At 33.9% G+C, this 137,939-nt stretch overlaps 11 protein-coding genes across 13 annotated transcripts; 6 read left to right on the top strand and 5 right to left on the bottom strand.

The window, feature by feature from the left end:
• Positions 1–10,810: 10,810 nt before the first annotated feature.
• LOC133305531 (sucrose synthase) lies at positions 10,811–15,997 on the top strand. Its single transcript, XM_061505780.1, has 14 exons — positions 10,811–10,841; positions 11,776–11,888; positions 12,078–12,204; positions 12,295–12,446; positions 12,540–12,732; positions 13,110–13,445; positions 13,550–13,645; positions 13,741–13,914; positions 14,008–14,124; positions 14,230–14,396; positions 14,493–14,717; positions 14,810–15,373; positions 15,465–15,603; positions 15,704–15,997. Exons 2-14 carry the CDS (start codon positions 11,791–11,793, stop codon positions 15,734–15,736), a joined length of 2,421 nt encoding a protein of 806 aa, XP_061361764.1. The 5' UTR covers positions 10,811–10,841; positions 11,776–11,790; the 3' UTR covers positions 15,737–15,997.
• Positions 15,998–17,714: 1,717 nt separating this feature from the next.
• Positions 17,715–51,594, bottom strand: LOC133305413 (uncharacterized). Of its 2 annotated transcripts, none has more exons than XM_061505632.1 (11): positions 51,043–51,594; positions 50,370–50,646; positions 50,078–50,263; positions 46,382–46,534; positions 41,299–41,760; positions 36,900–39,191; positions 36,213–36,415; positions 35,970–36,125; positions 34,492–34,726; positions 32,420–32,727; positions 17,715–18,801 (listed from the first exon to the last, which is right to left on the bottom strand). In XM_061505632.1, the coding sequence occupies exons 1-11, from the start codon at positions 51,147–51,149 to the stop codon at positions 18,501–18,503; spliced, it is 4,680 nt and encodes a 1,559-aa protein (XP_061361616.1). In that variant the 5' UTR covers positions 51,150–51,594; the 3' UTR covers positions 17,715–18,500. The 2 variants fall into 2 exon arrangements, with proteins under 2 accessions (XP_061361616.1, XP_061361617.1); XM_061505633.1 differs by having other exon boundaries at positions 50,370–50,608; positions 51,043–51,062.
• An 8,038-nt stretch (positions 51,595–59,632) lies between these two features.
• Positions 59,633–60,151, top strand: LOC133305562 (auxin-responsive protein SAUR78-like). Its single transcript, XM_061505823.1, has one exon. It carries the CDS (start codon positions 59,633–59,635, stop codon positions 60,005–60,007), a length of 375 nt encoding a protein of 124 aa, XP_061361807.1. The 3' UTR covers positions 60,008–60,151.
• A 13,665-nt stretch (positions 60,152–73,816) lies between these two features.
• On the top strand, positions 73,817–76,492 carry LOC133305491 (putative pectinesterase 63). Its single transcript, XM_061505727.1, has 4 exons — positions 73,817–74,257; positions 75,410–75,616; positions 75,759–76,006; positions 76,333–76,492. Exons 1-4 carry the CDS (start codon positions 73,817–73,819, stop codon positions 76,490–76,492), a joined length of 1,056 nt encoding a protein of 351 aa, XP_061361711.1.
• A 3,184-nt stretch (positions 76,493–79,676) lies between these two features.
• LOC133305544 (protein SMALL AUXIN UP-REGULATED RNA 10-like) lies at positions 79,677–82,185 on the bottom strand. 2 transcript variants are annotated; one of them, XM_061505797.1, is made up of 3 exons: positions 81,986–82,185; positions 80,478–80,991; positions 79,677–79,888 (listed from the first exon to the last, which is right to left on the bottom strand). In XM_061505797.1, exon 2 carries the CDS (start codon positions 80,924–80,926, stop codon positions 80,486–80,488), a length of 441 nt encoding a protein of 146 aa, XP_061361781.1. In that variant the 5' UTR covers positions 80,927–80,991; positions 81,986–82,185; the 3' UTR covers positions 79,677–79,888; positions 80,478–80,485. The 2 variants fall into 2 exon arrangements, with proteins under 2 accessions (XP_061361781.1, XP_061361782.1); XM_061505798.1 differs by having other exon boundaries at positions 80,478–80,986.
• Positions 82,186–85,688: 3,503 nt separating this feature from the next.
• LOC133305486 (uncharacterized) lies at positions 85,689–90,375 on the top strand. Its single transcript, XM_061505721.1, has 7 exons — positions 85,689–85,971; positions 86,137–86,204; positions 87,280–87,395; positions 89,120–89,226; positions 89,617–89,666; positions 89,778–89,860; positions 89,957–90,375. Exons 1-7 carry the CDS (start codon positions 85,914–85,916, stop codon positions 90,069–90,071), a joined length of 597 nt encoding a protein of 198 aa, XP_061361705.1. The 5' UTR covers positions 85,689–85,913; the 3' UTR covers positions 90,072–90,375.
• A 1,046-nt stretch (positions 90,376–91,421) lies between these two features.
• LOC133305557 (uncharacterized) lies at positions 91,422–92,320 on the bottom strand. Its single transcript, XM_061505819.1, has 2 exons — positions 92,134–92,320; positions 91,422–91,857 (listed from the first exon to the last, which is right to left on the bottom strand). The coding sequence occupies exons 1-2, from the start codon at positions 92,268–92,270 to the stop codon at positions 91,728–91,730; spliced, it is 267 nt and encodes an 88-aa protein (XP_061361803.1). The 5' UTR covers positions 92,271–92,320; the 3' UTR covers positions 91,422–91,727.
• A 1,779-nt stretch (positions 92,321–94,099) lies between these two features.
• LOC133305354 (peroxiredoxin Q, chloroplastic) lies at positions 94,100–95,675 on the top strand. The gene is made up of 4 exons (XM_061505552.1): positions 94,100–94,393; positions 94,499–94,636; positions 95,157–95,246; positions 95,342–95,675. Exons 1-4 carry the CDS (start codon positions 94,196–94,198, stop codon positions 95,558–95,560), a joined length of 645 nt encoding a protein of 214 aa, XP_061361536.1. The 5' UTR covers positions 94,100–94,195; the 3' UTR covers positions 95,561–95,675.
• Positions 95,676–96,135: 460 nt separating this feature from the next.
• Positions 96,136–101,779, bottom strand: LOC133305353 (probable flavin-containing monooxygenase 1). Its single transcript, XM_061505550.1, has 5 exons — positions 101,315–101,779; positions 99,631–99,871; positions 97,009–97,187; positions 96,565–96,914; positions 96,136–96,478 (listed from the first exon to the last, which is right to left on the bottom strand). Exons 1-5 carry the CDS (start codon positions 101,777–101,779, stop codon positions 96,136–96,138), a joined length of 1,578 nt encoding a protein of 525 aa, XP_061361534.1.
• A 4,819-nt stretch (positions 101,780–106,598) lies between these two features.
• LOC133305489 (transcription factor MYB102-like) lies at positions 106,599–108,922 on the bottom strand. Its single transcript, XM_061505725.1, has 4 exons — positions 108,877–108,922; positions 108,386–108,729; positions 107,302–107,618; positions 106,599–107,187 (listed from the first exon to the last, which is right to left on the bottom strand). The coding sequence occupies exons 1-4, from the start codon at positions 108,920–108,922 to the stop codon at positions 106,599–106,601; spliced, it is 1,296 nt and encodes a 431-aa protein (XP_061361709.1).
• Positions 108,923–117,021: 8,099 nt separating this feature from the next.
• LOC133305540 (uncharacterized) lies at positions 117,022–117,930 on the top strand. The gene has a single exon (XM_061505792.1). The coding sequence runs from the start codon at positions 117,181–117,183 to the stop codon at positions 117,742–117,744; it is 564 nt and encodes a 187-aa protein (XP_061361776.1). The 5' UTR covers positions 117,022–117,180; the 3' UTR covers positions 117,745–117,930.
• The last annotated feature ends 20,009 nt before the right edge of the window (positions 117,931–137,939 follow it).

Here is a 137,939-nt window from a genome sequence, read left to right as displayed (position 1 = left end):
CTATAGCTGAGGTCCCAATTACTGCGCACAAGCAATAGGCTCGTAGACAAGGGGTGGGTGTGTGCACAGTGTGGGCAGTATTCGTAAATAGGTTAGAACTATCTACCTAGAGTCTTTAACCTCTTATTTGTAAGGGTTACCTCTTGGGCTTGTGTAGATCTCCCAGTTGTAGTAGGATTTAACTTCCTTTCTATTGGGATAGGGACTCTATCCTTAGCTGCCTTACTGTTTTATATTGTTAGGATAATTGAAGAATTATCCTTTAAGGGATCCTTGGGTAGGTGGTTAGGATATTGAAATATTCCATAACAGTTGCCCCCAGCCCGGCAGCTCGGAAGCTCGGACTGCTGAGGTGCCTAAGTTTGATTGATAAGTCGACCCTACCGATGTACTATGATCCTGCCTTGGGTCTGGTGTGACTATCTCTTTTGGGTTTAGTTTTTTATATTGGCTTCTTTTCTCTTGAAGTCTCTGAGTGGTGAGGCGGTGTTTGCCTTTTTTTGTTGACTTTGAGCTCGACTTCTCTTGCCGAGGTTTTTTAGTTTTGACTAGGCGTATGGTCAGTCTTTTATATAGGCGTTCACCTAATTTATAGGATGGCATTTCGTGCTTCCTTAATAATAACCCGACTTTGCACTTCCTAGCGTTAAGTGTCGTGGTTCCAGATTTGTCTCAGTTTCGCATACCGATATCTCTATTAGCATGGATTTGACCTTTTGCAAAGGTGTATTGTACTTTAGGGAGCACAAATTTCGGGGAGGTCTTTCGTGCCTTCTTGAACGATTAGTCCGGCTTCGAATACGATGACTTCTCTTGTTTTTTACGGACTTGGCTTCTTTTGCCATAGTCTTGGATTCTTGAAGAAGGAGTTTGCCTCCTCAATTTTAAGCCCGAATAGATATACCGTGACTTTTATTTTGATTGACTTGGCTTTTGCCTCGTCTACACTTTTGAAAGGGGTATCTTTGTCTTTCTAATTTTAGCCCGGTCTTAACGTACCGTGGCTTTACTGTTGGACTAGACTTTTTTTCCATATTTTGTTTGAGCCCGGTTTTGCATACTGTGGCTTTCTACTTTAAGCAACGCTTCATTAGCGATGGGTTTTTACTTTGAGGTTGGCCTGTTGGGCCGTAAACTTTGTCATTTGGCTTTGTTGCCAAAATCTTGAATAGGAGTCCGACATCATATGCCGCCTCGTTTTTTCTTTTATCCCAAATTGGGATGTGATCCTTTTCTAAGATCACGATCTCTCCAATTCCATCTTTCTTTTCTTTTCTTTTTTCGGACGGGGTGTGATCCTTTTGCTAGGATTACATCTCTCCAATTCCGTCTTCATTTTAATCGCGGATTGAGGTGTGATCTTTTTGCTATAATCACATCTCTATAATTCCGTCTTCATTTTTATCGCGGATTGAGGTGTGATCTTTTTGCTATAATCACATCTCTCGAATTCCGTCTTCATTTTTGTCGCGGATTGATGTGTGATCTTTTTGCTATAATCACATCTCTCCAATTTCGTCTTCATTTTGATCTCGGAGCCTGAAGCTATGGCTAAGGATGAGTTGGAGCTCAAAGTTGAGGCCGAGCTTTAATTTTGAAACTCTTCGTTGGGCTGAGCTCAAGGCCGAGGTCGAGCTAATAAATTTGAAGCCTTTAACTGGGCTGAGTTGAAGCTCAAGGCTGATGCCGAGCTTTTAAACTTGAAGCCCTTCATTGGGCTGAGTTAGAGCTCAAGGCTGAGGCCGAACTATTAAACTTGAAGCCCTTCATTGGGCTGAGTTGGAGCTCAAGGCCGAGGTTGAGCTATTAAACTTGAAGCCCTTAGTTGGGCTGAATTGAAGCTCAAGGCTGATGCCGAGCTATTAAACTTGAAGCCTTTCATTGGGCTGAGTTGGAGCTCAAGGCTGAGGCCTAGCTTTTAAACTTGAAGCCCTTCATTGGGCTGAGTTGGAGCTCAAGGCCGAGGCAGAGCTATTAAATTTGAAGCCCTTAGTTGGGCTGAGTTGAAGCTCAAGGCTGATGCCGAGCTGTTAATCTTGAAGCCCTTCGTTGGGCTGAGCTCAAGGCCGAGGCCGAGCTAATAAATTTGAGGCCCTTAACTGGGCTGAGTTGAAGCTCAAGGCTGATGCCGAGCTTTTAAACTTGAAGCCCTTCATTGGGCTGAGTTGGAGCTCAAGGTCGAGGTCGAGCTAATAAATTTGAAGCCCTTAACTGGGCTGAGTTGAAGCTCAAGGCCGAGGCCGAGCTAATAAACTTGAAGCCCTTCACTGGGCTAAGCTCGAGGCTAATGCCGAACTTTTAAACTTGAAGCCCTTTGTTGAGCTGAGCTCAAGGCCGAGATCGAGCTAATAAACTTGAAGCCCTTCACTGGGCTGAGCTCGAGGCTGATGCCGAGCTTTTAAACTTGAAGCACTTTATCGGGCTGAGCTCGTGGCCGAGACCGAGCTAATAAACTTGAAGCCCTTCACTGGGTTGAGCTCGAGGCTGATGCCGAGCTTTTAAACTTGAAGACCTTCGCTGGGCTGAGCTCGAGGCTGATGCCGAGCTTTTAAACTTGAAGCCCTTCGCTGGGCTGAGCTCGAGGCTGATGCCGAGCTTTTAAACTTGAAGCACTTTATCGGGTTGAGCTCGTGGCCGAGACCGAGCTAATAAACTTGAAGCCCTTCACTGGGTTGAGCTCGAGGCTGATGCCGAGCTTTTAAACTTGAAGCCCTTTGTTGGGCTGAGCTCATGGCCGAGACCGAACTAATAAATTTGAAGCCCTTAGCTGGGCTGAGTTGAAGCTAAAGACTGATGCCGAGCTTTTAAACTTGAAGCCCTTTGTTGGGCTGAGTTGGAGCTCAAGGCCGAGGTCGAACTATTAAACTTGAAGCCCTTAGTTGGGCAGAGTTGAAGCTCAAGGCTGATGCCGAGCTTTTAATCTTGAAGCCCTTCTTTGGGCTGAGCTCAAGACCAAGACCGAGCTAATAAATTTGAAGCCCTTAACTGGGCTGAGTTGAAGCTCAAGGCTGATGCCGAGCTTTTAAACTTGAAGCCCTTCATTGGGCTGAGTTGGAGCTCAAGGCCGAGGCCGAGCTAATAAATTTGAAGCCCTTAACTGGGCTGAGTTGAAGCTCAAGGCCGAGGCCGAGCTATTAAACTTGAAGCCCTTCACTGGGCTGAGCTCGAGGATGATGCCGAACTTTTAAACTTGAAGCCCTTTGTTGGGATGAGCTCAAGGCCGAGACCGAGCTAATAAACTTGAAGCCCTTCACTGGGCTGAGCTCGAGGCTGATGCCGAGCTTTTAAACTTGAAGCCCTTTTTTGGGCTAAGCTCATGGCCGAGGCCGAGCTAATAAACTTGAAGCCCTTCACTGGGCTGAGCTCGAGGCTGATGCCAAGCTTTTAAACTTGAAGCCCTTTTTTTAGGCTGAGCTCAAGGCCGAGGCCGAGCTATTAAACTTGAAGCCCTTCGTTGGGCTGAGCTCAAGGCCGAGCTATTAAAGTTGAAGCCCTTCATTGGGCTGAGTTGGAGTTTTTTCCTTATGATTTAATGACCTCCAGGTCTTCACTTGCTCCATCAAGAATTGCGACGACGAGAATCTTTGTCAAATCGTCATTTGCTTGGACCTAGAGCTCCATTCTAGAGTCTCTCAAAGGATCAAAAGCCTTTTTTGCGGTAGGATTTGTCTCCTCATGTGTATGTGGTTTCAGCAATTTCAGGGCACGCGAGGTTGCCTGCAATCTGTTGCTTCGTGCTATGCCGCGCGTGTTCACCATGGATGGGAGTCGAAATTTGCCGTTTCCCACAGACGACGCCAATGTTCGGTCCTGGATAGACCGTATTGCTATATCGTGAGGTATGCGCTCAGAGATAGTGTAAAATTAGATGTATATTAGGCCTATAGCCGAGGTCCCAATCTCTGCTCACAAGCAATAGGCTTATAGCCAAAGGTGAGTGTGTGCATAGTGTGGGCAGTATTCGTAAATAGGTTAGAACTATCTACATGGGGTCTTTAACCTCTTATTTATAAGGATTACCTCTTGGGCTTGTGTAGATCTCCCAGTTGTAGTAGGATTTAACTTTCTTTCTGTTGGGATAGGGACTCTATCCTTAGCTGTCTTACTGTTTTATATTGTTAGGATAATTGAAGAATTATCCTTTAAGGGATCCTTGGGTAGGTGGTTAGGATATGGAAATATTCCTTAATAGTCATCTTATTCTCGGAATACGGATTCAAAGGCTACCTCATCGTTGAAACAACATATGCATTGAGTTTCGCCATCAAAAAAAAAATGAAACTAATCATCCATTTGAGGAGAGAGACACGTCACGCATTTTTTATAATAACTAATAATTTTGTATAATAACTAATTATGCATTGAGCAGCCTTAATTGTTATTTATATAACTAATAATTTTGTATAATTATGTTTTTTTTTTAATAATGTTCATGACACTCATATTACATTTGTCTACTTTAAAATAAACAAAACAACAAGCAGTTTAGTACTTCAGTGGTTGAGACAACAGCATAGAGTCAAATACCGGAGGAAACGCATAAAAATGAAGGCTGCTTATACCAATGCATAGTTTAATACGATACAAAAATTAATTAATCAACTGGGAATAGATAAAGGGGTTATCATGAATAAAATAATAAAGGACTGGACTTGGATCCAAAACAGGAAGAGGAATGTGGATAAGAAGGAGATGAATTGAAAAACACCAGTGATGAGTCGGAGAGAGAAGGGAGGGATGCTGTGAATGGAGAAAAGTGGTTTTGTGAAAACAACAAAGAAGCCGCAGGAAAGCTGGCAGTAATAATGAAGGACTCTTATCGAGGAAACACATGCAAAAATTTAAAATTTAAATCTCAAATTCAAACTTCCGTACCAAGTATGAAGGTGAATTGGATGTAGAAAGATCATGAGGAAGGGTGTATCTTTTTTTTTTAGGGGAATTTCGGTACAGAAAAAAAAATTATTCGAAAATTACGATTTTCTTAAATATGATAAGTATGTTTAAAAATATAATGGGTAAGTGAATTTCTTGAAAACATTATCAAAAAAACTATTTAATTGATCAAAAAATTTCCAAAAATATTGGGTCAATTTTTTAAATTTTATGTTTAATTAATTGTAAAATATTACTACAAATATGAATGAATTGACAAAATTAACCTTTAAGCTTTTTTTTATTCAGCTTCATTTTTTTCTTCTCTCCGTCTCAACTTGAGTTCATATTTGAATTCAAATCCAATTAGAATATAAATAAAACCAAATAACATCCAGTTAATATAGGCATTTCAATTCAGTAACCCTAAAAAGAGCAACATCGTCAAAAACTGAAAAAACGCAAAAATGTCACGTATAGTCAAAATATAAACTAGACAAAATAAATAAAAATTGTAATTTGACTTTATTGAAGAAACTTAGCCTCAAATAATTTTATTGAGCAAGTCTAATCTCTTGAACGGAGTGTTTTTGATTTCTTATTCCATGTGATGAGAGTTTGAATAGACAAAGTATAATTTGAAAATAATAACTATTCACTACGATGACTAAACACATTGAACTAAAATAAACTACCCACAATAGCACTTATTTAGTAACTATCTAAAATCTATCCCTAACTTAAAATACACCAACAATTTAAAAAATAATAAAATCGTAACAGAGAGACAAACCAAGTTTCAGTTGAAAGTAAGGAGGGTAGTTTTGTCTGAAAAATCAGCCGATAAATTTCTAAAATACCACTTATTCAATGGTATTTTGATTTGTGATTTTTGTGTGTAAAGTGAAATCCTGAAATTGTAACTTTCTTAGGAATTTTTTTTCCTTTTCTTTGTACCAAACATTGAAATATAAGATTGTCAAAATAATTTTCTCATGAATCTACAATTTTTCCAGTACCAAATATCTCCTTAAATTTTAACCCATTTCTTAATTTATTATTGGAAATATTGTTTCTCATATTATATTAGATAAATTATCTGATGCAATACATAAAAAAATGAATGAGATTCACTAAAGAGAAAAGAGAAAAATAAATAAATGAAACTCACTTAAATTTTTATGTATTGTATAAGATAAATTATTTCATATAACATGAGAAATAATATTTCTTTTATTATTTATTATGAGTAAAACTCTTATCTATCCTTCACTATAATCATCAATCACTCCTATTTTCGTAACTATTTTGAAATATTTTTCATTCTATTGAATTTTGTTTGTTTGCCTCCACTCTTTTTCTGAATCTGCCTTCCTTTTTTTTTTTTTTTCTTGACTGCTTCTTTTGCTTTGTTTCCTCCTCCGGGTTCTGGCATTTCAAATTCAATGTAAAGCAACTTGACTTTTATATACATAAATCCACATATTATTAACAACGTCAAATCTTGGTATTTTCGATATTCGCATGGGGGAAATTGTCATATAGTCATCATCAATTGCTAGACAGCAGACTTATTTATTTGGAGCATATTCTTTGTAAAGTCTCCCCCACGGCCACAATATCTAATTATTCATGGCTATTTTTTTTTAGCTCTTGTTTTGTTTATAATATTATCTACACGAATATGGTAGTACACACTACTTAAAATAGTTCAAAAATAATAAATTACTTAAGTAGCTAGCTAGGGGAGGGGGCAAGACTTTTATTAATGCTAACTCCAATTACTAGTCATGGGGTTTAGTAGGTAAAATAACATAAAAAAAGTCTTTGCTTGTGACGAACAACACGACGCACCCACACCATTAAGGCCACTATAAACTTAAAAAAAAGAAGAAAAAAATACAAAAAAAAGGACAATTAACTTTCACCCAGGAAAAGGGAAAAACCTACTGTCAACTGCGTGATAGTTCTCACTCACATGGTTTATGCACGCCATTTCAATTTTTATATATGCGCACTATATAAATAATATTTCAGATTGCATTTTCATTTCATAGCCAAATGTATTTTTTGAAAAAAAAAATGAAATTAATATTTTGTATTGACAAGACTCGAAAAAGTAGATTTTTAATATTAATTTGAAATTTTATATTTAACTAGTCCAAAAATAAAGAATTCAATTAAGTTAGTTTTTTGGTGCATAATGTTTAATCAAAAAAATTTCCATATGTGTAAAGAGAAAACATAATAAGTTATTGCTTTTAAAAAACACAATATCTAACCACGTGAGTGGGCGTGATGGTTTAATATCTCGTCCTTTAAGCAAGTGATTGAAGGTTCGAACTTCAACTCTTGTGAATGGAAAGCATTCTGTGACCAGCTCTTTACTGCTTTGTGCGCTGACCCGAGGCGAGAGATTAGTCTCATGGCTATCGGCTGTGAGGTTACCCGGATGTAATTCAAAAAAACACAATATCTAACTGAACGTGTGTACTTCAGTTAGTAACATAGGCTGTGTAGAGTGAGAGAGAACTTAAATTTGATTTCCCACTAAATACATCTTTGGAGAGGGGTGAACAGTTTTAATTGTGATTAAGTCCCGACTGTTGGGTATGGCTCATACTTCACATGATGATGTTGGCCCTAATTGTCGGGGTCAGCAGAAAGGCAACTGGAGTCCCGCTCCCAGGTGAGCGGGCGCGTAGAGGCTAGGTAATGTTTAGGCCTCTGTTTCTATTGTAATTTTCTTAGCAGTTTGGGCTTGGGCCCATGAATAGCTGCTGTTAGGGTTTCTTGTAATCCTGTATATATTTGCCTTGTAAACCGAGAGACTTGTAACGAGTGGCGGTGAGGTGAATATAGTACAGACAAGCTGGACGTAGCCTATATTGGGTGAACCAGGGTAAATCATCGTGTCAATCTCTCTACTCTTATCTCTTTTTCTGTTTTCTCGATTCTGTGTGATTGTCGATTTCCAACACCGACTCGGGATTAGTCCCATAGCCGATTCAAAAAATTGAAGTTTGTGGAGATACTCGCGAGATCGACTCACCTCAAAGAGATAATTAGAGTCGGTTTACCCAAAAAAAAAATTATATCTAAACCTATAAAATACTTTTCTTTTACCATAGCAATTTTATATTCATTGTCTAAAATAACAATTTTAGGAAGATACTTGCGTCCTTTGTTTTAGTAATTATATTTATTTAAGGCTTTTAAGGAAATTTTTTCCCTCATATCACTCTAATAAATTTGACGTGATCCCACTCAAAAAGGGAAAAAAACAAGGTGTGGCCATCCTTTTTTGTGTCACTGGGAGGAGGAAATTGTTTTCGTGTAACATAACATTCATAAAACACTTTATTTAATTTGCTCTAGTTTATACAAAATAAAATGATAGGAAATTAAAGAGAATAATAAATTTTGAGAAAATAACTAGGTTTTTTTTTAGATTTTTCTATTATTAGACAAAATTATAAGGGTAGCAAAACTATCTATCAATTTTTTAACAAGTGCACGTACTCAGTGTAACTTAGAAAACTGACTAGCATGTAGGATATTACATTACTTCTGAAATCTTATTTTAAATAAGAGAACGAGAATTATACTGAAATTCTAACACAACGGATAAAAACTAAGGCATATGATAAATATTTTTAAAATTTAATTATACAGAAGTCAAATTACTATTACATCTGAAATACATCATAATCTAAACTGAAAAAATATTATTTTTAATTCTATCAGTTGTTCCACTGAATTTCGACAGTTTTCAAAGTCTTTAACCATAGTGCTTTATCTTACTTCAATGCTACACATACTGACATGCTTATTTTCGATAAAGGTTAGGCATAAAAGTAAACAAACGAGAGATAAATATCAGTAATATTGAGATTCTTGAACTATAACTAAGGCAAAACAAATTTAAATATTGTTTTTTTAATAAAAATTACAAAAATGTAGTCGTTTTAAATATATTTACAAAAGTATAATATTCAAACATGCTCCACAAAGACGTGATCGACCGGAGAGAGACACTCCCCAATGTACTTTTTTAGAAATAAGGCTAGAAGCATATTTTAGAAGATATATTCTCTAAAGTTTTAGACCCAAACTGTACTTTTTGATAAATAATATTTGATTATATCTTAATAAAATAATATCTTGAATTATGACGTAATTTTAAATATTATATTATTTTGACTTTCTATTAACTTAAACAAAAATAAAATAAAAGAATCATTTTTTTTAAATTAATTATTTTTAAAAAACAAGTCAGCCAAATTAATAATTTGATTTATATGAGATTAACGAGACAAGACAGATTTAAATATTTTACGAAAACTTAATTCGTAGTTACTTGGAATGTCCAAAAACTTTTATCATAAACGAGTGCTAAAATTTCAACGTCTTGTCTTGAATGACACAGTAAGATTTTCTCCCTTGAAAATTTATTTACAAATCAAACACATTAATTTCTCTATTTTGAGAGACAGGATTTGCCTCCATTATGAGCATGCAAGGATTAATTAAATAACTTTCAGTTTTGGGTCGATAAAGAAAAAAAATTAAGTCTTCGTTTTAATTGATAAATTTCTTGAGCTCCAAGCACCCATAATTTCACGCTCAATATTTATCTATACATTCCAAGAAAAAAAATCCAAAGTCATAAATAATTTTCTTCATTATCAAGTTTTGAGAAAAAAAATTGTTAATGAACTTCTTACACAAATAAGAAGCAATAATTTGGAAGAGTATCCCCTCTTAAAATCTTCTTACACAAATTAAACTGATCCTAAAATATGTAATAAAAATTTACCGTGCGATGTGATTAATTTTGTCATAATAAATAATAAAATTAAAATTATTTTAATATTGAAAATTATCATGATTTCAGTAATACGTATCGTGGGATGCATTATAAAGAAATTTGTATAAAAGTGAGCTACATTGCTACTTAGTAACAAAAATTATTTTTGTACCAAAAACAGAGTTTTCATCATATGTGATAGGGAAAAAGGTGTGTGTTTTTGAACAACACAATTTTAGATTTTTATAAAAAAGAGATTGACAAAAACAAAATGAGGATCCCATTAAAAAAAATAAAGAAAAAAATAAAGAAAATCATATTCTTATATTGTATGAAATTGATCTTTCATCTTACACTTATTTTAAAAATTATGTCTTTTTTTTTTCTTTCTAAAAATTGGTAAAATTTACTTTATTTCTCTTTTAATACAAGAGAACTTCTCTCATATTACATGAGAGAAATAATCCCATACAGTTCTTAATGTTTTGAAACTATCTTTCTCTTGACATGATGTAAATTTATATTGTTTAAAATAACAGGCATGTTATATTGCTTTTAAGATCAAAATTTGTACTATAATATATAGGGAAATATATCTATTATGTAACATGATGTAAGCTTTTTTTTCCTATCCAAACAAATAGAGGTGGGGTCCACAATTTTTTATTTTCTCTTTCCTCAATTCATTTTCTCTCTTTTCTTTTATGTTTGTGTAGGACCATATAATATTTTTTATGTAACATTATATAAGTATAACCCTAATATATATGTATAAAAAAAAATGCTGATGTAGTATATTACGTATTCACTAAAAGAATGCATATTCTATTTCTATTTTCAAGCTACATGCAGAATATACTTATTATTACACACACGCAGTGCATTTACAGAACCACCCTTATCTGCTAATCCTGGGTGGGGTAAGAGAGAAGAGAGAGAAAGATTATTGACCTTTGGTGAATATCTTAAAATTAAAACCCTTTTAATTAAATTAAATCAAATTAATTAATTATTTTTATTTTATGTATGTGTGAAATTCCCATTCTGTTTGGCGCTAAGTCTATAAATTGACTTAGCGACCACCTTAGTTTCCATTCATTCACTCCTCTTTCTCTTCACCCCCTCTCTCTATTTTGCGTTTATTCTGTTTCTATAGGTATTTCTTTTTTCTTCTTCTTCTTCTTCTAGTTTTTTTTTATTTATTTTTATTTATTTTTTCTTCTTTTGACTTTCCATTTTCTTGTTGCTCTGCCTCTCCTCTGTTTCGGTGCTCTGTTCACTCTTGCCATGGCAGAATGATCAACCACCTTCACCTGCTCTGCATGTTCATTTCTTTGCGACCACTAGATCAGAGACTCTTATGGGCTTGATCATGGTTCTCCAATGCTCTTCTTTTTTCAATCTCTCCATTTTCACATGACATGGGATGGGGTGGAGATCTTAGTCTAGCTCTGTTTTGGGAATTGGGACGCTGTCTAAATTGTCTTTGTTGAATTCTTCATACCAAAATGCATTGTCTTTTGTTAAAAAAGAAAACAAAAGAAGAAAACTTTATACAGCCTGGCCTCGAACAAAGAGCTTCTTTGTTGGTTTCTCATTATTAAAATTGAATGAATACTGTGCTTACTGCTTAGTCTTCTAACTTGTGGATTATGAGTGAGGTTTTTAAGCCTGTAATTGAATGCTAAATTAATTTTTAAACAAAAAAAAAAGCTCAAGCATTTTATTCCTGTCAGAGAGCCACTTTCCTTGCTTGCTAATTAATGTAATTATTTTAAAAAATAAATAAAATAAAGTGTATCTTGCAATTATTCTCCTGCACTGTTTAAGGTTGAAAATCTTAGTTGAATTGAACAAGGGTAGAGGATCTGCCATTAATGTTTTTAAGGACAGGTGGTTGGTGATGGTGGGTTGGTGTTGAAATCTAATCCAGTTTAGTGGAATAAATTTTATTTTATTGTTTTTTTTTTGTCACTTGTTTGGGTTATTGACTTTGTGAGGATTATTGATTAAGCTTGTGTTTTCATGGTGGATAATTTTGTATATTGTTGATCTGTTTCTTACACTGCTTCTCTTTGTTGGAATTGAAGAGATCTTCTTAGCCAATGGCTACCGATCGTTTGACCCGAGTTCACAGTCTCCGTGAGAGGCTTGATGAAACCCTCACTGCTAACAGGAATGAAATTCTGGCTCTTCTGTCAAGGTAATTGATTCATTATTATTATTATTATTATTTTCTGGAGGAGCTTAAGATCATAGTAAGTGGTTTATATAGTGAGAGTCTTAAGTTCTTTTTTATTTATTTAAGCTGCTAGAAATTCTACTAATCATGTGTTGTGGAAAGCCTATTATGCATGTTCTCTAACACTGAAAATTTTGGGGAATTTGAAAGGATCGAAGCCAAGGGCAAGGGGATCCTGCAACACCATCAGGTCGTTGCTGAGTTTGAGGAAATCCCTGAGGAGAACAGACAGAAGCTAACTGATGGGGCCTTTGGAGAAGTTTTGAGATCCACACAGGTTACTTTTCTAGGAGGTTATAAACAAGCTATAATTCTTGGATTTTGTTTCATTATTTTCTCATTTCATTGTTATTTTGTTGTGATATAGGAAGCCATAGTTTTACCACCATGGGTTGCTCTTGCTGTTCGTCCAAGGCCTGGTGTTTGGGAGTACCTGAGAGTGAATGTGCATGCTCTTGTTGTTGAGGAGTTGCAAGCTGCTGAGTACTTGCGCTTCAAGGAGGAACTTGTTGATGGAAGGTAAGGCTTTGTTTGAGTTTGTTTGTGTTCAGTGGTACTTGTCATGTTAACACAAAAATTGAAAACTTTTTCTCTCGGGCACTCTTATTGCAGTTCTAATGGTAACTTTGTGCTTGAGTTGGACTTTGAACCATTCACTGCATCCTTTCCCCGCCCAACTCTGAACAAGTCAATTGGGAATGGTGTGCAATTCCTTAACCGCCACCTTTCTGCCAAACTCTTCCATGACAAGGAGAGCTTGCACCCTCTTCTGGAATTCCTCAGACTTCACAGCTACAAGGAAAAGGTACCTATTTCTCACCCTTACTTTAAATTTTTCCGAACTGTTACAGCCTTTGAACTATAGACTAAAGTAAGGTAGTGAGAAGTGTATGCTTGTGTACTATCCAAATTAGCAGTGATTGACATTGTTAAACATGATTTTAGCCCCCCTTTGGTTCCCATATTTAGTGACAAGTGACAACTAATATTATCCATGTACATGTTTGGACTATGTCTAATAACCAGATCTGGATGAAAAATCTAATATCTCTGTAGCATATCTTTATCCATGAGGATACTCATTTTTAACCTGAGGCATGTGATTAATTCCCTTACATAAAGTTTTAGTATTGGTTTTGTGTCTGTTTTGATTTTTACTGACAGATTTTTTACATTATGCAGACATTGATGTTGAATGACAGAATTCAAAACCCGGATTCTCTCCAACATGTTCTGAGGAAAGCTGAAGAGTATCTAGGCACAGTTCCTTCTGAAACACCTTACTCAGAATTTGAACACAAATTCCAGGAGATTGGTTTGGAGAGAGGGTGGGGTGACACCGCTGAGCGTGTCCTCGAGATGATTCAGCTTCTCTTGGATCTTCTTGAGGCACCTGACCCCTTCACCCTTGAGACATTCCTTGGAAGAATCCCTATGGTCTTTAATGTTGTTATCCTTTCTCCCCATGGTTACTTTGCCCAAGATAATGTCTTGGGATACCCTGACACTGGTGGCCAGGTTAGTTATTTAGTTGAGATGAAATGCTTAGGGTATATTATTTCTCATACAATTTTCCTATCTTGAGTTTAACTTACATACTTTTTCTTAATTCTGTAATTCAGGTTGTTTACATCTTGGATCAAGTTCGTGCCTTGGAGAATGAGATGCTCCATCGCATTAAGCAACAAGGCTTGGATATTGTCCCTCGCATTCTCATTGTAAGTTCTAGTATGGTTTTATGAAGAGTTAGCTTGGTTGTGTATAGTGTATGGATATTTCTCTAATTGGTGCTTGTGGCTGATGTTCAATGCAGATCACCCGTCTTCTCCCTGATGCAGTAGGAACTACATGTGGCCAACGCCTTGAGAAGGTGTTTGGAACTGAGCATTGCCACATTCTTCGAGTTCCCTTTAGAAATGAGAAGGGAATTGTTCGCCAATGGATCTCAAGATTTGAAGTCTGGCCCTACCTAGAAACTTACACCGAGGTAAATCTTTGAGCCATAATTAGGACACCGTTCAAGCATCTTTGATGTTTTCACTTGAATTTAACATCCAATCCAATTATTTCTTGTCATTAGGATGTTGTCCATGAGCTTGCCAAAGAGTTGCAAGGGAAGCCAGATCTGATCGTTGGAAACTATAGTGATGGAAACATTGTTGCCTCTTTGTTGGCACATAAATTAGGTGTCACTCAGGTTCGTCTGCATGGACACTTACTATCTAGTTTTTATGTTTTAACCTTTCTTGTTGACTATATTTTGGAACTCAGAGGCCTAAGTTTCTCCCTTTATCTATTGTAGTGTACCATTGCTCATGCACTTGAGAAGACCAAATATCCCGAATCTGACATCTACTGGAAAAAATTCGAAGAGAAATATCATTTCTCCTGCCAATTCACAGCTGATCTTTTTGCAATGAATCACACTGACTTTATTATCACCAGTACCTTCCAAGAGATTGCTGGAAGGTAAACTATATCTTCATCATTCACTATGTATGTTGTTTTGCACAATGTTTATGTATTGATTATCTTAATGAATTTCTTGTATACATAATTCCACAGTAAGGATACAGTTGGACAGTATGAGAGTCACACTGCCTTCACCCTTCCCGGACTCTACCGTGTTGTTCACGGTATCGATGTGTTTGATCCAAAGTTCAACATTGTCTCTCCCGGAGCTGATCAAACCATTTATTTCCCATACACTGAAACTAGCCGTAGGTTGACATCATTCCACCCTGAAATTGAAGAGCTTCTTTACAGCTCAGTGGAGAATGAAGAGCACATGTGAGTTTCTGTCCTGTCCTGTCCCTCCCTCTCATTTCCTTTTATGTTATCATATAGAAACATTTGTGTAATGTAATTTCCATTGTCAACAGATGTGTATTGAAGGACCGCAACAAGCCAATTATCTTCACCATGGCAAGGTTGGACCGTGTGAAGAACATTACAGGACTTGTTGAATGGTATGGTAAGAATGCCAAGCTGAGGGAGTTGGTAAACCTTGTTGTTGTTGCTGGAGATAGGAGGAAAGAGTCCAAGGACTTGGAAGAGAAGGCTGAGATGAAGAAGATGTATAGTCTCATTGAGAACTACAAGTTGAATGGACAATTCAGATGGATTTCTTCTCAGATGAATAGGGTCAGAAATGGTGAGCTGTACCGTGTCATTTGTGACACAAAAGGAGCTTTTGTGCAACCTGCTATCTATGAAGCTTTTGGTTTAACTGTTGTTGAGGCCATGACTTGTGGGTTGCCAACATTTGCTACATGCAATGGTGGTCCTGCTGAGATCATTGTTCATGGCAAATCTGGTTACCACATTGACCCTTACCATGGTGACCGTGCTGCTGACACCCTTGTTGAGTTCTTTGAGAAGTCCAAGGTTGACCCTTCTCATTGGGACAATATCTCCCTCGGTGGTTTGCAACGTATTGAAGAGAAGTAAGCAAATTTTCCTCATTCTAACCATTTGTTAATGTGTTGTGTGAATTGTGATTAATAAGCTTTTTCTTTTTTTGCCTTGGTTCAACAGGTATACTTGGCAAATTTACTCTGAGAGGCTTCTGACTCTCACTGGTGTCTATGGCTTTTGGAAGCATGTTTCTAACCTTGACCGCCGTGAGAGCCGCCGTTATCTTGAGATGTTCTATGCTCTCAAGTACCGCAAATTGGTATATATTTCTTATCCCATTGCTATTATTATTCCTCTTCCATGTTTGGAGTCTTTTTTTTCAACTTACTAATATATTTTGTTCATTCTTTTTACCTTAGGCTGAGTCTGTGCCCCTTGCTATTGAAGAGTAAATGGAGGCTGAAGAGTTGAATGATAAACAAAAAGGAGGAACCGGCTTGTTCTCATTTGGAGTTATCAGTCGTCTTGAGTTTTTTTTTTCAAATAATGTCAATCATTTTGATTTTGTGATTAGACTTTGGATAAAAGGAAAAAAGAAGAAGAAAAAAAAGTAAAAAAAGAGAGTCATTTTCTTTTTCTTTCAGCATGATTTGAATCTGATTGGAAAGCTTTAATTTGGGTGTTTTACCCATCAATTCAAAAATTTCAAAGCCGTGCCTTCACTTTGTTGTCTTGTCCTTTATTCCCCTCCCAACTTTATATTTTATCAATTGTAGTTCCTTTTTGTCTTTATCCTTAAAACCATGACAAAAAAATGACAAACACAAAGCCACCCGGGCAATTTCATCCGTCAGTGTCTATCAATAGCAAAAGTGAAAATTGACGTTAGAATTTATACATATTAAGTGTCAATTCTCGATGTTCGATTAGTATAATTCACGAGCATATCAAATCCTTTTCAGTTGGGCTTATATGTTGGGTCATAAGTCATACACGTCTTGTGTATGTACCACCAAAAATTAATAATAATTCTGACATGAGAGAGTTGTTTCTTTATTGGGGCTTCCCCTCATCCACTGGGTCTGTACCTTTCATGGTATTCAAGTAAATATGGTATTCATGGTATTAATTATTTTGTTTAATTCAGTCTATATTAATTTAAATTATTTTATAACTGTTAATTAATTATTTTTAGGAGTGTTAATTAATTTCATTTAATTTAGTTTAAGTTATGTTAATTTTTTTGAACTATTAAGTAATTAAATTTTATTAAGGAGTGTTATTGAATTAAATGTAATTTATGTTTGTTAATTATTTTAGTTTAATTCAATCTATGTTAATTAAAATTATTTTATAACTATTAATTAATTATTTTTAAGAGTGTTAATTAATTTCATTTAATTTAGTTTAAGTTATGTTAATTTTTTTTTTGAACCCTTAAGAAATGTAATTTAATTTAGGAGTGTTAATGATTAAATGTAATTTATGTTTGTTAATTATTTTAGTTTAATTCAATCTCTATTAATTTAAATTATTTTATGACACACACGTAACATGCTATGTTGCATAACATGTTTGTCACGTGTCAGTGTCAGAAAAGCTGACTAAACATGCTATGTTACATAACACAGTTTAGACACGTGTCAGAAAAGCTAACTAAATATGCTATGCTGCATAATGTTTGACGCCACGTGTCTACACCTAATTTGCCAGCTGCCACGTGTTCACACCTAACTTGCTATGCTGCATAATATGTTTGATGCCACGTGTCTACACCTAATTTGCCAGCTGTCACGTGTCCACACCTAACTTGTCAGGTGTTGTAGCGAGTTAGGTGACATAATATTTTGGGAAAATTTCTGCAAAGCATGGCGTTCAGCTAATTTTTTGCAAAAAATATGACACTTTGATCGTCGTCCCGTATTATTCTATACTTCAACTTTTCTTCAATGATTATATTCACATATTTTTATGTTATTAAATCTTGGACTGTATTTTTTTTATTTTTTATAATAGTTTATATTTTACTCCATAAAATTATGTTTGCAGGCTCAAACTGGTTTTAACACCGGCATGTTGGATGAATTTGACCTCGTCGTATTTTTTTTAATAAGAGGAAACGATCTCTCAATTTGAGAATTCTATTGAATATCCACCGTCAATTGTACAGGAAAAGAGAGTTGGATTGGAAAATATTCCCATGATCAATATGGAATATGAGATAAGATGACGTGATGTAAATTCTTTTTTGAGGATTTTAACTTCAACGGTCAAAAAGCTCTAAAATGTAGCTATGTACTAGGAGCTATGAAATGCTGTTTTAGTATTTCTATATGTATACCATATGCTCTCCAAGTTTTGTTAATGTCGATATAACCGAAAAAGGATACAAATCCCATAGCAATAGGTATTAGCAGTATTTTCTCCAAAATAAAAATAAAAATAATAGTTTGTAAAACTACAGGGAAAAAAATACCCTTAAAATTTACAAGTGACCATTTATGCCCTTCTATGAAAGAGTACCGATTGGCAAGTGGATGCAGGAAATCTTGCAACAACTATCGAACCAACTTTTCTCCTTGGACTGGAAGATGGGAGGGGCTTAACAGTAAATCATGAAGAGTAAGTAACATGGATTCTCATTGCTTTGGAAAATATTGGAGTCACTCGTGATTTAGTGTTACAATAAATATGCCTCTGAAAATGGCAAACAAAAGAGAAATAAAGGAGTAGAACATAACTGTATTCCCACCTAAGGTCCTATATACTGACTCTTCAGCATCATATAGCGTTCTGATAAATAGTGACAAAGCTAGCCAAACTTGCAGCAATCCTACTGTACACTTAGATTGGTTGATAAAGTACAAAAAGAAAGCGTCAAAAACTTTGTACAAACCTGTAGCCTTCTACTTACAAAATTGACCTTGTACATCATTTCAAAAATCTAAAACCCCCACCATGATTGGTGCCTGCCTCTAGGTTCCAGATGAGAATTTTGCATTATACTCAGAGAACTGAAGCCTTTAATTTTCCATAAGTTTCATCTTTCTTTGTATGCCCCTCAATTACCGTCTTTCCCATTCTCTACTTCTCATTTTCTTGTACTGTGCATAGTAGAATCAAAATGCCCCACCAACCACTTACAATTTTGGCATATTAACAGGAAGGCATTACCAAACTCATAATTTTAATGTTTTTCACAGATGAATTTTCTACTCATTCCTGAGCTTCTCTTTTTTGTGAAGTCTGTCTAGGGTAGAGGAGTATTGCCAATGATAAAGAAAATAACAAACCAACTAAACCACTAAATGGTTGAAATGGATGACTTCCGATTATCCAGAGAGGAAAGTTGCCCTTATTATTATATGTTAAAAAACCACCTTTTTGCAAGATAAAAGTGGATGCCATCATCCCTGTGCGTAGCCCTATAGGAATCGAGAGGCTGCCTCCATTTCTCTGTCGGGCACCTGACAAAGACAAAGATAAAAGCCAAAGTCCTGGTATTGCTTGTAGACACCTGAAAACCCCACCAAAAGAGAAGATAAGATTTTGACTAGGAAAAAAGAGAATAAAACTCTTGTAGATTCATATGCATTGTAAGCTTGCCTAGTAAATACAAACACAAGCCTAGAAAAGAAAAAGGAGGTATGTTGTTAAAAGGACACCTCCATCGTTATTTTTATAAATAAAGGAAACAAAACAACAATTAACTAACTAATCTGGGAGTAGAAACACCCATGGAGTCCTGCTGCACAAGGGAGCTGCATCCTAGCGGGGATTCTCAAAGGTAACAGTATCCTAGTCTTGGGAGAGGGATAAATTCGCTAACCAGTCAGCAGCTTTGTTAGCTTCCCTAGGGGAAATCATGAGATGCCAAGGTCGACTGAGAACAGATTGAATTCTCTAGACCAGTTTAAAACAAGGCTTTTGAGGACTACAGCCATTCAAAAGAAAAGTGACCAGGGTTGTAGAGTCACTCTCGAGCCAGATGTGCTTGTACCCACACTCCCAAGCTTGATCTAGACCAACGAAGGCACCCCAAAGTTCAGTGGGGATGAAATTGCATTGCCTCTGCCTAAGTTCTTGGAGAAGCCCAACAGCCATCTACCACTGCAATCTCTCATCACACCACTGCATCATTCCGCCTAGACTCCCACTTACAAGCGCCATCCGAGTTGAGTTTGGTCCAGCCAAAGGGGGGAATTTCCATTTAACCAGAATCTCTGATTTTTTCCAACTAGGGGAAATTCCTGCTCAAGAAAGAGTTTGCTCCGCGACTAAAATGCTGTCAGATATACATCTAGCCCGAGCAATCAAATTCTCCTGCGTTTTGCTACTACCTTCGAATACAAGCCTATTCCCGTCCTGCCAAATGAGCCAACAACACACACCAAACAAAATGTCTAGAAGATTTAGATGAATCATTTTTCTTGCAAAGAATGAATCCCAGCCAGTCTAGAAGGGAAGGGTTGAAGGAGTGATTATTCTGCTCATTGCCAATCAGCTTTAGCTAGAGCTCTCTGGTCCATCTATAGTCCTTGAAAATATGTAGGCAATCATTAGTGTGGAAAGAACACCGAGGACAGCTGCTCAGATCCCCCATGTGTCTCCTGATTCTTTCCGCATTTGTAAGCAGCTTTTGTCCTATAAGGAGCCAAAGGAAATTCTTTATATGATAGGGCCCCTCCCAGTCCCAAATCAGAGACCAGTCACACTGAGAAAGGGAAGAACTAATCGGGTTAAGGAGGTTGTAGGCAGACTTGACTAAAAAAGCACCATTTTAGTCATGTCCCAAATGACCCCATCCTCACCCTTGTCCGGAGAAGGAGGGATAATCCCAGTCATCGAGCCAATCGTATCCGAAGGCAAGAAACGACTCAGAAGATCCCAGTTCCATGAACCATCTTCGGAAACATAGTCCTCAACTTTCTTAGATAGCTCTGATTCAGGGTTGAAACTAGTAACCAGTTTCCTTCCTGAATCAGAGTTATCTAAGAAAGTTGAGAACTAACCGGGTTAAGGAGGTTCTAGGCAGACTTGACTAAAAAAGCACCATTATTAGTCATGTCCCAAATGACCCCATCCTCACCCTTGTCCGGAGAAGGAGGAATAATCCCAGTCATCCAGCCAATCATATCCGAAGGCAAGAAATGACTCAGAAGATCCCAGTTCCATGAACCATCTTGGCAAACATAGTCTCCAACTTTCTTAGATAGCTCTGATTCAGGAAGGAAACTAGTAACCATATTCAAGAGTGAGCCGCAGTTAGTCACCCTATTATTAGACAAAAACGAGTGTTCTTCCCATTTCCAATTTGGATTCTCAAGCCTTTAAGGACCTCTGGCCAGGAATTAGTTATACCTTTCCAGAGGTTGGAGGAATTGCTCCTTCTTTTGACCTTCGGAATAAGGTCATCCCCATGGTTGTTAGTATCGCACGATACGCGATACGTATCGTGCGATACGATACGATACGATACTAACCCAAATCGATACAGATCGCAATAATGAATCGTTTTTGGTATGAATCGTGGGTTGGAATCGTAGAATCGAACGATTCGCAACCGAATCGTGAATCGAAATTACATTTGTGATTCAAAATATAAAAAAAAAACTCAACAGTCGCTTTAAAAAAAAAAAAACTCAACAGTCGCTTGGAACGACATGATGTTACTTGTTATATGAAAGGTTGCTTCAGAAAAATCAGGGATTCAAAATCCAATTTAAAAAACAAAAGGAGCGAAACAGAAATTTCAGAAATTGAAAAAGCAACGAAACAATGAAATTGAAACAGAAATTAAAAAACAAGAAGCAGCGAAACAGAAATTTCAGAGGAGAGACTATGTGTAGAAGAAGACTTGCAGAGGAGAAGAGCGTGTAGAAGAAGACGAAGAAGACTTGCAGAGGAGAACGTGCAGAAGAAGACTTGCAGAGGAGAACGGCCGTACGGGTACTATTTTTTTTTGTTTTGAAACAGACGGGCACTATTTTTGAAATGGGTTTGTGATTGGAATTTGTAAATAAATTTAAATATTATAGTGATGGGAGGATCAGAGGAATACATATATTAATATATTATTATAATATTATGAAAAAGCTGCAATGTGTTCTCAATTTAAAATGCATGAGAGGATGTGTTTTATAAATAGATTATTGTTTCTATTTATAAGACACGTACACATTTCAAACCAGGTTGGACTAGTGTGTATTGATTGGCATCTATTTTTTTTATAGCCCTGAAGTTGGCCTTGGTCCTTGATTTGAATTATTGTTGGATATTGAATGGATATGAAATATATATGAACAACCAGGCTTTATTTCACTCAGTGGGGTCATCCGATCAAACAATGTTATTGGATTCTCTAAAATGCCAAATTTCCTATAAAACCAAGATCAAGGCCTTTTTTTTAGCAGTTTCTCGTAATTGTTTATTGCTTATGAAAGTGCTATTTCCTTTTTCATTTAAATAGTGAATAAATTCAATTGAGTATTAGTGCATTAGCTGAAGACACCTACGGACTTACCTAATATTTTTTGCCTTTGATTTTTTTTTTTTTCTCTTTTACAGTAATAGAAATAATAAAAATGGCTCCAAAGAAGAATGTCAAGAGGATGTCAACAGGAATGATAACAGAAAAGGATCTCAAATTATTGAACAAGATATGGGAGATGAGTCAGATGACTCTACTAATGGAGAGGATGAAGGACTAGATATGCCAATACTAGATCCTGATAGTGATAGTAGTGATAATATTAGTCTTGAAATTTAATGAATATGAGAAATAACTGGTTTTAGATTTGGTTACTTATGGATTTTGGTATTTAGATTTTTTTTAATTTGAATTTATATGATATTATATATTTTTAAGTTATTTTTAATTTGTTTCTGAATCTTACGATTCGATACGATTCACGATACAAAAAAGCAGCCGAACGATTCACGATACGTATTGTGATTCAACAACCATGGTCATCCCTCATTCTATACTTGCTACGTAAGACTTGCACCCAAAGAGCATTCCTTTCAGTTAACATTCCATGCCCGACTTTCATCATATAAGCTTTATTAACAGATCTCTCATGCTTCATGTCAAGCCCACCTCTTTCATTGGTTGGCATAAATTGTCCCATTTAATAAGGTGTACCATTCTTTTATTCGAAGACGAACCCCAAATAAAATTACGGGTACCTTTCTCCATCTCATCACACACCGAGAGAGGGAGGTCAGAAGATTGCATGGTATAAGAGGGTAAGGTAAAGAGAACCGACTTTGCAAGGGTGATTCTCCCACTCATAGAGAGAGCAGATGCGTTCCACAAATTTAACCTTCTGTTCACACGATCCAAAATATGGCTAAAGGAACCTCCCTTGACTCTACCATGGTGCAAGAGGATCCTAATTTTCCAAGATCACTAGTCACTCCAAACCCCAAAGCCTAACTGATTTCCCTAGATCTATTAAAGTTAACATTCTTAGAAAAAGCAACCCTGGTTTTATCCTGACTAACGAACTAGCTAGAAACCTTGCAAAAATAGTCAAGGACAGAACAAATGATACTCGCTTGCTCAGTAGAGACTTCCACGAACAAGATTATGTCATCTGCAAAAAAGAAGTGAGTCAAAGGAGGACCCTTTCTTCTCAAAAAGATAGGGCACCATTCCTTCTGCGGGACAACAAGTTGGATGAGATGAGCAAGACGCTCTATATAGAAAACGAATATATAGGGGGAGATGGGGTCCCCCTGCCTAATTCCTCTAGTAAGCTGGAAATTCAAAGTAGTTTTGCCATTCCATAACACGTTTAGAGAAGATGATGAAACACATTGGCTGATAAGATCAACTACCCCCTACGAAAAGCCAGCATCCTCCAAAGTATCTTTGATAAAAACCCAACTTAGACAATCATATGCCTTCTCCAGATCGATTTTAATTGCCATCAACTCGTTCTTCCCTTTTTCGTTCTTATCGAGTGAGCAACCTCCTGAGCTATGATAACAAAGCTACACTGGTTAGGAGATATCAGAATAGGCATGATTTGCTTCAACTTATTCGAAATTAGTTTCGTAATGATTTTGTAAGAAACATTACAAATACTGATAGAGCAGAACTGTGTAATCGCCTCTGGAGCCTCCATTTTCTGGATCAGACATATATGAGTCTGATTGATTTTCCTCACACATTTAGGGTTGCAAAAACCTCTTTAACCAGCTTACAGGCAGAGGGTCCAACATCCTCCATTGGGATTGAAAAAAGGCAGCGTTCAACTCATTAGGCCCAGGCAACTTAGTGGGTAGTCTCCCAATATCCAGCAATTCCTGGTTACCTAGAAGAGGGAAGGCCCCCCTCAAAAGGAACTGAAAAATGGAAGCACCTCATCATGAAAAAAGGTTCTAAAGTACTCAGTAGCATGTTGAATGAGATCTTGTTCACCTGTTACCCATATGCCACTATCATCCTCCTCGATCCTATTTCTCCTTCTCCTAGCCACCACATTAGCATGAAAAAATCTTGTGTTCCTGTCACTAAGTTTTATCCAGTTGCAACGAGCTTTTTGAAACCATTCAAGATCTTCTTGAATAAGGATCGTTTCAAGTTGATTCCAAAGATCTTTCTGGATTCTAGCCAAGCTGCTACTGAATTGGATGTCCAGATGGCGGTCAATCCCATTGAGTCTCGCATAGTGGCGCTGTTTCTCTCTAGCTTTAGCCTTGAATGAGTGGTAGTGCCATTGAGACTCTTCCACATCAAAATACCTGGAACCAGACACCCAGTCCTTACTAGCGGGCCAACATCTACTCACTAACGACCCAAACTCATCAGACGTCGTCCGGGCCAGTAAAAATCTAAAGGGTTTGTTGCTAGTATGACCCAAAGGATGGTCACCATTTGTCCGGAGGATGGGCTTATGGTCTGGATTAAAATAGGGGAGATGACTAATGTAGCTATTGGGCCACCGAACACTCCAGGCCTCGTTAGAAATAGCCCGATCCAACCTCTCCTCAAACCTGCCACATTTCCAAGTGAATTTGGGTCCTTTAAACCCAATATCTTCCAAACATCGCGACATCTCCATAGCACTTTCCTTGCAGAAATCTGCACCTTCATTCTTTTCATGGAAATGCAATAAGAAGTTGAAAACCCCTAGCGCCATCCAACACTTATTATCTGCAGGAAAGAGAGACTGAAGGTCATGCCAAAGAGTCCTCCAATCAACCCTTCTAGGGCTACCATAAATGAAGGTTACTAGAACTGACTTTTGAGAATCAATGAATTTCATTTTAATATGGGCAAATTGATGACTAGCAATAATACATCCAACTCAACTTCCTTATCGTCCCACAGAACTCAAATTCCATCGAAGAAACCCACTGCTTCTTGCAAAAAATGCTTGTTAAAACCTAATTTTTTAATAACTTCCCTAGCTCTATCACCACTTATTTTGGTTTCCAAAAGAGCCATAGCTTTTATTTTGAATCTTTGCTTAAGATCACGAATAAAGGGAGGAAGACACTTCTTCCCCACCCTTCTACAGTCCCAGCAACTTATAATCATGGATAACAAACAGAAAATCCGCAACCACCAAAAAGGAAAGTCCCACGGACTCTCCACTAATATCACCAAAGCACTGTCAAAAGCCTCCCTATTCTAGGCCTCAGTTGCATATCTTATTATGTTTAGGATGTCCTTCTCTTTCCTTCATAGCAGCCTTATCCAATTTGATGAAATCATAAGACTGAAATGTATTTTTCATATATTGATTGACACCTAAAGGGATCTTTATGTACAGATTACAAGGTAGTTAAGGAGTTGAAGTAATAAATAAAATACACAGTAACCGAAGAGGCATCACACTACTCAAAGGGACTAGTAGCTAGAAACAGGTAAAAAAAACTCTAGAATATTCTACACTCCCCCTCAAGTTGGGAGATATATATTGATCATCCCCAACTTGCTAATTAAATCCTCAAAGATGGGTTTGTGTAATCCTTTGGTGAGAATGTCAGTTGTTTGCTCCTTGGTAGGTATATATGACAAACATACACTACCCTCCTCCAATTTTTCTTTGATAAAATGACGATCAACCTCCACATGTTTGGTTCTATCATGATGTACATGATTTTGAGCAATACTGACTGCAGCCTTATTATTACAATAGAGTCTCACAGGTAGAGAATAAGATATCTTTAATTCTCCAAGGAGTCTTCTTAACCAGATTCCTTCACAAATGCCATGGGCTAGCACCCGAAATTCTGCTTTTGCACTGCTTCTGGCAACAACAGTTTGTTTCTTACTTCTCCAGGTCACAAGATTTCCCCAGACATAGGTACAATATCCTGAAGTGGATCTTCGGTCCATAGCAGAGCCAGCCCAATCAGCATCTGTATAGATTTCTATCATCCTCTTGTGTCCCCTTTTAAAGAGCATTCCTCGACCAGGGGTGTTTTTGAGGTACTTGAGGATTCTATAAACCGCACTAAGGTGTTTTTCCTTAGGAGAATGCATGAATTGGCTAACCATGCTAACTGCAAATGCAATATCAGGCCGAGTGTGAGATAAGTAGATCAGCTTCCCTACCAACCTTTGGTATTGCTCCCTGTCAACATCTTTTCCATCTTCAATTCCTAATTTAATATTGGGTTCAACTGGAGTTTCTGCAGGCTTGCACCCAGGCATACCTGTTTCTTGTAGCAGGTCTAGGATATATTTCTTCTGAGATAAGGAAATTCCCACCTTGCTATGAGCAACTTCCATTCCAAGGAAATATTTGAGTGATCCAAGATCCTTTAGTTCAAACTGATTAGCTAAACCCCCCTTTAAAGATTTTATTTCCTCCCAGTCATCACTTGTGACAATTATGTCGTCAACATAAACAATGAGGATAGCAATTTTGCCACTATCGGAGTGTTTAAAAAATAAAGTGTGATCAGTCTGAACTTGGATAAATCCTCTTTCTTTAACAACACGAGTAAACTTTTCAAAACACTCTCTAGGGGATTGTTTAAGTCCATAAAGAGACTTCTTCAACATGCATACTAAACCATCTCCCTGTTCAAAACCAGGTGGTGGATCCAAGTAAACTTCCTCATGTAAGTCCCCATTTAAGAAAGCGTTCTTTACGTCCAATTGATGCAAGGGCCAATCAAGGTTGGCAGCAAGTGATAGTAGGACTCGGATAGAGTTAAGTTTGGCAACGGGAGCGAACGTCTCCTGATAGTCTATCCTATAAGTCTGAGTAAATCCTTTGGCAACCAATCTGACCTTATATTCGTTGATGCTGTTATCTGCATTAAATTTTATTGTGAACACCCATTTGCAACCTACAGTTTCCTTTCCTCTGGAAAGTGCCACGGACTCCCAAGTTCCATTTTTTTAAGTGCATCCATTTCTTCAAAGATTGCATCCCTCCATTTAGGGTCATTAAGTGCCTCTTGGATATTTTTTGGTATTTTTGTACCGTCTAATATAGTGATGAAAGCACGAAAACCTAGAGATAACTTTTCATATGAAAGGTGATGAGAAATAGGATGAGCAGTGCAAGATCTAATACCTTTCCGAAGGGCAATGGGCACATCTAGGTCAGCTGTACCAGTGTTCTCAAGTGGATTGCTGGAACTAGGACTCGGGTCAGAATCCTAGTAGTCTAGAGGATCTTGAGGAGATTTACGCCTGCTGTAGAATTTTCCCCATTTACCGGGAGGATCTCCAGTCTCTGGTACAGTTGCTGTCCTTGTCTCCTGTACATTAACTCCCCCTGTCTCCAAAGGTAAAGAAACAACAGATGTTTCCAAGGGTAAAGGTAAGACAGTAGAATTATTTGGAATCCAAGACTTGTCTTCATTTACACCAATAGACTCCCCCTGAAGAGAAGTCGAGGGAAAAAATGATTGTGTTTCACAAAAAGTAACATCCATAGAAACAAAGACCTTTCGAAGAGAAGGTGAGTAGCACTTGTAACCTTTTTGATTAGGAGGATATCCTATGAAGACACATTTAACAGACTTATGATCAAGTTTGGACGTTTGATGTGGAGGAATATGAACAAAAACCACGCAGCCAAACAACTTTGGAGGAAGGGATGAGAGAGCCCGAAAGGAGGGAAAAGAGCGGGTAAGGCAAGATATGGGAGAATGAAAATTCAGGACGCGAGAGGGCATCCGATTGATGAGATATGAGGCAGTCAAGACAGCCTCCCCCCACATGTATTTAGGGACATGCATTGTAAACAAGAGGGCTCTAGCAACTTCAATGAGATGTCTATTTTTTCTTTCAGCCACCCCATTTTGTCGAGGGGTGTTAGGACAAGAACTTTGATGGATAATACCTTGCTTGGTTAGGTAATCACCAAGAACAGAATTAAAATATTCAGTACCGTTGTCGCAGGATTTGGATAGAGGTCTGGAAGTGAGTTTGTACCATAGCATGAAAAAATTTAAAAGTGGCTGCAGCTTCAGACTTATCCTTTAGAAGATATACCCAGCATACTCTAGAATGATCATCAATGAAGGTAATAAACCAACGAGTTACAGATATATTTTTTTCACGAGCTGGGCCCCAAATATCACTATGAATCAATGTAAATGGAGACGAAACATGATAATCTCTGGGGAAATAAGAAACACGAGAGTGTTTTGCAAACTGACAATCATTACAAAAAAAGGAACTTGGTTTTTTATTGATAAATAAGTTTGGAAACAGCTTTTGAAGATAAAAGAAATTTGGGTGTCCTAAACGACGATGTCACAACAAAACATCATTACAATCGTCTGATAAACATAAAGAGTGATTTGCAAAAAATCTCTTTTCATGAGAATCTTCTTCAAAATAGTAAAGCCCTTCTTCCTCTCTAGCACTGCCAATCATCAGCCCTGAATCCTGTTCCTGAAAACACAGGTTTTGGCAGAGAATTTAGCAACACAATGCAATTCAGAGGAAAGTTTACTAATAGAGATAAGGTTACAAGTAAGAGAAGGGACATGAAGGACAGAATTCAGAGTAATAAGTTCAGAGAGCTTAATGGATCCTTTTCCCGCAATATTAGAGAAACTACCATCAGCAGTCCTTATTCGTGACTGGTGATAATAAGGGGTATAAGAACAAAACAGGGATGCATTACCTGTCATATGATCAGAAGCTCCCGAATCAAGAATCCAACGACTACTATGATCAACATGGAATGCCATACCTTGTTGAGCAACATGACTAGTTGCCTCAGCAGATTGAGACATCACCTTCTGAAATTGCTCATCTGAGCTTTAGGGATGAATACACCATCGGAATTTTGAGAGGCACAAGACTCCTCACCCTTAACATCAGAAGAGATTTGATAAGCACGACTCTTGTTCATCCCCTTTGTTTTCCAGTTTGGTGGTTTTCCATGAATTTCTCAACATTTTTCGCGAGTGTACCACTCTTATTGCAATAAGAACACCATCGGTCAGAACGTTTTGCATCACTAGGGGGACGAGGAGTATGTTTTGCTACTAAGGCATATACATCGGAGGATTTAGAGTTCTTGTCTCCAACATTACCTTTCGGCGAAGTTCCTCCCGTCGTACCATAGAAAACGCAGCTGCAATAGAAGGTAACGGGTTCTGACCCAATATCCTTCCACGAACATCATCAAGATCACGATTAAGGCCAACAAGAAAATCATAGAGACGTCTTTTCTCTAAGTAACTTTTAAACCTTGCATTAGCTTCTAAACCTTGAAGATCTGCTGCATCATAAAGATCCAACTCCTGCCACAGAGTTTTTAAAGCAAGAAAGTATTCAGTCACAGACATCCCCTCTTGATGTAACTCTCTTACCTTGGTGCTGAGTTCAAAAGCCTGAGAAGCATTGCCCAGGTCAGAATAATATTCTTGAACGGCATCCCAAATTTCCTGAGCCGTATCAAGAAACAAATAAGTTTGACTGATATCAGGAGCCATGGAGTTAGTCAACCAGGTCATGACCAAGGCATTTTCAGTCATCCATTTATCATAATCAGGTTCATCAGCTTCGGGTTTTTCCTTTTTTCCATCAAGATACCCCATTTTCCCTTTTGCTTGGATAAACAGCTTGACAGATTGATGCCATTGCACATAATTCTTACCGTTTAAACGGTGGTTAGTAATTTGTATAGCTGGGTTGTCTCCGGAAGACGAAGAACAGGGAAGAGGAGAGACACCGGAAACATTACCGGATGATTTTTCAGAATGTTTATTCTCAGCCTCAATATTTTCAACTTCCATCGTTCAAAATAAAAAAAAAAAGTAAAAAAAGGAACTCCAATCGTTCAGAAACACTATTCCGGAAAGTCACGAAGAGGAACCAACTGGACCCAGCAAGAAGAGTGCTCCAATCGTGATTTAAACCCCCAGAATAGGAAGAGGAAGGCCAGGAGAGCCGTTCTGTGAAAGCCGCGTGACAAACGGAGGCCGGTACGTGGCTCACACGCGCCGGAAAGGCAGTTCTGCAGTGGCGGCGCGTGGCTGACTTTCCGACGACGGGGCTGACGTAGGTCGACTCGGAAATGGCTTCTGAGTCCAATGGTGGCCTTGGTTTCGTGATTGGAGGGGTCCAGATATGGTTTCTGAGTTATTTTAACAAACAGTGAAAAAATGGAAAACAAAAAGAAACGTGGAGGTTTACAACAAGATAACCTGCTCTTGATACCATGATGAAATATAAGACTGAAATGTATTTTTCATATATTGATTGACACCCAAAGGGATCTTTATATACAGATTACAAGGTAGTTAAGGAGTTGAAGTAATAAATAAAATACACAGTAACCGAAGAGGCATCACACTACTCAAAGGGACTAGTAGCTAGAAACAAGTAAAAAAAACTCTAGAATATTCTACACAATTCAATATTTTGGCTCTTTGAATCCACCTTGTAGTTGTTCCCGTTAATAGAAACTAGGGCATCTTCAGGAGGATTTGGCATTTGAGGCAACCTATTTTTAGTGCCAGTATCCATATCCATGCAAGTAGAATTGACTTTTTGTATGACATTGGGGCCTCCACCTCCTTTTCTACCTTTCTTCTCATTACCCCTGTTCCTCCTGACAGCATCAGTTCCCACACTCTTGGGGTTTGTATTCCTACCTCCTGTCTTATTCTCCAAAGTCAACTGTATGATATCAATGATCTTTTTTGATGCCATATTTCCTTTTTGTATCTCCTAAGCAAGCTTCTTCATATCAGGGCATATTTGCAGACCTTTATTCCTCGTAAGTGTCCCACTGTTCGATGCAGCAGACTTCAGAGAATTCTTTTGACCGTTGGTCCTCCTCGGTGCTACACGAACCACCGTGGCCTGAGCTTTCATCGCTGAATGCTCCGTCGTGGCTTGAGCTTTCATAGTAGCTTTCGAAACCACCTGGCTCTCTGGGACAAGCTTCGTCTTCCTTCCTTTCGCTGGTCTATGGACCACCATCCATCCTCCAAAGGCTTCTTCCTCTTGCTTCTCCTGTTTTGCAGGTTGTCCGTTTCTTGCCTTCCTAGCATACTGCTCCACTACTTCTTCCCGTTCATTGAGCTCAAAAGAACATCTACTACCTCCATTGCATTGGTCCTATTGGCCACAAGCAAAACACACCAAGTGAAGGCCTTCATAGGTTACTGGAAAACCCCTATCTCTTATCTTAAACTTGGAAACCAAGCTTTTGCGGAGATTAACTTCAATACAAATCCTCGCTAACCTAGCTTTTCCAGTAATCTCACTCCCTCCTTCTACTTTTCTAATGGAGTTACGGTTCACTCTCAGAGGTCTCCCAAATAGATTCCCTATCCTCCATAAGTGATGAGATGGATAGAGTTCAATAGGTAATCCAGGTATATGAATCCACAGTCATTTTCTTAACAGACTCATCATATGGATCAAAAAGTGATCTCCACCTTTGAACCACTACATAATGGTCAGCTACAATTCAAGGCCCCTCATGGAGCACATGATTGTAGTCTTTTTGGTCATGAAATTTGAGAAGAATGTAACCATTATCTAACTCAATAATTTCATACGTTCCCTAAAGGTTCCATCTCATGAAAAGACGACACAACAACAATATGGAGCTAATCTTTTTGCCTAACAGTTTGATAATGAGAAAGGAGCCCCATCTTACAATCCTCCTTGTGGTCCTCTTTTGAGAACTGATAGGTTGGGCACAAAGGGTCCGACTCTTCCTCAGTATTCCCTTTTTCCGCTTTATCCTCTTCTTCCTCTTCCCTTCTTTGAATAGCTTTCCAATCTTCTTCCTCACTGTCTGAGTCATTCCCATTCCCGTTCAGGTCTAGAAATTTGTCCTTGTATGAGATAGTCTTTCTCCTTGTGCCCACAACTGCTCTTTTGAAATCCAGTTTAGGAAACTGAGTCTCGGGAACAAGTGTTTCATCCGTATCGGGAATTTTTTCTTGCATGGATTCACCCATTGTATCATCCTCCACTTCTGTACCTTTCTGTTTCTTAATGCTACGTTCCCTCAGGTCTTCCTCCTCCGAAGGAGGGCCATCGCCAGACCTCTCTCGTCTCTCCTTGTTAAGCTCCATGTGAAGTACTCAAATCCATCGATCAGTTAAGCATAGAATTTAGGACACATCCGACGTTAAAGTGGGAAAGAGAAAGTTAAAAGAAAGTAGGCTTTGACCTTCAAACACATAATGGTAAAAATATTTGAATCAGGCTATATCTCTGAATTAAGGGTAAGGAACCATTATTTTATAGCATAATGCTAGTTTAACGTGACTTTTCATCACATAACCTCATGCTCAGACTTTTAGCAGAATATGTTTTTTGTGGAGAGAGAGAAAAACGGTTTTACACAAAACACGTGCATTTCTAACTCTTCGTGTGCCATTTCACAAAATAGTTTTGTGTTTTAGCATTTCCCTTCTATATCTCCATCTCTCTCTCAGTCTCTCTTCTTCCAAACACTTATTTTCTCTCTCTATTTTTTCAACAGAAACAAACAAATGAATAAGGACAAAAAGAAAGAAAAACAAAAGTAATCAAAACAAAAATAAGAGACTTTAGCTAGAAGATCGGTGTTGCTGGGGGAAGGGAGAATAAAAAAGCAAATTAGTGTCCTGAAAAACCCAAAGTGTAATGCATGAATACAATGGACAAAAATGATTCCAGAAAGAAGACTAACCTCTGCAAGAAAGAAAATGCTAGCCCTGAAATGATAATTCCATTATGATATCCAAGATCAACTGCGATTTCCTGGGGCAACCATGACCTAAAGAGCAATTCTTCCACCAGTGCAATAGCACTTGCCATTACAATTCCTTGAACAACTATCAGACCCATTTTTCCATACACTTTTAGCCAAGTCAAAGCATCTAAAGAAGGCGGATTACAAGGCCAAGAGAAACTTGCACAACCAAGAAATGCATTCATAGCATGGATTGAAAAAATGAAGATGACTCCACCAACCAAGCCTTTCAAAAATTCAAATAGCTGCAACAAGGATCCAAAATTAGCTTCTCTTTCATGAATCAAGTAGACAAGTAGTGCCAGTGAATAATATATTAAATAAAATGTATATTCTCCTAGAGCTCCCTCATCCATCCCAAAACAAAAATTGATGTTAAAAAAATGTGCCAAATTTGCCTTGATACGTATTGGAGAAAGGAAGTCCAAAGCATTAATTCTAACCACAGACAAGCAAACTAATAGCAAGGTATCACGTGCATGCTAAGTAAATTCTAAAGTCAATGATAGTACAGTTTGATTGAAGATAAGAAAGCTACAATTGGTATTTATAGCATGGAAGAAGGTTGTTTAATAGTCTCTTATACAATTTGTTCCTCACCTTTGTTGTCTTTTCTTCTTTTCCAACTCAAAGTATAATGTAAATACAACTACTAAAATTTCTGGTGGTGTGCATTAACAATTCATTTCATCAAAATTAGAGCAGATGCAGAATCACTATATTTGTTCCAATGGGGATTATCTAATTGATGTTAGTCAAGCTATCAAACACGAACCACAGGAAATGTATATGCTCGAATGGATGGGATTCTTGTATTCCTTTCAAACAGTTTCTCAAACATACCTAAATAGCAAAGACTACATTTTAAAAATAAATAACCCATATTGTGAGCCTGAAAATTATTTATAATACTCTAGCACACCCTTCTATGCAGATGCCTAGTGGCTTTGATACGTGGCAAAATGTACAGATTTATAAGTACCTTGTGCTGAAATGAACACTTTTCTATGCTGAAATTTTATATTATAAGACGAGGCAATAGGGGTCGATCTCTATTCCATTGGAGAACTAGGCTTTAACACTGATGTAGGATAAAAGGCCTAGGATAAAACCGTAGCACTCAAAATATAGAGAGTAGAATTGGTGCTTAAAACAGATCTCAAACCCAGCCAAAAGAAGGATGGTTTTCCTTCTAGTTAACAACTAGGGAAATAAAAGAAATCATCTATCATTAACAAGATTGATCATCCATGCTACAGCCTTCATATCCCTTTATATAGGATGAGAGACCATAATCTAAAACAAATTTTAGCCCTTAGAATAAGTCTAATCCTAGTTGTGTAAGGTACTTAACAACAGACATAAGTATATAATAACAGCAAAAGTTCCAGTACTACAGTATTGTGAACACCACCCATACTGCAGTAGCATAGCCCAATATATGGTTTGTCTTAGATCAACTCTCCCATAAGCCTACGCTACTGAGGAGAGGCACATGAATGGTTTTATTATATCTCTTACATGGTTATATAGAATTGAACTGCTCCCTTTTTCTGCAAACAAATACCATGCCACTCAAATAACCACTAGACCTAAAAGCTTCAGTAATTGTCCCAAGGGGGGTGAGGGGAGTGGAGAAAACACTTGTCTGAAGGCATGAGAACCATTTACGTTACACTACCAATCGTTACATCCTGAAGATGAAGATGTAGTTATTCCAAATGTAACAAGTGTTTCCTCCCGTCCCCTCACCCCAAGACCCCCAAAAAGATTTTTTTTTTTTTTATCACATTATTGATTCTTCATTTTCATTCCCTATGTATTAGTAGATATTATCCATGATAATGAATTAATTATTAATGTAACTTCAATTTTTAATATGGACATTTCAAAAACAGAAGATAAAAACATCATAGTGACTACTTCAAAGAAATATACAGATGTTCTCCAATATATTATACTGAAACTACTCCCAGACTTGTGCGTTGGTTTTTTTCTCAAACCTTTACCTTCCGCGATGATGTCAGGTCCAGCCCATACTGCTCAAATGCATTTTCATATCCACGGATTCTTTTCCCCCATAACATAACAAGTATCATTATAGCAGTGTACAGGCCAATAATGCAAGCAAACTCAGCTATTTTGGAAGGAGTCTTTGCTGTCCAGCTCTGAACAATTGTTGGAAGCAATGGAATAGCAGTCGGAGACCATAGAACAAGGACCATGCCAACAAACCCAAAAATCCTAGAGGAGAAAAAATAGTGAAGCTTGAGAGTTATGTAAAGATATAAATTCATAATCTCAGGCATTAAGCACAAATAGTAAAACCTAGGGAAGATATACATTCGCACTCAAGTTCATACATGGGAAAGACTAAATTGGATATTTATAAAAGGAATATCTAGAGATTAATAAATTCGGGCATACATTTCAGGATCACACAGTCATTACATAGCCGAGTTCCAGCAATAGGCTATTACTATTTATTCATTTCTACATCCTTAAAGCTACGCTGAAGTCAACATGTGTATACTTTTCAAGTTTTGTTCATACAAGCAATTTACTGAAAGGGTTTGATTATGATGCACAAATAGATAACTCAAAATTAACCCCCAAAAGATGGGTAATGACCATCATTCCTCAACCTTGATTATTATTTGAGAAGACACCGTATCTCTATTTGCTGCATCATCTATGAACTTGATATTATGTTACCTGCCAGAGCCATGCGCCCAGTTTTTTTTTTTTTTGGTTGTGGGGGTTGGGTGGGTAAAAGCAGCAATGCTTATAAAAAAGAAGCAAGGTTGCAGTTTACTGTTTGAGTAGTCTAATAGTTATAAACTGGATCCTATATCCTATCTGTGAATCTATAGGAGGAAGCACGGATATCATTCACACCTCAGATCACAATCATGACAGCTTTTTTCTCTATATTGTGCAGCTCAACAAGGCCCAAGTAAAGCATTTTAAAGCTGGTGAATATTTTTTTGCAGTTTTCCTTCACATCAATCATTCTGATTATCGTGGAGGACTACACTTCCCTCAAACCAAGGATGAAATGAGAATAAACTAACAAATGGACAACAATTTTGGTGATAAAACTTTCTAAATTGGGAACATGCGGCTTTGGCAATAGCAGAATCTAGTTATGTGATAGACTTAATGAATATGACAAAGAATATTATCTTCAGATGTGTATTAGGATCACTCTCAATAAAGTCTCTACATAAAATTTGTATCGAAAAAAAAAAAAGTCTCGACAACCTTTCATTTTAATTAATGAGAAGTCAGTAGATTTTCGAAATTATTGCTTTTCAAAATTAATATTATTGGCTCTCAACTAAAACTAACAGTTGGTTATGATATATTGCGGCTAAATCATCGAAGTTTCTAGTTTCTACCAGGTAATTCCAAAATGGAGAGGCCAGAACAAGCAGCACAAACAGGAAAACATTGAACGGGATCGACATTCACCAGTTCATGTTACCTTTGAAACAATGGGCGTTCAGCAATACGCAAGAATGAGATAAGCCTGCCTGTCAAACTCATTGCACCACGGATACCACCCCATAGCAAAGCCATCTTTCCAACTAGCCTCAACAAGCCACCTCTCTGTCCTAAATCCGCTAGCATTGCAACTAGTCTGTTCATGAAGGGAACTAGTGTCAAATTATTAGAAAAAAGATAAACCAGTGGAGCGCTTGCATGTTGCTAAAATGTGTGCTCTGACCTTTCTTGATCCACTTCACCATCTTCTTTAGTAGGTACAACTGGACTAGCAACTGACATGGCTTTCTCAGCAAGGCTTGTGACTGTGTTTATCTGGTTCTTCTCAGAGACTTCCTCAAGCTCTTTGGGCTCCTTTTTATGGTGATCTTTCATTTTAAAAAATGTGGATGAGCTCTCAGTAGTTTCAGTTCCTCGTTGCAGATCCTGGAACAGAGAAATTCATTATCATGCTTTTATTCCCGCAACTGGCAGTTTAATTCTGAAGTAGTAAACTAGTATTCGTCCCATCTGCTTCACCACTTTCTATTCTCTTCTCATTTGTGGGATACATGCAACTTCATTCAGTTGAATATCAAGTTCATTCTTTCAAGTTTTAATAATTGATTGAGAAAAATCATAATTGAGAACAACTTTAGCAGAAAGAAAATTGAGTACATGAAAAGGACATAAAAGAAACAATGGATGATTGAGAGAAATATATAAGGAACTAGACATGTAACGGTAATTTTTTAAATCAGTTTTTCTGAAGAAATTGAGTGGACACTGACATACCTCAGTGCTGTACCTATATCTAGAAAGACAGTTAAGCAAACCAAGTGATGAAATAAAACACTTGATCCTTATCTGCCCAGAGGTTTAAAGTACAAGTCAAGAACAATGAAAGCATATGAAGAGGTTGAACTAATACCTTCTGTGGCATGAGAAGAGCAGAAGCCCCAAGAGCAGCTGTAAAAGCACCTACCATGACAGTATTTTTGCTTGCATCTTCTGATTCACTTTCTACCACTTCTATTGTGATGGGATGGTCCAAACTAGTTTTCTCTTCAGGTACTCGGACTATCTCTGTTACACCATCAATACCATAATTGTTTTTGTTAGGCTTTTCCCCATCAACATGGCTCAGAGATCTTCTTTGGCTATTATCTTGAAGTGTAGCTACATTAAAATATGTCCTCAAGGCAGCTAAGATGGATCCAACAATAACACCAAGAGGCATCACTTTTCTCAGGCAGCTTGTTTGCTGAACTGAGGATGAAATTACCCTAATGATATGCTCCCCGTCGAGAGTACTAACTTTTTCTATAGCACCCTTAACATTATGGCCTTGACTTCCAGTGTATAATTGTTGCACCTTGCTATGTACCACAGCCAGTGAAATTGCATTTGCCACATGTTCCAGATCTCCTGCAAGCTTTGATTTCATTTCTATCATTTCTGCAGCATTCAGCTTGCGACCAACTTCCATCTTTAAAGAATCTAATACTCTCTTTTTGACAAATTTGATCAATTCCTCTTTTTCAATAGCATCAATCGTTCTGTTCTCAGAGTCTGTAGTAATGAACTCTTTAACAGGTTCTTGTTGCTTTTCAGTATCTAATATTACATATTGTGGTTCAATATATTGCTCTGCATTAGAAGATTTTGCAGATGAGCAGGCCTTCATCTTGTGCCCAGCCTCTTCAGAAGTTTCAGTATTCGCAGAATCAATTTCCATGTTTTGTGGTTGTTCAAAGAGTTTCCATTGACCTTCTTCTGGGAAATAGTCAAGCAATAATTCAGTTGTTGTGTCTACATCGAGTGATTTGGTAGGAATATTTGAAACAAGATATTTACCGAGGTATTCATTGCAAGGAAAGTCCCCATATGAACCTGCAGCTATGAACTCTGGCATCCTATTTACTTGTCTGTGTCCATCCGGTTTATCAAGAAGGAATCTTTTGTCAATCAGTTGACTATTCGTATTACTTTCCTTCTTAAATTGGTCGTCATTAGAGTTACAATTTTGAGAATTGAATGCACCACTCCCACCAATTGTGCTGAGGCTTTGAGTTAGTTGTTCCTCTGTATGACAAGAATCGCTCTTCAAGTACATGCCATTATGGTGACAATCTACAGAAGCATCACCAGATCCGTTGGAATCCTTGATTTGGCTATTATTACTTTTTTGCTTTTCTCCTAACTTGTGTTCAACATCTTTTTCATCCGTGACTTCATCTTCATTTTCTGAGCTCTGCTCGAGCTGAGAAAGCATATTTTCTATCACACCAAAAACACTATTTACAGCCACTTGGGTTGAATCATCCATCCCTGTTAAGGCATCCAATGCTTTAGAAACACTGAAGGTAGAGGCACTAGAATCTGAATTTGTTGCATTTGTTTGGTGTGAAATATGCTGCATATTCTTGTTATCTTTCTTCTCATTATCATTACCTTCCCTTTCCATTGTTTGGTGCTCAAAGAACATAGAAGGTGAAGATGATTCTTCTTTTGCATCAGTTGATGTTGTTTTACTTTGATTAGTAGAGAAATCCTGAATATTCTGTTCAACCTTCTGGATATTATTTTCCTCCTTCGTGTCTGTTTGAGCTATTTCGCTGTTTTCGCTCTTCTGTTCAGCAACAGCTGCTGCCTCAAAGCCACCTGCACCATCAGTATGGCTGGGAATATATGGTTTGGCTGTTTCCAATCCCTTCTCGCTATGATCAATATCATGGACAGCTTTTTCTTTTAATTCCTCATTTGTGTCATTATTGTCTCTAGACTCACCAGTTTCCTTCCTGAAAGAACCAGAACCACCACTTTCATCGCTTGATTGTTGAGGTTGGGTTATATTTGTAGAATTTGGTGATTTCTCTACGGGAAGAACATCTGTTTCTGTTCCTTCAGTAGGCTCACCCATTCTATTTGGAGCATCATCAGAGCCATCTCTTGAACTACTAGTCTTTTTCATCTGATTCAAAGAGGACTGATCTTCAAACATAACTTCTGCATCTGATACTCGGAATTTTTCTTGGTTCTTTTGCCCTGATAATGATTCAGGAGCCTGAGAAATGCTAAGGACCCTATCAAACTTCAAGTTAGAGCCTCGTGCATGCAAAATTCCAGTCACAGCATCTGTTAACTTTCCACGAACATCTTCTGGAACAGCAGCTTGTAAAGCATTCATTAGTGTCTCTCCCTGACCCACAGCAGATAATACCTGGAAATTTGTTACGAATGTCACTGCAATTAAAAGATTCTAAAACTAAGATGAAATTTAGATAAACAATTACAAAATTTACGTGATACTAAACATAGAAAACAGAAAAGCAAGTGACCCCATGCCAAACATTTGAGGATAAACAAAGACAACTCATTTTGACAAAAAGTTCAGTTAACAAGAAATCAAGTTTTTAACATTCTCTCAACAACATGAAACACATACACACACACACACATAGTTGAAAACAATAAATGAGAAGCTATCAACTTGTAAATAGAAGAAGAGAACTTATTCCAGTTGATTCTGAAAAACTCAACAATATTTTAGATTTAGAAAAGAATAAAAAATAAAATGAAAAATAAACAGTGAGGAAAGAACATATGTAACATTCTCCTAGAATAGCAGTATGCCTCAGTTTTTAGTAAATGATTGATAAACACCAAGAAACAAATTAACCACGTTATATAAAACTGTCTCCAAAAGGAGGCGAACAGGAGCAGGGGTAAAGCTGTTCTTTCATGACTGAAAGGTCATGGGTTCGAATCCAGGAAACAACATTTTTGCAATTATGCAAGGGTAAAGCTGCGTACAAGGATTGCCTCCACCCCACACTCACTAGTCGGGTTTAACGGGGAGTGATTTTTTTATTTTTTATATCTCCATTATCTGAAAAAGAACCGCTGAGCATAAGATACTTTGAATAAGTTTCTTCGTTGCCTTAAAACCTTTATCTGTTAGGTTACGTCTTAGATAAGCTCTGCTTCTTAACCCAGTTATTTCCTTATGCCATTTCCTATAATATTTACAGGTTTTAAAATCCCACAAAAAAAAAGTAGTAGATACATAATTAAAACCAAAAGGTAGAGTTCAAGTTAAAACATTTCAATGTAAATAACAACAGAATACCATACTAAAAAAAAATAAGAATACTTGAGAAACTGACATTAAAAGAAGACTCATGGCAAATTCCCCAATATTTGCTCGGAGTACACAAAATGAACATGAAGGATCACAAGTAAAATCTAAATGATATAAATCTTTCATATTGTTAGAGATGTAATTTAAAATCATTCATATGTCTTCACCAAACAGCTTAAACTTTTAGGGTAATTGGTTCATGATATCTGTAAAGAACCAATTCAACCCAAAAGCTTAAGATGTTGGGTGAGGCTACATTAATGGTTTTATATAACTCTAACACGCCCCCTCACATGAGAGCTCATTGGGCTTGAAGGGTGGATAATGCACAGGCCCACCTACCTGTGCTAAGAAACTCCACAATACTGAATTAATTATTAATTAAATTGGGGGCGGTGAGGATCGAACCCGTGACATGAGGCTTTGATACCATGTAAAGAACCAATTCAACCCAAAAGCTTAAGCTGTTGGGTAAGGCTACATTAATGGTTTTATATAACTCTAACAATATCAAAGTCAATAGTTTGGTTGGGCTGAGTAATTAGAGATGATAGTTGGTGCTAGGGTTTGTGCCTAACTAATGTTGTGGAGCATTGGCCAAGACTTCCTCTTGATTAGTAATCTCATGAATACTCAAAAAAGTTCCCTCTTGAGGGGGAGCATACTGGGACTCAAACTTAGGGAGAGAATCTTATAAATTCAAATATGAGTGATGAAATCCCATAGTGGTTAAAAATGGGTAAAGTAAGGACGATATAAGTGAAAATATCCATAAACTTATTGCCTTAACCTACAAACTCATTGCCGTAAGGTTTTGGTCAAGATATGGTATTAAACTCAATATTGTGGTTTGTCACATGGCCTATTGATGAAGACCTCCCCTCAATGACTACTTAACAAGTGGTATCAGAGTGGGTTTTAACCAATCTCTCCCAATGAAACCCCAGACCCTATTGCACCCATTGGCCAACCGCAAATCTCCCAGAGCCAAGCATGGATGTCAAAAGAAGATTTCCTTCTATTGCAATTCAATTTAAAAAAGAAATAAAAACAAATACATGCTAGACTTGTAGTCCTCACACCCCCTGCCCCATATGCACCTCATCGAGGTCAAACATGCAATTCTCCATGTATGATTAAATTAATGTAAGTAAGGCAAAATAAGTGCTCAAAATAAGTGCTCTACCTTTTTCTTCTTCTCTTCTGTTAGAGTACCAGGCATGGTAACATCAAGCATATTTATTACCACTTGTGCTGTCTGTAGGACTTGACCATGATCACTATCTACTGAGGCATCGTTCTCCTGTTCAATCAAATCTGCGTCTGTGGAGCTAGTCTGCTGTAACAGACCATTTTTGACCTGTAAGCTCATATCTTCCTGCTCAAAGTTCCTTGGTAGATCTTCTTGGGACCTAAAGTGGAGGCTAGCATCATTCTTACTTTTATCAAGCAAATATTTAGTAGGACCGATAAAGTATCCATTTGCATCTGACCGAGTAGAATCCAACAATTTGCTGACTTTAGCATTCTTATCAGACCTTACTTCCTCTACTACAGCTAATCCTTTAGAAGGATTTATGCTAACATCTATATCTGTCAGAAGAGGATGACGGCCCTTTAAGAGTCCCAGCTCCACTGCTGCGAGCCACTGCATATATAACACAGATCATAATATCAATTGCAAGAATAGACTCAAAATCCTCACAAATTCAACAAAGGGAAAAAATTATATTATTATAATACAATTTTCCACACATATCAAGAGAACTGATAAACCTTGTGAGAATATAGGTTTTGCATAATATACCCCTAGATCTAGCTGAAAAAGATGTGAAGCAAATTCCCATTAATAAAAAAATTAAGGAGTCTAACATCATGATAATTATGAGGACTTTTATAGTTTTGTTGTTTGTTATTTTAAATTTGTGTTTATGTTGTTTTAGTAAAATAAGAAACTAAAAATATATTTAAAATCAATATTTTCAAAACTGAACTAGGCATGGAACAGGTAAAGGAAGATATTTTATGTACATAATACATTTATATGAAAGTTTTTCTTGTTGCATGAGAAACTTTTTATCTTCAGCTCATAAATCGAAAATTGTGTTGCTTCTTTTTAAAAAAAAAATGATAGGTCCCACTTTTTTTGTTTTAACAGGTGACAAAACTTTTCTCCTGTGACAGGAGAAAAGGTGCCCCATATAAATATATAAAAATGTTAAAAAATAAAACATTAATATGTTAAGTATGTTATAAAATCATGTAAAAAATATTGAGAGGTTATTGATAGACCCAATGGAAAGAAAGCAGTAGGGTGCAGATGGGTTTATGCCCTAAAGTATAATTCTGATAGCACTCTTGAGAGATACAAGGCTCGATTAGTCGCCAAGGGTTACACTCAGACCTATGGCATTGATTATGAAGAAACCTTTGCTCCAGTTGCAAAGATGAATACGGTGAGAGTCTTGTTATCCCTTGCTGCTCATTACAATTGGGATATAAATCAATTTGAAGTGAAGAATGCTTTCCTTAATGGTGAGTTAGAAGAAGAAGTCTACATGGAAATCCCTCCTGGTTTTGATTCTGTGAATGGAGAAAATAAAGTTTGTAGATTAAAAAAGGCCTTGTATGGATTGAAGCAGTCACCTCGTGCCTGGTTTGGAAGATTTACTAAAGTTATGATGACTTTAGGATACAAACAAAGTCAAGGAGATCACACTCTTTTCTTTAAGCACTCCCAAGATGGGAAGCTCATTGTGCTCCTTGTATATGTTGATGATATTATTATCACAGGTGATGATTTTGTGGAGAGACATATTCTGCAAACAAGACTAGCATCTGAGTTTGAAATTAAAGACCTTGGAAAATTGAGATATTTCCTAGGGATAGAAGTAGCTCATTCAAAAAAAGGAATTTTTATCAGCCAGAGGAAATATGTTCTTAATCTTCTCAAAGAAGCAGGAAAGCTTGGGTGTAAATCCTCTAATACTCCTATTGAGCAGAATCACAAGATAGGCTATGAAGAGGAGGACAATATCAACGGCTAGTTGGGAAATTGATATATCTGGCTCATACTAGACCAGACCTAGCTTATGCTGTTAGTGTTGTCAGTCAATTTATGCACAATCCAAAGGAGAAACACATGCAGGCAGTGGAGAGAATTCTTCAGTATCTTAAAGCTACTCCTGGTAAAGGATTATTATTCCGACGTGATGGCCATCTCTCTTTAGAAGCCTACACTGATGCTGATTATGCTGGATCTGTGACTGACCGTCGTTCTACCACTGGTTATTGTATGTTTCTTTGTGGTAACTTGGTGACATGGAGAAGTAAGAAACAAGATGTGGTTGCCAGATCAAGTGCAGAAGCTGAATTTCGAGCTATGGCTCAAGTGTCGACCGCCATTTCATCAAAGAGAAACTTGATAGCGAGTTGATTACCACTCCATACATTCCTACTGGGCGTCAATTAGCTGATGTATTGACAAAGGGACTTTCTTCAGACAGATTTCAAGAGCTTACTAGCAAGCTGGGAATGATAAATATCTATTCATCAGCTTGAGGGGGAGTGTTGTAAATAATAATAAATAATTATTATTTAGTCATTTATTTGTTGTATTGGGCCAAGCCCATTAGGTCAAAATTAGGTCAAGTATTCTCTATAAATAGAGAACCCTTTGTACAGATTATTTACAATTCCATAATATATCAGAATACCTTTTTCAAGTGAATATATTCATATTATCAAATTTATAAGTATTAAACTGACTAGACTCTTTCTCGAATATATGGTACTTCCCCATCTAATCAGTAAAAGGGAAGAGGTAAAACTTCTTATTAGTCGCATATCAAATAAGTATAACAGGAAAAGTAAAATTCCATATAACAAATAGTAGCCCAAACATGGTTGCAATACATACTCCTATTTAACCCGAACTGGCAAGTTCATGAGGAGATGAGTTTTGGTTATAAATTGAGAACCAAAATATGCACTTCATTAACAAATTTATGAAAATTTTAAATTTTTATTTTTAAAAGGACTGGTTCAACTGGTCAAACTGTGACCAGTTCACATGGTTTGGGTGGTCTCCCGGTTTTTGAATTTATAGTTTTTAAGAGTTGATTGGACCAGCTATAAGACTGATTCTCGTTGCACAAGACTTCGTTATTCTATGTATGTTACCAGTAACTGGGTTAACAGTATAGAAAACTATTAGCCATTTAGTGCACGGAATTAGGATGGAATTAGGATAGGAATCGTAATTGGACCTCCTAATTCCAATTGAGTTCATTTCCATGGAATTGAAAAATAACCATTTCATGCTATTTTAATTCTCAATGCCGACATCCTCCAACCACCACTGTTACCAGCGTTGTTCAATCACTGCCATCATCGGCATCCTCTAGTCATAGCTGTCACTGGCCTCCTTCAATCATTGTTGTCGCCGGCATCCTTCAACTGTCAATCCTTCAACAGTCATTGTCAATTTCCTCCAATCACTGTAGTCACCACTCACTAGTGCCAAAGATCACCAATGTTGCCAATGTACTCTGATCACCATTGTTACAGATGTTCTCCAATAACTGTCATATCTGAACACTGTTGTTGCCAACATGCTTTGGCCATGTTGCAGCCAACGTGTTTTTTTTTTTTTGGGTACATAAGAAATTTTAAGTGGGATTAGCCATCGGTATCCCACTAGGATCAGGGAAGACCCCCAACATGTTTTTGGCATCCATGCCACTGAAGATGTAATTAGACAACACAAGGTCTATTGACAATTATATTTATAATAATTTAAACTTGTATTATTTATTAATTAAGGGGGAAGTTATACTTACTATCTTTTTTTCTTATTACTTATTATCAAATCTTAACTGTTGATTTCCATCAATTTAATAGTTATAATTCATTGAGTCACACTTATTAATTAATCATTAATTTTCAATAAATTATAAGCCTTAGATTAACGGAAATCAACGATTCAGATTTGGTAGTAAGAAAAAAAGATAATAAGTATAACATTTCCTATTAATGAAAATTTAATTATGTTTAGATATTCTTGACAAATTATTCAAACAATAGAATTCCAATCCAATTTAGAATTGAAAGTCTATACCATAATTCTTTTTTTTATTTGTTTCAAAGATTAAGATTAAGATTCATTGTCAATTCCATTTATGATAGAATTGGACTTGAAATTAGAATTCTAAATTGTAATTCCAATCCTGTCATCCAGACGAATCCTTACGGAAAAAGTCTTGTGAAATAAGTGAGGACGTTTCCACCCTAAAATTAAGGTCGATTATGTGGGGGATTGATTCAAGGTAACTGAAGCTTGATAGAGGACCGATTAACTGACAGAATATGCTTATAACATTCCTTCAGCATTTAGTATATGTAATAGTTCACACATTATGCTTTATCCTACAATCTTTTAAATTCTCTCTCTCTCTCTAACTCTTCCTAACCATTATTTTCAATATATTGTGCAATTATATTTCTTAAATATGGTTAATATATAAAACATAAATGTGTTTACAGTACATTAGCTTATAAATAAAATTTAGAGTAAATACCCATTTTAGTCCTTAACAAATTTTTTTTTTTTTTTATAACAAGTCCTTAACAAATTTTACGATATCCGTTTTAGTCCCTGGCAAATAAAAAGGCTTATTGTAGTCCCTAAAAAATTCAAAATGGACCCATTTAATTGAAATCATGGTCCCTCACAAATTCAAAAAAGACCCATATTAGTCCCTCAAAAGGACTAAAATGGATCCATTGTGAAATTTATTTGCTGAGGACCAAAAATGGTATTTACTCTAAAATTTAATGTGTTACTTCTAGCAGCGAGTAAGTCTGCCACATTTGGAGGCACTTTCCATGCAAACTGATGGTCAAGGGTTCAAATCCTCCGAAATTCAACATTTCTTTTGGTGAAACATGCTGTGCATTTGCATGGGGCCAAATTATCAATCGCTGAACCAGGTCATGAAAGTCACGCTAGATTATCAGTTTCTAATTAAACGGGCATTTTCTATAGACTAGACTGGTTCTAATAACTTAACCTGCAGCTGGTTTGATGGATTACTGGTCTAGCTGATCAGTCCAGTCTTGTTTTCAAAACCTTTAAATTGAATAAACATGGCCTTTACCCTAGTAAAGATATGGCTACTCTTTTCAGGACTAGAATTCCCAACTTGAAGAATGTCACATGAATAAGACAACATACTCAACCGTAATTAGATAGAGAGAGAGATAGTTACCTCAATTGTTAGAAGCTGGCACCATGATAAAGCAGACATGTCAGTATCAATAACACTAGATGGTAAACAAGAACAGAGAAGCAAGCTTGTGAAAGGATTTTCTGCAATCAGATTCCTTGGAACTGAGAATACCGGAACCATCCCATTATCACTCTGATAAAATTTACCACTGGTAAGACTTCTGTGCATTCACATGCATGCACAGGGGTACTAATACTTAACAAATAACAAATAACAAATAATACGAAAACTCCATTGTTTAATAAAACCAATGGTAGAACATTTATCCATGTAATACAGAGTTAAAACATGTCTGAACTGAGATTTATAGATTATTTATTATTTCTTAAGCACTACCAAATCCACAGTGAAGAGAAAGGGGGACGGGGAGAGGGAGAAGTAAGGCTGTTACTATATATAACTCAAATTGTTCACATTTTTGTGCAGACTATTCTCATTTAATTTGTATAGCTGTAAATCTCTGTATACTAATTAGCCAAGAAATCAATCTAAGATCTCTGAAAATTAGCCTAGAAATAAGTCTGAATTAATTTGTATAGCTGTCTTGGCTCTATCTCTGATCTTGGGTGTTCTCTAGTTTGAGCAATTTTCCGGATTTTGGTGGATACAAAACACACAAATTTCATAAAACTTCTCCAGTTTTATACTTCTTGTGATTGGAAAATTTCACTCAGCTGTAAAATAGCATTCATTACTTTGAAATGATTTGTAATAACCCAGAATTTTGTGTTAATTTATTAGAAAGTATTGTATAACTAGGGAATATCAGTTTCAATTGCTTGTCACTGGAAAAGGAGTTATGGGGACATTAGATGGTATTGTTCCAGCTACCATAGATACGCAATTGGCCCAATGGAAAGTCAAAGATGCTAGGATAATGTCTTGCAATATTGGGTCATGGGATCCTCAACCAGTTCTTAATTTACGCCCTCATAAAACTGCTAGAACAATTTTGGAATATTTGAAAAAGGTTTATAATCAAACGAATTCAGCTGAAAGATTTCAATTGGACTGTGAAATAGCAAATTACACTCAGGGAATCCTATCCATTCAAGGATATTTTTCTGGTTTTCAAAATTTATGGGCTGAATTTTTTTAAGTTGTTCCCGGTCTCCAAAGATTCTTTTTTCGATGTTTAGGCTGTTCTTGGCAATTAAAAACCGGACCTACCCGACCGGGTCGACCTGGAAACCGGTGAACCGATCATATAACTGGTCCGATTTTCATATTGGACCGGCCATGTTACAGAACCGGTGCGACCCGGCCGGTTTTCGTAAAAACCGATGACCCGGCTCGGTCTATAAAAAAAAAATCTAATTTATTTTCATAAATTAATGTCTTCTTTTTTTTTACTCTCAAACACAAATGATTTATTTTCTTTTGAAATATTTGAATGATTTGTAGCTTATTAACTTACATAGATTATGTACCTACAACACTAATATTATCTTGATTATGTAATATGCAGGAAATTTTGATTTGATTTATAGTTAGAGATGTCGTTTACTAGCCTGAAACACTAGTATCACAAATATTATATGTTTGATTGATCTTTTGTTAGACAATGATGTGTAATTTATTATTTTCATATTAAGATATTTGAAATTGGTATATTTTTTTACAAGTATTTAAGTATATTTATAGTTTTTTTAATATAAATTATAGATTTACATATACTTACCGGGTAATGCGGTTGAACCAGTAATCCACTGGTTGAACCAATGACCCGGTACCGCGACCGAGTCAATAACCGAGCCGGGTTTAATAACATTGGTTCTTGGGGTTAGCAAATGTGATAAGCTTTTAATGAAGCTGCGACCAGATTTTGAGAATATTTATCATCCTCCTCCGCCTTGCTTCGTGATGAACATTATCTTCTTATCCAAGTCACTCTTGAACAGGAAAAGTTGATTACAGCACCTACGGTTTTTTTGGCTCAAGGCAAAGGCAAAAGTAGGGATATGAGAAGGTTCAGTGTATCATTTACAAGAATTATGGTCACATTGCTACGAATTGTGCCAAGAGATTCTGCAATTACAGCAAAAAGCCAGGACACATCATCAAAAAGTATTCAATTCGCCCCCAAAATCATCAGACTATTGCTTTCAAAGCCACTATGGGCAATTATTCTACTGGTCAGATAATAGCTAGGATCTCAACGACTTCTGCAGTCAATAACAATGCTGAACCAACAGATCTTACAGCTGAAATGGTGCAACAAATGATCATTTCATCCTTCTCAGCTTTGGGGATTCAAGTTCAAGGTAATAATTACTCCTCTAAGTCTTGGCTTTTTGAATCATCAAGTTATATGAATAGTTCGGCAGATTTACTGAAAAGCTTGCCTCCATACAATGATTCAGCGAATATCCAGGTTGCTAACGGAAACACTACCAATTATATTTAGAAAACCGAAGTGCACACCCTATGGGATATCATCAATGAAATTCGACGAGAAGGTAACACGAAGGCATAGACCAAATCTGAATGCACGTGTCGTTAAAATAGACACCACCATCTACATTTTATAGAGAATTACAATTTATTTCTCTTTAATTAAGAAAAGATAACGAGGCAAAGAAAATGAACAAACCATGATGGGAGTGGAACCCAAAAGTAAATATTGCGAAACCAAATTAAATAACGAGGGTACTGATGCATGATAGAGATGTGTGAAATTTGGCCTTACAAATATGTACAGTCCTAGGAACTATGGAACAATTTGAATTAAAAATTGAATAACAAGAAAGATGCAGAGTATGAAATTACTCATAAAAAGAGGGACAAAGATTGCAAGTGCTGGTGGTGCAAAGCAAAATAAAATTATATTCCTCCGCTCCGTGAATCCTAAATGCTAAAGGCAAATGGAACTTACAAGTAAAAAAGTGATAACAAGAATACAGAGTGAAAGCAGTATTTTATTATTGTATTGCAGTGAAATTAAGAGCAAAACCAGAAATGAAAAAATAAATAAATAATAATAATAATAAAAAACAATTTTCAGCTTATACACTCCAATGCGATTTATTCGGTATCCATTTTTAATTCTTATTATATCAAGTTGGTAAAACGTGGATCAATTTTTTCATGATATGTAATGAAATTTCAAATATTATAGATGTTGAAGCGTGTCAGAGTGTCGGGGAGTGTCGGACACAACACTTCAAGTTTTTTGAAGTGTCGGTGCTACATAGCTTTACATAATATCAGAGCATCTGTGATCAAATGATCACAAGTTCAATCCTTATTGACCCCATTCTATGAATAAATAATTAAAATATTGCAGAGTTTCTTAGCATAGATAGGAGGGGTCTGGGCATTATCCACCCTTCAAGCCTAACGAGCTATTCTATGAAGAGGCGCGTTAGAGAAATATAATATAAAAACTATTATTGTAGTCTCACCTAACAGCTTCAACTTTTGGATTGAAATGTTTTTTTGCCATCCTGATCCCCTCTCTCTCACACACTTTTTTTTGTACAGATACAAGAACCTTGTAATTGTTCCACTATCTTAGCAGTCACGAAGCATTGAAATACAATTGCATTCTGTTGTGGAGAATCAGGAGTATACTACTTTGTCTCAAAACAATAGAGCTCTTAATAAATTAATATTTAGCAAAATGCACAGGATGCAATTAATCAAGTGGGAATTTAAGAAGCAATGCATGCTTACCTGTATAAAGAGAACAGGAATTTTAATATCTCTAATCACATTTCTTGTGCTGGATTTTGAATAAAAATCTTCTATAGCCCCAAAGCCATAAGATACCATAGATATTGCTTCTTCAAAATCACGTACAGATGTTGCCAGCAAAGCCTTTTCGACATCAAAACCTTTTGTTTTGCCTTGGAATAGTGCCTACAGAATTAGTGAGTTTTCAGCCAAAGGTTTCACGGGACATCCTAATGAAGGTCAGTTAAAAAAAGGGGAAAAGGTGGGTGAAAGTTGAAAGCAATTAATTTACTTTATTGGTCCGCAGAATATCTATCAATCCACCAGTGAGCTTTTGATCAGTAACAATGTGATAAGGAGAGGACCTCGTAGCCTCATCTAAATCAAAAGGATTGTCTATACATGTGGCAGCCGTCAGTGGAGTTCTTTCCCCAACCTCTGCCAGGTATTTTGTCAGCATGTTTGCACCGTATCCCCAGCCGACACCCATCAAGGTTGTCCACGGCCTTGCCTTGTTGATATATGTTATAGCTGTGCAGATATCATCGCTGTCAGCAGCTGTAAATAACCTACAGAAAATAAAGTACTTAAGAAGTCCTTACCATTGTCTTATCTTTCCCACAAGTCTCCAAAGAATATAAAAAGTACTCCCAGTCCATTATATAGAAATGACCAAATTCCCATTCCCTAAGACCCTAACCCACCATCATCTTCACTCCAAGAGGCAACATCCTCCTATCATTCACCGGAGAACCACAATACTATAACTATGAACTAAGAAGCATCCAATGTCACAAATAAGATACTACTCCACATTATTTTTTCACTACACAATGAATATATGACAAAGTCGATGCAATATACCATACCATTTAAGCACGAAAATTGAACACGGTGTGAATAGTTTATTCTGAATTACTTGCAGCCTAATAAAAGAAAAAGAGAAAAAGAGAGAGGAGTGTTACCGGGGAGTGGTGAGAGGTGAAGAAGCGCATCCTCTGGGATTCATGACAACAGGGAAAAACCCTCTCTTGAGAGCTTCAATGACAAAAAGCCTTACATTGTAATCCATGCTCCCTTGGGGAGTACCAGGAACAAGCAAGAGAGTAGAATCCAAGCCACGCTCTTGTTCCAAATCCAAGTTTTCAGGCCAATCCAATGAAACCACACCTCCATCCGGTGCACTCACGCACACTCTCTGATAACTCAACTTCACCTCTTCCAAATCCCCCTCTCTCTTCTTATCAACCTGAATCCTCCCACGGTCAATGATGACGTAATGCGTCTCCTCCTTCACCAGCCTCTCGTTCCCATCCTGAAACGATATGGAAGGGCAACGCAGCAGCACGAAACGGTTAAACGGCGTCGGACTCGCGAACAGGATCCACTCACCGATATCCAAATCCAAATCCGAATCCGAATTATTGGGGGATTTGAAGCGTGACAAGTAAAGGGCGACACCGGAAGCGAATCCGAGAGCGGGAGTAATGAAATCAAGGGAATTAACGGAAGGGTATTGGGTGATTAAGCTCTGGAAGAGATTCTCGAAGGGAGTGGATGAAGGTGGCAGTGGCAACGAGGCTTTGATTTTCAGCCTTCGGCGTTTGTACACGCGAAACTCACGCGCTCGAAAGGGTTTACAGGGTAGAAAGGAAGTGAGGGTCATCACAAACATGATTGATGATGATAATGATGATGATTCGATTGTTCATCAACAATTGCAGAAAGTGCATGAATGATGAGAGAGTGCACATATCATCATATCATATGAACCGCGGGAACGCCTCAACGGACCAAATTCGATTGTCCGTTACTTAAAGGTTAACGTCAACCGTCTCACCTCCACCGTCTGTTACGATCACCTAGATTGCTCTTCTTCCGAATACTTTGATTTCTTTTTTTATTTTTTTCCTTATATGATATGTAATAAGTATAAATAGAAATTTACAAACTATTATTTTTTGGTGGTTAAATTTACAAATTAATATTCAGAGATATATTTAAGGAAATTAAAAAAAAAATCATTAGTCTCGAATACATTTATTTGTATCGATGTGTATGAATATTACTTAAGAGTATAAATGAGTTAAGCCGGTCTAGCTTATATTATGTCAAATTTGACTTATTGTATATAATCAAGTAGAACAAGTCTGGACTTTTAAAAAAATATTTAGAAAGCAGATAATAATTTTTTTTTTTTTTACATGCCCGACTTTTAAGCTTATAGAATAGCGTATATCATCTTATTTATTTTAAATAAAATTATTATTTAATGATTTTGAATATAAAAATAATATTATTTTAATTAATTTTTTAATTATTAAATGTTTAATAGAATTAAACACGCCTAGGCCAAAAAATTTATTTTTTAAATATAAATTAGGTCTAAACTTAAAATATTTTACACAAATATTCCGGCTTTTTCACCTTTTTGCCCCTCATTAATTAATTAATAACCATTTTGCCTCTGATTCGAAACTATCTACCAATCTGCTCCTCTTTAATCGACTACCTTGCATTTTTAATCGATTAAATGGTCAAAACAGGCAAAAATGACTGTTGGGAGATTTAATCGACTAAATCTCCCTATTTAATCGATTAAATCTCCCAACAGGCAACAAAGGAAAACAAGTCAGTATGATTTTTTAATCAATTAAGTAGGGAGATTTAGTCGATTAAATCTCCCAACAACCATTTAATCGATTAAAAATGCAAGTTAATCGATTAAAGAGGGGTAGATTGGTGAATAGTTTTGAATCAGGGACAAAATGGTTATTAATTAATTAATGAGGGACAAAATGATCAAATAATCCAAATATTTCTATTTAAATCAAAATCTAACTTAACCTACTATGAATTATTAGCTTATCTGCATATGATGCACTCCATTTAGTTATAAACCAGAATGAATGTCCAACGTGGAAGAATTACTACATTCTAGAACGTAAGAGAAAGGCCCAATTTCATATCTCATATTGGACCCATTGCTGTCCATGGTTTTCAAAAAATGTGTGAGATATTAATCTTCGTAAACCCGTTTTGAGACTATTTATAAATGAGGCCTTGCGAAGTTGTACCAGCCCATTTACCAATAACACGCACATTCTCTGCTTCACTTAGAATTAACCAATTAGGTATATAAGAAAAGAAAAAAACATATTTTAATATCCATTATTTGTCTTGTTTTTCGGTTATTCTAATAGGCATTCCTTGTCTTTCTGTATAAATGCAAAGTTTTTTACTCAAAAATTTGATTCCAGGCTGAAACTATTTTTCCTTGAAAACAAGAATATGGTAGAAGCTCTTCACACATGGGTAAGAACCTAGAAGGAGCTAAAAACTAGTAGCGTAGAATATAGATAGCTAGATTGCTATGTTGATATGATATTCGCACATGATGAGATGCTGTGCGCCTCCAACTGGAGAATCAAATTGCACCAAAACCGAAATTCAAATTATAATCATCTTGGTTTTGACCAAAGCCAATATTGCTTTTGCTTTCGATTTTCATCCAGTGTATTATTCTTTTATGTAGGTAACTAATATTAAGAACTGATGGGTAAGAAAAGTCAACGAAGAACACTCAATGTATATTTCTCAAGCGGAGTCCAATTCACGAATTCATAGATATCCATATTTTTCAGTGAACATTGTTATATGCCTAGTTGGTTGTACTATAAATTTCAAGGAGTCTAATGCTATCAAGATTTTATATTTTTATGACGAGGCATAAAATATGATTTATAATAAAGTTTTAATTTATGGTGTCCTGATCTCGTCAAACCCATGCTACGCTTGCATGGTAACGTGCAGTAGCTATTGGCCCATTTACAAACAAATTAATCATGCTGCCTTATTTCTATCTTGTTCTTTATTTTATTTTTTTTCCCTTAAAAAAACAGTGATACCGAATGAAAACATAAAAGATTAAATTTTCTTTCTCGCCGTAAAGAGGCAGAAGAGAAGATTCGGTAACCCCTCCTTCCAAAATAAATAAATAAACTCGAACCATATTATCTGAGTATCTTAATGTTCTCATGGTACGTATGCAATAACAACCTTCCCTTTTTGCAGTCTTGTGTAAAATAAACTAATGGGTAGTCTACTAGCTAGCTAGTCTTAATAATCGAAGTCCAAAAGCATTTTAGAATTTATATATGTTTATCTTGGCATGGGGAACTTAATCTTGGAGTATAGAGATTTAATTTTATGAATAAACTAATTTAATAAGTTAAATCTATGTTTGATTATTGAAATGATAATGACAAGGAATCCAAAGAAAAGATTGTCTCAACACAGTGCATGAAACCATAAAAAATTATCAGCATTTATCGCCAACAAAGCCCAGATTATCGGGTTTTTAATAATGCTAAATATGTGCAATCAGTCAGCACTTTGTAGCGACTAATTAATCACGAGCAACATGAAGCACATGGAGGGACTGCTAATCCAACAATGATCCCCATACCGATAATATACGATTCATCATTTGGTTCCCATATATGAAACCATCCAAAATTATCAGCATATATATCGCCCCTAAAGCTCAGATTTTTGGGTTTTTAATAAAGCTAAATATATGAAATCAGTCAGCATGTTGTAGCGATGTAGATTAATCCCCAGTAACATCAAGCACATGGGAAAGAGAATGCCAATTCAACAATGATCTCCATACCGATTCAGATTTTAGTTTAAAACATGCACATGCATGCTTCCCTCACTAAGAATGAGAAACCATACTTGATATTCTTGCCGTGTCTAGTTTCTATTTTCTTCAATCAAGTTTGCTTGTCTCTTTATACAAATACAATGTTATTTTATGTTCGCGGCATTAAGGAATAACTTTCTTTTCTTTTCTTTTTAATAAAAATGAGAGATCATGTATATATGATACAAATTAGAAGTGGCTTAAAGTAATTAGTAGATAATATCTTCAAAATGATAAGGTATTGCATCTCCAATTGGAGAATCAAGTTGCATTACGGTAAAAAATGAGGTTAGCTTCTGTTCACTGATATTTCTGACCAAAACCAAATTGTCCCCTAGCCTCATGGAGTTAAATTTTCAATTTTTATGTCAAATAAACTATCTCTATTTAATTGTATTTAGATAATAATTACGTGTAGTTTATCTAATTCATGAAATGGACAATCTTTTATACTACATTCAGAGACCTTTATAGAACGTGCGCATGATTGTCTCTTCTCTGAGATGCCTACTTATTTATGACTTTGACCTTTGTGCCATGCTCATGTTTTTCTTTTTTCATTGGTAAAACTATAAAGTGCCGACATAACTCGAAAAAATGCTGTAAGTTATTTGTAATTACCTTATGTATATTAATTAATCATTATTTGGAACTTAGTCATATATAAGACGACAAAATTCTGTTCGGCGATTGATAAGATGGGTTTTCTTATTATTATTCTCATGATTAAAGAAAAAAAGAAAAAAGCTTGCATTGTTTCATATTGTATATAAAATCATATAAAAAAAATTTGGTGTATAAATATATATATATATATATATATATATATATATATATATATATATATATATATGAATGCATGATATAATATGGTATGAATCATGCCTGTTGAGATCAATTTCTCCGAGCAATAAATGCAAAGATTGAAATTATAGTTAGTAAATGTTGAAAATATTATTTTTTGGTGAAATGCATTTTTCATTTTATTTATATACATTAGAAGTAGCTTATTTTTCTTCTATTGTTTTTTAAAGTGGGGATCCGTATAATTTGATTCTACATATTTTTAATGACGGAGCCAACAAATTTTTTTGAGGGAGGACACAATTATAATATAAATTTTTTCTTTAAAGTTATAACTATTTATATAAAAAAATATAAATAATACTTACAACTAGATATTTATGTAAGTTTTGAAGGGAATGGGTATTAAATATATGACAAAAAATTAGAAATAATATTTATTTCTGGAGGGAGAAAAGTATTGCATATATGAAATGTAGAAGAGTAACACAGCCGTTTGACACCTGCAAAAACATATATACTTATATTCAAGAAAAGGATGGTCACAGTTTATGTTTGAGGTTCATAGAACACCGATTGCAATTTGTGCGAAATTCACATGGCAGCGCATTAACCATGAGTATGAGTGTCACAATTTCATTAATCATATATATACCTACGACGGTTCAACCATATGTGATACGCTGAGTCCATGTGTTGCTCACATGGCTCTGCCCCCAGAATGCCGCGTGTCTCTATCAAGTATTATAATTTTTTTGAGCATCTCAACCCTTGTTTTAATTGTAAAAAGGAAATGGAAATAAAAAATTAAAAAGTAGAACTTCCTTTCTGAAGTAAGAAATACACCTGGACAATATAAAGAACTTTTTGTTTTGTAATTCCCATGTATATACACAGAGAGAGAGAGAGAAAAAAAAACCAACCCAAGGTAAGGATTCTAAAATCAGAAAAAAGTGAAGCAGCAATAGGGAGAGAGAATAAGCTAGTTCATCGCCATCAAGAATATTTCAAGCATGTAATAATTAACATTGTTAAGTAGCTTAGTATATTAATTGATAATCCATATGTGTTGGTTGAGCAGCATAATTTTAAATTTTTAAATACCTTACCAATAGAATAATTTGAATATAAATGCTTCCTTTTTTTCAACAGCAAAAAAAAGTGCTTCCTTTGGTATTCTTGCTAAATTTAAAACGAGAGGGTTGTTAGCATAGGTTGGCTGGTGGCAATTCTAAAGAGGGTAAGGTATTGTCTTTGTCTTTGTAACCCCAAATTTAAAATTAAAAGAAGAAAACAAACAATGTGGACTCGTGCTTGGAAATATTCCAGAGCGAAATCCAATTAATTTGCAGTGCGAATTGTTGATTAGAAAAGATAATATAGGCTAATAGGTTGGAGACCTTAGCAACATACTTGCACATGTCTGTCGCTTTCGGTGCCAAATGAGAAACAATAAAAAGGATAGTAGACTACTTCTAGCTGGAAGTTCAGTGTGACTGATAATTAATAAAAGACAACAAGTTAAACGATGAACTTGAACACCATGGGTGTAAAGAACACTTCAACCCAAAATCTTAAGATATTAAATGAAGACTTTTTTAATAGTTTATATTATTTTCTAACACATCCCTTCATGCAAGAGCTTGCTTGAAGCGTGGATATTGTATAGCCCAAATTTTTATTTTTATTTTACCTTATGCTTATTTAATTCCACAAGTGGAGTGGTCCCTGAAACTTTGATATCATGTAAAGAACCAATTCAACCCAAAACCTATGTTGGTTGAAAGTCTTATTAATGGTTTATATTATTCTCTAACATATTATGAGAGAGACAGAGAGAAACTTGGATCAAACGGTTTATAAATATTACATTTATCCAATTAATATTAAAAACCAAAGTTTTTAATTAAAATTTAGAATGACTCAAATATGTTTTTATATCTTTCATATTTCATAATATAACATGATGTGCTAAAAAGGAAGGAGGTAGACATGTTAATTTATGCATCAGGGATGATCTTTACCTCCGGTAATAAGGCTCAATTCGTTTGGAAATCCAAATTTAAAATTTTATGAGTGGTCTTTGATGACTAGTTTTAATCGGCACTTCGGTTTTGCTTCAATTTTTGGACTCTTCTTTAAACTACATGTTTCACGTTGCACGTGTGTGGGCCTAGCAGGTAAAGGCACTAATAAAACAACATATTCACGTAACAATAATTTTTGTACATTATACATTGTGAGCAAAGCCGAAGTTTTAAAATGTACACTTGTTCATCCAAAAAAAAAAAAAATGTACACTTAGGCGATCGAGTGCAGCATGAATATGATTAAATCCAAGAATTTGTATGTATATAAGTGAACAAAGAAGTTAAGAACGATACATGGTTACATGGTTTTTTCTGATCAAATTTAGAGAATATGGTTTTTTTTTTTTTTTAGATATATATTTTCACAATTCAACCCGGGTGTGGTAAAAGTCGAAAGTATTCCCAAGAGTATTTTATCAATAATAATCAAACTTTTAATATTGATGAGGTTCAAACAATTACTTTTAACCCATTAGATTGAGAATACGGTTTTTCAGATCGCATTTACAAAACTTATAACTTTTACAAATCATTTAAAGTCTCACTTTTTTCTTGCTTTTGATGATTTTATATATATACTCATTAATTGCACTTTGCATTATGGGATATGGTTTTATGCAAACAAAAAATGTAATTAAGAAAAAAATAAAATAGATAGCTAAAATATACATTTCAATTTCTTTTATTTAATTAAGTTGTACTATGATTACAGAAGAGTTTTAACTAAAGTGACATGAATTTCTTTTAAAATCTTATTAATCTTGGGATTAAATTTACTAAGATTCTTTTGCTTTTAATTTATCTTACTTTCCTTTTCCCATACTATGGTTTATAACAAAAACAAAAAACGGGACTTTAGAATTTTTCTTTTTTAAGAAAACTAAAAAAGAGCTCCTTAAAACCAAGGAACTTAATGGGGCCTTACGTTATGTTAAAATGATTGCTTTTCATTTTTGGTTATAATAAAACTATATAAAATTTATAAGAGCAAAAAAGTCAGACGCTAAATGGGGAAAAAATACATGTCCTAAAAAGATTTAACTCCGTAAAAAGTTCAGCCGGTTAAGTTCTGAATTATCGAGACTTAAAAAAAGATGTCTGAATACCAAAGGTTAAAAAATACGTGGATTGAATCATGTATTACCTACCATAACCATATTATATAATAGAATCTTAATTGTATAAGGGTAGTTAATGATAATAGAGAAGAGAGATAAAAAAAAATTAAGAATACAAAATTATAAAATTATCACTATTAATCTAATTATTAATAGTTAAAATTCTATTATATGACATGATTACGTTAATTAACTTATGTTTATCATGTAACATGATATAACATCACTTTCCTACACACATATTAAAGAAGTGGGGTCCACATGTTTTTCTTTCTCTTTCATCATTCCACTTTCTCTCCATTTTTGTGTGTGTTGGAAACAACACTTAAATCATGTAACATAACACTAATAAAACCCATTAACATATAAGAGGATATATTTCAAAAAAAAAATAGAAGAATAACATATCAGTTAATAAAATAACTCATTTTTAACGTTTAGTTTATAAAAAAAATTACTTTTCCGTAACCTATTGAATATTCGGAAAGACACAAACTGAGCACAAAAATACACAGAGAGCAAAGTAAACGAAAATGAAAGAACTTTAGCAAATGGAGGTTCACAGAATCACAGTTGGTCTTGTGAAACACAATTCACGCCAGAGCCCAAACGCCAAAAACACTTAACCGTTTGACCCTTATCTCATATTCTTATATAGAACTTCCACCGGGCCCCTCTATTGCAACCCTTTTTCCATCTCTCTGACCATTTTACCCCTCTCTCTCACCCCCTTTATATACGAGCCTTCCCTGCAACTTCCCTTCCCACATGCAACTTCTCTCTCTCTCTCTCTCTCTGAAACTTCATATTTCAATTTTCATTCAAGTTATCTGACATGGCAAAAGGTGGGAAGCTAACAAAGCTGAAGTCAGTGCTGAAGAAATGGAACTCATTCGGAAACGGCAACAGCAAGCACAGCCGCCACAGCATCAACGCCGTGGCCGACGACGACTCCTCCTCCGGGTCGGACCTCCGCCCCGTCTACGTCGGAAAGTCACGCCGCCTCTACCGCGTCCCCTCCGACGTGGTGGACCACCCCGCCTTCCGGGAACTCGTGGAGAGGTCCCGCGAATCCGACGACCAAAACAAACACGACACCATCAATGTCGCGTGCGAGGTTGTCCTTTTCGAACACTTGCTCTGGATGCTCGAAAATGCTGATCCACAACCCGAGTCACTCGACGAACTCGTCGACTTCTACGCCTGCTAGCGCACAACTCACAACATCACCACTATGCATTCAAAAAAAAAAAAACATATATTATTTCTATTTATACCTTATACTTTCCTATTAGTGACTGTATTTTATTTAGTAGTAATAATAACTAACATTAATAAGGGAAGCGAGAGAGAGAGAGAGAAAAAAAGTGATTCACATCATTGATTTGTACGTATGTGGCACGGTTCTTCTTCCCATAAGTTAAATTTCCTTGCTGTACATTTTTTTTATTTATTTAAATGTTATCAATAATTTTGATTAGTTTAGATATTTGAATGGTTGAGTTGTCGAGTTGAGCGTTGGATACTCCAATGTAATGAATGGGAAATTGTACGCAATGTAAGAGGTTGTTCATTTCTTCTATACAGGGACAATGTCTTGTTTAACCTCTGAAACAAAAGTGTTTGACAATGTAATAATGTGAAATGGGATATCATCAAACATTTTCGTCCATGAAGCATATGTTACAGTGAAAGCTTTAATTTGGGAACTTATTTATGAGATACCCAATGTGGATCGATGTTTGGTTATAACAAAAGAGCATTATTGGAATTACCAACAAATTTGGTCCGTGGGAGGGCCATTACTAATTGTAGAAAATGGAAGTTGAAATGGTGGCTACTTTCCCACTTGCTACACCCTTCCCTGGATTAAACAAGAAGATTCCACGAGGCTTTAGAAATTGATTGATTAGCCCCTGGTGGGGTTCCATTACATGATGCCACACTTTGCCTCACTACATTCACTAGTTACATCACCTACAGTTATATTTTTTTTTTCCTTGGAGAAACATCACCTACAGTTATTAGAGACAATGTAACATGCCTCGTGTACTAAATACAAACACGGCCTATCCAAGGATTCTGTATGCTGGCCTAATATTGCAATTGATTCTTCTGCTTTCTCTTTCACATGTCTGTGAATTTCCCACTGTTAAAAATAGTATCACTAATATTCCCCAGTTTATTCAACCAAGATAGTCAATTCACTCAATTGTATAGTTGTGAAATAAACCGGCGTCATCATTTTTATTTGACATTGATGAATGTACGTCCTCTGCTGGCCAAAATTCTGAAAATAGCATTAATTACTAGCTACTACACTAAAACATTCATTGATTGGACGAGTAAATAAAATTATTAATCTTGGTTGTTGGCTGGGGTAGAGAACATAGAGATGCATCTGAGCCACATACAATACGGAAAAATATACTTTATAAAACAAACCCTGCAGCCAGTAGTAGCTACAGAAAAAGTTCATATTCCGAGACAGCAATGAAGTCAACCGCTTTTAAGGACGCAGGCACCAGAAAGGAAAGGAAAGCTTGTGCATTCAAAAAGTTGATGAGATTATTATAATACAGGGGGTCTTAAATATTTTTAAAAATGCTTATGAGGAAGATATATATAGTTATATATATACTATCTGCAAGAGATACGAATATTTTGTTTTTGAATACTAATGATTAGGTAGTTAGAGATGCCTTTGATTTGCCAAATACAATAACGCTCCCTGTAGGAATTTGTTGGTTAGTGAATGAAATAAAATAAAATAAAATAGAGCTTTTCGTTAACTTGATTGAGGACTTTAGATTGGGGATTAATTAAGTGGATGACACGAAAGTCGTTTACTACACGCATGAGTATGAAACGCGTTGCCTAGCTGCCATTGCCACCCACATAAAGGCTTTGTTGAATTAGTTCCCCACGACAAATAATATTGGTAAGGTATGAAAAGCGAGTTTGTATTTAAAATCAATAAAATGGGGTGTTTAATTTTTAAAGTTTAGTGAATTAAAATAATATTGTTCTTCAAATAAAATCAATGTTAAATACACTATAATTTGCTCATTTTAAACAAAAAAAAAAAATGGCAATTTTTATGGTGGCGCACATTGCAATACAACAATAGTTGGCACGGTACGTCTTTGTTTCTCTGGAAAAGGTTTAGACTTTTGAACTTTTAAAGAACACAAGGAGGAGTTGAGCAGTCTGCCAGCTATAGTTTATCTTTATTGTCTTAGAAGATGTAGAAGTAAACATCCACCTCCTACTATTAGAATACTCTCAAAGGAAAAGGAAAAGGAATAAAGAATTAATAGAAAGGAAGATGAACATAAAATAAAAGGAAAAACAGAGTAGGAAGACATCGGAAGAAGGGATGGAAGGAAATGTTACTTTCGTTTATTTAATAGTGATCAGTAGACTATTCTTTCATTCTTTGCATTTGTATATATTACTAGGGATCTTTAAGGTGCTTTTCGGGTATGATAAAATTTTTAATTTATACAATTGAATGTGTATTAAATCAACTGTAATATTAAAAAATATTATTAATGCGGGGGATTGTGATAATCTACAAATTTGTTGTGACACACATTTAATGGTACAGAGGAAGAAAATTCTCTTATTTCAGGAGTATATGTTTGTGAGTTCCATAAATTTCTCAACTAAGTCAATATTCCCAAATATTTGGTAGACTTGGGCTTACCGTTAATAAAGGATACATATAACGTTTTAATTAGTGTAGTTAAACTTTTTTTTTGAAAATATTTCAATCGGTTCGTCACTTCACGACTAGTTCAATTTGGGACGAATTCAGAATTAAGGCTTTAAATTCTTTTCAAAAGTAATACTGGTGAGAGTGTAATTAAACTTTATATTCAAATAGTTGAACACTAAAGTGAACAAGGGAAGCTGGACCAAACTAATATTTTTCCAATTTTTTTCTCAACCTATATCGTTGAACAGTTGTAAGAATATCATTTGATAATAAAATATTCATTAGATAATTTATGAGAAATAATGACTATATCAACTAACAAATTCTATTTTATTTTAATTCAGATTGATCCAACAAACACTCCTACAAGGCTACAACGGAATGCCTTCCACTCCAGTACACGAATTCATAGGCCTGTGTAAATCTGTTTTCAAAATAGTTTTTGATTTTTGTTATGTCCTAAACATAGAGATATCTAACCCAATGAATTAGTATATGTTTATGTTGGATTTAAGTGTTCCTTCTAAGATATCTATGAGTTAGATACTCTTAAATTTAGCAGATCACTATGCACAGAAGAATAACAAATAGATTTCGCTAAAGGAATAGTGTGTGTGCAGTAACTGTATAATAGTAAGAGAGAGAATAATCATATATATAGGTTTTACCTCCTATTTATAGAGTTTACATGTGGGTATTGGATTCTGGACATTCTGTGCTTCTACCAGTAGCCCAAACTCATATTTAATGCAATCGTATTAGGATTGATATCCTTGATGGATATCCTCCATTAATTATATCGGATTTATATTTAGATTACCCCTTGTTGGACTTAGTGATAAATGTGTCTCATATATGAGTCCATAACAATTTAAAAAAAAAAATGTTTGATAAGGTCTATTTTATAAAAATAATTCTAAAATTTATAATTATTTTTTAGCTTCTAGAATCAAATTTAGAAATATATTTGAGTGGATTTTATTTTGTGTTTTGACTTTTAACCTTCAAAATAAAATAAAAATATAAAAAAAACTTATTTCATTAATTATTCTATAAAATAATTTTAAGAACAAAATAAATAAAATATAGAGTAAAAATTTTTTTGGGTCCCTAACAAAAAACACAGTTCCCACTTAAGTCTTTTACAAAAAAAAAATTAGTCGGCTAATCCCTATGAAATTCAAAGTGGACCCATTTTAGTCCTTTTGAGGGACTAATATGAGTCTTTTTTGAATTTGTGAGGGACCACGATTTCAACTAAATGGGTCTACTTTGAATTTCTTAGGGATCTCGAGACTAATTTTTTTTGTAAGAGACTAAAGTGGGACCGTATTTTTTGTTAGGGACCAAAAAAAGTATTTAGTCTAAAATATAATAAAACGGACCCATCATTTCCATTCGGATCCAACTATTGCACTTCGCACACTAAGGGTGTGCATGACAACCTTCTCGGAATTTTTTTTTTTTAATTTCTGTTCCCGAGAACAGAAATAGATAGAAAACTCGTTTAGTAAAATCAGTTTAATTTTTTGTTACCGGGATGAACCGATTTAATTTTTGTGCTGAAGAATAGACAAAAGAATAAAAAAAAATCTGTTTTTTTGTTCCCGGGCACAAAATGAGAAACACTTATTTCTTTCAATCATTCTCCACCACTATCATCATCATCATCATCATCACCACTACCACGACAATGTCATTGCCCCCACCACCACCATGCCACCGTCATCACCACCATCACCACCGCTTCCACCACCACCATCGTAACCACTACTGTCACCGCCACCATGCCCATCACCACATCATCGCCACTGCTACCACGCCATTGTCACCAACCACCACCACCATCGCCGTAGCCACTGCCGTCACCGCCACCACCATGCCATCACTACCACACCACCATCACCATCACCGCCACCAACCACCACCACCATCGTCGCAGCCACTACCATCACCATCGCCACTACCACCGCCACCATTACCACCATTATTGCCGCAACCACTGCCGTCACTACCACCACAACCACTGCCGCCGCCATTATTGCCACCACGCCACCGCCACCGCCACCATCACCAACCACCACCACCATCTCCGTAGCCGCTGTCGTCACCATCACCACCATGTCATCACCACCATGCCACCACTGCCACGCCACCACCAACCACCGCCGCCGCCACCACCGTCACCACCACCACCACTATCATCGTCGCAGCCACTACCTTCAGTACCACCACTGCCGCCACCACCATCGCCACCATTACCACCACCACGCTGCCACTACCGCCGCCGCCATATGGAAAGGAAAGTGATGATCCGAAAAAAATTATGCTTAATAGGAAATTTTGTTATTACATTATTTGTTGTGTTATCAAACGCAATTCTCATTCTCAGAATTAAAATAAAATATGTTATCAAACATTTTTTTTTCTCCCCAAGGCACAGAAATAGAAAAGAATTGTTTCTTTTCATAAATAATGCCAGGGAACAAAATAGTTGTCATGCACACCTTAAGAATAAAAAAGAAGTGATTCTAAGTAGCATATCTGTTACACTTTTTATAGTACCAACTAGTTTAGAAGAAAAGAAAAATAGCATTAAAAAAATTAATGTCTCTTATATTGTAGGAGATAATTTTATCTCCTATACATATATAAAAATATGTGGGGCCTGTTTTCTTTTCTCTTTTTTCTCTTCATATAAACCCACACGGATCCTACAAATTTTTCGTTTTTTATGTAGTCAATGTAGATAAGTTATCTACATTGAGCCTAAAAGAACGTCGTTTTGAGGCAAAAATTAAGGTATTTTATAATTATAATTTTTTTCAGGATTATAATAGTCTTTCTTATTATAATTTTTTAATCTTTCAACCCAAAACGACGTCGTTTTGAGAGTGAATGTAGATAAGTTATCTACATTTACTGTAGAAACATTAAAGCCTATGTGTGTCAGATAATTTTATTTTCTACAATATGAGAAATATCAAAACCTTAAAAAAAAAAATTCTCTTGTTTTATTTTTATTACTTAAAAGCAAAGTAGTGTGAGAATAATATAATTAATAGGAGTGATATTCAATCCATAAAAGATTTAGTGTGTGTCCTTTTAAAGGACGTAAGTTGTGTCCTTTTAGTTTTTTCTATGTACTACCGGGAGTACATAAAGTAAAAAAATTAAAAGAACATAATTTACATCCTTTTAAAGCACAAATAATTTTTCCATAAATAAATTGTTGAAAATAAAATTTCACTTTTCTTTATACGATGAAAACAATATATATATACTAATAGAAACGATGCTAGTTGCTGACAGAGTAGAGGAGTACAAGATCATGCAAAAGATGTTAGAAATAATTAAGTGTAAAATGTTTCAAATGAGTATCATATAAGTGCAAAAATCAACCATACAACTTGAGTCTTAAGGTTTTGAGTTGAGATGTGGTGTCGGTTCATTTATTGTGGTTTGTCATTTGACTCATTCGTAGATGTATCTCTTGCAAAGGATTTTGAGCTCCCCCATACCATTCTCAACTCTGACATCATAGTCAACGGTTTGGCTAGGCCGAATATATGGATATGGTGAGAGGCATTCGTAGAAGACTAGTGTAACCTTAATATTTGAAGAGATAAGACTTCCGTAAAATTTACCCTTAGGGGAACATGATGTTGGGCCTCATATTTAAGGAGAGGATGTTAGAAATAATCAAGTGTGAGTAGTGTTGAAGTTCCACGTCGATTAAAAATGTTCTAAATAAGTACCATATAAATGCAAAAAAACTCATACAATTAGTTATTGTAGTTTATCACTTGGCTTATTGGTGGATATAATCCTCACCAAGGGTTTTGTGCTCCACGTGTCATTCTTAACAAAATATGATTTCAACTTTTAGGTGCTCCTCGTGATCTAAAACGGACAACTCACAAATTTTGACAAAACCACTCGTGTACAACGCAAGATCATTGCTACACTTTCGTGAGCTCAACTATGCATGATAATAATTGGAAGGAGCCACTACAAGTTATCTAGAATTTGTGGTATCAAAACAAAAGATGATGCTATATTTGCACATCGTTCTTTTTTAATTAATAAAAATAAGGATGTATCGTGTTGTAAAAGATAAATTTATTTCTTATACATACATAAAAATGTGTGGACAAGTAAGGAGAAAAAAATTTCAGGTGCCAAGAAAAATATCCGGGTACATCCCTCCATACTCGGGTAGGCAAAATTTTTTAAAAAATACCCGAGTAGGGAGGGGTGTACACGGGTAGGCTTGCTGGTCAATGGTTAAACAGGGGCAGATTGGTGTTATATTTTTTGAGGGGGTTAAATTTTTGAAATAATTTAGAATAAAGGTCAATTTGGTAATTAATTATTAATAAAAAGTTATAAGGGTCAAAAAGTCGGTTAGTATTGTATTCACGAGGCGAGTCTTGCGATCAATTCCAAGTTCCAAATTTGCTATAATAGCTTGATGAATTACCGCTAATGTTGATAAATGCCATATATATGCACCCAACAAAATATTGTAAGAAATTTCATAAAATTGAATTATATGAAATTAAAACACCAACAAATTTAAGTTTATTTGTTGAAGACATAACTTTTCTTACTTTTTGTTTGCTCTAACACTCCTCAAGGTTGGAAAGATCAGGATGTCAAGATATCGATAAAAACAAAACCATAATACAATACTTGGCTTACGCAATGTAAATGTTTACTCAACCAGCAACTTTATTTAATTCAATATTGCACAGTAAAGAACTTTACATTTCGGTTTATTTCTTACCAACGTAATTAAGGACTACTTGATAATGCTTGAACACATAGCCACCTAGTATGCTAGACATCAAATTATGCTTTTAAACTGAACACTAAAAGACGTGCTCCAATGGAAATCTACCAATCAGAGATCAGAAACGAAGAAGATGGACTACTCCATCATTAGAAAAGTTGATAGGCAATCAATGCTTTTGAATGTACAGTGCGTATAACATTTGATCAAATGTCGTGCTTTTCTTACTTTACGAGCACACGCATCAAGTTCTCTCTATACAGGCAAGATTATGAAATTTTCGAATCAATCGAACCCTCATAACTTGTTTTCGAAAAATTCTAAGACAATGGCTTTGATTTCTTATATATATATATATATATATATATATATATATATATATATATATGGTTAGGATCATTTTACACCAGTGTAAGTTACACTCTTAATCTTGTCCACTGATCCCATTTATATCTAAGGGCTCAAATTTTTTAGTAATGTGAGCCATTGGATACAAGTGGATCAATGGTCAAGATTGAGTGTAAGACTTCTAACTCTTACACCAGTGTAAGAATATCATGCCCCATATATATATATCAAGAAAGGGCAACAATTTCAATCTCATAATTTCAATCATATTCATTAACAAACAATTGGGTCATAAATCATGATAATCTAGGTTCTGATACCAAATATAATAAAATCCATAAAATAAAATTATATGATATTAGAACAATAAAGGATTGAAGACATATAGCTTTTCTTATTTCTTGTTTGCTCTGATGCTCCCGCAAGGTTGGAAAGATCAGAATCTTACTCTCAATTCACAACACTCTCTTGTCACAATTGTCGATGGGTGAGTAGGAATTTTCTCTGCAATTCACGCCACTCCTTGATCACAATTGTCAATGGGACGAGTTATGGAGTGACGATTATCTAACACATTGTGAATGCATAGTAGACCTAGCCAAAGTTATTAACTCTAGTCTTTTTCTCATTATGAACCTATGGGTTACGCATACACTATTACCCATACTGATCAATTTATATATATCCAAGTCCAAATGATCACTTAATTAAATGGGTTTTATATTGCACTCCCATATGAATCATGATTTTTTATAATGATTATAAAAAATTCTAAGAGATATTTGTTTAATTTTTTTATTTTATTTTTTATTTTATTTTTTTATTTTTATTTTTTTACCCAAACGGTGTAAAAAATGACATTACCGGCTTACCCTAATATGTTTTATTAACTCTAATATTGAGGAAACTGAAAAGATGCTTTGGCTCATGGAAATGGGTAAATCTCCAATGAGCCTCCTAAAGACATATTCACGCAATGCCAACTTTCAAGCTAATCAAATCAGTAGTTATAATTGCTGATTTCTGAACCAAACCACTACCCAAGAGTTGAATGTTGAGGTTTCGTTCCACATCTTTTGCCTGCAAAAATTCTGTAATATTCTGATCAGTCAGGCATTTCAATCATCCTAGCCCAACTGAGTCGGTTAGTATATGTCCAAATCCTAATCCTCATGTTCGGTTGCAAATAATATATTCCACTAGATATTCTGGTCTCACGGTTGCAAAGCCCCCCTAAAAGTCGTTTGCCATTGAAAAACAAATAATAGATCGATAACTAATCTTCTTGTCTCATACCGCAACTCGAATATTGAAAATGTAGAGTATGATGAACATTAAAACTAAAAAAGTAAATATAATAAGTGAACTTATACATAACAATATATTATCGGCTTTGTTTTTCTTCTTTCACATGAAAAAAGAAATTTCCTACACACACATGTTTAAGGTAGGCCTCACTATTAAGAAATTAGAAAAATAAAAAAATAAAGCACATATATCGATGTATGAGTGACTTAAGAAATACTTTCTCCAACAATATAAGAAAGTATTTCCCCATATATTATATGTTCTCATCATTTCAATTATGGCTCTTTGACTCATTGGGATTTTTTAAGATTTTAATATACAAATTTGGTATTTGATTCAAGATTTTTACCAATGGGGTCATTGAGTGACGCGAGGGGGACCCAGCAGCACTAAGTGCTGCGAACCACCCCCGCGTCACTCACATATTGATTTATTTATTTTTTCAATTGAGTGACGCCCCCTCCCTTGCTGAACTCATAGAATTGTGCCATGTGGCACAATCTGCTTAATTTTGTTATTGTAAAATTTCGGAAGATAATAACTTTTGATTCAGGTATTCAAATCAAATATTTTTTTTATTTCACATAACTTTTTGAGATCTACGCAATGACACCTCATTTGACATATTTTATCTTCCATCAATATAGTTCAAATTTGCAACAATAGTTTCACATTTTTATAAATTCAAACTATGTTTGTGAGAGATAAAATATGTCAAATGAGGTGTCATTCCGTAGATCTCGAAAAGTTATGTCAAATCAAAAAAAAAACTTTTGATTTGGATACCCGAGTTAAAAGTTATTGTTTTACGAAATTTTACGTTAATGAGACTAATGAGATTGTGCCACGTGACATAATCTTATGAGTTTTCCAGGAGAGGAGGCGTCACTCAATTGAAAAAAAAAAATGACTGTGTGAGTGACGCGGGGGTGGTGGTTCCCTGCACTCAGTGCTGCTGGATCCCTTCGCGTCGCTTAATGACTCCATTGATAAATATCATGAATCAAATACCAAATTAAGAAATTAAAAGAATAAAAACTTCAAATAGATAAAAAAAAGCCTTTCAATTGTAGTGATAACACAAGCCTGTTAAACAAAGCATAAAACAAAGTTATTTTTATTTTATATTATTTATCGGTTCTATCCAATTCAGAGATGGATAGAATCACAATAAAATTCTCTCTGTCAAATTTTAAAACAGTTGCATTTCTAAATATTCAAAGTTGAAATTACTTATTAAGTTTAACCAACAGGTTACCAGATATCTTTAGCATTATAGATAGTAGAAATGAGACGACAATATATTGGTGGTAGGGATGAGATAGTGACTCGTCAGAACCGAAAACGACGAAGGAAGATCACATATAATTATAGAGGGCCGCATTTTGCGGGTTTTGGTGGAGATGCTCCCTACCAATCACTATACCACACACAAATTTCAGTGACAACTTTTGGCCTTTTGTCACAGCAAGGGTATTTGTGTCTTTTCATTAGTCAGTGGGTCAGGCAAAACTAGGCCACATGGGTAATGGATGTTCATGTGTGAATTGGATTTAGCCTCAGGGGCCTTTCCCTCCTTTTCGCACGAGTGATGAGCCCATGTTAGTGCAGGAATTTTTGTCTCCAATTTTTTAGGTTCAAACATCACACGCAGCAACGTCTATCTCATATTCGAGAAAAACTTCGATGTTATCGAACTTGATCCTCCATTTTATTAAAAAGAAAAAAAATTTATAAGATTTAAAGAAAAATGTAAAAAAAAAAAAAACATATGGATAAAAAGGGGGGAATTTTTTTTCTTTTTAATAAAATAGAGTACCGAAATACATTGAAGATTTTCTACGTGTCTCCTTGCAACAATTCTTGGCCACTGATTTCATCTTTACTTTTAATTCTTTTTCTAAAAATTATTATATTTAACCAGTTTTTTAATAAATATTTTTTTACTATATTATACAAAAGATAACTAAAAAGCCAATACCTATGCAAGAAATTACTTGGTGTAGAAGATAACGTAATAAGTTGTGTGGATAAATAACATTATTTTAAAATTAATTACTAGATGCCTCCAATTTGTCTTATTATTTTCTTGTTCAACTCAATAGATGATTTATTTGCAAAATTTGGTCGATGATCTTGAATCATTATCAGGTGCTGACATATTTGGTTTTATTATGTTGGATCCTTGTCGAATATTTCAAAAAAAATTTACATTGTCAATTCATATATAGTTTTTTTAGGGTGGCAATTTTTAACCCATCATGCCAATGCCATTTGAACATGGCACACAATTATTGTATATGTGTCAATCTATAATAAAAAAATTTTTATGTCATGTTCATGGTAAGAATATACATATTTGTGTTGATTTATTTAAATTAAAAAAATATAATTACATATTTATTTTCACTTATTTCAATTTTTATCTATTAATTTTGATTTATTTACATAATTTTTGTTTAAAATTAAAATTGTCGAATTATTCATATATCAATCCGCATAATAAATATATCGTGCCAATTGAATTCCGTGCCTACTAATTAAACCGAGAGTATCAATGTCTAATAAATTATGTTCCAATGAAAATGTAATGTTAATTAACAAGCAAGCTGGCTCGGGCCAATTAGGCATAAGCGCTAAGCCCTATCCTCCAAGCTGAACTTGACGCAAACAAGTCATAATTTCTTTTGCTTTTTTGGCCAAGCTGAAATGAAGGTTATGTTTAATTACTGATTTTAAAAATAGTTTTTTAGTTGTCAGAAAAAAAAAAAAAACTTATTTGATAAGGTCTATTTTGTAAAATAAAATTAAAATCTGTAACTATTTTTTTGTTTTTAGAATCAAATTTAGAAAAGATATCTGACTTGTTTTTATTTTCTGTTTTAATTTTTAACTTTCAAAACAAAAAAAACACAAAAAACAACTGTTTTCATAATTATTCTACAAAACAATTTAAAAAAAAAAATCAAAACGCAATAATAGAGTCCCACAGTTTTTTGCTACCTCAAAAAAATAAAGGCTAGACTCTAGAGAGATCGAGAATCGAGATCATGATCTGTGTCCGAAGACTGACCATTGACCAAACTATAAGCCAATTGGAAAGAGATTTTGTCAGGTAACAAAAATTGAACATTGCACGATAAGGCAGATCGAGGAGGCTCTTGTTATTGACTAAAATGCTGTACAGCCAATACACGCAATTGACAAAGTGCCGAGAAAACGACCGAGTCACTCTCAAAGCTGAAGAGCTTTCCGTTCTGTACAGTGATTTATTTAAAGTAAGAAATGACATGCAAACTGAACTTATAATATGGTGTATGACTGCAGCAAGACCTTGACTCCAGTCTCCATTTTGAAAGGACTGCTTTGGATTTCACAAGCCAAGGATCCAAATGATTGTGTACACAAATTTTCTTCTTAATGTGTACATTTGGCATGAATTTAATAGGGATGGTTTGTATGTAAATTTTGATTTTATATATATTGAAATAAATATGGTGATGTAATTGATTGACGTTGCATTAATAGAGATCTTCGTTCGATTAAAAGGGAAAGATAACGATATAATCAATCATTATAAAAATAGAATTAATACCCATTTTACTCTATCAAAAGTCAATGTGTCGATAGTTTATTACATTGATGATGAATATATAAAAATAGTCCTTTAAAATCAATATTTTATCAAATTAGTCTGCTAAAATGTCATTTTTTACGTGAAATTGGTCAAGACTAATTTCATATTAAAAACAACATTGAAGTACCCTTTAAAAATAATTATGATTGTAATCACATTGATAACACTTATCTTTGAAGAATTAAAACGAGTGTCATGATGTCCGGTAACATCTTATTTCAAAGAAACAATACCTTTTAAAAAAATTTATTTCATAAAATTATTAAAAAAAAGATGACACTAAAATAAGTTAATCTAAACATGTATTATTTATTTTAAAACTTTTAAATGAAATAATTTAAAAATTATTTGATAGAATTAAATAATGTTGACATATGTAGTTAAATTTACATATCAAGATAATTTTTAATTATTGTGTTAAGGGGAGTTGACTTGACTACTTGGATGTAGGGGTGTTCATCAACCGATCCAAACTGCGGTGACCGAACCGAAAATTCGAAAACCGAATAAACCGAAAATTGAAAAATCCCAAATCGAAAAAAATCACAAATTTTAATTGGATTAGGTTGATTTTCGGATAGGTTGATGAAAACCGATCCAATATATTAATTCGGATCTTGGTAAAATTACATGGATGGTAAAACACTCCCTATCAATTTTTTTAACATAACGATGTACCCAAAACTCAAAATCAATACCACTGATTAATCTAAAACAACCACATATCAATTGATCGACCTACTTAAAAAAAAATTAAGAATTCTTACATGCAGTAATAAAATCACCTTTGTCTTTTGGAGACATCAAACACAAACATAACAAGTGGGCCACCTGAATTGGCAGCTCCGAAATATTTGAGCCCACATGAGGTAAGGCACACAAATCTGCAAAAGCCCATTTCCCAAGATTGGAAAAACACACACCACTACACCAATAGTCCAAATAAAGTGCACACGTGATAAAATCCTTGGGCTTGGTTCTCAAAGTCAAAACTCAGTCCCACTCCCACAACCACGTCGCAGTACTGATATTTTGCTTCCCGTTATGGGCGCATTCACGTATCACTTAACTCGTGGTCTCTCTCTCTCTCACACACACACACACGACATCAACATTAAGAACATCACGTCCTCGTACTCTCTCTCTCTCTCTCTCTATATATATATAAAAATGTATACGAGGGTTATTACGTTGTTAACAGTTGAAGACTATGGCTCAGAAGAAATTTGGTCACGTTGAAACTAAGGCGACATTATTGGGTGCAGTTACAGTACTAGCTCTCCACCTTATAATTCCAGAAACCATTTTCCTCGTGAGAGGGCATGCACACCAAACGGACGGCGCCGTTAGAATCGTCAGGGTTCGAAAGGACGGTGGGGGAGACTTTAGGACTGTGACGGACGCCGTTAACAGCATTCCGTCAGGGAACAAGGGGCGAGTGGTGGTGTGGATCGGCGTGGGAGAGTATCGCGAGAAGATCACAGTGGATAGGTCGAAGCCGTTCGTTACGTTTTATGGAGAAAGCAATGGGAACGACGACGACATGGCCACCATAACCTACGACGGAACAGCGTTGCAGTATGGGACAGTTGATAGCGCCACCGTTGCTGTTGACGCTGACTATTTTGTGGCTGCCAATGTAGCATTTGTGGTGCGTTTTTTAATTTCCTCTTATTTTCTTCTTGTTGGGCTATTTATCTTGTTTTATTATCTACAAAAATATTTAAAAAATTATGTAATAATTAAGATATATAACGTAGAAATATCATTTTCCCTCAATTAAATGAGTTCGAATCATTAATGGTAAAACTTCGAACTTATGATATTGTTATGATGTTCTCTAATAAAAACATGTAATGTGTTTTATTTTTGATATCAAAAAAAAAAAAAAATGTGTTTTATTTTTAGCCACGTCAACCAACCTTCTTTTAAAAGTTTTTATAGTTTAGATGTGAAAAATGAGGTAGGATATTCCTACTACCTATTTTTTCTACTACCACTTCACTACCACTTTAATCACCATTGGATTCAAAAGTTATTATTTTTTACCTCTCTTCATTCAACTTTTCCTTTAATCAAATGGTGATTAGAGTGGTAGTGGAGTGGTAGTAAAAAAAATAAGTAATTAGAATATGCTAGGTGAAAAATACATGAAACATTTTTATTTGAGAAAAGTACCAAAATCACATAAAATAATTTATGTAAGTCTTGTCCTGGGTACACTTATTAGTAGTATGGACCAAATTGATAAAAGTCAACTAGTAATCATGTGTGATGCTCAAGAGTGACTTTTGACGTATGCATTCTTGGTTGGCTTCATGGTCGTTGCTGCAGCCTTTAGCTGTTTTCTTGTTTCTTTTTTCTTTTTCCAATGTATATATATATATATATATATATATATATATATATATATATATATATATATATATATATATAGGGTTTTATAAGAGTTATGTTGTAGGAAAAATGATTGTGTAATGTTATAGAGATTCGTTTTGCGTGCCGTAATTTCTTTTTTTCTTTTTTCTTCAAAAAGTGTGGGCCCCACAAAATGTTGTGTGTGTAGGAAAGTTTCTTGTGTCATGTTAAATGACAAATGCAAACCCCGTATATATATATATATATATATATATATATATATATATATATATATATATATGATATATATCCATAATATGGGCAATAAATTTAATTCTCTTTCATGAAACAACTTATGATTAATCGTTACTGTGTCCAAAATGATCTTGTCATATTCATCGTGTATTTTGTATGTGCTTAACGTTTGCTGCACATATACGAACAGAACTCGTCTCCTATGCCAGATGAAAATAGTGTTGGAGCACAAGCGTTAGCGATGAGGATATCAGGGGACAAGGCTGCATTCTACAACTGCAAGTTTATTGGCTTTCAAGATACCTTATGTGATGACAGAGGCAGGCATTTTTTCAGGGACTGCTACATCCAAGGCACCTATGATTTCATCTTTGGAAATGGAAAATCCCTCTACTTGGTATATTAGCCTATTATATGACATATATTAATAACCACCTTAAATATTTTCCAATTATTATTATATATGTTTAAAGGGTAATCCCATTTCAAATTTCGTATGGTTCATATATATATATGATATGGGTTTTGTGTGTGTATAGAGAACTACCATACATTCTGTTGCAAAGGGTTTGAGTGTTATCACAGCACAAGGTAGGGAAAGCACGTCAGAAGACACTGGATTCACTTTTGTGCATTGCAACATAACCGGAAGTGGTGACAGGAACACTTACCTTGGTCGTGCTTGGAAGGAGAGCCCCAGGGTGGTTTTTGCCTACACGTACATGGGTTCCCTCATTAATAACCGAGGATGGTTCACAAACGAACTTGCTCGAGTCAAACCTAATCAGTAGGTTTAAGCTAACCAGTTAGTCACTACTGTTCTCTACAGATACCATTTATTCATTTATTTGTTAAAATAGTTAAAAAATGAAAACACACAATACACTTTTATTTTACTTATTATTATTGTTTGACAGAGTGTAAATAAAAATAAAATTTTAGGTTTCCATTTATCAGTTACTCGAACAAACATAGCTTTCAATAAGTTACTCGAACAAACATAGCTTTAGTCATTGATTTCCCTGTATTCAGTGTTGTGTGATTTTTTAACGTTAGTCTCAACCACTCAATTATTGCTAATTATTTATATTGACTTGTGTATTTTGTTAATAGGACAATATATTATGGAGAATATAGGTGCATGGGACCAGGAGCTGCTTCCTCTGGGCGCGTAAAATTTCGCAAGATATTATCTGATGAAGAAGCAAAGCCCTTCTTGAGCATGGCTTATATTCATGGAGGAAAGTGGGTTGTCCCACCTCCCAAGCTGTGATACAAATAAGTGAAATAACTGCGCATGCATGCGCCAATAAAGATAAGAGAAAATTCACATACTCATATTATGATTGTGCTAGCTCCCTTACGTCCTTGTCTGCTAGTTAGTCTGACATAGTGTCACGTAAAACTTTGAAAACTCTGTTAGTTGTGTGTAGTACGTACTTGATTGTTGTAAGAAACCCTATCTATGTAGTAATGTGACGTAAGATGTTGTACATATGAATTTCATTTAATATGATGAAAGTATGGCCATAAGTTACTACAAAAAGAACAAAGTAGGAGGATATATATGGAGACAATTAGACACAACCCCCGTTTGGCAAATTGTTGTACTACATTGTGTTCTTGATTTTTTTATTTTTAAAACTGTTTTGTAAAATAGTTATAGAAACAATTATTTTTTATATTTTTTAATTTTTGAAAGTTAAAAATCAAAACAGAAAATAAAAACAATTCAGACATATTCTCTAAATTTGATTCTAAAAACAAAAAAAACAATTATAGTTTTCAAAACATTTTTTATAAATCAGGCCTTACTGAACGAGTTTTTTAATTTTTTTTTATTCTGAAAACTAAAAAACTGATTTTAAAAACAACAATCAAACAGAGCCTAAATCACAGTCGCATTAATAGAGATGCCTTTGTTTTACCCAGTAGACTCAAGCTGCCATTGCCACCCCAACATTGTAATTATTCACTTACCATATGAATTTCCTTTAATATGAAAGTATGGCCATAAGTTACTACAAAAAGAAAGGAGATAGCTAGATATGCATTATTATAAGTATGATTGATTGCAATAATAAGGGTAAGCAAAGAAATAGAAAGTGGGGGGGGGGGGGGGGGAATTAATTTCTCATACATCCACCACATTTGCAGTTATAACATATCATTAACTAGTGCAATTAAAGATTAAACAGAAAATTTGTATCTTATTTTTCGCCTTGTACGCTTACATTATATTTTACCTTGCAGTGGACTAAAGTTCTATTTGAGAGGAATAGGAAGGAAATTTTTAGAGGGACTGGCAAAACCTTTAAAATCCAGCTATATAATACCTTGTCCGGGTCGTGCATGGCATGCATCACTAGGGCCGGCAAAATGGGCTGAACCCGCCGGGCTGGCCCGCCCCGCCTGCCAAATAGGGCGGGCTGGGTTGAGTTTTTCAACCCACCAGCCCGCCAAACCCGCCCCGCCAAACCCGCTAGCCCATATGGGTCAGCCCGCCACGGGGCGGGCTAGCCCGCCAAGTCCTTTTTTTTTTTTTAGATCACCCAATTGTTATGTAGCTCCGTATCTTAGATTTCTCTGCATGCAAGTGGCTTTTTTGAATTGTTGTGGACTGCTCATACAACACTTTGTTACTTGTTTTGTTACTCTATTTTATCCTGATATGATTTTATTTTTTTATTATTATTTTTGGATTGAAAGATGCATATTTATATGCAGATTATTAAACACTGATCTTCTTGGTTTCATAAGCACATTAGGATTTTATGCAAATTTTTGTATGCTTTTATGCAGATTTTTTTATGTGATTTTATGCAGAATTTAATTTTTTGTATTTTATTTTTATATTTTTATATTTTAGGCGGGCTGGCCCGTAGCCCGCCAGCCCACTCATAAAACGGGCCGGGTTACTCAATTCAACCCATTTTGTCAAAACGAGCCGGGGCGGGGCGGGACAGGCTGGCCCATATTGCCAGCCCTATGCATCACAATGAAGATAGTATAAAATTTAATTTGTTAATCTTGTCTTTCGTTCTTCTTCTTTTTTTATAAAATAAAATTGCACAGTACTTTAATGCTTTTTGATGCTCAGAAACAAGGTAGTCAACCCACTGCCACCGAGTGAGGTCTCATAAGTTACGAAACAATTTAAGAAACTAATGCTTGCCCACCCACCCCTAAAATTGTTGCAACCTTTAAATCAACGGAAAAATATTTCTGCATAAATTATCTGTATTTATTCTTAAAATGACATCGTTTTGGATTAAAAGATTAACAAATTATAATTATGAAGACTATAATAATCCTGAAATAAATTAAAATTATAAAAATATCATAATTTCTGCTCCAAAACAACATCGTATTGGACTTACCGGAGAACTTTAAATAAATCCTCAAATTTATTGGATGCACAAGCACAACATCTAGCGACTAGCGTTGAAGTACAGCCTCAGAAAGTCATAAATTCTAAGGGATTTGTAAACAAGAAAAAAAAAAACATCTCCCTAAACTCAATTATGCCAATTGCACTTTCTCAGTTGAAGATGTACCGAGTAGCTAAAAATAACTTTATTAATTAATTAACTTTAAGAAGTATTAGATCATTCACTGTACTGCATTCATAATATATAAAAATTTGTATGTGCACAAGCGGTCCCACGTATATCATGATTTCATGAGTGTTGTGGGGTATTCGGCCCAAACCGATTAAAAGGCCTAAAAAAAGGGAGCTAGGTTGAAACGCAACTTACGCAAGAGGTTTTGTACATGACATAGTTTGTTAATGGCCAGAAAAAAGAGAGGACAAAGTTTGTTCAACATCATCAATTAATAAATAATGAATGTGAACAGAATAAATATCAGATCTTTTTAGCAATCACACTCATGCTGTCACCTTTCCAACATGTGCACAGATGAGATGCAGGGAATAATGGAAGCCTCATTGTCAACGCATTAAGAACACTCAAGTTATTGTTTACTAAATAATAAATAGCCATATGGTCTGAATGGAACTAGAACAGCTCAAAAGGGGATTTTATTGGAAGATTACGTTACCCAGGCACATGACGATCAGATTTTATTTTGTTTTTCTTTTGAAAGGAGAAATTAAGCAACTTTTCCTGTATGAAAATGTGTATACGGAAGTCTTTGGTTTTTATATGAGAGCGCTGGTCATAGAAAGGCCCAAAATCTGAGTTTAAAGAAATCAGCACCTCACAATGAAACCACATAAAAGGTGAACCAATACTTGATTTAGAAAATGATGCTATCAAGCACTTTTAACCAAAAAAGAAACACTCATTTTCACTTTGATAAGTGGAGAACGGCTCATTAAATATTAAAGCTGTTCCATTTGAATGTGCCAACAGATTTTAGTTAGAAAAGTACATGTATTAGGAGATGCGGTTCTTATACTGAATCAGAGAGTACATGGAGGTTCACCAACCACTGTACCAGCTGATTGTTGCAAAAGCACCAAAAATCTTTCTAACTAGGGTATTCTATCATTTTACACATCAGAAATCAAAACAATAAAGATATAAGCAAAGAAAACCTACTTCACACTTGAAACCAGCGCTATGATATGCACCTCCATAAAGATTAGAGTAATTATTTACTCTTTCACAGTTCCTGTGTTTGCAGCTGCAATTTCACCAAGGGTCTGAAAGTTGGTGGAAAAGGAAAGGGTTATGTTATTGCACAATGCACTTCACATTACTACATTTTTACATTTGTTTTGGACACGAAAAAATATAGATAGAATGTTTTAGAATTCGCGTTTTTTCTTTTTTTATCATAAAAAAAAAAAAAAAAAACTACCCAAAAAAAAAGGAAGTGGTGTAAGTATGGTATAATAAAAACGGTGTGCAAAATGTCATATTATTGGAAAGTGTGAAAAGAACAAACAACAGAGAAAATTATACTTTCATGATAATGATAAAAAAAAAATGTAATAACTGTCTGCGACTTTGGGGTAATTTTGACATTTAGTTGGATTAGATGCCCTATGTTTGGACCATACTTCCTATCCCCATGATTCAAGCACTATACCCAGGAACAATTACCTATCAGTTATATGCTCTCATCTCCTAAGGCCATGCACACCTATATCTTTCTAAAAGAAAAAAAAAAATTGTGCGCTTCCTAAGGTTTCTTGGCTTATTCTAAATCATGGATGATGGTAGATATTGGAACATTGACTATGCTGGTAAATGCAATTGAAATGATATTAAATAATGTGATTAACTTACGGCATCTGTCATGGTGCTCTATGATGGTTCTCCATGCAGTTCAGGAGGTATTTAAATGTCTCAATATCACATGGGATTGTAAGCCCCCCACTCTGGTCAAACCCAAATTCCTCTGCAGCCTTTTCCAGCAACACTTTGAACAGAGAGTGGCTAAGGTAGCTGGTGGGAATAATGAAACGCCGAAGCTCTGACCCAACATAGACAGCTAAGTATCCTTTGGGAACATCATGAGGGGGTTGAGGACTGTGGCAGCTATCCTCATCCGAGTCACAATACACAACATTTGTTAGCCTTTTGTTAACTATCGGTGATATGCCCACATGATTCACATCAGAATGTTTATCGGACTCTTTTGCACCCAGGGTGACAGTTTGCCACTTCTGAAACATTTCCTTTAGTCTCACAATCTGTCTAATTCCAGTAAATTTGTATCCTCCATCATCCTCCATTGATAAACTTTCACCACAACAGTTAAAAGTATCCCAAGATTAAATTCAGCAGATCCCACTCTACACTAAAAAGTTTACACAAAATGAAACAATTAGTCATATTTTAAATTCTTCAAAAACTAAAAAGAAAAAATAAATGTTATGCTTTCCTTTATTAGCTGGCTGCATAGAAGTATTTAAAATTTTTTAAAATAATAATAATAATAAACAGAGAAGCCAGAAGGAAAACATTCACAGATCATCTCAGTACAAAAAATAAAAGAGAAAAACAAGCACGTCCAAGAGAAGGTATGGGTGCGATTTATGTTCACTGCTGGTAATTGCTAATGAGTTTCAGATACTCTTCTTAATTTCATATTCTCATATAATTGATAATTATATGCTTTCCTCACCTCACCTCATAGCATATAAGGCATATCAATATTCTTAATGAGAATCAAATACTCAAATTTCGTTGTTCACTTATCCAGCTGCACTCCTCAATTACTGGCTAGTCAAGTTATGCATGTATTGTTCAATAAAGGCATATCATAGTCTTTCCACCTCCAAACTGAGCTACCAATCCAATCAAGTGGATGAACATAATGTACATCGAAAATATTCTTAGGCCTCTCAAAAATGGTGAAATAAAAACAAAAACAAAAAATTATATATTAGCATTTCTTTTGTATTTCATACAAACAGAAAGAGGATTGCTATTTTCACATCTAGGCGACTAGTTGAAAGGAAGTCAATTTGTATAGTGAAGTTACTAGACTTCTACCAATTCCCAATTACTTAGCTATTTATTTTTAATCTCTAGAAAAATCACCTTTTTCTGAATTTAGAAATCAGTTTATAATCCGGTGCTCTGTTTCATTTTCCTGAATCAGAACCCAAGATCCTCATAGATCTATAAGCCAGAGAAGAATCAATGTAATCTATAGTTGCGTGGAACGTGAAGTTTACGAACTACCCATTGATCTATAATTGATCATGAGAGTGGTGACCTTCAAATTGGCGTTTCAAACATACTTCAAAAAATAAATATAGTAAATGCAGTAAGAGAGAGATTGGTACCTGATATGGAAGAGAACATTATCTGTGAAGGAACACAACAGAGGGGAACTTGAGAAAAAATGTTGTTCTGTTCTTACAAAGATCAAATTCGAAATGAACAAGGGTTTCAACTCTGATTAAGTATACTAAGAAAAAGCAAAATCTTTTTGAGCTGTTTTCCTTTTCTTTCTTCCTTTCCAATCCTTAACGGACCTCTCGGAAAACCGGCTTCCAGTTTCGTCCTGCAAATAGCCACGACCAATGTATATATGTGCGGATTTAATGTTAGAAATAACTTTTTTTTTTATACATATGTTAGAAATAACTTATTTTTTCTAAAATAAAACAGTTTCGAATGGAAGAAAATATATTTTTATAAATTTATTTTATTTTGGATTATATTAATATCTATAATTATAATATTAGTGTTCTCTTACTCCAAAACGACTTGTATTAAATAATATAAAAAATATTTTTCATAGATAAAGTTATCTCTAGTAATCCAAAACTACATCATTTTGAGATTAAGAGAATTAATAAAAAAAAATTTCAGATTTTTTTTTTTACCAAAACACCCTTCGCTTAATCTTAAGTTATCTTTCATTAATCCTTTCAACACTCAAAACTACGTAATTAATTATTGGAGATAACTTTATATGGCATGAAAAAATTATAAACTCTTAAATAATATGGGATAAAATTATTTCCTATTATAAAAGAAATATTCAAATTTATATGCATATTTAATGGGATAATATTTCCATTTTTGTGGTAGAAATATTTTTCCAATCACACCCACATAAAGTGATTAAATCCAAAAAAATAAATATTAAATCCATATATACATAATGGGATATGTTATACTCATCATTTTTTTTTCTTATCACCTTTTACCACTCATCTTACTATCGTTAAATCAAAATCAAATCAATAGCTTTCACTTTATGTCATTTTATAATTGTTGACTTGTTTTTAATTCAGATAACGAAATTAATGGTAAGAGTATGGGTGTTTGTGGTTTGGATTGGATCGATTTCGGAAGCAAAAATCATCCGATCCAATTCCTTCTGTTTGATCATGTAATTATCCATTTGGTTTTGATTTTTTTTCAAATCCGATCAGATCCAATTGAATTTTTTCGATTTGAATTGGATCGGTTTTCGATTTCTTGTAAATTCTAAAATTTATTTTATGATTATTGTGCAAATAATATCTTTTGTATATATTGGCTTAGTAATTATCTTTTTTTTGAAATACAAAATTATTAGTAAATGATAATATCGTTTTTTTTTTCAAGCAATGAAATATGAAGCTCTACGCAGATGAAATTTTGTTGATGAGATGTGACTAGGTTTTTTCTTGGGTTAATGTGTCTTGGGTTTAAAAATTTTTGGGCTATGATTGAGGAAAGACCCAAATAGGTAGAGGGGAATCAATATATTGGATCGGTTTTCATCAACCAATCCAAAAACAAATCCAATCTAATTAAAATTTTCTGTTTTTTTTCGGTTATCGATTTTTTGCTTCGGTCGCCACGGTTTGAATTGATTTGGATCGGTTGATGAACACCCCTAAGTAAGAGGTGATAAATATGACCTTTCCCGTACCAAATAAAGGAAAAAATAATTTTATTTTTACATTCACTTATATATATATATATAATAACTTATCTCAAGTTATAATATATATATATATATATATGTGTATGTATGTAGGAAAAAATATTTCTTTTGCAGCAAGAAATAAGATTATCTGTTATAACTCCAAAACAACATCGTTTTAGGGTTTAAGAAAAAAGAATAGATGATATTTTTAAAAAATTATTTTTCTCTTGTATTATGAATATTACTAAAACACTCTACGCTATTTTTTTTCAAACTCCAAAATAAAATCATTATAAGATTATAAAAGATAATTTTATCTCATAAAAACGTTAATCTCATATATGTTTTTCAAATGGTACACACTAATAAGATAGAATACATAAATTCCATCCAATTTTGTGACAAAACATATTATTTGTCAGAAGGAATTCAATGGCGGCTTGTAGGGTTCTTCAATGTTCTGCAACCATGTGTATAGCTAGGAATACCTCAACCAGTGATTGGAAACAAGTCATATGTGTCCTCTGATTAATTAGACATTGTTATTCAAATTCATATTTTTTTATCTTGGGTATTTTCTTTTAATTTACATATATGGAGTATTGTTTTTTTTTTTTTTACTATTTTTTAGCTTTCAAAATAACATTAATTAAGAAATAACTGTCCCATCAAAAGAAAAAGGGGACGAAATAACTGTTTTTATTTAATAGAAAATATAAAGTTTTAAGTGTTATTTTTATTTTAGTGAGTGAGTTATTGAGTTTGAGTTATTGCACTTCAGTTGTAAATCTCCGTTACATGGTTAATGTTCAGTTAGATGGTTGAAATGGACTCTTAACTGAGTCACTAGGTTTTAACTCTATCAATATAACCATAAGATCTTTGTGAAACTCACGGAGAACAAAACTTCAACGAAATAAGAGTTCAGTTTCAGTTCATGTGAATGAGCCAACAAAACTGGGTTTTAATGGCTTGGTTATTGAAAATCAAGAACCTTGTCATTAGGTGTGAGTGTAGTTTTTTTTACACTGATAATATACAAAATTAAAATTTAAAAATATTCCCCCTTCTTTTGAAAAAAATGAAAGAATTTAAATCATCAATATATATATAATTTAAGTTTTTGAATTTTTATAAATTATCTCAAATTTTCTCTAGTTTATTACTGTTCATTTTTTTAAAATAAAAATTTGTTGGTGATTCCATTTTGTTGGCTTTAACAAGTGATAATAAAAGCTGTCTGAGTTCTAAGATTTACAAAGCATAGTTTATTATAAGGTATTAATATTTCTCATAATTATATGAGATAACAAGAAACAAAAAAAATATTTTTTTATAAAAAAAATAGAAGCATTTTGTTTAGAACATCAAATATATTTTTTTCTTTTATAATTTTTGTCTCTGTGTTAATTAATTAATCGACTAATCTATTTGAGTTCTGCAGATGACAAGAATAACAAAAACTCTGTCAATTAAATTTTTAATATAATAACATAAGGAAATGTATTTTTTTAAGTTGCTGTAATTTTATTTTATTTTTTTACAACAATTAATTAAAATTATATATTCTCAAAAATATAATTTTGCAGCAGCGTAAGAAAAAAAAAGACAAATAATATTCTACTTCTCAAATTCAAAACTGGAACACTAATCAAAATGTTACTGTTCATCAACTTTTTTACCTAAATGTCATGTGAACAGTATTATTTTCTAATCTGCCACGGGAGCAAATTCGTTACCCAATGTAGTGAACTTGGTTTGATGACGTGTTATATTTCTAGTAGATAACAAGTACCAAGTTAAAAAAAAAAAAGTTTGAAGTTCGCTACCCCGTGTAGCGAACTTGGTGTCCATTAGAAATGTGACACGTCAGCAAACTGAGTTCACTACACCGGGTAGCGAACTTGTCCTCGTGACAGATTGAAAAATAACACTATTCGTGTGATATTTAAGTAAAAAATTGGTGAAGAGTGACATTTTGGTCACTGTTCCAACCATATGTGGCATGTGATTAAAGTACTTGGTGGGTCGTAGCCTCGTAGGTGTGCAGCACAACTAATCATGGTTGGGTTTTGGGCTTTAGGTGACTGGGCCTTTGAAGTCTCTGTTATGGAAACCTGTCCTCAGGTTTTGCAACTCAACTGCGTTTCAGATGCTTTGGGGTTCTTCTGCGGTGCCTCACCTCAACCAACACCTTGTGTTGTAAGCGTTCATCAGTCGTTGCCTTTTTGGTCTCTCCTTCCTGATAAATCTAATTTCTCAACTTATCAATTGGGAAATTAGGGTTTCATATCTATTTATTTCCACCCCCTCAATTTTAGGGTTTCTTGAGCCCTATTTTCACTATGCTAATTCCAAGACTAGCTAGAGTCGGAGCTTCGATAGCCAAACACGTCTGCACAAGTACTTATTCCTTTCTACGAACCAAAAATCTATTTTTCTCCACTTCCCATCTTTATTTTATTTTTCACATTTCTTCTGCTATCTTAATGTTCTTAACATGTTGTGGATCTAATTGTATTGAACCTATAGTTCAAATAATCATTTTTCTTTGGTTCTCCTTGGCAGGGAATTATACATCCATTTGTGGAGCAGGATATTTTCGAAGTTCCAGAAGTCATCACCTGCAACCTCCTGTTAGTCTTCTTGTTATTATTGTCGTTTTAACTTTTGAACAATACCCATAATTTGGAATTCCCTTTTCTATCCTTGTGCTTTTTCTGCAAGTATAACTTAAGCATTCAAATTGCGTTGAAGTTTGACAATCTGGAACAGCTAGAAATTGTTCTGCATCACTGTATTAATTGATATTTACATGTCGTATTGATTTTTACAACCTTAGTAACCACTTAAATAATTTTACATGATGGATGGGTTACTGAGGAGCCGAGGCACTAGTCTGAGTGTCTGATTTTGAGCTTTGTTTGAATGAGAATCTTGATGTAATCTGTTTTCCTTTATTATGTGAATGTCTTTGTGAATTCTTGAAGTATGATGCAGTCCGCATGTTACGATAATAGCTCAAGTATAAAGATTGCAGATTTTGAACGTATTGGGGGAGTTGGATAATAAGATTAACCTTTTTCGTCAATGCAAGGGCTTTAAGGGGTGGAAGTGGAAAACTCTCCACCCTGTAGCAAAATGTCGGATGAGTTTATGGTTAGCAGAAGAAAGGAAAAAATGGATCTCAGTTTGTGCAATGTTTTCTCTCTTTCTGATTCTGACTATTTTGGAAATGTTGATCAATTTAACATTGTACTTTGATTTTGGATATGGGTTTATTGGTTTCATATGTTTGGTCTTAATATTATAAGGGATTTGATTTCCTTTGAATTCTTGCTATTAAGTACTAAATCAATCGCGAGAAAAACAGCATTTGGTAAACATAATAACCCGGAAATCTTGAAGTCTTTTATCAATGTAGTTATGGAATCTTATGATGCGAGAATAAATTTACTAGGGAGGAAGAGAGGAGAGATTACAAAACTGAGGGTTTTATATTATTTGACATTTTAAATATTTGTCTAATTAGCAATTGTGTGGGAAAATGTTTGCGGAATCCATAAATATTAAAAATTGTAGGGGCACATGCGATTTTGGATTACTGGAGAAATAGTTTTATTAAAATTTTACTTTATTATGGCATTGGTTTATGCTTATATCTGTTTTTCATGCGTAATTTTTATTTTGTTTCTTTGTTTTTTTAACCAGTTTCAACAGCATTCATTTACTAAGTTATACGAGGGAGCCATGATTGTAAAGCAGAATTTACTCTCAACTTTGACTACTAACAACACTTCTAAGGATGAGAGTGAACAAGAAGAAACGTAAGTTCTTTTTGTTTGAGATGACAGATTCTTTGGAAGTATGCTATTGTTCCAATAAATACGTCATAGCATTCAAAAACATGGTAATGGTTGTTTATTCTGTTATAATTTTGGATGCAGAAGCAATGTTCATTTTCTTGACCATTTCACCATCGTTTTGTTAAGACGACTGGCACTTAAAAGAAAAGCCATTGCATGGTATAAAACTCCTCTAAAAAACTTAGGAATTTTTTTAGTTTTAATATTATATTATGACACACAACATGGGTACACTTTGCAGACTAATTGTAAACTGCTAATTTCTTGTTTCTAGCTAAGGCATGATTTGGTCATTGAACAAGGGCTATCCAGTGTTATAAAGTGGGCCTTTTCTCGTACTGTCAAGTTTTTACATTGATAACATGGTTGAAGTTGAACCTAGGCCTTGGGGATTATATGCTTTGTTAAAACTCTGCATTCTCTATATTTTAATGTAGCATATTGGAGCTAGTATAAGGTAAAATCTGGGGCTGTACTTTCTCCAAATTGGAGCTAAACAATGCATTGTTACACTTTCAAATTGCATGGTGATCGTGTTGCTTGATGGGAGGATAGCATTATTATAGAATGAATCACTATGACTGGAGGTAAATGTTTGTAATATTGGTAAGAAATAGTTTGATTCAATTAGAGTGTGATGAACGGAAAAAATGGATTCTAAAAATATGAACTTGAAATTTACTTTCATATTTTTTCTTCTAGTTATTAAATTCTCAAAGGCATTGGAGTACTTCAAAATGCAGGGTTTGATAATGTCACATGAATATTGAAGTTTAGTACTCTGCTTTACAGTTACATGTATGTTGTGTGCATCCAACCATTCTAGATTTCATGCGGTCAACCATGGGGGCAAGATATCTGAGCAGGGGTTAGATTGATGCTAGAGTCTGATACTTTAACTAAAATGGCAACAATAATCATCTTTGGGCCTCGTTTACATTTCCTTGAAATATTGTCCATTCTAATGCCGAAGCAGTAACCAATTGGCTAAACAGAAAGAAGGACGAACACAAGAAGTGCGAGAAAATACTATTTATCTTTTTTGAATTTTATTTAACCAAAAACAATTAAATAATAATAGGGTTCTTCAAGCCTTAAATAGACAAACAAAATAAAATGGAAATAAAATAAAACATAATCAAAAGGAATCATGCGTAATCAAAGGAGATAACGCACACTCAAACATAATCTAAGAAATAACAAAAAAAAGTAAATAACTAACAATTATTGAAAACCCTAAATTATAAAATAAATTATGAAAAAGCCCAAAACTGTTGATGCTCATGGGAACACGACGAGTCTTGCTTAGAATCCCATTTGGAGTTGGCTATCCAGATTTGAGCCCAATCCAAGTCAATCAGCTTGGGTGCATCAAATTCCATGTTTCATATCAGATGGCAAGAATCCACCTACTTATACCCAACTGGCTTCTTAATCAACAGTGATCAGTGAGTTTTAACTTGCCTTAGGACGGATTACGCATTTACAGCTGTACCTCGCCCATGTATTTTATTAGATGACAGTAGTGCATCATGTGAGTGCAACTGATTGAATGACTAATTCAATGCTAGAATGGAGTAACATCCTTGGTTAAGTGCATCATGGCCCCATATCATCATAAAAGTTTAAAATAAAATTGCACTTTTGTCATTCTGCTCCTTAATTTTTGAGACAACTGTATGCAGGATATCTGTGACTTTTGTTGATAAGGATGGTGAGGAAAAACATATCAAAGTCCCTGTTGGTATGTCTATGTTAGAAGCTGCTCATGAAAACGACATTGAACTTGAAGGCAAGAGCTTTGATATTAACTTTCTACTCTTTCACCCCTAAATTCGTAGTCTTCTGATTACTGATGTTTGGTTTTTGATAGAGCACAGTGGTGTTAGTTGATCCATGTAGCCACCCCACCTAGTGGGATAATCTTTTTTGTTGTTGTTGGTTTTCCTAGAATCTTTGTTCATTCTGGTAGCCTGTTCTTGGCGTTGCCTTGCTCATGATTGATATGCTGACACTTCTCATCATTTTTTGTTGAAATTAGGTTTTTTTGTCATTACATCTCAATTTGCATACTCTCATGTTTCTTGCAGGGCCAATTGCTTATGTTGCTTAGCATATTTATCATTGATCTAGCTTACATTTGCTTATACCATAGTTAATTTCTTGCTTGATATTGTTGCAGGAGCATGTGAGGGCTCACTTGCGTGTTCAACTTGCCATGTTATAGTCATGGTACATCATGGGTGATATATGCAGTAAAGTGCTGCTTGAAATTTATTTTATTATTTTCCTGAAATACTGTTTTCCATTTACTAGTGGGTCAAATTACTGAACTTTGTGCAGGATGTAGAACATTATAATAAATTGGAAGATCCAACTGACGAGGAAAATGACATGTTGGATCTAGCTTTTGGACTTACCGAAACGTTAGTTTCTTATCCATGAACTTGGTAGTTGAAATTTTTTTCTTTCTGTTTTTGTCCCCTCAAATTCTTCGTCGACTAATTTTGGCAGTTATGCAGATCACGTCTGGGTTGCCAAGTGATTGCTACACCTGATCTTGATGGAATTCGTTTAGCTATTCCTGCTGCCACTAGGAACTTCGCTGTTGATGGTTTTGTGCCAAAACCACATTAGTCGTGGCTGGAAAAATTTTGGGTTCAATGCAAAGAATGCAGCTATGTCAGTTTTGTAGCTTCATACTGAGTTTAGATTAATGGGCATTTATTGATCTTGGGCATTATTTTTGTATTGAGTTTTTTTTTCTGGGCACCGATCTCCTCTGTATTACAAATCAGGGAGATCATGATGGAACTTTGCTGGCTGCATTTGCTCGCCAATAAATTACTTGTACTGTATTATTTTATTTAACCAGTTATTTCTGGCTAAACACCTATATCCCTAAATAAATAAAACAAGAAAAGGGAGGAGGACTGGAATATTTGGACTTTGGATGTGAATATTGATTCATGTCAAACAAACAGCTGATAGTTTTCTTCCAAGCTTGTCATGTTTCGACGATTTAGAATCATAATCAAAGCTAAGAAATAAGTTCCAGCAAGCCACGATAGCTTGGTTTGCATTTACTAGAGTTTGGCGTTCTATATGGGAGTTTGATTTTTGTCAATCTGATAATCAGTCTTTAATTTGATGTGATTTCTAACATTAAAGCCCAACTAAATTTAATCTTGAAATACAAATAAAAATTCTTATTCTTGTAATCTAAATATTTAAAATTCATTGTTTATTTGTTTGTATTCCGGAAAATGTTTTGATCTTTCGTTTTTCTTATTCTTTTTTTTTGCACACCATTCGTTTTTCTTATTCTAAGAGCTTTGAGATCTTTGGAAAAGAAGCCTTTAACCAACTGAAGAAAAGGACAAATGCAAGCGAACCATGCGGCAACATGTCTCCAGAACATGTTAGACTACCATCTATTCCATTGAACTTTTAAAAGTAGAAAGTATAAGAAAACAGGGAAGAAAATTCGAAGGGGAAATCACGAGAATAGTTCTACAGGAACATGTCTATACAGCAACTTTACATCTAATTGACCTACAAAGTACGATCCAGCTCTACAGGTCGAAGTTTTGTATATAGAAGAAGGGGGGACTTTGAAGCAATAAACCGAACTTTGATTACTTAGGATAGTGAACTAATTTTTCAAATCCGCAGGACACCAGGGAACTAAAAGCAAGGTAGCATACCCGCAACGCAGAAAATCAGAAACTGTCTATTTTAATGGGTTAAATCCATCATCCTTGACCAAGAATACTTGAGAACAGCATGATCAAAGACAATGTAAAGGCGAAGTGAGAGTAAAATGAGGTGGTTAAAAAAACATATCAGAGGAAAATCTAGTAACTGCAAAATAGCAACTGTACGTTATTTGGGAAATAATCAAGATTCAGGTCCAAAAGTGGACTTGTTGTAAACCATAAAACATCTTGAGCAATGAGCAGTGTTAGTAAACCATGTTCTGAAGATCAGCTGCTAAGTTCCATATAGAATTGAAAATATAGCTGAGATATGACATATATCAAAAACCTAAAAATAAAAGCATATTAGGTGCTATTGTGCCAAACGGCCAGTAATAACATGCCGAAATTAACAAGGTGTTTGTGTAAGTAATTGTGACCTTACAACTCATTTCAAAATCCGTATCAAGCATAATCAACTGAGCATCTAAGAATGGAGCAAAAATGATCTTTTTTTCAACTAAGATTTCTATGGACCTGGTCTCTAACCAAATCAGATTCATCACATACAAAGAAAAAAGTCAGCAATTATGTTTCAGTTGAGCTTCTTGAGAATTTTGGAAGCCCAACGCTTAACACGTCCCCTCAGTGTGTAACCAAAAATTACACCAGCAACAAAGCAAATTGCACAAAGCTTTGAGCACGTCCAGTAAGAAACCGCTTGTCTGCAAGAAAACATACAATTAATTATACCAAGTTAAGAACCCAAACCCTAATCTAAAACCCAACGCAAAAAGAATAGTGATTAAACAATCAAATCAGCAACTACAGAAGCATTAATATAAAATTCACAGTACAACTTCAGGATAACCCCATTTATGGCATGATCATTGTTAGTTAGTAGTTACTGTGTTCATAAATCAGATAAGTGTGGCATTTAGGGGAACAAAATAAACATTGATATGTGAAATTTCAACTAAAAAGTTAAAGTTAAGACATGCCTGGGAGGTCTGGTAGCCAAAACAAGGGAGGAATCATGAGGCGGTGCTGCTCGGCCATGCCCATTCAGATTGAAGCTCGACGACGACGTTTTGCCGTCGCCGGGTATCTTCACAAGAGCTTCCCGAGCACCCTCCATCGCTTCAATATAGCGAAACGACGCCTCGACACTGCCGCTTTAACAGCTTACAGTTCTTTCTACCAATGTTTTATTTATTGACGCGGTCGAGGTGTAGGTCTGGTTTAATGGGATATATTTTTCTTATGTTGTAGGAAAAGAATTACCTCATGTTGTAGAAATAAAGGTATAAGTGGGACCCACGTGTAAGAGGAGAGAGAAAAAACAAGTGGTGGGACCCAACTCCTTTTTGTGTGTGTAGGAGAGATGTTTATCTCATGTAAAATGAGATAAACATAACCCCTGGTTTAATTGGTATATTTAAATTTATAATTTATAATAAAAAATTATAAATATATTTAAAAACATGTAAAAAAAATATATACTAATTTTAAATATTTTAATATGAAAAATAATAAATTATACATTGTCTAATAAAAGATTAATCAAATCAAAATTTCCTGCAGCATATTGCATAATTAATATAATTATTAATATTGTAGGTACATAATCTATGTAAATTAATAAGCTACAAATAACTCAAATATTTCAAAAAAAAAAAAACCATTTGTGTGTGAGAGTGAAAAAAAAAGACATCAATTAATAAGAACAAATCAATTTTTTTTTGAACCGAGCCGATTCACCAATTGAACCGACCGAGTCATCAGTTTTTACAAAAATCGAGTGAGTTGCACTGGGTCAAACTTGTTCTATAACATGGCTGGTCCAATATGAAAATTGGACCAGTGATTGGTTCATCAATTTTCGAGTCGATCCAATTTTTATAACATTGTTTTCTACGAATTTCTTTTGAAAAAAAAAAAAAAATTAGCGAGAGACATATTAAATGCCCACATCTAGAACCTTCTAAAAGGCACCCTTATCAGCATAGGATCCTCTTTCTTCCCCCCTGCACTGCTGCCCCTATATATTGATAATGGGTTCAACATGCCTAGTCAAAGAGACTAGGCTGGCTAGGTGGTACATCTGTATTTCCTCTCTTCCACGCTTGAAAAAGATCTCTTCTTCCTAAATACTCTCTTTTCCTATGAAAGGTGCATCTTCAGATCTATTCTACTTCTGAGCTGTCACTATGCATCATAACGGAGTCATCCTAGTCATTCACACACTTTCCCTTTGATATACAACATCATGGAAAGCCTTTACAGGGCCTTGGTTTTTACCATTCACTTCCCCTTTGATATACAACACTATGGAAAGTCTTTACAGGACTTTTATCTTTACAATATACTCCCCCTTTGATATACAGCACAATGGAAAGTATTTCCAGTACCTTGGTCTTTTATTATTATCACTATGAGCACCCCTAATTGATATACTTGACCCTCCATGAAATACATATATGAACTACCTATAGTTCAAATTATAAATGTCAATTATATTAATTATGATTAAGCCATTAAGGTATGATTTTTACATTCTAAATTCAATAATCCAGAAATTTAGGGTTTATTCTTACTTATTTCATACTTTATAATGTTTATTTTTTTATAAAATTTTGTGAGACACAAAATTTTCATATTTTTAAATAAAAAAAAGTATGTTAACTTTTATTATAATCCAAGAATCTTGGCTTAAAATAAACGTGATTCTATGTGTTAAGGTTACATCCAAACATGCTCCTAATCCCATGATGTCCATCTAAACATAACAAAACAGTTTTCCAAAAAATAAAAATAACAAATAACAAAACACAATTAACTTTGTCCAGCGTGGAACAACCTGCGATGTGTTAAGGCTAAAACAGAGAGAGAGAGAGGTACGAAGTACGATGTTGGGGTCAGCAATCGTCCACGCTTGAAAGCCAATCTCCTCTAATGTCCAACCAATCAACCATTGAAGCTTTTCCTTCCTTATCTATTACCTTCTCAAAGGGAAGCACAACATCTTACCATTTTTTTTTTCTTTGTCACTCTCACTCACCTATGGCTTCCCTCACTGTAACTAACCACTCTCTTCCCACCTTGCTCCACTCTCAGAATCCCAACTACCAATCTTCTCAAAAACTTCAATTTCTCCCCACACCTTCAAATTCTCAATTTTGTGGCCTCAAGTTGTCTCATTCTTCCTTTTTCTCAATCCCATCTTCTTCTTCTTCTCCCAAAGTTTCCATTTTTGCCAAGGTACATTTACTCATAATCATGGTTTTGTGCCTCTTTCAGCGTTCATGATGGTAACTACTTACAACCCAGTGGCATCCCTGTTTGTTTGTATTTCTTCATTGACAGGTGGGTAAAGGTTCAAAGCCACCACCTTTCACGCTGAAAGATCAGGATGGAAAGAGTGTGAGCCTCACCAAATTCAAAGGAAAACCAGTGGTTGTCTATTTCTACCCTGCTGATGAGACCCCTGGCTGTACCAAACAGGTGAATACACTAAACTCTAATATTGGTTATTCATGCAAACAATGTAGCTTGGTCTGTACTTATTCAGAACTGGAGAGTGGAGATGCCAATTTGAACTGGTAATAAAAATGAGTGCTTAAGTTTTGTAATTCTAAACATTTTCAAAATTCATAATTCAATAGTGAAAGCTGGACTACTACCAAGATTTTGTCAATCCAAGTGTACAAAAGGATCTGTTGTTACAGGAAAACAGAGAAAAAAATTGAAAAGCAAGCAAATTAGTACTGTCTATTGACATGGTTCAAACTTCACATGCTAAGATTTATTTAATGCAGGAAGGCATTGTTGTTCTTATGAAAAAGGAAAGGGAGAAAGGGTTTTAGAACATGAAGGATTATGATAATTCCAACAGAGTAAAGGCATAGAATTAGTTTACAGTCTTAGTGCTGGTGGAATACAAACCATACAATAAATCATTCCTATTGTGCAACTGATACAGTCATTATGCCAAATTTATTTATTTATTTATTTTTTGTTGCAGGCTTGCGCTTTCAGGGATTCTTATGAGAAGTTCAAGAAAGCAGGAGCGGAGGTTGTTGGGATCAGTGGTGATGGTTCTTCGTCCCACAAGGTAAAAATCTAAATTTTCACTGCAATTTTTTTTTTTTTTTTTCCCTTGCAATTGACTATATTATTTCTATACTGAATGGATTGCATGGAATGTAGGCCTTTGCCAAGAAGTACAAACTTCCATTTACATTGTTGAGTGATGAGGGTAACAAGGTGAGAAAAGAGTGGGGAGTGCCAGGTGATTTCTTTGGAGCATTGCCTGGGAGAGAAACTTATGTTGTTGACAAAAATGGGGTGGTTCAGCTCGTATACAACAATCAGTTCCAACCAGAAAAGCATATTGATGAGACCTTGAAATTACTTCAGAGCCTTTGAGGCTTCTGATTCTTTTGTTTTTTTATCTCCCTTGGCCTGATTCAGAGTCAGACAATTATGTAACTATGAATTGTAACCAATGTAATTACGTAGCTGATTTTGTACCCTTTGATCACATGGAGGTGGTAATATCTCTTTTCTTATAGAGAGCAACTATTTATAACCTCTCCGGATGGAAATCATGCCTTCAATTGTCACAAATACAGTCGGATATCAGTATCTAACTATCTTATGCATATGGTAAGTTTAGCTTCAATTGATCAAGTGACCATCCATTATAATTTTTATGTAGTTTGAGTTTGCTATTTGAAATAATGAGGTTCAGCAATCTCTTATGATTTATTTGATCAACGCTACCATAACCTTGAAGTAGTTATGACTACATTTCTGAAACATGACTAAGTGTCTGAACAGCATTTTCATATATAACTTATTCCTAAAACTCTCACCCCCATATTTAAGGGGACCGCAAACTGACTACTAACATATGTCTTTCAAAGAGAGCATGCAGTTATTTTTTCTTATTATTCTACTATTATTTATGCAGCTACTAATAGAATTTATGAGCTATATATTCAATCTTGCTTCTCATAGTCTTCACTAGTATAGGGGCCAAATGCTTCTGATATCCAGCTCTTCTTCCTCCAGGAACTCCACCCCATATCTTTACATATTTCATCACCATGGTTAATGCTATAAGTTGAAATGCAGTGCCTCTTATAGAACCTACTGGACCTTTTCATTATTTCTATCTCCTTAAGGGTTTGTGAAAGCATGCTCTCAACACTTGGGAGCTTGAATTTGTCATCTACCAGTGCAGAAAGCCACATGGAGCGCAGCTCTGAGGAGTGAAGATTTGCATTACTCTGAACGTAACCCACAAAAGCCATGTTTGGAATCAAAGGATGGATAGTTCCCCTGTCATGATTAGCAATGACTCAACTATTAGTTCTCACATGTTATTGTATGAAAGCAATCGCAATGAATTGAAAATCCCTTCTTACCTGTATAAAGGCATAATACCAGAAGGGTACTCCAACAGGCTACAAAAAGGTTCTGGTAAAATGGTTTTGAGCTTTTTCTTTCCATCAAAACCAGTTGCAAGAACCACTACATCGGCCTCCAGCTTAGAGTTGTCTTCAAATTCAATTCCTTCATTCCAGAACCACCAATTTGATGCTTTTTTAAAGACAATTTTTCCTTTTTCAACCTCAGAGAAGAAATTTTCTGGCATGATGGCCATTTGACAAGATGCATAATCTTCCTCAAATGAGTGTTCTGGCTTTAACCCATACTTGTCCAAGGGAAGTTTCCAGAGCAGGTAGGAATCAATGAACTTTGAAATTCCACGCCTCTGTTATATGTCATTGCATAACAAGAAACTATTAGCTACATATACTTTTATGTGTTGTCATGTGATGAGTGTTTGTGAAAAAAGTGAGTTTTACCATTGGAGATAGCATGAGGCAGATAAGGGTTCTAAGCAAGCCCTGGTTTGGCCTTTCGTGGAGGAACTGAGAAGATCTTGTTGAGTAGAACAAGAAAAATGGCAATCCCCAAATCCAGTAATGGGGAACTATCCAATGCAAAGTCCTTATCACCATGGTGCACGGTCGTCCTTCAGGTCCTTCAGAACAAGTCACCAGCAACTTTGTTATGCATGTTGAAATTTAAGAAACAAAATAGAGTTGTAATTGTACAACCCCTGCAACATATGAATACTAAGATAATCTATCTAACTGTTGTTACATGTTCTTTCTCTTCTAATCTACATTTAGGACTTAGGCCCTGCAAGTTACTTAAAAGCACAAACCTGCGTTATGTCAAACCTCAATAAAGTTGATATGTCAGTATGGTGACATGACATGTATTAACATTTTTTTCTTAGGTTTTCTCATAAGTGACAAAATAGGCGGGACGTGATCAACCCATCAAAAAATGAATCAACTTGTCTCGTCTCATTTTTTAAAGTGAATTAAAAAAGTCAGCTTGTTCCGCTAAAAAATGAGTCAGCCTGTTAAGCTGAGTCCGTTTTGCCAATTATAGATTTTAGTGTTAAATTCAGTATCTAGAATAGTGGAAATAGAGAATATTTATATTTATTGATTAAAAGAAATAAAAAACAGAATTACCAAAAGAAAAAAAAAAGGCCAGGCATAATTGTTTAAGACGTACAAGAATCAAAATAATAGGGGAAAAGAAGTTCATCACGTTTTCTTGCATATTATTGATCAAAGTTAGTCTATGGCATGAGGTATTGAAATTTCAATGCGGTTTATGTATCTTGGCATAAGACTGCCTGCCACACGTGACTCTCGTTTCTATCGATGTAGATGAAAGTCCGAATCCGTCATTGGAATTTGAAACCTTTTTGGCCATTTAAGAAGTGTTACTGTGAAAGTCAAAACTGATGTGTGAAATTCTATTTTATGTGAATATTGACTTATAGACTCGTCCTACATCAGCTTTGGGTCAATTATTGTATTAAATAATAATAAAAAAAAAAAAAGCAGTCCACAAGTCAAAACATATTTTATAAATAGTGCGCAATCAAACCAAGCAAATAGCAACTTGGAAAATAAAGCACCTACTTCACGTTACTATTCAATAACAACCAATAGCATTAAATTAGAAACCAACTAAATTTCTTTTGGAAAATTAATGTCGTCACAGCTGGAGCCTTGTCATTAGTCCGAGAGAATGGATCCTCTTTTATTAAAATTTCATATGATTAGATTATATGAAAATTTTATGTTTATCTTTTTCTTTATTAATAATAATAGGACCTCACTTATATAATGTATCTGAAGAAAAAAATAACCACAAAAATTTCACATGTTCAGATCATGTGTATTAAATTTTAATATGAGAGGATTGATTTCCTTAACTCAAAATAAAATAAAATAAAATAAAAAAACAACAAGCATGATACGGTGTGTGTAGTAGAGTGTCTATTAGTGTGAGTTGCTGTGTTCGATTCTATAACCTTCAAAAAAAAAAAAAAAAAAATTGTCTTGATGTCCCACGACACAATAAGCGACAGATGGAAAATAAAAGGCAACAAGTTCAACTGTGGGTCTGTGGCTATTAAACGCAACTTTTGTCACATGCCAAAATTCGAAAAAGAAATTGAGAAGAAGTTCAAATAAAATAGTGTCACATTATTTGCTTTCAAATTTAATTCATCAACAATGTGATTTTATAATATATAATTTTTAAAGAAAGCCAAGAGAGCATTTACACCTTGTATAGGCCGCCACTAAATGTTGAAGAATACCCAAGTTATTTTAGAACCATTAATTAAAATATTTCTCCGAATTTAAAGAAATGCATTTAAAAAAGTAAAGATCACCATTTAGTGCGAGAAACTTTTTATGAAATTGATAATGAAAAGAAAGAATGTATAATAATATATAGGTGGTATATAAATAGTTTTGAAATCATCAGATTAATTATTTGGTATGAAATTTTTATACGAAAATTGTTACAATTTTTTTATAATTAATTACAATAATAAAAAATACAAAATCAAAAAAGTAAATAAATAATTGGTAGAAAATAATAATTTTTTCGTATCATTTAATAATTTTCTTTTGAAAGTAAATGTAACCCCCACCCCCCACCCCCCAAAGTAAAACACTAATATGTAACTGGTGGCAATACCAAATGTTTGTAATTTAATTGGTAGTAAAGGAGCTGAATAACTGGAAAGTAAAGGATCTCGATTCGATCCCCACATGTTATCTTTGAGAAGGGTTTAAATATTTTCATCCTGACCCACTTCGTATTCTGAATTAGTCCTATAGTCAGCTCAAAGAGTCGAAGCTGGTGGAAATACTGGGGGAGCCAACTCACCTCAAAGAGATAATTAGAGTTCGGTTAACTCCAGAAAAAAAAAATATAACTGGTGGCAATATATTATTATAAAGTAAAAAAACTTGGTCATAAAAAAAGATATTTTATAGTAATTAATGTTATTAATATTCAGGCTGAATATTGTGTAATCTCTCACATATTTATTTTGTTCAAATACAAGCAAGTAATCGAATCACGTGAGAGTGGATTGTTACCTTGGTTTGCCTGTGCACACTCCATGGCTAAATCAATACCTGACTTTTTGAAACCGACCACCACTACCTTTTTCCCTTTGAGAAGTTCAGTGGCAGCTTCCTGGTCAAGTTTACAGTAATCAAGCGAATGCAGGACCTTGCCCTTGAATATCTCTGGTCCTTTTTTGCGTGGAAACGCTGGAATGTTGGGTATGTCCCCAAATTTCCCAACGCAAACCACAACAAACTCGAAGCTGTACCACTGAAATGGAATTCGGAAATAATGTCAAGTGCACAATTAATACACTAAAAAATGAACACAAGTTTTTTTATACTCATTATTTGGAACCTTTATTCTTCATGACTTATAAACTTTATTAATAATTTATTTCAGAACAAAAATGTATGCTCCACAAGTATAATTTAATCGGTAATCAAGAAATATGTATTATTCATGTAAAATACTTTTAGGTGTCTATTACTTATTATAAATTAACAGTTAATATATGTAAAAATTAGTACATTTTTTAATTCTTTACCAAATATATTTTCCGTGTGTCAAATGTTAATTAAAGCATTTAATAAGAAGTGTTTAATTACTACACTCTAAGTATTTATTGTAAAAATCAATAACTAGGAGATAATTGATAACTAATTGAGGGTATATTTAAAAAAAAAAAAAAAACCATGGGTGGTATAGCAATTTCTCATAATAAATATTTCTCAACTTATCAATTATATATACTAGTGCCTAAAGAAAAAGTCAATGACACCTTAGCAACTCCATACAATCAATCACTAGAATTTTCAAATTGTTAAAAAGATTAAACGAAGGAACTTTAAACTAAAAAGAAAAAGGCTAACAGAACTTCAGAAATTTTCACTTCTAATTAACAAAATCACTTTTCCTTTGGGAACTTCACAATAACTTTGTGTTATTTTATATCCTGAATGTTGATTTTCGTTAATTAATGGTTATAATTTATTGTAAATTATTAATTAATTAATAAGTTTGACCCAATAAATCATAATCGTTAATTGATGAAAATCAACGGTTAGGATCTAAAATGACATAAAATTATATCCTTTAAAAGGATAAATCATTTCCAATTTTAAAGGATATAATTAAAAATGGAAAAAACATTTATCCTTTTAAAGGAGGTAACTTTTATCCTTTTAGCAATTTATAACTATGTACTAAAGTAGTACATGATTATAATATTAAAGTTGTACTTTTTTCTCTTTCTTCAGACATTATTTGCTGACGTGGAAAGTGAAAAAAGTATAACTTTAATATTATAAATATGTATTACCCTTAGTACATAGTTATAAATTGCTAAAAGAACATAAGTTACATTCTTTAAAGGGAAAAAAGAATCTAATGTTACTTTAGACAATTTTGTCTAATGTTCACCGAAACAACGTTGTTTTGAGATTAAAAAATTAGAATGATAAAGACTGTTATAATCCTGAAATAAATTAAAATTAGAAATACACAATAATTTTCACCATAAAGCGATATTGTTTCGGTGAACATTAGATAAAATTGTCTGAAGTAATATTAGAAAAAACGAACCGTTCTTAAAGGACAAACTTTTAAGCCTTTTTAAAATTCACATACTCAAGCAATTTGTGAAACCCTAGGTAAAGATACCAAAGAGTTAATGAAACTAGTTTTGTTGGAAGTGAATTAATGAAGTTTCACCTGAATGGTGTCTGATTGATTTGTCTGCACAGCAACTTCCCAAACAGGTTGACCAGAAAGTAGGCTTCCATAGTCACGATCATGAGTTAGCCCTCCAAAGTTGGAGCCTTCCCGGTTCCCGGTGAACCGGATTTCCACCACCTTAGAGTTGAACCGGATGTTCTTGAGCACATCAAAGTGTTCAGCATAGGAGTGCAAGTAATCTAATATGTCCATGTGAGTGGGAAAATCAGAGTTGTCTCTATCGAACCAAGGGAAATCAGAGAATTCATAATCTCTACGGTGAGATTGAAGCTTTGTAGAATTGAAAGTACAATGCCTCCAAACCCCACCAATGGAGTCAGAGGCCTCAAAAACAATAGGGTTATGGTGTGATAGCTGTTTTGCAGCTGCTATGCCGCTTACTCCAGCTCCTATTATGGCGATTTTCGAAACCAACATGGAATGGTTTTCACGGATAGCCATAATTGAGGTTTGAAAAGAAAAGCAAATCAAGCAGGTTAAAGGTGTTTGTGAATATTGTGTGTAATAATGTGTATATTTGAGTGTGGGTGCAATGAAAATGTGAGACTGTGAGATGGCTTTATATAGATCGCTCAAGCTGCATGCAGTCGTCGCCATGAGGTCACGTGGGGTAGACTTTTACATCGAATGAACGAAAGAAAATATATTCAAAGGGTTTGATTGGAATAAATCTTTTATGTTACTGTTGCACCAAAGATTTAGTGTATTTCATCAATGGAAACATTACATGTCAGTCAAAATTCTCTTTTCTTTGCCAAATTCTCTCTCTCCTCTCACATACAATATTTTCATTGGTGGGATGCACTGAATCTAGATACAATAGATGCATCAAAGACTTGCATATTCCTATTGATCAGCTATTCACTATTATAGTATTTTTCTGAAGGAAATTCACTGGTCATTGTTGGAGAACTTTCGTGCTATATAAGGGTTAATCTTTTGTTTCATGGCACTTGTTTAATTTAAATTCTTGAAAACCTAGTCAATTCGTTTGTTCTAAAGCAATATATTTTGAGAAATTCTTTTCTCTTTATAAATCACGTACACACAATGCAAAAGAGATAGGGAAGAAAAAATGGAGATACATATTTACTATCATTCACCCAACTTAGGTTATGCTCATCAATATTTTACTATATTCTCGTTACAGTACTCATTACAAATTACAAAAGGAATGTAAAAAAAAATTGAAACCCTAAACAACAATAGTTATTTATAGGTCCAAGCACAAATTATTAAAAAAAGAAAAAATAATAATTTCAAGGATCACACAATAGTATTAGATATCCCCCGGATCCCACCCGCTCAACAGGTAGTGGGACATCCATTAACTTTTTCTACGTTCAACCAAAACAAGAGTCGGTCATTTGAACGTGGAATATGAGTCATACCCAATATATACCTTTCTTGCTTAAAAACTACCAATCATTAGATCAAGATATCATTGTAATATATATATATATATATATATATATATATATATATTTTGGTAGACAAAAATATATTAATACATAATCGAATGGTTTTAAAAGAAAAAAAAAATCTCATATCCAACAACTCAAAGTGCCATGATATATTTAGGATTCATATGGGGAAGGATTTTTCTTGTATTGTTTTTTTATTTTCTCAAATAAAAGATTAAATATAACGCCAAGCGTGACGGAATACTAGATGTTTGATAAGTTCTCCCGCCAGGACAGAAGTGGCTATTTGTTTAACTATTGAGACTCGGCGATTGCAAAACCAAAACATTTGTTGGACAAAAATTTGCACATAAACAATAGAGTTTCTCATCGACGCAATAGAAAATGTTGGGAAAATTAAGGGTGTTGCGGCATAAGTTATTGATTCAAAAGCTAATGCATTAATTATATTATATGAGGTGTACACGTACATATGAGAACAGAGTCTGAACATTGAGACTATGACTCCATCGCATTCATGACTAAATAAATTAAAAAATAGTTCTTGACGATTAATGTCTCCAAACGCGAATAAAGTTGGTAGAAGTAGAACCAACCAACGTGGTCACAGAAACACTTCGCATTAAATTACATTTTGCACTTTAATCAATTTCATTGTAACAATATAAACTATTAGTATATTTAAACTCTTTATGAATAAAAAAAATTTCCTGCTAATATATTCTTACAAATTTTTCGCAATGTATTGCAGAGTACAGATTATTTTCTCCCGATAGTTTATCTTATCTAGTTAAAAATATAATTTTGACCAATACATCTTGATAAAACTCATTTTAAATAGATGACAAGAAGCAACATTTTTAAATAGACGAAAAAAATGGTTGTTATGATCTCTCAAAAGCAATTGTTAATCGATTAATTAAATAAAAATAAACATTAAACTATAGCAATATTGGGTATGAAGGGAAGTGGTTTTCTGTTGACCATGCAAAACTTTCAACTTGAGTTCAAGTTTTGGGACTTCTAGAGCTACCAAACAATTCAGTTAGCCAATGAAGTCAACCCATAAGTTCAAATCTCTTCGTATGCGTGTTAACATTCAACTACAATTCTGAGAAACTATACATCTTTATAACTAGTCACACAATTTTACACGAAATTAATTCTCATATCTTCCCTTATAAATAAGCAATGTAATTAAAATCATAATAAAGAAAAGGTAATTAAACTTTTATTTATTTGAGATTTGATATAAAGTTTATAATAAAAAAATTATAATTTTTTTTTTAAGAAATATCAAAATAAACTGCGGGAAAAAAATGATGATGGTGATGATGTTTCCTGGCAAATCTAGACTTTGTTTCAACAGAGAGAAAGGCTAATGGTAAGTCCGATAACATGCATGCATCTCTCACATTCAAGCATGGCTCAGTGGTGGCTATTTGGCATTATTTTTGGAAAACTCATGGTGGCTGGGAGGGAAACATCAAGGAACCTAAGAAGGAAGTTGGCAAGAAACCAGGCACGTGGAAATTTAGTTATCATTCACTTTTTGCATCATGCATGGAAATTTGAAAAGTGAAGAATATTACACGGCTCTTGATATAACACATATGATTATGATTTCTGCATGCAACCAACCGACATGAGTCCATTATAAATATATCTTTTCTAAGCATAATTTATAAATCATATTTATTTATTTTCCAAAATGTAAATGTTAATCGAGTTTCCCCCCTTCACTCTGTCAAATGTTAAGGCTAAGTAAGAAAATTTAAAAATAAACCCAAATGTGGACTTCAAAATGTCTAATTTATTAGCAATTGGAACATCTTTTTATGTTGACAATCTCATGATTCAACGGCGGCTCAAAGTCTAAATAGTATCGGTTACAAAACCCCGGAAGACTTATAACTATGGCAAGCAAGCATTAAAAAGGCTAGTATGAAACGTGGACGATTAACATATTTTATGGCTTTTTGATAAGAATCAAACAATTTACAAGTAAGTAAACACGCACCGCGTTGATGTTAGTTTGTATTAGTAGTTTATATTATTATAGTAAGGTGACAATTCATAATATAGAATCCGGTCTTGGATGTTAATTTTTTTCAGTGCTTTGTACCTGCTTTTCGTTTCTAATCGCTAGTCAATTTAAACAAGACTATTCACGTGGTTCACTTCGATAATCTGGTAAGAAAAATGGTATTATCTTATAAATTTTGGGAAAAATGTTCCTGCAGTTAATGCAGATAAGTTATCTGCGTTTATTCCCAAAACGACATCGTTTTGGTATTAAAATCTTAAAATATTATAAATATAAAGACTATTATAACCCTGAAATAAATTAAAATGACAAAATACCATGATTTTCGTTCCAAAACGATGTCGTATTGAGCTTACTGCAGATAACTTATCTACAGTAACTGCAGAAAAAGCGAACCTATAAATTTTATACAAAAAATTATTGTCATATAAAAAAAGTTATAGGATTCATTAAAAAGTTACAGACTTAAAAAAAAAGTTACAAATCTAATTTGTAGTTTCTAAATAAATTTTATAATTTTTCATGTAGCTTTTTAAATTTTAAAATAAAGTCTATAACTTAATACTAGATTTTTCAAAAGGAGTACGAAATATAATCCATTGCAATTTTTTTGTAACTTGCCTTTCCGGCTTTCATCGTTCTAATTATATGTGCTAACTAAGCATTAAAAATTGGTTTTCAATTAAGCTGCTGAGTATAAAAGGATACAAGCTTTGCCGCTAAAAATTTCCTCTATACAGGAAAAAGTATAGATTTAATTATTTTGATTTTTATCTAGACTTTATTATATTCGAATATAACTTTGTTTTTACTTGATTTAAGCAAATCAAATATAAAGTTTAATATTAATTTATGTTGAATGTGTTTTTTACCTTGTTTTATTATCACAATAATTATTAAAAGTTTATTTTATTTTCTTTTTATGCTTAGAAATTTATAAAGATAAAAAGTTTAATCATTCCAACGTCACACGTGCAAGAAATAACTAACTAATAAAATTTGGCCAATAGTAATTAAATTTAAGAACTTTAAGTCATACCATTCGTTTACCCAAAAAAAAGTCATACCATTCAATTTAATCAATAGAACTAATCTTAATTGCCAAGTTTTTATTTTAACTATTATAATAATAAATTTTAATAATTTAATTATGTTAATTATAAAAATATTTAGAGTCAGAATAAATCATAATTAATTCAACCCAAGAATTATTAATCTAGTAGTATCCTAGTTAGACCAACTTATATAAACCAAGAATTGAATTAATCGGATCCATTAATACTTTCTGTTGGTATCTTAAAAAAATCATAATTACCTCGTACAAGAACCAGCTGTATATAAATACAAAATAATGGAAAACAATAGATGAGATGAGATGAGACAGTCACTTATTGTAACAACCAATATATGATATATAGATTGTTTGTATCTTTTTGTTAGGTTTGTTAGCTGTAGCTCAAGTTGTTAGCGGTAGTTTTAATTTGCTTTTAGATGCAGTTTAGATTTTCTAGGAAAGGGCAAAACAAGGACAACCACTTAAAAACCCGCGGCATCAGTAGTCCAGCACCAGCACAATAATATCAAAGAAGTGAATTTTTATTATTAGACCGAGTATTCTCTTATGTATTATGTCCTTCTCAGTGGGAAGCAAGTCACTCACCAATGCTTTCAAATTCCTAAAAGCATCAGGAATTTCATCATTGGGAACAACTTTAATATACAACTGTTGATCAGACAATAAATATTAATAAACTATATAAATAAAAAAACCAAAAAACTACTGTTCGGACTATAATAAATCATTGCAATCTGTACCAAAAAATGAGAAGAAATCATCATCCGTAGGAGATTGATCCTTGTCACTCACTGTTTCATTCTCTAACCAAACAAAATCAGCTAAATCATCCAGACTTGTAATTTCTTTGGGGTTCGAATGTTTCCCTTGCTCATCCAATTCTTTCTCACAGGGATGAGATGAATTCTTCTTATTACCTGAGCCTTCCAAAATCTTTGGAGGGTAGAGTATCGATTCCAAATAACCATTGCTGCGTGGAGAAACTGGTTCTAACTGAGTCTGTTCATGAATTGGAGGATAGTGCTTATCAATCAATCTATCACCAGACCCATGATAGAATGGAGGCATGCTACATGAGCAACCTTCTTGTTGAAATTCTATGCCTGGGAGTGGAGGTAGCTCTGATACCAATTCCCCATATATGGTGGGAGTTATTGAATCTGGATCCTGAATCAGTCTACTGAGAGACCCATCAATTACTGATGGAAGAATAGGAGATGCAGGCCTGCATGGAAGTGGAGGTAGGTCTGATACCATGGCCTCAGCTATGTAGGAAGTGCCATTTAAACCTGCATATTGCTCACTATTGGTGTTATTGTTAACAATGAGAACATACAAAAAAAAAATGTTTAAGAAAGTTTTCCATGAGTATATATGTGTGTGTATATATATATATATATATATATAATCTACTTACTAATCAACTAATACTGGGGCAACAGTATTAGTGCTGTCCAAATGTGATGATGAGCTTGGACCTTGTTCAAATGTGTTGCTTTCATATATATAATTGATTGGTGATACATATGGTGGAAGTTCTTGACTGAGGTTGTTGTTTAGTATAACAAATTTATCTGCTTGTTGGTGGCTGCTGGAACCCTTTAGACTTTGTTGAGTGGCATTAAGCACACGTGGGCGTATGTTAGGAGGGTACATTGGTGCGCCAGCTCGTTCAAGTTTCTTTTTTCTTGTGTTCCAATAGTTCTTTATCTCATTGTCAGTACGTCCAGGCAACTGATACAAATTAAGGAATTAACACAAAAAGTAAATACACACAAAGAAAGAAAGAAAGAAAAATCACACTCTCGCACACATAATTCAGTGACATAATTAATGGACGGTGAAAAATGCATTCTCTCATATCACATCACCACATTACCGGTTATCCTTTCCATATTTTTTATACTTGGCTCATCTCTTGTTACCTAAAATTGTCTCACATATGGGACATGATCAGAAAATTCATTTTCCATAATAGGAATGTGTAAGAAAACTATTTATTTATTCATTCTCAGTAGACATGAGAAAATTTCTTTAACTACTGGTATTTTTATTTATTTTTATTTCAATTCTTTCCCTAAAAAACAATTCAAGATATATTCAGAATCACTTTGAAACAATTATGATTAGATTCGGAATTAAAAGTGATTTGTAAAAAAAAAAAAAAAACAATTCAACTCACAAAAGTAAACCACTAAAATTGGTTTGGTTTCCTGAATTAAATTATTAAAATCAGTTTGATTGTTGAAAAAAAAAATCTTCCCCACCCCTCAACAATAATATAAGGTCTTTTTTCTTCTCGATCCTCCTAGTATCACTTTTGAGAGAGATTTAAAATCTTAATTCTGAACTTGTCCCGAATCAATCAGATTAGTCGCGAATTATGAATTTTACATTACATTCACCAGTTCACTTCACATACTATTTCTTTCTTTCTTTCTTTTTTAGTAAAATTTAGGTCACAATTCCAACAGAAAAACAACAATGGCACTAATGCAAACCTCCGAAGCCATTTTAGCCCATTTGGGCCCCATATCAGCATGGAGTTCAATGATCTTAAGCTCTTCCTCTTTACTCATGGGACCCTTCTTCAAATCTGGTCTCAAGTGATTTGTCCATCGAAAACGGCAGCTTTTTCCACAACGGGCAAGTCCTGATTTCTTTTGAACTGCATTCCAATTTCCCTCTCCATGGTTTTTCACATATTCCTTCAAAATTTTATCCTCTTCTGCTGTCCATGGCCCTTTCTTTAAAATATCTTTTTCTTCTAACTCATCCCCACCATTACCTTTTTCATTTGATAATAATGTCATCACAAACACTGTGCCCATAAGAAACACTGCGCCTACAAAAAGTACAGAGATTTGAAGTTAGTGAACAATGTGAGAATTAACAATTTCATAATTGATCAATGGCAATATATAGTATTAAACTTTTACAAAAAAAAAAAAGTAGTATGATTTTATCCATTAGAAAAACACCGAGCACTAACCTTTGACATGCAATAGATCGCTACGAGGGCTAAAAACTGAAAACATGAGTAGTCTTTGTTGGTTGAGGGTAGAGAACAGTGTAGAACTTATTTAGCATATAATAACAAGATGAAGTGTTACCCCTTGAATTCATTGCTTAAAAAGTGGAAAATATTTTGTCAGTTTGTTTCTTAGATAGATACCGCCCTTAGATAGATACCGTTTCAATCGCTTAATTGATATATCCGCGAAAAAATTCAAAATTAAAAAAAAAATATCTTTAAACAATCATTATCCTAGCTATCGTTTATTTCTTATTTATCTTTACAGTTTGTTGTTTGGAATTTTATGATGTGGCTTAATCTATTAGTGTTTCAGCTAAGAGAATAATAAAGTCGGATAAGATTCTTCTCTTAAATTAAATTATCGAAAACTAACTAATTATTATTTTAAAAAAAAAATTTCTGCAATTACTGCAGATAAGTTATCGATGTCTAATATATCATCATTCATTCATTTAGGTTAGGCTTAAAAAAAAACATACACACGAGTGATTAACTGATTAGTTTGTAATTATAAAACTGAGCATCCAGTTTTTGCCTCCCTCCGATCCCTCTCAGCAACAATCGATGTCCCACTGTCATTTTCTGTGGCCAAATCCATGGAATAATATAGAAGCCTCCCACTGTCACTGTTTTCGAAAGATAAATACAATGGAAGACTCCCCTTGATGGAGACTAAGGAAGTTTGATGGAAATTAAACCCCCCCGCGACGTATACCCACTTTCCCATGTCCTTTTCCTTTTCCTTTGGTACAATTATTTTTTTAGTAATGTTAAAGAAAATTAGACAATTTATATTTTTAAAGAAAGTTAAATTATATATATATATATATATATATATATATATATATATATATATATATATATAGGGCTATATGCACAACATGTTACATAACAAAAGTAATATTTCCTGTACACACAATAAGTTAGTGGGGTTTACTAATTTTTTTTGAGATTTATATTTCTTATGCAACATAAGAAGAGCTTTCTTATGCTACACTCACATCGTTTTGTGTGTCAATATTTTTAATTTTTTTATTTACCATTTTTCAATGGGGCCCACCTGAGTTTGTGTGTGTTGCAAAAGTTCTCATCTTATGTCACATAAGAAGTGTAAACCCCTTTATTTTTTTCACTCCTTAATTCATTTTCTCTCTCCTTATTACTACAAACCATGCACTTTTTCCTACAACATTATTGTTGTTTTTCCCATATATATATATGTGTGTATGTGTGTGTGAGAGAAATGATTGACTTATAGTAATATAATAATAAGAAGTTTTATACTCAGTTTTAATTATTGCTTCGCTTTTATCTAATCTAATATAAATTTTAATGCGAGATTTGCAGCATATGCTCAAACTGAGAAATTCGGAAATATTTAATATGCTTCAGGATTACTTAATAATTTGGTGTTCTCTCTCGTAACATTAATTTTTTCTTTTTTTTTTATCCTTGTTATTTTTTTTCTTTTCTAATTTTACCTTTATATTTACACTAAGAGACCACCTAAAAAATGATGGTCCTGGACCACAATAAATTTTCTCCTGAAATTCGTGCCGTGAAGGCACATAAAATGTGTTTTTTGATTTAACATATCAGTGTCAATGCTCCACACAAAGTCTGAATTCTAATTTATCAGGTCATAACTCAGCATTGCTATGCAATTCCACCTCATTTCAATTCTAGCTGCGAATGTATACTCATTGACCTCTTTTATTATGTACTCATTGACCTCTAATATACACTATTATTGCATGTTAATTTATCACCATGCACGTTCTATATCTGTACTCAATGTCGATGCTGCATTATGAGGGGACTGGGGCTACAGGTGAATAGTTTTCTTTTCTTGGTCATATTCACATTATGGTTGTGCTTAGTTCAAAAAGTAAGGCCTTTTCAATCTGTTTCGATTCTCTTTGACTTCTATGTTAATTTAGTTGTTATTTAGTGTGTATAAAAAACTAAATAATTTTTAATAATTTTCATAAAATTATTAAAAAAAATAAATTAAGCTAATTATGGTACAAATTATGGTTTGTATTCTTGTACAAGGGATCCAACATTATTTGGATATTGCACTAGAATTAATCTACGTATAAGAATTTTAATACAAAATTTTTATTAGTTTTGTTAACAGTGTGTAATTATTAATACATATGAATTTTTTTAATATTTTATAATAAATTAATTTAATTATTCAAAAAAATTAAATACTTTTATTTTAAAATTAATAAATAATATTTTATTTTTTTAATGTTTTGTAACATGTATCTTAAATATGGGGTTTTAGTTTGTCTTTTAACATGACCAGAAAAACTTTCTTACACACGCAACATTTTGTGGGGCCCACACTTTTTAAAGCAAAAAAAAAAAAATTTATGGCACGCAAAACGAATCTCTATAACATTACACCATTACTCTTTCTACAACATAACTCTTATAAAATTCCTTAAATATACACGTTAATAAAATTAAGATATTATATGAAAAATACAAAACGCTGCTAAAAAATTATTTACTTTTATCTCCACATAAGCGAAAGCTTTAATATTCAAGGAATAAATTAAAAACGATAGATTTTGAAAACTAGATAAATTTTAAATCATCATGTGGAAAAATGAATAAGTTTACTTAAATTGAAATAACTTCATAATAAAGCACCATACGAAAACGTGATAAACCCGTATTTGCATTTTAAAATTAAATTAAACAACTAAATTATGGGTAAAAAATATGGGTGTTCATCAACTTATTCAAACCGCGGTGACCAAACCGATAACCGAATAAACCGAAAATCGAAAAACCGAAAACAGAAAAAAAAAAACCGCAAATTTTAATTGGATTGGATTGATTTTCGGATGAGTTGATGAAAACCGATCTAATCCAAACCAATACAATATATTAATTTTCCTCTACCTACTTGAGCTTTTCTTTAATCATAGCCCAAAATTTCTCAACCCAAGACCTGTTAGCCCATCAACTACGCCCAAGAAAAAATCTAATCACATCTCATCAACAAAATTTCATCTGTAGAGCTTTATATCTCATTGTCCAAAATAAAAATTTACAAAGCCAATGTATATAAAAGATGTTATTTGCACAATGATCGTGAAACAAATTTTAGGATTTTAAAAAAACCGAAAACCGATCCAATCCAAACCGAAAAATATTGGATTGGATTGCATCGGATTTGAAAAAAAATTCAAACCAAATAGATGATTAAATGATCAAATCGAAGGTGTTGGATTAGATGATTTTTGCTTTTAAAACCGATCCAATCCAAACCGCGAACACTTATAGTAAAAAACAACTAGAATTGCAAATGCGAGAAACACACCCAATCATATCATTTGTTTTATTAGCTTTTCAAAATATTTCTAGCTACTCTCTTTGAAAACAAGGATAATCTTTTCAACTGCTTAACAAAACAATAAATTCTCTTTTTAAGTGGCGTTTCCAGAATTCAAACTTTCATTCTCCCCTAAAAACATAATTTGATTACCGTTATTTCACAATCACACACCACATATATATCTTTGCCTTTAGGCTTATACTTGGGGTCAGAGATATAAACGAGCTAGGCCAGCCTACATGAGCCTACGGCCTAGTCTATATTAGATCAGGTTTGGTCTATTACAAATAGTAAAATAGAATAGGCCTAGGCTTTTAAAAAAATCTATTTAAAAAATAGGTCATAGGCTTTTTTGTATATATCGAACTCATAAGTCTATAGGTCGACCTATATGATATTATTTATTTTAAATAAAATAAATAAATTTATTATATTAATAATTTTGAATAATAAAGTAATATTATTTTAATTTTCTTTTAATTGTTGAATGTTTAATAGGCTTAAATAGGTTAACAGACCTAGGCCAAATTTTTTTTTTAAAAATATAAATCAGGTCATACTAGTAATTTGAGGCCTACATAGATTAACAGATCAGACAAAACCCAATATTTTTATATAGACCTAGCCTATTTATGTCAAAACCTAGCCTAAGCCTATTTTACACCTGTAATTGAGGTGAATAGCACATCTCATTTCATTTGTGTGCGTTTACACACATAAATATGCGCACGTCCACTAGTCAATAATAATTTCACCCTATTTTTATGCATATCAAATGCAGTTTAAAATTTTAAGGCTTCAGAATATATATAAGTAGCGTTCTCATGAGCACCTCGGGTCCCTCAATCTATATATATAATCTTTACTTACAATTTAAATTAAAAAGAAAATAACGAAGAGTATATTGTTACTGTAAAGTTTAAATTACAAATTTTTTTATTAAGGAGTTAAAATTTGAGGAATTTGACAGCATCTGTAAAATGAGGAATTTTTCCAATTTTTTTATGCTTGAGTGAACAGTAATGGAAATTTAAGGGGGGAAATACTGTAACCAAGGAAAATCCCTTTGGTATAGGTATAAATAAATGGGGATTAATTTTGTCATTCTATATGAGAAAAAAATTTCATATTACACACACAATACATGAGTGAGGTCCATAAAAAAGTGAGAAGACAAAAAATTTAAAATGGAACACACTCATATATTGTATCCGTAGCATGAGAAAATTATTTCCCTAAATAAAGTGCCTTCATATTTCTGCTTTATGGAGTTAATTGTAAACTTAATCTTTTTTGGTTCTAATAAAATTTGAATTCGGCCCTCTAGTTTAAAATTTTCATATCTTTTAATTTGGTCATGTCTCGTCAAACGGACTGAACTGTCCAATTTCAATTTTCACTACTTCTTAAACACGGGTGCTTGAGCTTGAGCTCAAATGTGCATCAAGGTTTTTCTTCTTTGTCTTTTGTATTTGTAAATCGTCATATATGTTAATTTTGTTGTGGATGTCATCCCTTTGTTTCTTTAAAGATACAGCAGCAGGGCCCATTCTCTTATCTATCAAAGACATGAATTCTGAGCCTACGGCCCAGCCCATTCACAAAACGATGGGTTAAGCTCCCACCATGACGGGTTTCCAGAAAAAACTTGACTTGTCATTAAATGTAGTAGCAAAATTCTTAGCTGATTTTGTATTTTTAGAAAGGGAAAATTATTTGTGTTTTAAAAATCATTTTAGTTTTTTTACTCTATGTACTCTTGGTAGTATATAGTTATTACATGAAAATATGCTCTCTCTTTTCTCTCCTCAATCACATCAACTTACTTGGAAAGTGAAAAAAAAAATTAACTTTTCATGTTATAACTATGTACTACCGGGAGTACATAGAGTAAAAAAACTAAAATGACACAACTAACATCACACACTCTAACCCTTTTAAAAATGTCATGAAAATAAATAGAATGAGTGGACACTTCATAAAAGTATTTGTCCTTTTATATAATTTGGGCATCAAACTAAGTTTTGGTTTAGTAAAAATTCGACAATGTTATAAGCACACGGTTACAAATTGAAATTCTACACAAACTAATTTCTCAATGTTAAGCCCTAATAAATATCTTTGTAAAGTTTTTAATTCAAACATACGCAAAATCACCTAGATACCAGGCAATTCTATTTTATTTTTTGGACAAAGGAAAACAAAAAAGAACACAATCAACTATGTCTGGTCCGGCTAGCCTGGCGTTCTCGTTCTTGTAATTAAAAGTTACACATAACACAGACGGTGGAGAGCTTATGATTGATGGAAAACCAATGTGAAACCAAGAACCCAAAAGGCTAAGCATTTATTATAATATACATGGTCATATGTGTTAAATGCTAAGTTTACGAATACACAATTTTCCATCTCAGTTTCTTTACACATAAGTATATGACCATGTGTTTAATGTAAAGTTAAAGAATGCAGAATTGACTGTCCATACGTATCTCAGTTTCTTTACGCATTAGTGTGGCTATACGACCTGCAAGTGTGAAATGTTCGAGCTTTTCCTTTCTTCATTTTTTCAATCAATGGGAATAGCAGGGATGTGAAACTCTTGAAGGCTAGACTTTTATTTAGTAATTTTGGTCTGATAAATTCATATAATTGACTAGTCAAATTCAACAAACTCAAACCCTACGATAATTATTTTATGCCTAACACTCAAACATTTTATCCTACTTTAATCACGCAAACTATTATGTTATTAAATATAGTCCATTTGTTGGCTTACCCACACATACAATGAACTAATTTCCTAACAAACACTACACACATACAAAAGTATATATTTATAAGAGACATTTTTTGTTACATTAGAAGGTTAATTAATGTTTGATGTCACTTTAAATAAGTCTGTTGAATAATTATAAGAGATAGAATTATGATCTATTCTTGAAAAAACATATATTATTAGGAGAAATATATATATATATATATATATATATATATATATATATATATTATATAAATTACATGTATCTGTAAAGAACCTTATGATACACCACCCCAAAAGCTAGTTCAAATGGTGAGAATGTCCAAGGCCTTATAAAGGTCAGACCTTCACCGGAAGCAATTTTATTTGAACCGGAAACATTCACATCATAGTGGAGTTAACTCTTTAAAGGAAATTTTTTGCATTCACAAGAACTTGAACTCAAAATCTTGTTGCTTAAGCGAATCAAGTATGTACCGCTTGAACCAAACCCTTTTAGTTATTAGGTCATTTATATAACATTAGTTAAAAGACAAAAATTACAATGTGCACATAATCAACGGCTAAAGTTTTTATGACAATAGAATTTGCCATCAATTATATAACAAGATACACCAACCAACGATTTCCCTACCTAATTCTCGAGCCATTAAATTAATTGATATGCGTATTCCATCTAATGATGGAAAGGAAAATGATAGTCTCGCGTAGGTGTGACTTACGTAACTCACATAATGGATGATTAATTATTGATAATTTGATATTGAGAAGGGTGGAAAAAAAGAAAAAAGTTCTATTAATGATAATTATATAAGTTAGGTGGATTTTTTTAATGTTTACGAATACGCCACAGACCCTACATAAAGTAAGATGACACTATGATTTTGAATTAGGAGAAAAGGGGAGAAAGAGTTAAATAGAGAAATAAACAATGATAATTAAATTTTTGTAAAGTCTCGAATCGGGAAAAAAATGTGGGTAGAAAATAACATTACAGTTTATGCACAAGTAACAGGTCAGTAATCAGTATGTACCAAAAACGAAAAAAAAGGTCAGTTGTGACGGGAACGGAAATTGGTTTGAATCTTTGGGCTTTGAAGATCCAGTGGTTCTTACGCACGTCCATCATCATCGTAGCTGATCTCCCGCTAGTGGCCTAGTGGTACCAAGGGAGTGTTTGGTAAGGGGGTAATATTAAACTTTTGAAAAATTAACATTGGAAGTTATGTTTATCCATGTTTAATATAAGGAATTTGCATTCATAATTTAACATGACTACAAAAAATTTCTTACACACAGAACATTTTGTGAAGCCTGCAGCAAAAAAAATAAATTTCGGCACACAAAACGAATCTCTATAACATAACACAATTACTTTTCCTACAACATAACTCTTATAAAACCCTTAACATAAATATTGTAAACAATTTTTTGGAATTCCAATTTGTGAAGCAAATTTTCACCAAAAAATTACAAGCTCCCACGTGTAAAATTACCATCTCCAGGCACTCACGAACTCCCATTCCACGTTTCTTCCTAGAGATTTAGTTCTGTATTTTAATAATTATTGGTTCTCTCTAGACGTATTTTTCCTCTCTTTTTTAATATTAATGATTAGTTAGGATCAACGAGTAAATTCTTAATATTTTATTCATTTTGATATTATTTTTTTTGTAGAAAACAAATAAACAAATATAATAGGAATTAATATTTCTATGCATACATATGACTCATATTTTTTTTTTCTTTTCATATAGATTTACATGACATTTACACGCTCTTAGGTAGTTCGGTGTATACAGAAAATAAAATTATATCTTATAATATTAAAAAAATATTATTTCCAATATAATAATGAGAGAAGGTGAAACCAATTCTTAAACTCACACGAGCTGTTATTTTTTTATTATTATTGTTTTGATATTTCGGCCAATTGTTGGGTATAAACATGGAATGTACCATAATGATGAGGCATCTTAGGTGTCTGATTCGGAGCATCTTATGTAGATTCCTTCCTCTCTTCCCCATAAAATCTTCATTACTCACTCTTTCTCCTCCCCCTCCCTTCTTCAAACCCATTAGCATTTTCCAAATTATTCACTTCAACTCAACTCCACCAACAATTATTGACACATAAACAGAGAAAATGAACATCTTGGAGTATTCTCCTCTGGAGCCTCTAGCTTTCAACTACTTGAACTTTGGTTTCCTCACACTCTTAAACAATTTATTGACTCGCCTCGCCGTCACCTTCTGGAGGATTCGGGCCCCTAAATCCGAATTACTCCCTCCTTCCGATGACCCGACATCCGAGACTACCGACCCGGATCCGGTGGTATCGGAGCCTGATGATGCGGTTCGTGAGCCAGCGCGTGTTCCAACTGTGGTTGGTAACGGCGGCGCTGACGACGTTGACGGTGTGACCAAGGGAAAGTTTACCTTGTATTACGAGGATGACAAGGAATACGAGAGTGACGAGACGTTAACGGTGACGGAGGTGTGGGATGAGAAAGAAGGAAGATCTGAGTGGTGGGATAATTGGGAAAAGTTGTTGAGGATGAGGATGGGAGAGAACGAGGATGGATGGTACACGTGCCAGGATTTAACGTCGCTTAACGGGAACGTTGTTAGGTTGTGGGATGGTGGGTTGAGGTTTGGGACATTCACAAAGGAATCAAGGGACAGCTCAACCTGTGTTCGTATGTGGTAATAATTTATAGCATAGCTTGTTAGATAGACTATTAAGTGTTGTACGTAGTACTGGATTATTAGTCTCTCCATCAAGAGTGAGAGATTATTGAGAATGTATATATGGTAATTTGGTAATGTGTTTCGATAACGATCATCTTCATCGTTCCAATCTCAAATTACTGAAACCCAAATGTTTAAAGCAAGCTTTTGCTTTCGTTTTTTTTTTTTTTTATCTCTTTAATTCTATGATTCTTTAGCTTTTTATTAACCATATGTAAGTTCTAATATTTGAAAATAAAGTTTTAAAAAAGTGCCAAAAAGTAATGAGTAGTGAGATTGTTGTGCTCTGCAGGCAAAAGGCTGATTATCTCAAATGGCCGAAAGACGTGTTAAGAGCTGGGAAAGGAAAAAATAAAATAAAATAAAAAATTAAGAAGTTGTTTGCTGAATGTTGATATATCTAAGCTGGGAAAGGCTTTTGTTTTATGAACCATTGCATATACTAAAAAATCATTAATTAGGTTAATTTTTATATGTTGCCAAACATCATTAATTTAAGAAGTTATAGTTGAAGTTTACTGCTGGTAATTGGATTCCTACTGTTTTGTGTTTGTGTGTAAAGGAAAACATATTTGAGTAATATTGCCAATCATTTGAGAATATGCCAATATGTACAGAGAAGGGATATTTTTACTACCAAAATTTTTCACTATTAACTTACTACCTATTTAATAATCATTGGATCAAAGAGAGAGAATGTTAAAAAGTTTTTGAAGAGAGAGAAAATGTTAATCCAATGATGATTAGATAGGTAGTAAGTTAGTAGTGAAAAATTTTGGTAGTAAAAATATTCTTCCTCGTATGTACAATAAATACTCTTTGCTATTTCAAAAATAATTATCTTCATTGAGATAAAGAGTACAAAAAACAAACAACAGGTCGAAAAGCACAACCCCAATAGACATACGTAGCTATCATGCGAACTGTGCTAAATTCCGAGCTACTAAAAACCCACTAGCTAGGTCAATTTATCTATGTTACCAAATATCACTAATTTTAGAGGTAGCTGAAGTTTACTGCTGGTAATAGTATTCCTACGGCTTTTCGTTAGCAAGACAAATTTGGGTAATATTCTCCATCATTTAAGAATATGCCAATATGTACAATAATTACACTTAACTACTTCAATTTATTATATTAATTAATTAGATAAAAGCACCGAAAACCAAAAACAGAAAAACACAACCCTAATTGTCCAATAGGTTTATCATATCCCTCGTATATGGAGCTTTGATAATGTGTTTGGTGATTGCGGTCAGTTTGAAACTGTTCGCAAAATCACATGCTATATTGCTATATTTATTTATTTAATTAGGTATAATTTTATTTATTTAAAGAAAATATGTTTCAATTCTGTCTCATGTAATACATAAAAAATGAATGGTATTCATTTTTTTCTTTCTCACTTCTTCATGATGAATTCTATCTACTTTTTATGTGTATCACATAATAAAATTTATCTTATGTCTCGTGTTCCCCTTTATTTAAAATTTAAAGTGATATGCATGGTTTGTTTTTCTGTTTCGGATCTAAATCAAATTTCTTTACTCAAGGTACCCGTTTTTCCATAAATTCTTATCGCAATAAATGCTTCTCTCCTTGTCTTTATCTCTTCTAGTATTTCACTGACTTTTGGATGTATAAGTTATGGAGTATATTAACCAAACTAGGACAACAAAACCAATTTGATATGTAGCTGAGAGAGAGAGAGTCATGTGGCCTATACTAGTGGCCGCAAGCAGAGACATAATTTCGTGTCTGCAGTTCAACGTATGAGACAATTATAATGTTAAGACGATTTTCTGATTATAGATAGTGACGCCCCAACTCGCAATCCCCCACGAAAAGAAAGAGCCTCTCAACATTCAATGACACGCATGAAGCATCTTCCTCTCTATCACTTGCTCTCTAAGCGACAGTTCACATAGGTCTCTTAGAGTGTCAATATAGGTTATGACACGTGAATCGACTCGCGACACGACACGAAAATTCGTGTTCAGGTTGATCCGTAAAAAAATTTGTGTCGTATTGTTAGAAAAAATGACACGTAAAAAATTCGTGTCGTATTCGTGTTGAGGTATTTGTGTTTGTGTCGACTCATATTTTTTTAAAATTATTCTATTTTTTTATTTTATTTTTTATTTTTTTTTATTTTGAACCATTTTTTTAAATTTTTTTTGTTAATTACCGTTTTGACCCTTATTTTGCGTGTTATTCATGTCGTGTCGTGTCAACCCGCAAAAAATTCGTGTCGTGTTAGTGTTAAAGATTTTGATACGAATAAAAATTCGTGTTGTGTTAGTGTTCATGTATTTGTGTCTTGTCAAATTTATGTCGTGTCAACCCGTTTTGACTCTCCTACTAAGTACAACACTATCCTTTTTTCATGGTTACGTGGATTTTCAACATTAATCTTTGGGTTTACTAACTTCAAAAATTCTCTTACAAGAAGTTTGAACTTTTGCATTTTGCAACTTTATGTAATGGTTATGTGAAAGAATGTAAATGAGTAAAAACGATGTACTCAATTGTGTACATCTGATGCACCAAAATTTTAGGCCAAATTACATTATACCACCCTGTACTTAGTTGCTTTTTCAGAATTACATTAGGCCAGAATTTTATCTGTACATTTGGACGTAACTTCTAGAAAAAGCAAAATTCAAAAAATAAAATGATATATTTTTTAAAGCCAATATTTCTGGCATAAGAAAAAAAAAATAGAGCCAAAATTTTTTTTTTGAAAAAATTAATTTTGCCCAAATCCCGCTCTTGTTACTCTCACTCGAGCAGTACATTATCATTACATGTCTTTTTAAATACTACTGGGGGTCTAAGGGAAAAGTCAAAAATTGAAATATATAAAAAATACTTTTAAAAAAATCATTACATGTCTTCTTATATATTTCATCCAAATACAAACATTTTTAAAAATTCGTTCTTTGCAAAATCCCCTCCAAATGGATGCTTAATGATTTGGCGACCATTTGCCTCTACAACATTAACTTATTGGAATATCGGAACGTACTTAACAGGAAGCATGTATTACTTGATTCTGAAATTCTGCCTTTTGTTAATAAATAATAAATTAGATCCAAATTTTGACTTTAAGCACTATACGAAGAAGTACTAGCTTTCAATACAATTATTTCGTCTAACATGCCTGTCGTGTGCTTCGAGGCTATAATTTTTTCAACGTGACAATCTTTACTTAAATTGTGACTAAGAGGCTAGGTTTGTTTACTAAAAGGAATCAAAGCTCATGGAAGAGTCTTCTTTTTAACATTGGCATGCACTAAGCTCTCGGGTGCATTTAACAAGTTCTGCATTTAATTTGACGTGATTGTACGAATATAATTAACAGGTAACCTTATTACAGGAGTAGAATTAGTTGTCACTGTCTTGTTAATATTCTCAATTTAATGTATAAGAAATTATAGGAATAGAATTAACAAGTAACGTAATTATAGGAATAGAATTAGCTATCAACGTAAATTCAAATTGTTGTATTCTTTTGTATTTAAGAGCCATGTTGGCACAACAATGAAACCAGCCTAATCTTTTCAGCTTGTTATGGTATCAAAGAGCATTTTTTTCTATCCTTAATCGGTAAACCATAGTTGGACAATGGCCAGCAAGAGTGACCATGATAGCGAAAGTTCAAGGGCATCCTAATCTTCTGCTACCTAGCCTAAACACAAGATCCTCAACCCACAGTTTCTATACGGCATCCTTTGACAATCCAGGCATCCAATTAACCAATGCCTTGTTGAAAGGATAGAGCAATTATGGTATTTGGAGTAACATCTCGGGCGTTGACGGAGGCAAGGAGTAGATAGTCCTTTGACACGTGGGTTGGATTGTACTACCAGTCAAAAATTCCAATGTTTGGAGTCCAGACCCGCTAAGGTAGGAGGGCTATGACAGTAGGTTCCTAGCAGTCTTCCAGCGAGAGGGGTACATGAATAAATTGAATCAACACCCTCAACGAGAGGGATCAAGAGACTGTGAAGGTATGAGACTGTATAGTTGATGATGGCTTAAAGGAATTAATATTAACAAGATGGATATACTTTTCAGTAGCCCATAATTTAATAACTTCATAGTTAAGTATGCTTAAAAATTTTAGGACGGGTGACCTCCTGAAAAATTTCTTACGAGGTGTATAAGTGAGGACAAGCACGCTAGAAAGTCACGTATTGATTTGTGGGGACAGTCATTGATCATGCAAGTGACCGGGCATCACACTAAGGCCAAAGCTATAAAGAATGCCTTACGAGCCAAAAATAATTTGGATTTTGTTACTATCATAGCTGTTGAACCCGTGGATGTTGCCTATTTAGAGGGTCGAGCATGGGTCATTGTCAATTCCATGATTATGGGATGGCCACAATACAATTGACCCTAGCTTGCAACCCTACATCCAGTATTTTGACACAGTTAAGCAATTATGGGATGATCTCCGGGAAAGGTATTGTATTGACAACGTGTCTCGTGTTTATTAGTTGAAACAATCACTGTCGAGTATTAAGCAACATGGATCGTCTATCACGACTTATTATACCAAGTTGAGAACTGTTTGGGATGAATTGGACTCCCAAAAATCACATCAATTTGTCTTATGGGGTTGCTTGTCTTGTTTCTAAATCCCTTGTTGATGAACAAGAAAAAGATCGCGTGTATCAAATCTTGATGGGGGCTTGATGATGAGATTTTTGGGATTATCAAGACTCAAATTTTAAACATTATTCCGTTGGTGTCTCTGAATAAGGCATATGCTATCAAATCTCAGGCAAGTTGATATAAGGTTATTGGTTGTGCAGTTCAGTCCTTGACTCAACAATCTTCTGGTTTCAATACCCAGCAATAGCCACAATGCCAGGGAAAAGATCAACATCGTCCATGCCTCCGTGCGTCAATTGTGATAAAACTAACCATCCCTCTAGTACTTGTTGGCAGGTTATCGACGACTACCTTAACAATGCGGGTAGAGGACGTAGATGTGGATGTTGACAAGGAAGGAGAGGCCATTTTGGGCAAGCTCATGAAGTCCAAAGTGACAATTTTGCCTTTCTAGCAATACATTCGACCTTGACTCCTGATATAGTCCAATATTGTCTCCTTACACTGGTAGAGCAGCCTCATACACAAAATGCCTCTTTGTCTGGTAATAATTTACATAGCCCAATTTGGCTTATTGATAGCGGAGCGTCTAAACATATGCTAGTAGTTTGGAGTTATTGTTTGATATTCATGATATCTCTTTGTTTCTTGTTGCTTTTCCTAATGGAACTCGAACCCAAGCTACAAAAGAGGGGCTCAATTTGTTTAAATTTGGATCTAACAACTCAAATGCAATTTGTTGCCTGTACGTAGATAAGCAGTGAAAAATGCAGAATATTACTAAAACAATGTTTGTTCCTCCAATATTACACACAAGATAAAAAATTTATGATATATAAATAGAGTAATGGCAAATTTATTTTAACATTTTATATTTTTTTATGCGCAATAAAGCTTAAATCAATTCATATAATAATTGTTCCCTGGGAAATGGGTTTGCAAGTATTGGAACTGGATGGACACTGGCTAGTAGGATTGGCATATAGAATTTGTGTACACAATGCTATATCAGCGGAATTGCGGAGTATCTTGAAGGGTTTGGAACTAGCTAAGAAAAAGTCTATAGAGATGATCACGGAAAGCGATTCAGTATCCATCCCTCTTTTGGAAATTTAATGAACTTAATACATTTACTTAAGTAGTTATTATGTATTCATATAACATACATTTAATATTTTAAATTCATTATAAATGTTGCTAAAAATATCATATGTACGTAAGTATAAATAGTCTTATATTTGCATTTGTCATTTAAGCCTAGAGAATGTATACGAATAAGGAAAAAGCAAACCAAAATTATGCAAGACAATCAATAATATCAAAGAAGTGAATTTTTATTATTAGACCGAGTATTCTCTTCTGTATTATGTCCTTCTCAGTGGGAAGCAAGTCACTCACCAATGCTTTCAAATTCCTGAAAGCATCAGGAATTTCATCATTGGGAACAACTTTAATATACAACTGTTGATCAGACAATAAATATTAATAAACTGTATAAATAAAAAAACCAAAAAACTACTGTTCGGACTATAATAAATCATTGCAATCTGTACCATAAAATGAGAAGAAATCATCATCCGTAGGAGATTGATCCTTGTCACTCACTGTTTCATTCTCTAACGAAACAAAATCAGCTAAATCATCCAGACTTGTAATTTCTTTGAGGTTCGAATGTTTCCCTTGCTCATCCAATTCTTTCTCACAAGGATGAGATGAATTCTTCTTATTACCTGAGCCTTCCAAAATCTTTGGAGGGTAGAGTATCGATTCCAAATAACCATTGCTGCGTAGAGAAACTGGTTCTAACTGAGTCTGTTCATGAATTGGAGGATAGTGCTTATCAATCAATCTATCACCAGACCCATGATAGAATGGAGGCATGCTACATGAGCAACCTTCTTGTTGAAATTCTATGCCTGGGAGTGGAGGTAGCTCTGATACCATTTCCCCATATATGGTGGGAGTTATTGAATCTGGATCCTCAATCAGTTTACTGAGAGACCCATCAACTACTGATGGAAGAATAGGAGATGCAGGCCTGCATGGAAGTGGAGGTAGGTCTGATACCATGGCCTCAGCTATGTAGGAAGTGTCATTTAAACCTGCATATTGCTCACTATTGGTGTTATTGTTAACAATGAGAACATACAAAAAAAAAATGTTTATGAAAGTTTTCCATAAGTATATATGTGTGTATATATATATATATATAATCTACTTACTAATCAACTAATACTGGGGCAACAGTATTAGTGCTGTCCAAATGTGATGATGAGCTTGGACCTTGTTCAAATGTGTTGCTTTCATATATATAATTAATTGGTGATACATATGGTGGAAGTTCTTGACTGAGGTTGTTGTTTAGTATAACAAATTTATCTACTTGTTGGTGGCTGCTGGAACCCTTTAGACTTTGTTGAGTGGCATTAAGCACACGTGGGCGTATGTTAGGAGGGTACATTGGTGCGCCAGCTCGTTCAAGTTTCTTTTTTCTTGTGTTCCAATAGTTCTTTATCTCATTGTCAGTACGTCCAGGCAACTGATACAAATTAAGGAATTAACACAAAGAGTGAATACACACAAAGAAAGAAAGAAAGAAAAATCACACTCACGCACACATAATTCAGTGACATAATTAATGGACGGTGAAAAATGCATTCTCTCATATCGCATCACGACATTACCGGTTATCCTTTCCATACTTTTTATACTTGGCTCATCTCTTGTTACCTGAAATTGTCTCACATATGGGACATGATCAGAAAATTCATTTTCCATAATAGGAATGTGTAAGAAAATTATTTATTTATTCATTCTCAGTAGGACATGAGAAAATTTCTTTAACTACTAGTATTTTTATTTATTTTTATTTCAATTATTTCCCTAAAAAACAATTCAAGATATATTCAGAATCACTTTGAAACAATTATGATTAGATTCGGAATTAAAAGTGATTTGTAAAAAAAAAAAATCAATTCAACTCACAAAAGTAAACCACTAAAATTGGTTTGGTTTCCTGAATTAAATTATTAAAATCAGTTTGATTGTTGAAAAACAAAATCTTCCCACCCCTCAACAATAATATAAGGTCTTTTTTCTTCTCGATCCTCCTAGTATCACTTTTGAGAGAGATTTAAAATCTTAATTCTGAACTTGTCCCGAATCAATCAGATTAGTCGCGAATTATGAATTTTACATTACATTCACCAGTTCACTTCACATACTATTTCTTTCTTTCTTTCTTTTTTAGTAAAATTTAGGTCACAATTCCAACAGAAAAACAACAATGGCACTAATGCAAACCTCCGAAGCCATTTTAGCCCTTTTGGGCCCCATATCAACATGGAGTTCAATGATCTTAAGCTCTTCCTCTTTACTCATGGGACCCTTCTTCAAATCTGGTCTCAAGTGATTTGTCCATCGAAAACGACAGCTTTTTCCACAACGGGCAAGTCCTGATTTCTTTTAAACTGCATTCCAATTTCCCTCTCCATGGTTTTTCACGTATTCCTTAAAAATTTTATCCTCTTCTGCTGTCCATGGCCCTTTCTTTAAATTATCTTTTTCTTCTAACTCATCCCCACCATTACCTTTTTCATTTGATAATAATGTCATCACAAACACTGTGCCCATAAGAAACACTGCGCCTACAAAAAGTACAGAGATTTGAAGTTAGTGAACAATGTGAGAATTAACAATTTCATAATTGATCAATGGCAATATATAGTATTAAAATTTTACAAAAAAAAAAAAAAGCAGTATGATTTAACCATTAGAAAAACACCGAGCACTAACCTTTGACATGCAATAGATCGCTACGAGGGCTAAAAACTGAAAACATGAGTAGTCTTTGTTGGTTGAGGGTAGAGAACAGTGTAGAACTTATTTAGCATATAATAACAAGATGCAGTGTTACCCTTTGAATTCATTGCTTAAAAAGTGGAAAATATTTTGTCAGTTTGTTTCTTAGATAGATACCGCCCTTAGATAGATACCGTTTCAATCGCTTAATTGATATATCCGCGAAAAGATTTAAAATTAAAAAAAAAATATCTTTAAACAATCATTATCCTAGCTATCGTTTATTTCTTATTTATCTTTACATTTTGTTGTTTGGATTTTTATGATGTGGCTTAATCTATTAGTGTTTCAGCTAAGAGAATAATAAAGTCGGATAAGATTCTTCTCTTAAATTAAATTATTGAAAACTAACTAATTATTATTTTAAAAAAAATATTTATACAATTACTGCAGATAAGTTATCTGCATTTATTTCCAAAACGACATTGTTTTAGTATTGAAATCTTAAAAAAATAAATATAAAGACTATTATAACCTTGAAATAAATTAAAATTATAAAAACACTATGATTTTCGTCCCAAAACGACGTCGTATTTGACTTACTGCTTATAACTTATATGTAGTAACTGCAGAAAAAGCGAATCCATTATTTTAATATAAAACAATTAACAATTCTACATTATCTTTAATTGATAACTATTTTATAATTAAAATATTAATAAATTAAATAGTTGTTTATTCTTGTTTGGTTAAATTATAATTTAGCACTCTGAACTTTGAGTCCTGTTCAGAAAACCATTCTTTTGTTTTAATTAAAACAATTGACCTAAATATATCATACAATTTAAACAATTAAGCATCTCCATAAAAAAAACATCCAATTTCCGTTAAGTCTTTCTCGTGAACATATTCTCTTTTTTCATGATAAGGATTTGTAGATCATAACTGTGTAATTCTTTGTTTCTGACCTCATCACAGGATGGTACTGTGCCCGTCTCATTTATTCAAAAGTACCTTGTGAAGAAACTTACCTTGCCAGCGAAGAAGAGGTGAGTTCATTATATCACCACCTTCTATGAACTAAAATGGTTTCATTCTGCATATAGTTTTGCAGATTTTTCAACTGTCATGTTTTCTTTTCCATGCTATCTTGAGGGCTTTGAGGGGAACTCCTTGGACGCAAGGGATATATAATGTTACAATGACGACAATTAATATATTATTTGCTCTAAGTCTTCCTTTGTAATTGTAAGATATAGAAATGGAAATAAATTACACTTGTTTCATAAATAGCACCTATGGAATCTGCTAGCATTTTCTATGTGTTTCTATGAATAAACACATTTCATTCATAGAAAAGTGGAGAGCGGCGCAGTAACCAATTTTGGGAGGGTAGAAAACGCAATGTGTTTTGGTGTTCTCATAAAATTATTTTTAATAAACTTCTTACTTTGTAATTATGATAGTCTTAATTTTTGTCTATATAAAGTACGCAAAATAATATTTACCTTTTTTATATTATTTTTTATGTTAACGTCTTTTTTTAACCTTTAATTAAAAGTGAAATTTATTTATTGGGATAGCAATAAGTAATATAGAATAATAACCTAAGCTATTGGGATTGGTAGGAGTTTGAGCGGTTTGCATGAGGTTATATTCATATATTCAAGTCTTTTTATTAGAGGTGTCAAAATGGGTTGAAGTCCGCGAGTCAGCCCGTAAAGCCCTATATTTTGTCCTAAGTCATTAGGGCCTTTTTGTGGTAGTTTTTTTTAGCCCTAACCCTCAAAATCTTATAATTTAGCGGGCTGGGTTAAGGCTGACCCACGGACTAAACTTTTTTCTCCATCAATTTTTCATTATTTAAAAAACTAAAAATTATATAAGTTTAAATATTTATAAATATAAAATAAATTATAAAATAATATAAGTAAAAATTATTGTAAATTTGATGAAAAATATAAGAGAAAATGAAATATTATAAAAAGGAAAATGAAGTGTAGAAAAAAAAATCAAAGACAGAATAAGATAAGAACAAGTATGTGCATTGTTGTCAAAAACTAGTGTAAAAACTTACGTTTTTACTGAAGTGATACGTGTTAAAACGCAAGTAAAAACTGGTAAAAACTTCGTGCAAAAACATAAAAACGCAAGTTTCTACGTTTACTTAAACAAAAAAACTAAACCGGGTCTTGTACAAAATAAAAAAAAAAATTGAATCGGTTCAACTTTTAACCCACGACCCATTTTTATTTTTTTTAAATACCCTATTTCCATTTCCCCCAAATCAAAATACATATTATCTTCTTCTAGCTATTTGAAAAATAAACCTCGCGTGAGGTCACTATTGTAGAGAAAAAAGATGGTGAAACCATTGGTGTAAAGTTTGAGTACCAAGCTAAGGTGGGTTTTGAATCAATCTATTATATTTTATTGCAAATGAACTTGTTAAATGAGCAACAGAAAAAGACATTGGGGACATGCAATTGAAACAAAATGATGTGTTTGATTTGAATTAATTGATATAATTTAAAATTTATTAAATTTTATTCTTTTCATGTTTTGAAACTTGGTTGTAGGAGTTGTTAAACTCTTTTTTATGTTTTTTGACTTATGTCTTATATAGTTATGTGACTTATATCTTTTAAATATGAAGTTGATAATTGAATTTTGAATAATAACTTATGTGATAGTTTATACATATATATAATATATATATCTTCATCTTAAAGTAGAAAAAACTTTACGTTTCGTGTCATTTCTATGATTTACGTTTCCATTATCCTTTCTGTTTCTACGTAGAAACACAATTTTGACAACATTGAGTATGTGCTATATTATATATTGAATTCACCAAGCTCCATTTTTTTCATCTAAGAAATGTCCTTATATAGGACTCTAAATATAATTAGGGGAATAATTACGATTCCACACACCATTAGTGTGATGGTTGTAGAATACATCAAAAGTTATTAATAAACTGTATAAATAAAAAAACCAAAAAACTACTGTTCGGACTATAATAAACCATTGCAATCTGTACCAAAAAATGAGAAGAAATCATCATCCGTAGGAGATTGATCCTTGTCACTCACTGTTTCATTCTCTAACCAAACAAAATCAGCTAAATCATCCAGACTTGTAATTTCTTTGGGGTTCGAATGTTTCCCTTGCTCATCCAATTCTTTCTCACAGGGATGAGATGAATTCTTCTTATTACCTGAGCCTTCCAAAATCTTTGGAGGGTAGAGTATCGATTCCAAATAACCATTGCTGCGTGGAGAAACTGGTTCTAACTGAGTCTGTTCATGAATTGGAGGATAGTGCTTATCAATCAATCTATCACCAGACCCATGATAGAACGGAGGCATGCTACGTGAGCAACCTTCTTGTTGAAATTCTATGCCTGGGAGTGGAGGTAGCTCTGATACCATTTCCCCATATATGGTGGGAGTTATTGAATCTGGATCCTGAATCAGTCTACTGAGAGACCCATCAACTACTGATGGAAGAATAGGAGATGCAGGCCTGCATGGAAGTGGAGGTAGGTCTGATACCATGGCCTCAGCTATGTAGGAAGTGCCATTTAAACCTGCATATTGCTCACTATTGGTGTTATTGTTAACAATGAGAACATACCAAAAAAAAAAAATTTTAAGAAAGTTTTCCATAAGTATATATGTGTGTGTGTGTGTGTGTGTGTATATATATATATATATATATATATATATATATATATATATATATATATATATATATATAATCTACTTACTAATCAACTAATACTGGGGCAACTGTATTAGTGTTGTCCAAATGTGATGATGAGCTTGGACCTTGTTCAAATGTGTTGCTTTCATATATATAATTGATTGGTGATACATATGGTGGAAGTTCTTGACTGAGGTTGTTGTTTAGTATAACAAATTTATCTGCTTGTTGGTGGCTGCTGGAACCCTTTAGACTTTGTTGAGTGGCATTAAGCACACGTGGGCGTATGTTAGGAGGGTACATTGGTGCGCCAGCTCGTTCAAGTTTCTTTTTTCTTGTGTTCCAATAGTTCTTTATCTCATTGTCAGTACGTCCAGGCAACTGATACAAATTAAGGAATTAACACAAAAAGTAAATACACACAAAAAAAGAAAGAAAGAAAGAAAAATCACACTCACACACACATAATTCAGTGACATAATTAATGGACAGTGAAAAATGCATTCTCTCATATCACATCACCACATTACCGGTTATCCTTTCCATATTTTTTATACTTGGCTCATCTCTTGTTACCTGAAATTGTCTCACATATGGGACATGATCAGAAAATTCATTTTCCATAATAGGAATGTGTAAGAAAATTATTTATTTATTCATTCTCAGTAGGACATGAGAAAATTTCTTTAACTACTGGTATTTTTATTTATTTTTATTTCAATTCTTTCCCTAAAAAACAATTCAAGATATATTCAGAATCACTTTGAAACAATTATGATTAGATTTGGAATTAAAAGTGATTTGTAAAAAAAAAATAAAAAATCAATTCAACTCACAAAAGTAAACCACTAAAATTGGTTTGGTTTCCTGAATTAAATTATTAAAATCAGTTTGATTGTTGAAAAACAAAATCTTCCCCACCCCTCAACAACAATATAAGGTCTTTTTTCTTCTCGATCCTCCTAGTATCACTTTTGAGAGAGATTTAAAATCTTAATTCTGAACTTGTCCCGAATCAATCAGATTAGTCGCGAATTATGAATTTTACATTACATTCACCACTTCACTTCACATACTATTTCTTTCTTTCTTTCTTTTTAGTAAAATTTAGGTCACAATTCCAACAGAAAAACAACAATGGCACTAATGCAAACCTCCGAAGCCATTTTAGCCCATTTGGGCCCCATATCAGCATGGAGTTCAATGATCTTAAGCTCTTCCTCTTTACTCATGGGACCCTTCTTCAAATCTGGTCTCAAGTGATTTGTCCATCGAAAACGGCAGCTTTTTCCACAACGGGCAAGTCCTGATTTCTTTTGAATTGCATTCCAATTTCCCTCTCCATGGTTTTTCACATATTCCTTCAAAATTTTATCCTCTTCTGCTGTCCATGGCCCTTTCTTTAAATTATCTTTTTCTTCTAACTCATCCCCACCATTACCTTTTTCATTTGATAATAATGTCATCACAAACACTGTGCCCATAAGAAACACTGCGCCTACAAAAAGTACAGAGATTTGAAGTTAGTGAACAATGTGAGAATTAACAATTTCATAATTGATCAATGGCAATATATAGTATTAAATTTTTACAAAAAAAAAAAAGTAGTATGATTTTATCCATTAGAAAAACACCGATCACTAACCTTTGACATGCAATAGATTCTACGAGGGCTAAAAACTGAAAACATGAGTAGTCTTTGTTGGTTGAGGGTAGAGAACAGTGTAGAACTTATTTAGCATATAATAACAAGATGCAGTGTTACCCCTTGAATTCATTGCTTAAAAAGTGGAAAATATTTTGTCAGTTTGTTTCTTAGATAGATACCGCCCTTAGATAGATACCGTTTCAATCGCTTAATTGATATATCCGCGAAAAAATTCAAAATTAAAAAAATATATATATCTTTAAACAGTCATTATCCTAGCTATCGTTTATTTCTTATTTATCTTTACAGTTTTTTGTTTGGAATTTTATGATGTGGCTTAATCTATTAGTGTTTCAGCTAAGAGAATAATAAAGTCGGATAAGATTCTTCTCTTAAATTAAATGTTTAAAAAAATTTCAAACTTAAAAAATTTCTCCTCACTCTCTCTCCTATGATTTATCTCTTTCTCTCACTTAAAATAACACAACTTTGTGTCCTTTACAATGATATGCATTTTTCCCCAAAATGAATGTTCACAAAGGGGGTTGTTCTTGCTATCAAGTATCATTTTACGTTCTTTGCAACAAATTTGAATTAGGCGTATCTATACTTCTCTAATTAGAATTTCAATTCGATTCTCTTTTCCAATTATAATTGTGGATTTTATTTTCTTATTTGACCGACATAGAAGTTTGACAAAACATTTAATAACGTGGTGGCGCAACGAAGGAAGTGGGAAGCAATGTTAAACACACGATTAAACTTAACAAGTAGCTTGAAGAATAAGCAATAATGTTATTTAATTCATATCCAAAATTTCGGTACATAACGTACTTAAAGAATATTTATAACCCAAAAGTAGTAAAATCGTTATTAAATGTAAATTCTTAATTATATGCTAATTTCGCAAAAATAAATAAAGATGGACGTTTTATGAATAAAATTCATAAAAATAAAGAATATATCAAAATTTTAAAATAACATAATTATGATAAAAATTATAAAACATCCAAATAGCATCTAAAATAAGTGATTATCATAATTAAATAATATAAGTTATCTTATGACTCAAAGATACTACGAGCAATATGTTGATTAATATCCTGGGATAGTAATGATTACCAACTATGTGTGATGTAGATTTTCTTTTTTCTTGAGGATTTCTAATTTATGTGACATTTACTGACACTAAATGTAAACTGAAAGCCAATTTACCATTTATCGTATTAAAGTGTGTTTGGATGGTCTTCTAAGAAAAGTTATTTTTATGCTCCGCTTATTTTAAAAGTGTTTTTCTATAGAAGTTATAAATATTTAGATTTTAAAAAAATATTTTTTTAAAAAAAAAATAGCTTTTAACTTTTACTTTTTTGAAAAGTAAAAATTTGTAGCTTCTGAAAAAAATATGTTTTTGACTTTTTTTATGATTTCTATTTTTTTAATAAAAACAGGCATTGAAATGCACTTTATAATAGAAGTGTTTTTTTTTTTTTTTTAAAGTAACTTTTAACTGAAAAAAAATCCATCCAAACTGTCCCTTAATCATTGTTTTTAAAATATTAATTTTCACTATAATCCTAGCTTTTTATTACTTGCCTCAGTTGCCTACAGTGATTCTCTTAACGACCAACTCTCTACAATCAAATGTGGATAACTTGGAATGCTTTACAAGCACTGACTCCAACAATTGAGTAACCACTTGCTGGCTATATAGAACAGATGCAACATTGTTGACTTGATGTTGGTTGAACAAGAAAAAGGCGAAAGAAGAAAGAAGAACCATTGGTTAAAGAAGGAAGAATAACACAAAATAAATAGAAATAGCTAAAAGCCCAAGGCGAGCCTAAAACCGCTTAGTCCAATGGGCCCAAACCCTTATGGGCTAAAAACGTGTCATGATGCAAACCCCAATGTGATATCTGCGCATGTGTGAATATCTATTAAGTGATGGTTTAATCATATATATATTGAATATCTATTAAGTAATGGTTTAATCATATATATATATATATGTGTGGCTTTAATGTTTGTAAAGTGAATGTAGATAAGTTATTTACATTCGCTCTCAAAATGACATCGTTTTGGGTTGAAAAATTAAAAAGTTATGATGAAAAAAATTATTATAACCCTGAAATAAATTATAATTATAAAAATACCTTGATTTCTGCCTCAAAAGAACGTCATTTTGAACTTAATGTAGATAAGTTATCTACATTAACAGTAGAAAAAAAGAACCCTATATATTTACATATATATATTTATGACAAAACCTTTGACACCGGTATCAAATTTTAAAATTTGACATCAAGTTCTATCCGTTGATTTCCGCCAATTAAAGGTAATCATTTATTGGCAATTAATATTAATTAATAAATTTGATTTCCAATAAATAATAATCTTTGATTGGATAAATTTATGGACCAAATTTTAAAATTTGACACCAGTGTCAAAAGATCATATTTCAATAGGCTATATATATATGGCAAAATGATTTCTGCAGCTGTTGTACCTACAGCAAGCAAGGATACACGTCCGAATCCTAGGATACAGACACAGATCCTGAGTTTTTTTTTTTTTTTTTAAAAGCCGTGGGGCCCACTTTTCTGTGTCAGCTGTAGATAACACTATCTACGGCTGCTGCAGAAATGTTAAGCCCTATATATATATATATATATATATATATATATATAGAGAGAGATCATTTGACTCAAGAGTAAGACTTATAAGTCTTACTCTCCATCCTAACCGTTGATTTTCGTCCATCCAACGGTTATAATTTAGGAAGTTATATTAATTAATTAATTATTAATTATACTATTAATGACAACCGTTGATTTCCGTCCATCAACGGCTGGGATTTGGAGTAAGACTTAAAAGTCTTACTCTGGAGTCAAAAGAACCCTCCCCTATATATATATATATATATATATATGAGAAAAATATTTCTCAAATAGCTTGAGATAAGTTTATCTCCGGTCACCACAAAACTACGTCATTTTATTTATTTATTTCCTTATATTAATTGATTCATCTTTGAATGCTTATGATTCCCTTTTTTCTTTCTTCATTTATCACCATTGATCCATCTTTGTACGATTATGATTTAGTAGCCAGAGATAAAATTATCTCAAGCAGCTTGAGAAACGACAAGCCCCATATATATATATATATATATATATATATATATATAGAACAAATATTTCTCGAGCAGCTTGAGTCTTGAGATAAGTTTATCTCTAGCTACCCAAAACTACGTCGTTTTATATATTTATTTCCTTATATTAACTTATTCACCTTTGAATGGTTATTATTCCTTTTTTTTTTCTCTTCATTTATCACCATTGATCCATCTTTGTACGGTTATCATTTAGTAGCCGTATATAAAATTTTCTCAAGCAGCTTGAGAAACAATAAGCCATATATATATATATATATATATATATATATATAAGAAAAAATATTTCTACAACTACTTTAGATAAGGTTATCTACAGCTACCTCAAAAAATACGTCGTGTTTTGATTAATGAAGAGTGTTTCTGTAATTTTAGGTGAATTAATGAAGGGTGTTTTAGTAAAATGCATATGATAAAAAAATGAACAAAATTACAGAAACATCCTTCATTAATTCACCTAAAATTAAATAAACATCTTTCATTAATAAAAATGACGTAATTTTTGAGATAGCTGTAGATAACCTTATCTAAAGTGGCTGTAGAGATATTTATATATATATATATATATATATATATATATATATATATATATATATAATGTTTCTAAAATGAATGTAGATAAGTTATTTAATTCGCTTTCAAAATGACGTCGTTTTAGGTTGAAAAATTAAAAATTAAAATGAAAAAGATTATTATAACCCTGAAATAAATTATAATTACAAAAATATCTTATTTTCACCACAAAACGACGTCGTTTTGAGTTCAATGTAGATAAATTATCTAAATTTACTGTAAAAAAAGCGAACCCTACACACAAATATATATATATATATATATATATATATATATATATATATATATATATATATATATATATATATATATATATATATATATATATATATATATAGAGAGAGACTAGACTAGACTAACAATGTCAGGGTTAAAAAATACATAAAAAATTATATTTAGAATCTGATTTTAAATAATTGAGATAATTAAAATTTAAATATATTGACACACCAATATACAATTAAATCAAACCCTTGAAGCTCTTCATGTGAATAAATATTTAATATTGATTAATACGTTATTAATGTTATACAATTTATTAATTCCTACTCATACTTGGTCAACAAGTAGTTCCCATTGGATCATCCGGATTTCTGTGGATTTTGACAATAAATGCCGCAATGTGCAAGATGTTATAATCGAACGCTTCCTTTTTAATGCAACCGTGTTGTTTTTCTTTAAAAAAAAAAAATTCCAAGTTGTTGAAGATCTTGGGGAGACACGTACCTAACAAACTAATTAAGAAAGCATATTGTTGCCACTCACGGCAAGTGCACCGATCGTACAAGTAATATATGATTAAGTAAGAGATCGTTCCTACGAGGATTACGGTTCAAGCACTAATTCACTATCGCAAACTTAGTTGGACAATCAAAAGTGTATTTGGAAACAGGATTTGAATTGCAAAATTAAAATATTAAATATTAAGCTAATTACTTGCAAGAATTAAAGACAAGAAACTAAAGATGTGATTTAACTTATAATAAAATAAAAACGTAGCTAGGGGTTCGATTTCCTTTAATCTCCTTATTATGATTCGAAGTCCTTCTTTACGTTAAAAGTCTTTAATATCAATCTAACCAATTCTTTCGCGTGTTATTAGAGTTCAATCCCTTGTTACCCTAAAATCTTTAAAAACTTGAAAGAACCCTAGTTCCCCGGTTATTCCCCAAGAATGCAAGCATTAAGTTCAAGAAGAATCTTAAGGTTACGCAAATTCTATGTCTATCCCTAGAATCATAGCGTTTACGATGAAGTTATCAGATATGGATCACACACCAACATACCTATTGTCATGCATTTACCGATGATCATTATATAAGATTCAAGCCTATATAAAGCATTAAAAACAGATAACTTCATTCATGATAAAAAGGAAAATTAACGTACGAATTATTCAAAGCATAATAAATTGACTAAAATCTATCTAACCCTAACTACTTAAAGAACTAGCCGGACATGGCAAAATCAAGAACAAAAGAAAATAGAAAAGCTCCCCCAAACTCCATAAGTGATTGGTGGATCTTCAATATCTCCAGTGAACACTTGACGTTGATCCGTCTCCGCCGCTCACGAACATGAATCTGATGTTTCTCCGCGTTCCTTCAGCCTCCGAGCACCCAAGAGTTGTTTAGCAATGTAAAAGTTATGTATTTCTGGTCCTCAATGGTGTTTAAATAGGTCAAGAGTTCGTATTGCAGTAGAAAACTTGAATGGGCCTAAGTTGGACTTGTCTGGGCGCTTAAGCTTGTGAATGAGGGCTTAAGCTCCCACTTCTAACAACTTGATAAGATCTTTAATCTTATTGTTTTCACCTTGATTCATCTTCTTTTCTGATTTTATCTCTCTTTATCTAAATCTTCATATTTGAATCATTTGTTATCAAATCCCTTTAAAAATAACAAATATGTTAATTAGTTCCAACAATCAGATAATGTTCATGATTATCATTTTAAAACCCTAATTTTTGACTTGTTCAACTAGATAATTCATATTATTTTAGTCCATTAAACAAGATAAACTAAAGGTTTATCACATATGAACAGATTTAAATGTAAAACAATAATGTGATTTGCGTATGAAAAAAATGCGTGTCATCTTAAAAGATGTAAAGTTGTATTATTTTAAAAGAGATAAAGAGATAGATAAATGAGAAAATAGAGTTGACAAAAAAAAATAAAGGTGTGAATCTCACCTCTTGACGAGAGTAAAAAAATATAAATCGTGTAATTTAAAAATATAAACACTTTTTCCTTCCATATATATTTTAACCTGACTTTTTTAAAAATTATAAAAAGACCCATTTAATAACTATCTCGGGATCTCGCTTTGTCGCTAGCTTACGTTGTAACTTGTAATTAAGAAGTACAAAATAAAAATAAAAATTATAAATCCCTGCCGACCTGCTCCGCTCCCAATAGGCCACTGTACTGGCCTCTTGCTGGCAGTGCATTTATATGAGGGAGGTTCAAAAATCGATGACCTTCTTTTTTTATTTTTGTATAGCTGACCTACTTTTTTCTTACACAAAGGGGCGGAGCCTAAGCCCGATGAAAACAAACAAAACTAAAGGAAATATAAATGTTATTTTATTGAATTAAATAATAGAATACTGCTGTGGGTGGCA

Source organism: Gastrolobium bilobum, unplaced genomic scaffold (assembly GCF_033153095.1).
Source record: "Gastrolobium bilobum isolate Gb01-03AN ecotype WA unplaced genomic scaffold, APGP_CSIRO_Gbil_v1 utg1221, whole genome shotgun sequence".
Classification (NCBI taxonomy): domain Eukaryota; kingdom Viridiplantae; phylum Streptophyta; class Magnoliopsida; order Fabales; family Fabaceae; genus Gastrolobium; species Gastrolobium bilobum.
This window is presented reverse-complemented; position numbering and strand designations above follow the sequence as displayed.

Coding starts and splice junctions, on each gene's coding strand:
- LOC133305491 (XM_061505727.1), top strand. CDS start 73,817: ATGGCTCAGAAGAAATTTGGTCACGTTGAAACTAAGGCGACATTATTG. Junction 74,258..75,409: donor CTGCCAATGTAGCATTTGTG/GTGCGTTTTTTA, acceptor ATATACGAACAG/AACTCGTCTCCTATGCCAGA. Junction 76,007..76,332: donor GCTCGAGTCAAACCTAATCA/GTAGGTTTAAGC, acceptor TTTTGTTAATAG/GACAATATATTATGGAGAAT.
- LOC133305354 (XM_061505552.1), top strand. CDS start 94,196: ATGGCTTCCCTCACTGTAACTAACCACTCTCTTCCCACCTTGCTCCAC. Junction 94,394..94,498: donor AAGTTTCCATTTTTGCCAAG/GTACATTTACTC, acceptor CTTCATTGACAG/GTGGGTAAAGGTTCAAAGCC. Junction 95,247..95,341: donor ATGGTTCTTCGTCCCACAAG/GTAAAAATCTAA, acceptor CATGGAATGTAG/GCCTTTGCCAAGAAGTACAA.
- LOC133305562 (XM_061505823.1), top strand. CDS start 59,633: ATGGCAAAAGGTGGGAAGCTAACAAAGCTGAAGTCAGTGCTGAAGAAA.
- LOC133305489 (XM_061505725.1), bottom strand. CDS start 108,922: ATGTTTTCAGTTTTTAGCCCTCGTAGCGATCTATTGCATGTCAAAG. Junction 108,730..108,876: donor CGATCTATTGCATGTCAAAG/GTTAGTGCTCGG, acceptor TACTTTTTGTAG/GCGCAGTGTTTCTTATGGGC. Junction 107,188..107,301: donor GCCCCAGTATTAGTTGATTA/GTAAGTAGATTA, acceptor TAACACCAATAG/TGAGCAATATGCAGGTTTAA.
- LOC133305540 (XM_061505792.1), top strand. CDS start 117,181: ATGAACATCTTGGAGTATTCTCCTCTGGAGCCTCTAGCTTTCAACTAC.
- LOC133305486 (XM_061505721.1), top strand. CDS start 85,914: ATGCTAATTCCAAGACTAGCTAGAGTCGGAGCTTCGATAGCCAAACAC. Junction 87,396..89,119: donor GAGAGTGAACAAGAAGAAAC/GTAAGTTCTTTT, acceptor AACTGTATGCAG/GATATCTGTGACTTTTGTTG. Junction 89,227..89,616: donor AAACGACATTGAACTTGAAG/GCAAGAGCTTTG, acceptor ATATTGTTGCAG/GAGCATGTGAGGGCTCACTT.
- LOC133305531 (XM_061505780.1), top strand. CDS start 11,791: ATGGCTACCGATCGTTTGACCCGAGTTCACAGTCTCCGTGAGAGGCTT. Junction 12,447..12,539: donor GAGGAACTTGTTGATGGAAG/GTAAGGCTTTGT, acceptor CTCTTATTGCAG/TTCTAATGGTAACTTTGTGC. Junction 12,733..13,109: donor TTCACAGCTACAAGGAAAAG/GTACCTATTTCT, acceptor TACATTATGCAG/ACATTGATGTTGAATGACAG.
- LOC133305544 (XM_061505797.1), bottom strand. CDS start 80,926: ATGGAGGATGATGGAGGATACAAATTTACTGGAATTAGACAGATTGTG.
- LOC133305353 (XM_061505550.1), bottom strand. CDS start 101,779: ATGGCTATCCGTGAAAACCATTCCATGTTGGTTTCGAAAATCGCCATA. Junction 99,872..101,314: donor ATCAATCAGACACCATTCAG/GTGAAACTTCAT, acceptor ATTCCATTTCAG/TGGTACAGCTTCGAGTTTGT. Junction 97,188..99,630: donor GTGTGCACAGGCAAACCAAG/GTAACAATCCAC, acceptor CTTGTTCTGAAG/GACCTGAAGGACGACCGTGC.
- LOC133305557 (XM_061505819.1), bottom strand. CDS start 92,270: ATGGAGGGTGCTCGGGAAGCTCTTGTGAAGATACCCGGCGACGGCAAA. Junction 91,858..92,133: donor TTGGCTACCAGACCTCCCAG/GCATGTCTTAAC, acceptor GTTTTCTTGCAG/ACAAGCGGTTTCTTACTGGA.
- LOC133305413 (XM_061505632.1), bottom strand. CDS start 51,149: ATGGATTACAATGTAAGGCTTTTTGTCATTGAAGCTCTCAAGAGAGGG. Junction 39,192..41,298: donor CAGAAGAGAAGAAGAAAAAG/GTAGAGCACTTA, acceptor ACAAATTTCCAG/GTATTATCTGCTGTGGGTCA. Junction 36,416..36,899: donor CTCTTCTCATGCCACAGAAG/GTATTAGTTCAA, acceptor TCTCTGTTCCAG/GATCTGCAACGAGGAACTGA.